Source organism: Silene latifolia, chromosome 5, assembly GCF_048544455.1.
Source record: "Silene latifolia isolate original U9 population chromosome 5, ASM4854445v1, whole genome shotgun sequence".
NCBI classification, from domain to species: domain Eukaryota; kingdom Viridiplantae; phylum Streptophyta; class Magnoliopsida; order Caryophyllales; family Caryophyllaceae; genus Silene; species Silene latifolia.
Genome location: NC_133530.1, coordinates 42939268 through 43083446, shown reverse-complemented (window position 1 = coordinate 43083446; position 144179 = coordinate 42939268). Strand labels below are relative to the sequence as shown.

General features: G+C 38.5%; 5 protein-coding genes, 1 long non-coding RNA gene and 1 other non-coding gene across 10 annotated transcripts in view; 4 read left to right on the top strand and 3 right to left on the bottom strand.

The window, feature by feature from the left end:
- The window catches only part of LOC141657349 (uncharacterized), a 19067-nt gene extending 5361 nt beyond the window's left edge, over positions 1-13706 (top strand). The window contains exons 12-31 of one of the 2 annotated variants that reach the window (XM_074464545.1): positions 35-381; positions 1505-1697; positions 1801-2044; positions 2137-2494; positions 2944-3121; positions 3239-3379; positions 3490-3751; positions 3848-4285; positions 4378-4841; positions 5402-5538; positions 5665-5846; positions 5950-6315; positions 6713-6838; positions 7359-7424; positions 7513-9302; positions 9390-9669; positions 10998-11231; positions 11621-12130; positions 12233-12365; positions 13084-13706. In XM_074464545.1, coding sequence (XP_074320646.1) covers positions 35-381; positions 1505-1697; positions 1801-2044; positions 2137-2494; positions 2944-3121; positions 3239-3379; positions 3490-3751; positions 3848-4285; positions 4378-4841; positions 5402-5538; positions 5665-5846; positions 5950-6315; positions 6713-6838; positions 7359-7424; positions 7513-9302; positions 9390-9669; positions 10998-11231; positions 11621-12130; positions 12233-12365; positions 13084-13340 — 6706 coding nt within the window. In that variant the 3' untranslated portion in view covers positions 13341-13706. Of the gene's footprint in view, positions 1-34; positions 382-1504; positions 1698-1800; positions 2045-2136; positions 2495-2943; positions 3122-3235; positions 3380-3489; positions 3752-3847; positions 4286-4377; positions 4842-5401; positions 5539-5664; positions 5847-5949; positions 6316-6712; positions 6839-7358; positions 7425-7512; positions 9303-9389; positions 9670-10997; positions 11232-11620; positions 12131-12232; positions 12366-13083 lie in introns of both variants that reach the window. The other variant, XM_074464544.1, reaches the window with a different exon arrangement.
- Positions 13707-32281: 18575 nt separating this feature from the next.
- On the top strand, positions 32282-36874 carry LOC141657348 (putative magnesium transporter NIPA2). The gene is made up of 9 exons (XM_074464543.1): positions 32282-32651; positions 32816-33079; positions 33433-33489; positions 33719-33809; positions 33888-34048; positions 34541-34668; positions 34761-34898; positions 35867-35959; positions 36396-36874. Exons 2-9 carry the CDS (start codon positions 32953-32955, stop codon positions 36576-36578), a joined length of 978 nt encoding a protein of 325 aa, XP_074320644.1. The 5' UTR covers positions 32282-32651; positions 32816-32952; the 3' UTR covers positions 36579-36874.
- Positions 36875-37689: 815 nt separating this feature from the next.
- LOC141657345 (uncharacterized) lies at positions 37690-39630 on the top strand. The gene is made up of 2 exons (XM_074464540.1): positions 37690-37879; positions 38234-39630. Exon 2 carries the CDS (start codon positions 38295-38297, stop codon positions 39459-39461), a length of 1167 nt encoding a protein of 388 aa, XP_074320641.1. The 5' UTR covers positions 37690-37879; positions 38234-38294; the 3' UTR covers positions 39462-39630.
- A 300-nt stretch (positions 39631-39930) lies between these two features.
- LOC141657344 (uncharacterized) lies at positions 39931-46882 on the bottom strand. Its single transcript, XM_074464539.1, has 12 exons — positions 46744-46882; positions 46559-46664; positions 46403-46466; positions 45844-45945; positions 45702-45766; positions 45149-45247; positions 44948-45027; positions 44633-44828; positions 43918-43973; positions 42565-42687; positions 41757-41940; positions 39931-40781 (listed from the first exon to the last, which is right to left on the bottom strand). Exons 1-12 carry the CDS (start codon positions 46779-46781, stop codon positions 40677-40679), a joined length of 1218 nt encoding a protein of 405 aa, XP_074320640.1. The 5' UTR covers positions 46782-46882; the 3' UTR covers positions 39931-40676.
- A 2594-nt stretch (positions 46883-49476) lies between these two features.
- On the bottom strand, positions 49477-53808 carry LOC141657346 (RPM1-interacting protein 4-like). 2 transcript variants are annotated; one of them, XM_074464541.1, is made up of 5 exons: positions 53589-53808; positions 52035-52136; positions 51509-51868; positions 50658-50849; positions 49477-49919 (listed from the first exon to the last, which is right to left on the bottom strand). In XM_074464541.1, exons 1-5 carry the CDS (start codon positions 53592-53594, stop codon positions 49887-49889), a joined length of 693 nt encoding a protein of 230 aa, XP_074320642.1. In that variant the 5' UTR covers positions 53595-53808; the 3' UTR covers positions 49477-49886. The 2 variants fall into 2 exon arrangements, with proteins under 2 accessions (XP_074320642.1, XP_074320643.1); XM_074464542.1 differs by having other exon boundaries at positions 52035-52133; positions 53589-53800.
- Positions 53809-60029: 6221 nt separating this feature from the next.
- On the top strand, positions 60030-77420 carry LOC141657347 (uncharacterized). Of its 2 annotated transcripts, none has more exons than XR_012548730.1 (3): positions 60030-60332; positions 60750-60815; positions 77154-77420. It is a non-coding gene; the product is annotated as an uncharacterized LOC141657347 (long non-coding RNA). The 2 variants fall into 2 exon arrangements; XR_012548729.1 differs by having other exon boundaries at positions 60747-60815.
- A 17271-nt stretch (positions 77421-94691) lies between these two features.
- On the bottom strand, positions 94692-94798 carry LOC141658097 (small nucleolar RNA R71). Its single transcript, XR_012549004.1, has one exon. It is a non-coding gene; the product is annotated as a small nucleolar RNA R71 (small nucleolar RNA).
- Between the last annotated feature and the right edge of the window lie 49381 nt (positions 94799-144179).

Below are 144179 nucleotides of genomic sequence, written 5' to 3'. Positions count from 1 at the left end.
CATTATTTATCCTGCTGGCTTTTCAATTTGACAGTGGTTTGTTGAACCTGCTGGAGATAACGAGGGAAGGAGGGGTGTATGTGATACTGAAATTCTGTGAGAGTCTTCAAGTTAAAACGGGAGGCTTCAATGTCTTTGAAGGAACATCAGATAAAGTAGTGTCAGAGCTCTGCCGTTTCTTTAGGAAGGAAATTGGTCAATGGGAGGAATTTTTAATTAATATGTCACGTGGGGATGTGTCAAGTTGTTTAGTAAACAAGGACAATCTGGCTATGTTATGGGGAATTGTTCGCTGCATTCCATATTTCTTATCTACTGAAGGCAATCTTTTGTTGGTGAATTTGGTTGATAGACTTGATAAACTTTTGACAACTGAAGCAGGTATTACAACCAACATAAACCTGCTTTGTTGCATAATCTGACAATCCTGACATGCTACCAGTATCAATAACAAGTTTCTCAATAATACATGAAATATTGACCTTAGCAGTTTTTGGTTCCTTTCAGTTTTGCTTTGCAGTAAACCATAACTTTGTCAAGTCTCCCCAAATAATTGTGGCTTTGCACCTCTCTTGGCTCAATTTTATTCAGTTTTGCCAAAGGAGCAAACCCGTCTTTCACCTTTAATTGGGCAATATATGCGTGTTTTTTTTCTTTTTGCTTTTTACCTGTGCGGAAGATTACTGAATCAGTTCCATTACTATGTCATTTGTTCATTTATTTACTTTTGAGTAAATTACTATCACGGCATATTAATATAGGGTACAATCTCCTTAACTGCTTCCTATTAAACAAGGAGGTTAACTAATTGCCATATTGATTGCTCATGTATCGGTTTAATGCTACTCCCCTTCATCTTTTCCGTTTTGCTCCACTTGCTCGTTTTTGTGTGGGGAAAGTTAAAAGTGGTGCTAAATGAAAAAAATGGAGGATGCATCGGTTCTACTCCAATTGTCGTTTGGATCGCTTCAGTTCAGATATGCTTTAATTCTGGGTAAGGTAGGGTTGGGTCGGTTATTTTGTGGGTGTTATCCAATTCAGGGGCAGTAAAGTATGGGTTGAGTTGGATAGTAATGGTTCGAATTTCAGGTCATATTCATGTTATTCAGTTTGTTACGGGTTTGATTAGGTCTGGTCTTTCAGATAGGTTAAGTTTTGGTAGGTCTATACATGAGATGGCACATCTTCTTGTGGTGGTTGGGGTTGCTTCGTGAGTAACAAGAAACGATGGCTTATTAAGTGGTGACTTTGCGGTAGGAAGTAGGAAGTTTTGACTATCACTTCTTTCTGCAGCTCTCTGTTCTGCAAAGTGATGTTGAAATCTGCTCTCGTAATCCATGTGCAACTTGCAATGTGTAATGGAGTATTATTTTGGTGTTAATTTGCTAATAAACAGTTACAGGATAATTAGGTTGTTTTAGTCCTAACTAAGGGAGTTAACCCTTCTATTTATTTTTATATTATGGTTTATTTTCTGCCACTCATTGTATTAATGTCTGGGCAGATTCTTTTGGAGGTGTTTCAAAAGAAATTTGGCAGAGCTTTATCGGTGCAACTTTATATAGCTATCAGGCTGCAGGAATAATTGAAAGTGACGAAGTCGAACATACAAGCAGGGTTTTGCATCTGGCAAAGAAATACAAATCATCTCGCCAAGTTCTGTCCGCTGTTGCTGAGTATCTTGAGTTAATTTATGGGTTTGTGCTTCTCTGACATTTCGCTATGTGAAACATTTCAGCGCCTTCTGCAGTTTAAAATATGCACATTACATGGTTTTGTCACTAATGTTGCACTTTTTAGGTCTGTGCTCCACACAGAGACCGATGTTGTAAGGACACATCCACAGCTTGCTGGAGCGATGGTAACAGATGCTTTGTATGTATTTTCCGAGAACCTTTATAATCCTGATAAAGGAATTCGTGTTTCCACCCTTAAAATATTGTGCCACTATGAGCTGCTTAATTATGAGCTAAGGATATCAAAGCATGATGCTGTGGATCAGATGGCTTTGAAGGACAACCATGCCGTCACTCAGTGTTGCAATGTATACTTCAAATCCTTCCAGTTTCCTGTTAAACGTTGCCCTTGATTACATTTTATTCTTTGTGTTAATTTTACTATTGCTATTACATCCAGGTATTTAAGCTGCTCCTCACAATTGAGGAAACACCCATCTCCATTGCCACCAGCAGGAAAATAACTCTTGTAGTTTCCAGAATACAGACATTTTTATCTGATTCCCGAGCATCTGAAGTTTATATCCTGCCCATGTTTTATGGCATTATAGGGCTCCTGCATAACCAGTTCAGGGATCTGTCAAATTCAGCATTGGATTGCTTGTCTGTTGCAATGAGCAAAAATCCTGCGCTTCTTTGGGATAGGTTTATTAGGGTTTTTGAGTTATGCTTGGCTGTCTTTCTTAAGACTAACGTGTTAGAGGATACAGATGAAGGCTTAGAGATTATGAGTGTGGAATCTTTAAAAGGGGCAAATGGTATATGCTTTCTCATCTTTCCTAACATGTATATTTTCTTTTAACAAGACCACATTGTGCTTTAGCATATGTAATATTTTCTGTGTTTTATATTGCCCCATATTCACCAGTACTTAACCTTCTCGTTGTAGCTAAGATTACTCACTATAGTCTGAGAACTTAATATTCTCGCTCTCCTCATATGTATGATCATAACTCTCTTCGTGTCTTTTCATACATACATGGTAGTCACGCGGCCACCCCTTGGTGTTTATCAATGCACATCCTCTATTACTCATCCCTCATCACAAAAACGCCTCCTTTATAAAATTGTTTTTAAGAACATAAATAAATTATTCTGAGGCAAGGTTTGGTCTTGTGTATTATGATGTTGCCATTGTCGAGTCTCAGTTTATTCTTATTTTTTGTCATTTACATGTCTCTCTTATCGTTTGTTGTATCGTCGTCAGATCTGGTGGAACTTTTTGGTTCATTCTGCGATACAGGTTCTTTTGAACGGTCCTACTCATCAATATTTATTCCGCTACTTCAAGCTCTACAGAAGATTCCAAGTGTCGTTGAGTCTCATTCTCGTCAAGTGGTGCCACTGTTTTTGAGATTTATGGGTTACAGAGATGAAAATCCCTGGTACTGACTTTTTGTTTGTGGCAAAGATGATTAAATGCTGTGTTTGTACTATGTTATATGTCTGTATTGCATAAAGATCTTTTGCTGATATGCTGTCTCTCAATTCTTTTGTAGTAGTGTGGGAGTATTTGATTCGCACGTTTGTAGTGGAAGAGATTGGAAGCTTGCCCTTGTGGAATGGCTAAACCTGCTGAAATTAATGAAAAATTCGAGATCTTTTTACCGTAGCCAAATGTTAAAGGACGTTTTGGTAAATAGGTCTGTGAAATTCTCTGTTTCGTGAAATTTTGCACTGTGTATCTATCTTTCCGTTCCTTGATATTTCATTCCTTGATATGCTCGAAGTCTGATGTGGCTGAGTTTGCTAGGCTTCTTGATGATAATGATGCCGATGTTCAAACGAAGGTTTTGGATTGCCTGTTAAATTGGAAGGATGCGTCTTTACTTGCTTACGAGAAGCATCTTAAGAATCTTGCCAATTCAAAGTTTCTAAGAGAAGAACTTGCTACCTGGAGTTTATCTAAAGAGTCTAAATTAATAGAAGAAGAGCACAGAGCAGAGCTTATTCCTCTGGTTACGCGATTGCTTATGCCGAAAGTTAGGAACCTGAGAACACTTGCGTCCAGAAAGGTTATCAATGTGACTTTTTTTTCAATTCTTTTTGATCAATTCCGAGAAATACTGACTCCCACATTGTCTCTGTTTCTTGTCCTTTCTTTCTTACAGCATGCTAGTGTCCATAACCGAAAGGCAGTTTTGGGATTCATTGCCCAACTTACTGTGCACGAGCTTCCTCTTTTCTTTTCATTGTTGATGGAGTCCTTACAGATAACGAAACCTGAAAGTGAGGATCGGGCAAATTATTTTGGGGGTTCGGGAGAGAGAAGTATGGATGAATTCCAGGCATATTTCTTGGACCTTTTTACCATGGAGAACATATTGGCCATTCCTTGGAAGAAGAGATATGGATTTCTACATGTGGTCGAAGAAATTCTTTTGATTTTTGACGCAACACAGGTTCAGCCATGCCTTAGATTGCTAATGGGCTGTGTTGTCCGGTTGCTGGAAAGTTGTGCTTCAAGTCTTTACACCAAAAGTAATGGCACTCAAGCTGAGGACCATTCTTTAGTTGATCTGCCTAAATCTGAAGGGAACGACAAATCGGTAAACCTATTGTTATCTGTATCTCTTTTGCGTGCACAAATGCTATTAAACTGCGGAAGTGTTGCTATTTCTTATGAAATACATGTATACAGGTTAATTTCGAGTTGAAGCAGTTTAAGGATATGAGATCCCTGTGCTTGAAGATAATCTATTGTGGTTTGAGCAAGTATGAGAATTATGATTTTGGTTCTCCATTCTGGGATCTATTCTTCAAGTCGGTAAAGCCTTTAGTGCATGCTTTCAAGCATGAGGGATCAAGTAGCGAGAAGCCAAGCTCCTTGTTCTTTTGCTTTCTTGCAATGAGCCAGAGTCAGTATCTTGTATCTCTTTTATGTAGAGAGAGGAACCTGATTCCAGACATATTTTCAATTCTGTCTGTTCCAACGGCTTCTGAAGCTATAGTGTCTGCGGTACTCAAGTTTACAGAAAATCTTTTGACTCTCGAAGTTGAGCATGGGATGGAGATAGATGCCATGAGGGACATTTTAATTTCAAACCTTGAGGGTCTTATTGACAGCTTGCACAATCTTTTCTACAATAACTCTGAGCAAAAGAGGTAGGAGAATATATCATGTCCTATGTCCTATGTGTTGTGTGTATTTCTATTTTATGCTTAAAGAAGTATACTTGATGTTTTTAGCCAGATTGGAATTGTTTTGTTTGTCAAATGTTGTCTGTTTGCATCATTTTTTTATCTATTGAGTGAATCCTGAGGCTTACGTACCCAAAAACCACAAAAATAAATTCCACGTGTCTCAATTAAACGGCAAAACTATTGGAGCACCCTCTCTGATTCCAGATAACCCTAAAATATGTTTTTCCAGTCGGATGAAGGAATAATAACTGTTAACAGCAGAAAGGTCACGGTAAAATCGACAGTTTCTTTGGATTTAACTGTGTGAGGTTTGTACTTTTAAATGATGATAAACTCATACCCTTTTTCACAGCTTCTGTAAATCATTGTAAGGCGTCTTCAGTGTGGGTCATGATTTTCAGTTATCTACTTTTGAATGTAGCCATGATGACGCTTTATTTTTTTGGTTCCGTGTACATGAGGTATGCCATACCCCCGCCCTTCTTCCCCCCTCTAATGTTTGTCAGCTACATTTCTTGCAGGAAGCTTCTCAAACATCCTGGTGAAATTGTATTGAGAATTTTTAAGTTGCTATCCAGGTTTATAAAGGATGAATCAGCAGCAAAGAAATTTGTTGACATCCTGCTTCCACTTGCTTGTGGTGGAACTAAAAACTCCGGTTAGATCTCATATCTTTTGTCATTCTATTTGTAGTTTCCAACTTTGCTTAATAAATACAACAAAAAAATCGTAATCTCGATCTTTTGAAAGAACTATGTCTCAACATCCATCTTTTCTTTGGTAGGTGTATGTATGGAGGCCTTGCAGATTCTTCGAGATCTAATTCCATTGCTAAGCTATGAAAGTACTAGCAAAATCTTGAATGGTGTTTCTCCTATTCTGATTTCTGCTAGACTGGACTTGCGCTTGTCCATATGTGATCTAATTGATGCCCTTGCTGAGAGTGATGCATCCATATGTTCTATGGTAATTTGAATCCTTTGAGATTTGAGAGTTTGCTGACATCATCAATTTCTGTCTGGGTTGTATGCGATTAATTTTATTAAATTGTACCTCCTGGTTGTTGCAGGCTAGACTTGTTCGTGATTTGAATGCAACTGTGATGGGAGACCTTGATTTTGACACTATCATTAGTGCTTATGAGAAGATTACTGCAGACTACTTCTATGGTTTTCCAGAGGATCAGGCATTAGTGATTCTTTCACACTGCATTTATGACATGACGTCTGAAGAAATAATTCTAAGGCAAAGCGCATATAGGTCACTTCTCTCTTTTATTGATTTTTCGGCTCGGATAATTGGGAAAGAAATGGATGAGGGTACTATGGAGTCTGATGGCAATGTGTGGACTAATGTTTGCATTCAGCGTGTTGTAAATAAATTTCTTTTGAAGCATATGGGAATCGCAATGATAAAAGAAACGACACTAAGAAAGGTACAGGTTTAACTATGGCTTTTCACTTAAGCATTGCGTGCATTTTCTTCTACGATCTGTGCGTAATCTTATCTGGATGTTACCAGTAGCGGGAGACCTTGAGTAAAATGTCAAGGATGGCCAAGAATCGAAGTTGGGACCTCTTACATATAAAATTGTAATATTGAAATAAAAATAGGGTTGATGGTGGTATTGGGGATCGAACCCTGGTCTCCCCTTTGATTAGTTGCCTAGCAAACCACTGCACCACTTTATCAATCATGCTTAACAAAGTGACTGAATTATACATAACCTAAATTCTGGGGTGGGCCAGGGCCAGGCCCACGTATACTAAGATCCGCCACTGGATGTTACCTTTGATAATAAAGTCAATAATGATGTGTTGGTATAATTATAGGAATGGATTGATTTGCTGCATGAGATGGTTCTGAAGCTTTCAGGAATTTCAACTCTTAAGAGTTTGAATGTGCTTTGTAGTGAAGATGCTGAAGTGGACTTCTTCAACAATATTGTGCATCTCCAGGTATGAACTACCTGGAAGTTTTTCTGCTGACCTGTGGTGTTAAGTGTTAACTTGATCATGTGTATTTTTAAGATCATGCATTTTTCTGCCTCTCTCAAGACTGCCTGTGTTTTCACCCATGAGCTGCTATATTTGTAAACTGTGACCTAATATCCCTACAAGTCTACATCACAGTACATACTGCATTGCATACAACAATGACAATATGATAAATTTTGTTTCTGTACTTCACGAGGAATCATTATGGCGGAATTTCGTAAAGTGGTAACCTTGGCAATCAATTAGCACAATTGTTCCTCACCGCATTGCCGGCTCTCCTTTGACGATGCCTCACAAATGCTGGGATAATCAAACATGCATCAAATGTGGCTCTGCTGATAACTTATAATGCTAGAGAACCATTTCACTTTCATTGCTAGTTATCTTTCCGATTTTTCAATGAATGAATGTGAAGTTAATAGTCATATACTTCGTCTTTTTCAGCAAAAACCAGTTACTGACCTAGTTTTATTTTCCGCAGAAACATAGGAGATCAAGAGCCTTGTCACGCTTCAATAATATTTTTGCCACTGAGAAGCTTCCGGAGGTAGCCTCTACTAGTTATCATTTAATGTTGTAAATGAATGTCAGACATCTATATACTTATATATATGTCTTTGGGCTCCTCTTTTCAGTTTATCCTGAAGAGTATATTCCTTCCACTTTTCTTCAACATGTTATTTGATCTGCCTACGGGGAAGGGAGAAAATATAAGAAGTGCGTGCCTGGATGCTATTGCATCTGTTTCTCGTCAATTTGGATGGAGATCGTACTATGATTTATTGATGAGGTGTTTCAGGGAAATAACAAAGAAACCTGACCGGGAAAAGGTCCTGGTCCGACTTGTTTGTTCCATTCTTGACCAGTTTCATTTCCAAGAGACTTGTTCTACACAAGACATGCAAGTTAATTTAAGTGATGGGGTAGTGAATGATGATGTACCGGCTACTACTACTTCTGTAGTACAATCTTGCCTTACTGGGGCTGTTTTGCCGAAGCTGCAAAAACTGCTCGTGTCAGACCCAGAGAAAGTCAATGTCAATGTCAGTGTCGCAATATTAAAAGTTCTTAAGCTTCTTCCTGGCAACACCATAGATTCTCATCTTTCAAGTATTATCCATCGTATTTCTAATTTTCTGAAAAATCGGTTGGAAAGCATTCGTGATGAGGCTAGATCTGCTTTAGTTGTGTGCTTGAAGGAGCTTGGTGTTGAGTATCTAAAACTTGTAGTCAAAATTTTGATGGCAACGCTAAAACGTGGGTTTGAGCTTCATGTCCTGGGATATACAGTAAATTATATTTTGTCAAAAAGTCTTCTGAATTCATTCGGCAGCGGGGAACTAGATTATTGTCTAGATGAACTCCTTATTGTTGTAAGTAGCGACATTTTTGGAGAGGTAGCTGAGCAAAAGGAGGTGGATAAAATTGCTTTTAAAATGAAAGAAACTAGAAAACAAATGTCTTTCGAGACACTGAAGATTATTGCACAAAATGTAACATTCCAGTCCCATCATATGAAACTTCTTTCACCAGTAACTGCCCATCTGCAGAAGCATTTGACACCAAAAGTGAAGTCAAAGTTAGAGACAATGTTAACTCATATTGCCCTTGGTGTTGATAGAAACACGTCTGTCAATCAGACTGATCTCTTTGTCTTCATGTATAGCCTGATTGAGGATTGGCTGAGTGAAGAGACACGTAAAAGGGAGATTCCAGATGCCGATCAGTCAGATAAGGAAAAGCAACAAAACGAAAGCAGTAAAACGGCGGTGAAACGTTATATTGGAACAGATTCACGGTGTTCATATCTTATTACAGTGTTTGCTCTTGGGCTCTTTCACAATCGCATGAGAAACATCAAGTTAAATAGAGGCAAGGATCAAGTTCTCTCGATGTTGGATCCATTCATCAAGCTGATGACGTCTTGCTTGAGCTGCAAGTATCAAGAGATAATAGCAGCTACCCTTAAGTGCATCCTTCCACTAGTAAGACTTCCTCTACCATCTTTGGAGTCGCAGGCCGACAAGATAAAAGTGACACTGTTGGACATCGCTCAAAGTTCCTATGATGTAAATAGTCTTGTCACACAATCCTGTCTCAAGTTGTTAGCAGCACTCCTGCGTAGCACCAAAATAACTCTGTCCAACGAACAATTGCATGTATTGATCCAGTTTCCTCTTTTTATCGATCTTGAAAAAAATCCCTCCTTTGTTGCTCTTTCACTTTTGAAGGCTATTGTTCGACGAAAGTTGGTTGTAGCTGAAATATATGATATAGTAACTCGAGTCTCGGAACTTATGGTGACTAGTCAAGAAGAAGCCATTCGCAGAAAATGTAGTCAAATATTTCTGCAATTCTTGCTTAACTATCATCTGTCTCAGAAACGCAGGGATCAACACCTTGATTTTCTTGTTTCTGGTCTAAGGCAAGTATCTTTCCATAATTTCTGTATATCTGCAATTATATCAGTTTTCTTTTGTACTTTATCTCTGAAGTAAATTTTTCTTTACAGATATGAACATGCTTCTGGAAGAGAGGCTGTACTAGATATGCTAAAGACAATTATAAAGAGGTTTCCAGATAGCATTATAAATGAGCAGTCTCAGTCATTGTTTATCCATTTGGTGCTTGCTTTGGCAAATGATAATGATAAACAAGTTCGTTCCTTGATTGGAATAGTCATAAAGCTTCTTGTCAGCAGAATCAGCCCACAGGCGCTTGATAACATTCTAAATCACTGTCTTGCTTTGTATCTGGGAGAGAAACAAAAATTGTGGAGCACAGCTGCCCAGGTAATGTTACTTTTTGCCATCGTGAGTAGTTAAATACTTCTGTGAGTTTGACTTCTAATGCTTTAGGATGCTTGTAAGTATCAGTGCTGAACTGGGGTATTTCATTGCTTTGCAAGTCAAAAGAGTGCCCCCATTATTCCTCATGAGTCCCCTTCATGTGACCATTTCATTTGAGTGATAATCACTCTTAATCATTACAAAATTCAGAGTTTATTCACAAAAAATTACCTTTTGTATCTCACTTTTTTCAAAACTTGTGCCTTTATGAAAACTTCTTCAAAACTTATATCTTCTATAAGCGTTTCCTTTAATCCCCCTTCCAAAAGACATCATCATCATCAACAACAACATCAAAGCCTTAATCCCAAAAATGGTTTGGGGTCGGATGACATGAATCATCCTTTAGAACCGTCCATGGGTGATCGCACACCTCAAAATACGAAAATATAGAAAAAAGAAAAGTGAAAAACAAAAGGGGAGTGAAACATACTGAGTTATACAATAGCCAAGGTAGCCTTATAGGTTGTAAAAATCGAAGTCCGGATTTTTTTTATAAAAACTTAGAACCCTTTCAAGAGACATATCTGGGAAAAGTTGACTCATTTCAATCAATCATGATTCATGACTGATATTTATTTCTTGCCTACAAGTCTACAGCTGACTTTATGCAGGAGGGGAATACCATTAGTAGTTGATATTTGCCAGAAAGTGACTTTTTCTATGGGCCAAAATTTGTTTTTGGTATGAGGTTCGAGGAAATGTTCATAGAAAGTACATCCATTTTTCTTTCATAAAGTGGTATGAGCTTTTGGTTGAGGTTTTTCTTCCCACTTTTCTAGTTCCCTTTGCACTATTTGATGAGTGAGAAAACAAAAGAACGGAGGGAAACTTAAGTAATGAGGAAGTTTTTATAGAAGTAAGTTCACAGAAAGTGGTATGGAAAAGATAATATTTGTGAATCAACTCTAATGGTTTTCTTGGCCTCCATCTGTGGCCCCGTGGCGGTGGATTCAATTCTGTGTGCAACAGTTTACCTTTTCTTTCTTCTACTGGTCTCTCATTGATGGAAATGGAGAAAAGTGGTTACCATCTTGTCATTTAAGTTACGACCAGACTCTAAAAGACAGTAGGTTCTTGGCCTGAATCAGATGACAATACTTGGCAGTCTCAACGGCAAATGGTCGAACATGTTGTGCGACCTTCATCACCATGTTTCTTGTTCATTATGGTGGCACTAACAGTGCTATGATTGATCATACCTTCTGGTATTTTGTTTGGGTTTCTGGAACTGAATATTTTCTTACTCTCATGGTTTTGTGTCTGTGCAGGTCCTTGGGTTTGCAGCCGAAGTGATGAAAAAGGGATTTCACAAACACATAAACTTAATCCTGCCTGTTATGAAAAGGATTATGATGTCTTCTAGAGCTGCCTTTGATGACGGGCAGTTAAGTACCTCTGACCACGAAGCAGATCCTTTCTGGAAGGAGACGTATTTCTCACTAGTTTTGTTCGAAAAGATTCTTACCGTGATGCCAGACATGTTCTTTGTGGTAGATTTTGAGGTATGATTACATACTATATATTACATACCTGAGTAGGAGTAACAAACATCGTTTGAGCGATTTTTGAGTAGTTTTGCGTATATAGTCCTTCCAAATTACCCATAGTTTTGATAGACGCTGTAAGTTAAGTTATGTTCAGCATATACACATTTACTCATTTCCATGTTTTACCTGATGCTCCGAAATCGATACTATTGGTATACAACCTCTGATATTCCAGGGCTTATAAAAAAGACTAAATATTTTCTCTCAAAATAATGAAATAAAGCAAAAGCTGATATTCGCTTCTGGTCTTAGGCTTCCAATCTCACTCCTTGCAAGAGAAAATATGGAAATTAATCTGAGTTCCTTTTTATCTAACTTTTTATTGCCATCCATGTTGTTTTCAGGATATATGGACATTAATCTCTGAGTTCCTAATTCATCCACACCCTTGGATCTGTGATATCTCCAGCCGTCTGGTGGCATTATACTTTGAGCAGATTGGGAAACAGGGAAAGAAGCTAGGTTCGACTGATCTTACAAGCACAAGTAGGCTCTTCTGGATAGGTGCTTCTCTTTGTTGGCGGTTGACGGTTCAACTTCCTGATAAAGGTGCTAGGAAACTTGTGAAGTGCAACCTTGCACTTGTGATTTGCGGAATACAATCTCTACTGCGGCAATCAGAATTCCAGGATCCCCATAAATTTTGGTCAGTCCTTGCTCCTCGTGAGCAACAATGTTGTCTTAAAGCTTGTCATTTGCTTGGTACAAGTATCCAAAAGAGTATTATGGAGTCCTTTACTTGTGAGTTACATGAAGTTCCTGAGCTAAAAGACAATAAGGACCTTAGCTATTTGCTTGTCTCTAGCCTGCTCAACACAATGGGAAAAACCGCCGTAGTAACAGAAGATTTACAGGTCAGTGAGCTGTTATTTTTTTATTTTCCATATTCTTTGTTCCCTTCTCAGTTTCCACGTATGATCTTCACTGAGCGTGAGAATCTAAACTTTTTTTTGCAGTGCAAGATGATTCTTGGCAGTTTCAGATTAATTGCTTCAAAGTTGAGTTCTGAAGATTGCCAGCAGTATGCTGTTTCTTTGCTGCTGCCTATCTATAAACTTTCTGAGGGATACGCTGGAAAAGTAGTTTCAGGTATCTTTTGTCCTTAAATTTCTGATATGTTAAAACAAAGCTTGGCATTTTTGGGATTTCCGTGTGATGTCCTTGATTCGAAATTATTTGGATTACTGGGCTGGTTTAGATGCTGATTTTCTTCTATTTAGCGCCTCCCCACCCAAAATTATTTTGGGATTAAGACTCTGTTGTTGTCGTTGTAGTTGTTGTAACACCCCCTCCCTCTTGATAGTCAAGAGTGCAATGAGAGAACCTGTGATGTTCTGATAAGAAAACTAATGAAATAAAAAATGATTTTCTTATGCATTAACCTGTATAGTGTCTTGGTAACTAAAAAACTTTCTTTCGGCTCATTGCCTCAATAACTATGCTCGTTATGGTTCACACTATTTTGAGTCTTTCCTATTTGATGGAGTACGGAGTACACTACTCCCCTTTGTCAGCACTTGTTATATTATGAAGTACTCTTGTCCTGCAGATATTTGCAAACTTTTGTTGTCTGCCCAATTGTTTATATTTACTTTTCAGTTATGTTGTGTGTGGTGTACAATGGATGCTGCTATCCTACTTGCGTATTCTTACATGATTTATCAGGCGAAAAGCAAACGTAAATTATTTGCGTGGATAAGCTGCATGCACATGGGCTCGTATCCTCCTTAGTTTGCCACTGGCAGGAGTTCTTACTCTATTGGAGTTTTGTTTTAGCTCCTGATCGATCTTTTTGAAATCTTCACAGATGATGTGAAAACCCGCGCCGATAAAGTCCGTCAAAAAATACAAGAAACACTTGGGACCCAGAACTTTGTACAAGTTTACACCCAAATAAGGCAAAGCCTAGGAGAGAAAAGACAAAAGAGGAAACGTGACGAGAAGGTCATGGCTGTGATTAATCCAGATCAAAATGCCAAGAGAAAGATGCGGATGTCTGCTAAACATCAAGCCCACAAAAAGCGGAAAATGATTGCAACCAAAATGGCGAGGTGGATGCGGTAAAACCTTGACCCGGAGAGATTTTGAACATTGTAGAAGAGTCTCTCCTTTAGAGGATCAGATCATTCTTTAGTTATTCGGGAACCTGGTGTATATAGCGAGAGAGAAGTTTATTTGACAGGCCTCATCCATTAGGTTTATACTAGTAGTAGCACGCGTATTTTGCTCACACAATCATGTAACCACAAGGCAATTGTAGATCATCTTATTGCTTTACTAGATTTTGGTTGTAACTGTATTCTACTTCTTCCGGATCATGTTTTCCAGCACCAAACTGTTACCGCCCTTTTTTCTTCTCCGATCTTCTTTGTACTGCCATTGCCTACATTCATCCATATTTAAACATGATGGTTCTCATAACTTCCTCAATCTCTTGTCTCTTTAGTAATGTCATGGTTTCCATTTATGTGTTTACAAGGGAAAATAAGGAACATACATTTGATATCAAATATATGTATAGTTTTTGAGTTATATTCTAATTTTTTTTAGCTTAATAATGTTTCAGTGAGCGAGTTCACAAACTTTATAAAAGGGGGTTGCGAAACGTCGACGTTTTGTAACAAATTGTCGACGTTTTTTTTAAAAAAAAGACCATCATACCCTTACACACTCTCTCTCTACCCTATTCTCTCTCAAATCCTCCTAAACAACAAAATTTTAAAAATAAAAATAAAAATTGAAGACTTTGTTAATCTCATTCAATGTCAAACAACGAATCATAAAAATCGGTAAGTTAACTAATTAAATACTTAATAATTTTTATTCTTTTGAATCGGACATTGCCTAGTATGAGTATGAGTCGATTATGAATGTGGTCATTGAAATAACCTAGTATGAATCGAAGTATAACCAAACCGTCCCTAATGGACCTAGACGTTGAGTATGTACGTCCTTAATGGACCGAGACAATGCATATGCACGTCATGAATATACAAGTCCATAATGGACTAGGACGTGGGAAATAATTGTCTACCTTGGGCTTGGACGTGGGATGTCCTTGTCTCACTTGGGCCTGGACGACGTTTCGCAATCCGATTTTCTTTAAAACAAAACTCGAATATTTTATTATAAAACTTGGAAACTACACAAGTTGTAGTACATTAGTACTACTAGTCGTACTTTTCTTTCCTATTTTCTTATTTGAAAAGCTTTTGTTACAAATTGACTATATTGTCATTCTATAAATATCGTTTCCTAAACCCATTTTGGTAATTAATTTTTTTTAGTTAAGAACTTTATTTGGAGCATTTTGGCCCCATGAATGGACCGGTTTGTTCCATGCATTTGTATTGGCATATGGTACTAGACTACTAGGCTTAGCAGGACTGTAGGAGGAGTCCTACTATTTGGATTGTTTAATTAGGTATTAGTCCGTTGTATGGTTTGATGTAGAAAAAAAAATCACTTTAAGATAAATCGTGATCACTTTAAAAAGTTATTATTTTTATAATAATAAAATGTGGTTACTATTTAACATAAAATTTATAACCTTTTGACGCCATATAACAGTCTTATAATTTATAATTCGTGTTATATACTATATATAACACCGGCCTTTTTTGGTGGCAGAAGCTTTGTAACACCAGTTGTCGTATTGCTTCTAAGTATGGAATATCTTTATGGGATAAGGTCTGAATCATTAATAATAGAACATGTCAAAGTGTCCTGTTTTGTAAGCAATTCATTTTGTGAAGCTATGTACTGTATTTGACTGTCTTTAACATAGTCAATTTTGGTCCAATATTATTAAATCTCAGCTTAATTGAGACAGGTATATATAAATATAAATATTGCTGTACTTGCTGCTGCTGGTTATGTTGTGTATCTGTTGAGTAATAACGGTTGAATTCGCAGTCATTTCATATGTTTGCGTTGAAATGACAAATTCCATGAACCATATCTAAATGGTAATCTTCAAATCCTACATATTATGTTCAGTCGGGGTCTTCTTTAACACCGTTATATTTGTAAAGCGGGTTAAATATCACCTCATATAAATAGGACATATCTAAATACGCTGGGTCAACATACAGGGCCTTGGAATTTGTCTTGTCTTCGCTTTAGTTGGTTAAGGGAACTTTGAGGGTACTTTTGTCTTGTGTAGATAAATCCCGTGTTCAAGGATAGTTTGTCCGTAAATTTATGACTATTCTATAGATAGGTAGGACAAAGAGTGTCATTTCCTAAACATTTTTTTTTTTGTCTCATATATATGTTTGACCCGTTTCTTCTTTAAAACGAATAAATTTGTCTTACACAAGAATTTGTGTAGTATAGTAGTATGTCATGATTGTCATCTACTCTTTTTAAGCTGTGTTAAAGAGTATTTAGACAACGATTTAGGGAAGTTAGAATCTCATGCCAAATAATGCTTATTAAGATTTGAAGTTAACACACTAAAAATTTTCATTTGGTTTTAGAGTAAGTCTTGCGTGACCAAAATCAAACTGTCATCCGATTTCTATTAAGATTGATGTCGTTTGGAAACATGATCATGTTTTTGTGTTGATCTTGGTTGGGTGCGTGGTTTCCGTGGAGGGTCTTATAGATTCGTTGGGTAAATTTAGTCCAGTTTTTTCAATGTGTTGTTTTTTATTCTATTTTATTGTTTTATTCCTCGCTTCTTGAATTATGTTACGTAAAATCACTAAAATAAAAGTATGTATATATGTATACTCTGCAGACTTGATAGAAGGAGATCCAAAACATTGGATTTGAATCGGATCACATGACATAAATGCATAGTTTCTTGGCTTAACGTTTCGTAACACCTTCTCACAAAAAAAAAAAAAGAAAAAAAAAATTGAATACTTGACTCTCTTTTTCCAAGCTTTTGCTCATGCACACACATGCTATGTAGGATTTGCTTTACCCAAATGACAATGACAAATTATTCACTATAATTGGTATTATATATACGAAATTAAGAAGTCGGGAATTGAAATACTAATTGATACGATTCTGGATATCGGTTATTAAGTAAATTATAGCTAATTAGATATTTTTAGTTATATGCGTATCTTTTAGTTTTAGTTGATAGAGAAGTCTTGTTGGTTAAGAATTCGATAGGCTATAGCTATTTAAGTGGGATATTGTATGTTATTTTAAGTCAAGTTTAGTAAGAAAAAACAGAAACTTTTGCGTTGCAATTGTTGAATTCGGATTGACGAGCCTCGTTCCAAACCTGGTTATTGTTTGACGCGTTTTCAGACAATAACTCGATTGTTATTCAATAGGTCTTGAATATCAATCACCATTGTTCGGATTATATGTAACACTACGGATTTTTATAAGTTAAGTACTCGACCGAGTAGTGCCTACTCGGCCGAGTAATGTTAAAAGTGTATTCTGTTTGGCTTCTGCCGAGGAATACTCGGCCGAGTATGAGGAATACTCGACCGAGTAGAGGATACTCGGCCGAGTATGCTCTATACTCGACCGAGTACCCGGTCCGTCGAGTATTATTTCTGCAGTTTTATTTGGGAATGGTTAGGGCGTTATATACTACGATAAACAGTTTCTATTTACAATTTACAAAACCTAAAACATCCTACGACGCTCTAATCATCTCTGAATCTCTCCTTTGGGTGATCATAGCAATTGTATTCTTTCCTTTGATTCATCTTGATAAGTCCCCATCCTTATATTCAATGATTGATATTTAGGGTTTGTCTTTGATCATGAATTGGGGGAAATGGGGTTTTGCAGTTAGTGATTGGAATTATGTAATTGTTGTTGTAGGTGACGATGTTGTATTTGTTATGCATTTGTATGGTTGATTGCGGCGTAAGCGGATTGCGAAAAGGTAGGGTTTCTCCTACTCGATCGATAATTGATTGAGATTGCATATGTTCATAATTGTTGTTATCTGCTGATCATCGGAGGATGGGTGTTGTGGAGACGGTGTTGGTGTGGTTGTGTTGTGACGGTTGTGGTGTTGTGACAAATTTGTGATCTTTGTGTGTGTGATTGTGGTGGAGTCACTTGCGGGAGTGGCTTCACACCCTAGTTCGCCCTCCGTGGAACCCGTCACGGGAGGGGATGTGCACATTAAGGGACAGGGGATTGTTAGTCGCTCATTGATGAGTGGACTAGGTGGGGATGGGCTGCGTCACCCATCAAGGCGGCGAGGATTACCTGTTGCGATGGGTAATCTGGCGGGCTACACACTTCGGTGTGTAGTCGATTCTTGTGTGAGATCGATGATCGGTGGTGGTATTGTTTGTTGTCTTAGATTGATTGAGTAGTATCGACCCGTTGTTGTTGTTTTGTAAAACTGCGGTGATCCATTCGGGGATGGTGAGCGGTTTGTGGTATTGCTTTTGGTGAGCTTGGGCGGTCATGGGGAAGTCGTCATCACCAGTTGTAGTATCACAGTCACGAGTCTTAGCTATGATTTTGTAGTTGTCCTCAGTTGTATTCACTTTATTGGTTTTGGTTTGGATTTGAATTGTTGTAAACATTAATACTTTACAGTACTTCTAATAAATGTGTTTAGGACGGACGCTTTTGATCTATACTAACCTCGGGCAACCGAGATGGTAACAGCCTTTCATGCTTGGGTAGTCCTGGTAAGGTACCTTGGTATGAGGGGGTGTTACAAAGTGGTATCAGAGCCGACGATTCCGGCACCTAAAACTAATGAACTCAATGAACTTAGGGAGTCTAAATAAAATGAACCCGGGGAGAGTTGTTTGGAGCTACCGCAAAGACTTGGGAGACGTCCCGGAGTCGCACTAAGGCCCTTACGATCTCAAGCCGGTCACATGGGGGAAAACTGTTATATGTTTGAGTTATGTGTGTTTGATATCTATAGTTTGAATCTTGTGCATGGTTGGATTAAATGATGAAAGAAGTGGAATGTGATAGTTGTTGAAAGATGTATCGACGATTTGTTGATGTTGAAACTTTGAGCATGGAATATGTTGGCATGTTAAGTGTTGGAACATGGTAAAATATGAAAGGTGAATTGTGAGTTTGTATACGATATATCTTGAACATGAAATATGTTGAGCATGTTACCTGTTTAATACGTGGCTTTCAAAAGGGTAGTGGTACATGTGTATACGATCATGATAATGATAGTGTTTTATTTGTTGGTATAAGCATGTGATTAAGGTCAAGCGTCTATATACCTAAATGTCGTGTTTAATTTTCATGTGAGAATGATAAAAGTTCATCCATGTACTGGTATTTAGAAGTATTAAGTTGTTTTTGTTGCCTTATGCATGTTCAAGTTGTTTTGGCATTAGAAAGCTTGATTTATCCCGATACCGATTACGGAAGGGTTGTCTTAAAACTGTTATAAGTCGAGTTCGAGAAATGATATTGCTGTGATTCCAAGTTGAGGTGATAGCTTGTCCTCTTACGATTCTAACGATAGGTCACACGCCCAGAATGACCAAGTAACGAGTGAGATATGACTGTTTTACGAAAACTGGACGGTGCTGAGAACTGCGCCTATACTCGACCGAGTAGTCCCTACTCGGCCGAGTGTCTTTTATACTCGACCGAGTATTCCATATTCGGCCGAGTAATCTCTCTGTGATAATACTGTTTAGCGTCTGGAGTCGTGGACTCGGCCGAGTAGTCTTATACTCGACCGAGTAAGGTCTACTCGGCCGAGTATTCCCAATACTCGACCGAGTAATCCTTCTGCGGCAATTGAGTTGCTTCTGGAGTCGAAAACTCGACCTAGTAATATAGTTACTCGACCGAGTACCTTGTACTCGACCTAGTATGTTATGTACTCGACCGAGTACCTCGTTGGGCGGCCACTTTGAGTCGGTGGCTATGTTCTTACTTTTGTTTTGAGTCGGTGGCTATGTTTTTACTCTTGTTTTGAGCCGGTGGCTATGTTTTTCATTGTTTTGAGTCGTAGGGTATATACACATGTATGTTTTGAGTCTTAACGCATTCTTTTATATGTGAGACGGTCTTGATACGTAAGTTACCGGAAGGTATGACATGGAGAATGATGGCTTATGAGGGACATGTGTTGGGTAAGGAAGACATGTGTTAATGTGGTTGTGAAGGATAGTGGAAAAAGAAAAGGGAAGAATGATGAGCTAATCGAGGTAAAGAGCATGTTTTGTGAGATACGATGAGTGATATAGTCGTGTATTGAGTAGTATAAAAGTAAGTGTGACATTTCGGGATGTGTAAGGACTTATAGAGGGAGACGGTTAGCATTGTGTTGCTTAAGGATATATGCAATGAAGGGTTGCTTTAGAGGGATGGAGAAGAGGGGTATATAGTGAACTTAGATAGAGTTATGTCGCGACGTGGATTTGTAGATAGTGACCAAGTTTGGGAATTTGGAATTTTCACGATGTGAGCCTAGTGAGTAATTCTTTGGGCAACTAACGGTATGAGATGAATTTTGGTTTCCTAGTGATGTAAAAAGGGAGATGCAATTGTTTGAACTTTAAACGTTGATTTTATGGATAGATTAGTGACAATTGGGAGTTATAGTATAATGAGAGAAGACCCATGGTAAGAAAGAGTGAGACGATATCGACATAAAATAATGGGATTTGAGTTTGGAGCAATGTGAAGGTAACCGGAGCACTAGAGAGTTAGATAGAAATAATGAAGAGTTGAATTATTAAGGGAGTTTGTCGAGGGTAAAAGAAAAGAATAAGGGGAGTAAAACTAGGAACATGTTCACTGAGGATATGTGATATAAAAGTAAGGAATCGTAGAGATGTATGATACTATCATGAGGATTTGAGTTTACAGTTATATAGAAGTTCCAGGACAACATGATAATCACGAGTTTCGAGGAATTAAAGAAAGCAAAAGTTGGGTAAAGAATTTGCACGATATGAGATTTTGGTGGTGAGTCGGGTGACGATACAATTACGGATGGAATTGGAAATAGTGTTGAGGTAATTTTTGTTGATATATTTGATGTTTGTTGTTTGGGATGAGAACCAAAGGGAGGAAAAGGATTGTTATATTAAGAAGTGATAGTAAGAGAGTAGTCACATGAAAAATGTTGGTGTCATAGTATTGTCACTAGTGGTTGAGGATGATGTTATTTTGGGGAAGTTAGTTGTTCTAATGAGGTTGATTTTGTGAAGGTGATTAATGTTTGGTTATGAGGGAGTTTAAGGTATGGATATATGAGGTATTCGTTGGTAGTTGGGTACAGATGATATGGCTACGTTACGGGTGGTGATAATTGTGTGTAAACGAAGATATGTTATGAAGGGCACCCGAGTTAAGTCCGGATAAGATATATTCATTGTCAAGTGGTAACTTACGTGATCGGGATTGACTAGTTGGATGTGATTATGGGTCTATGATGTGTATAAATGTTTGTGTGAGGTTCGACCTCACGAGAAGCGATAGGTGTGATAGTCTTTAAGTTGTTATATGAATGGTTGTGATATATGTTGGGTACGACAATCTAATGGAATGAGGTTCAAAAGGTAATAATTCGGTTGATCTGGCATGGATAGTTAAAATCGTATGTGTATTGATGATACATGTTTATTCCGTGAAAAGGTATGGATGATAGGCATGAGATTCTTGTATGTTTATTCCGTATAATATGTTGTGTTATAATCTAGTAAAACGGTTTTGAAAGAGTTTTCTTGTTCGAAATGTCATAATCGAGTCGGTGTTTATGGGAATTATATGTGGGTGTGATGTTTATCGATGTGGGTGTTGTGCCTCGGGTGGTGATCCGGGCACGGTACTTTGTGTTGTGATGCGGGCATTTTATTGCCGGTGCGGCCTTTGTCGGTGTTTACTGGCCGTCACCGGTTGTGGTGGAGTATACGGGCGGTTACGATTTGAGTTTTGAAAGTACGACCGGTTATGCATAGATTGTTGTTTTGTTCTTTTGTTTCTTGTGAATTTCGGTTAGACATGTAGACCGTTGTTTTGTTTGTTGATGTTTCTTACCGATTTCAATTTGGGAATGAGGGTAGAGTATGATATGAAAGAGAGTTGTATATGTTTTCGTTGTTATCATGGTATAGTGATATTGTGTTGATGGGACACAGTTGTGATAGGTTGTCACAGTAATTTTGATCTTGTTCTAGATGAGGCTTTGGTAGACATGGTAATGGCAAGTGATTCGTAGAACATGTGTGGTAATGATCTGATATATGCAGATGGTTCATAATCCTTTGTTGAGACAGTGAGTGTAGGGTGTTGGGTATTTAGGGTCGTGTTAAGTTATGTATGAGTCTTGCGGTAATGAAAGAAAAGAACTTGAGGATCTAGTGTGAGTGTACGTAACAAGTGTGGATCGTGAATTATGCTTTTGGCGATAAGAGTTTTATATAGTTTATATAGAGAGGTATGTCGTGTTGCATGTAATGTGGAAGAGTTAGAGTGTTTGTTATGATCGAGATTGTGTGGCATTGGTTAGATGGAGTGCAAAATGAGTTGAGGTATGAGAACTGTTTAAGTAAGAGAGCCTTGGATATAGTAAGTGTTAGATTATAAGTGGGTATCTTTCACATGTGGTGGTGATGAAAATAATGAGAGGTATAGCTAAAGATCTAGTATTAGTGAGTTACGAGGACGTAACATGTGTCTTAAGAGGAGTAGGATGCGGCAAAGAGCGTTTGAGGGTTGTGCATGTCGTAATATTATTGGACGTAGAGTGTTGGTGTAGCATAAGGAATGGATGGGTACATATAGTGGTTGATAGTGTTAAAAGGCCATGGCTATGCTTGTAGTAGTTCGATGTTTAGGAGTGTGAGAATTTTTGATAGTGTTGATAAAAGTGGATGATGATATTTATGAGTTCGAGAGTTTTGGCAGCTGGATGATGATGTGGATGAGTGTGAGTAAACTTCGAGGACGAAGTTCCTTTTAAGAGTGGTAGAATGTAACATTCCGTTTTGATGATTGATCTTCTTTTGTGGATTGAGTGCTATTGAGTGTTATGGAAGTAATACAAGGTTGGCAACATTATATTGTGGTTATTGGGTAATGTTATGGAGTCAATATTGAGAGCCTATGCTATAGTTGAGACGATATCGTGAGCCATGTTGTGGAAGGAAGAGTGGTTTGTGGAGTTGGTGTTAAGTGTCCATGTTTTATAGGTTGGGTTGGAACTTCGCGGTCGTGTTTCGTTTTGTTTGTTGTTTTGCTTTGAGTCGGGATAATGATTTTGTGGTGACTTGTATAGTTCCTTGGTGTTGTTATATGTGGTTGGTATAGTCTTGTGGCGTAGTGTTGTGCTTTGTTTTATAGTAGAGTGTGAACTTCGGGACGAAGTTCTTTTTAAGGGGGGAAGATTGTAACACTACGGATTTTTATAAGTTAAGTACTCGACCGAGTAGTGCCTACTCGGCCGAGTAATGTTAAAAGTGTATTCTGTTTGGCTTCTGCCGAGGAATACTCGGCCGAGTATGAGGAATACTCGACCGAGTAGAGGATACTCGGCCGAGTATGCTCTATACTCGACCGAGTACCCGGTCCGTCGAGTATTATTTCTCAGCTTTTATTTGGGAATGGTTAGGGCGTTATATACTACGATAAACAGTTTCTATTTACAATTTACAAAACCTAAAACATCCTACGACGCTCTAATCATCTCCGAATCTCTCCTTTGGGTGATCATAGCAATTGTATTCTTTCCTTTGATTCATCTTTCTGGTAAGTCCCCATCCTTATATTCAATGATTGATATTTAGGGTTTGTCTTTGATCATGAATTGGGGGAAATGGGGTTTTGCGCTTAGTGATTGGAATCATGTAATTGTTGTTGTAGGTGACGATGTTGTATTTGTTATGCATTTGTATGGTTGATTGCGGCGTAAGCGGATTGCGAAAAGGTAGGGTTTCTCCTACTCAAGATCGATAATTGATTGAGATTGCATATGTTCATAATTGTTGTTATCTCACGATCATCGGAGGATGGGTGTTGTGGAGACGGTGTTGGTGTGGTTGTGTTGTGACGGTTGTGGTGTTGTGACAAAGGATGTGATCGCGTGTGTGTGTGATTGTGGTGGAGTCACTTGCGGGAGTGGCTTCACACCCTAGTTCGCCCTCCGTGGAACCCGTCACGGGAGGGGATGTGCACATTAAGGGACGGGGATTGTTAGTCGCTCATTGATGAGCCGGACTAGGTGGGGATGGGTCATGCGGTCACCCATCGGCGGCGAGGATTACCCGTTGCGATGGGTAATGGCGGGCTACACACTTCGGTGTGTAGTTTGATTCTTGTGTGAGATCGATGATCACCGGTGGTATTGTTTGTTGTCTTAGATTGATTGAGTAGTACTGACCCCGTTGTTGTTGTTTTGTAAAACCTGCGGTGATCCATTCGGGGATGGTGAGCAGATTTGACAGGTATTGCTTTTGGTGAGCTTGGGCGGTCATGGGGAAGTCGTCATCACCGGTTGTAGTATCACAAATACGAGTCTTAGCTATGATTTTGTAGTTGTCCTCAGTTGTATTCACTTTATTGGTTTTGGTTTGGATTTGAATTGTTGTAAACATTAATACTTTACAGTACTTCTAATAAATGTGTTTAGGACGGACGCTTTTGATCTATACTAACCTCGGGCAACCGAGATGGTAACAGCCTTTCATGCTTGGGTAGTCCTGGTAAGGTACCTTGGTATGAGGGGGTGTTACATTATAGGTCTAATCCGAGCAAGTATCCCCTTTTTGTGTTCGTTATTTTCTGCTAGATTGTCACGCTTATCACGTGACAAGTTTCAAGCCTGTTAAAGTACGTTAAGCTTCCGTTATTTATATCACTAATACTTATGGATTTTTTCTTTTACACACCTCAAGAACGAATATATTATATATTTATAAATAGTTCGAACAAATGAATTATAAGCAAATATATTCATATTTAATTATTAATCAATAAAACAACAAATTAAGGCCACTTTTTTATTTGCTAGGCCCACATAAAGAAACCTTGACCAAGAAATGGTAATTTTTTCCATTTTAGAATGGCTTGGTATTAAGAATAAGAGTTAGCTTAAGTGGTAAAAGCTGCCTTATCCCAACCATAATGATTGAGGGTTCGATTCTCACTTGCGATATAGTGCACTCATTTAAATCAAAAAAAAAAAAAAGAATGACTTTGGTATTCGGAAACTATATTCATGTTAAATCTGGTTGTGCCTAGGCCATTGTATCACTAGCTCGTCACTCGATTCCTAGCTCACTTCAATAACATCTAGGAGAAGACGGGGAGTGAGAGTGTCGGATAACGGTGTTCTCATTGCATCGAAAATATCGAGTTTCATAATTTAGAGGATTTTACAAGGTTATAAGTCATAACATGTCACTCTAATAAAAAAAAGTGGCATATGTAAGTATGTAAATGTAACATCACAAAATCTCATTATAGACGGTACATATTCGTCTATAACTAAAGACGGGCCAAATACAATACAACATTCCTAATAGGACAAGCAACATGTGAGGTGGTGGGGCAAAAAATGCCACAACTTTCAAGTATTTGACCCGTCTTTAACTATAGACGAATATATCCGTCTATAGCAAGACTAGCTGATGACATACCTGACTTGAAAGATATTACTTATACTCGAGTAATTTTCCTAAACATGGTCAATTTCCTTAAAATAAAATAATTAATTAAGATGGTCAATTTCCTTAAAATAAAATAATTAATTAAGATAGTCAATTTCAAGGAGAGTAAAAGAAAGAAGATGTTTGGTAATTTTCCTAAATATTTATAGAAGATTAGGAGATGGTCAATTTTCTTAAAATAAAATAATTAATTAGTATAAACATGCACACCTATGATACTAATTATTATCAACATAAAATTATATATTAAATATAAAATCAACTTCCATAATATATAATATTGCATACTTCTTTCGATATGATTTAATGCATATATGTAATATATTTATTTAAATATATAATCCTCTTAAAATTGCATGTTTAAGTAGTAAAAGTAATGTCATCAGTAAAAAAAAGAATTGTAGTAACATTGAATAAAGTTATATGATAGTATGAGTAATTCTACCGTCCTCCCGGAGGTCGGTACTCCTCATACACAAGTCATTATAATATTCCACTTGGGTGGAATGTGTTTGTGTGTGAGGAGTACCATCCTCCGGAAGGACGGTAGAATTTTTGTGATAGTAATCACTCATTTAAATAGTAAAAGTAACAATATTATCAACGAGATTAGTGAGAGTGGTAGAAACAACAACGGGAGTAGTGAAATAATCAATATTAATGCGGCAATAATGAAAGTAACAATAATTACGGCGGGAGTAGTGAAATTATAAATATTAATGCGGGATTAGTGACAGTAACAATAATTACGGCGGGAGTAGTGAAAGTAACAATGATTACGGGCAAGTAGTGAAATGTTATTGATATTTTTTCATTAATAAGAGTAAAATATTAATAGCGGGAATAGTGAATTTGTCTCAAAATTTATTTCATCATAATTTTAGGATATGTTATAAAAAATATATTAATGATAAATTTATGAGTTATGCAACTTTAAGTAATTTTATTTAATGAGAATTTTTTTTAATGGAAGTAGAGGTAGCCCGGGCGAAGCCGGGCACCAATACTAGTTATATATTAAATCCAGAAATCAAGGGACTTCAATGTAATTAAAGAAAGTTATACAAATTAATTATACTATATAGTTTTAAATCACTAGCACTGTGTGATGGACCCGATTAGATCTCAATGCAAATATTATATAGTTTGGGTTAAAATTAAATTATATAAAAGCTTGGTAATTTTCCTAAATATTTGTAAGCGACTAAAATATGGTCAATTTCCTTAAAATAAAATAATTAATTAAGATGGTTAATTTTCTTAAAATAAAATAATTAATTAAGATGGTCAATTTTAAGCAGACTAAAAAAAGAAGATGCTTGATAATTTTCCTAAATATTTATAGAAGACTAGAAGATGATAAATTTCCTTAAAATAAAATAATTAATTAGTATAAACATACACACTTATGGTATTAATTATTATCATCATAAAATTATATATTAAATTTAAAATCTATGCAATTTTATTAAACTTTATAGTTTATTAGATGTATAGAGATGTTAATTATTTAACATATAAAAATATACTATAAGTAGGTTATAAATAATTCAAGTTAGATTCCATATTATATAATATTGCACAATTCTTTCGAATTGATTTAATGCATATATGTAATATATTTATATAAATATATAATCCTCTTAAAATTGCATGACTAAGTAGTAAAAGTAATTTCGTCAGTTAAAGAAAAAATTGTAGTTAACATTGGATATACTTATATGATAGTAATCACTCATTTGAATCGTAAAGTAACAATATTATCAGCGAGATTAGTGAAAGTGGTAGAAACAACAACGGGAGTAGTGAAGTCATCAATATTAATGCAGCAATAGTGAAAGTAACAATAATTACGGCGGGAGTAGTGAAATTATCAATATTAATGCGGCAGTAGTGACAGTAACAATAATTACGGCAAGAGTAGTGAAAATAAAAATGATTACGGGCAAGTAGTGAAATGTTATTATTATTATTTCATTAATAAGAGTAAAATATTAATAGCGGAAGTAGTGAATTTGTCTCAAAATTTATTTCATCGTAATTTTAGGATATGCCATAGAAAAATATACATTAATGATAATTTATGGGTGATGCAACTTTTAAGTAATTTTATTTAATGAAAAATAAGTAGAGGTGGCCCGACGGGCACCAATACTAGTTATGCTAGAATTATCGAAAAAAGGTAAATAATTAATAACAATGCATAATATATAAAAAATAATATAATAATCAATACATATATATAAAGCAGAAACTTTTCAAGCGATATTAAAGAGTCCAACTTTTTTAGAATTTCTAACAAGAGTAGATTTCGAAATAAATACGATATTAGAGAGTCCAACTTTTTAAGAATTCCTAACAAGAGTAGATTTCGAAACAAATTTAATAAAATTATCATAATAAAAGTAAATTTCTTAATATTTTAATAAACTTATCCTAATATAAGTAGATGAAATTTAACAAGATTATTCTAATTAATATAAGTAGGTGATACTCAAAATAAACAATGTAACTAATTATATGGTATATTAATTATAATATAAATATTATTCATCATATACTATATCGAGTTAATTAGATTTTACTCTCTTTTGAAATTCACATTTTTAAATTACCCCATTTTGAAATTTTTTGCTAAAATTACTCCCAAATTGCATTTTTTTCCTAAAATTACTTCAAAACTCCAATTTAAGTGACCTATTTCATTTGTTTTTGAATTTATTCCGTTTGTGCCTTAGCCAATTTATATTTTAAAAGGTATAACTATATAGACAAATGGAAAGAGAGTTCAAAAACAGAGAAAATAAGTCACTTAAATTGAAGTTTTGAAGCAATTTTAGTAAAAAAAAATACAGCTTAAATGAGTAATTTTATCAAAAAAATTCAAAAGGGGGTAATTTTTAAAATGTGGATTTCAAAAGGGAGTAAAATATAATTAACTCTACTATATCTTAGATTTCATTTCTCACACTAACTGAAAAGTTAAATGAAACCTAAAAATGTAGCTTAAAAGATAACTGAAAATTAAAAGGTGGTTTTTCATTTGATTAAGCCAAAATTTTTGGCAAACTAACCGAAAGGTAGCTATTTTTTGGTAAAAAGATATAAAAGGGCATAATAAGTTCTCTATATTTAATATTATAAATTGAATGAATAAAAAAACAGATAACTTATTTCTCACATGCTACTCTTATTTTGGTAAATAATTTATCTATCAAATATTTGCAAAAAAAATTAAGATAAATGAAATTTTGCTCAAAAGCTAATTTCTTTGAAATAAAACCTAAATATGAGATTTTTCATGATCTCCCGAGCTTCCTCATATCTAATTAATTACTTCTTGTTGTGTTTTTTTTTTTTTTTGCCAATGTTTTACTTATTTTTGACCCTATTGTTAGTAGTTGATCTCAGGTTCAATTTTTAATTTTATAATCTCCATTATAGCCATTCGTTCAGAATAAATAATAGCAATTAGGCATTGTAACACAAGGTACATATACTTCAAAATCATGAGGAACAGAATAAATAAGTAATTGGTTCAAAATAAATATTAACTTTCTACATAAGAATAAAAATTATTGTTAGCCCTACAATAAGAAAAAAAACAAATTAATTTGATCAAAAAGGAAAATCTATCACAAGTGTCCAACTATATCGCATTTGTCTTGGATATAGCGAATATAAATAAAGTTATAGACTCAAACTGCATTTTAAATCGTGCCACCATGGGTGTTATATATGAGTAAAATAATATCAGAATTATTTGAGAAAGTTATAGAATAGACGAGTATATGACAATTTAAATGGAACGAAACTATCTTAAGATCTCCCAAAGTTGAAGCGGTTTTGGTTTTGAAAATTTTTACTTGCGACAAGTAGGGGCATGTAATTTTTCTATTAAATACGGGTATGAGAAGGCTTATATTCGTCATGTCTTATCCTCCATTTGGTATCCTTATTTTCAGGCGTCGCTTTTGTTTTCATTATGCGAGATATGGTCGGGTATTTTAGTTGGTGTGGACTTCGGGAGTAAAATTCATTATCTAAATGTATTTCATCCTCTTCGCAATGATATTCCGTATTGCTTCTACACAATTGTTAATGCGGAAGTTTGATCATGATTTTCGACATATTAATGGTCAAAGTTATAAAAGTTTGACCTCTAAGAAGCAAGGTGGAAGAGTTTAATAAGGGGAGAGAGTATACATGATGAATTTTTTTAAGAGTATGCTCAACCAAGTGTGGTATGCCGATTACGTCTTAGAGGAGCATTAACTCCGTAAGAGGATTATATAACGGGGAATGTCTTATTATCAATCGCCCTGAAAAATTCATAGTAGAAGGGAAGATACTTACGGGTTCCAGAGTCGGCAAAAGGTACCCGAGGATAGTAATGACTTCCTCATATACAAAGATTCTTTTCGTTTTTAAGCAAAGACAATATACGTTGAGGCCATTCTACGTAGGCGTGACAAACAAATCAGGTCGTGTCGGGTTCAGGTGTCACATATAAACGGATCACGAACTCTTAAATCCAAATCCGACCCAATTAAATCTCGTGTCGTGTTCGTGTCGATCCAGTTACATTAATAGGTCATCAAATCTCAACCCTAACCCATTAATTTCGTGTCGTGTTTTCGTGTCATGTCATATTTGGAAAGTGTAAGTATATTTATGTGAGGATCAAGAAAACTTGGGATTAATTTAGTAAATAGGTTATTCATGTCGGGTTCGTGTGTAAAGTGCTGAACCCAAACCTAGCCAATTAAATCTCGTGTCGTGTTCTTGTCGACCCACTTACATAAATGGGTCGTTAAATGTCAACCCAAACCCGTTAATTTCGTATCGGATTCTTGTCATGTTTTCGTGTCGTGTCATTGTTTGTCGGCTCTAATGTCGTGTCATAACAATAAACAAGAGTACGTTAGGAACAATCACTAAATCATGTTGAAATTTACTTGGCGGCCCCAATTTTTATTAATGGTCAGCTTTATGTAGTCTCAAGAACGTCATCCGAGAGATTAAAGTTCTACATCGATGATAGAGACCAAATGTATCAAGGCCACAAGGACATTGTTTACAAAGAAGTTTTCATAATTTACCAAATTAAGATGTATTATTATATATTTTGCATGAATTTTTCAAGGATAAGTAGTCAAAGACTATTTCGGTAAAAAATAGATGGTGCTAAGAAAATAAGAACGGTAACTCTATAATCCAACTATATCTCTGAATGTTAGTATACAACTGATATAGTTAAATACCAAATGCCACAACGCTTCCGTTGCGTTTTTTGTTTTAAGAATTGATGATTAATCTATCCTCATCTAAATCAACCCCCGAATTTTTGTTTGCTTCCATTTTTAGCATATTTTTTTTTTTTGGTGACGAGGGAACCCGCAGCCGCTACCTTCGGTGCGCACTGGGTAAACCTTTACTTTTTGTTAAATTTAACAGTTTTCTATTACCCAGCCATGGTAACGTAAAATAATGTTTTCAGCGGTGCTATAAAATATATACTATTAACTGACATTATTATACTAACTTGGTAACTCAACTATTTTAAAAAAATGAGATAAATTACTAACTGATGTTGTCACAGATGATACTACTAGGTGCCCGTGCATTCTATGTAATATGATCAGAGATATTGCGAGATGTCTATAAGGAGCAAATACTCTTAATTGTAAATAGTCAAGGTAAAATTATGTTGTAAGAGTTCTAACATTTTCTCTCAACGCAATAAATATATATAATTATGATACCAGCTGTTTTTTGTAAGATCATTCAGTTTTACGTAGTTCTAAAATAATTTGCAAAACTCATAAAGATATAACTCTGTTATTAAGGGTTTATATTGGTGAGCTCTACCAGGTTTATAGAGGAAACGTTTTGTATTTAATTAAAAACCGGTTGTGCCTATAACAATGAAAAAGTTAGCGACATACTATAGCTATGTCACTTGATGTTATACTAAATAATGACAAAACTTTTATGCTAAAAGCACCAATTAATAATTCACCGGTTATCCTCTATACCAATCACGATATTTTTTTTCATGAATGACAACATAGTAGGACTTTTTTATCAACTTACGAATATATTTTCACAGATAATCCTAATAGAAGCCCCGTGCATCGCACGGGCTTTCCAACTAGTATTAATATTATTGAGAGACCGTTTCACCTCAAAGTCTCAAAGTCCATGTTCAAAGAATTCACGTGGAAATTGAGTTACTATACACGTTGACATATTAATTAATGAGTTGGTCTTTTTTGAGATGAGTTATTCTCGTCTGGAACAATAAGATACGTTTTGAAATCATTTTACAGTCAAATATGATAAATTTTGGGAAAAAAAGTACTAAAAAGCTATAACATTAGCTGGACCATTGTAATTATATTTGACCATAAGGGGTCGTTTAGTTCGTTAAGGGAATTGAAGTTCCAAGGAAATAAGAGTTCACATGATTTTGTAAATCACATGAAATGGAAGAATGTTGTTTGGTTGGAATGTGGGAAGTTAAAAAAAAAAAAAAAAAAAAAACCCTCTCTCTCTAAAACCCTCTAAAAACCTAGCCTCCATTATTATTCGGGGCTTCCATCGATCATCCATCGATGGTAAGCCCTCAAAAGCTTTCTTAAACAACTAATTTTATGCGATCTATCTTATTTTCAATAATAGTCTCCTTTTGGTGAGATCTTTTGTTCCGTCCCCTTCTTTCGGGGTTTTTCCATTTTTTCGTGGGATTGTTATCAATAAAATAAGTTTTAATCGACGGGAGATTATCGATTTGTTTCGTGGATGAATACATCAAGACGGCTAACTGCTTCCCTCCATCAAGAAGGATGCAAAGACATCGATTATTCATAGATTCAAGAAATTTATGATTTTGGAGCGCGGCGCATTATTCACGATATTTAGATAGTTATTTTGAATGTATTTTTTACGTTAGCAATCTTGATTTTCCTTTGTCTATTTGTTATCTTCATTGTAACCTACGCTTAGTTGATTATTAATGAGATGACAATTTCAAAAAAAAAAAAAAAATTACACATGAATTCACACTTACCTAGGGCGCTTAGGTAAACAACTTCCCACATCATGGAGGAATTGGAGTTCCTATGGAACTTCAATTCATGTGATTTGGGGCAAACAAACAACTCCCCCATTTTGCAAATCCCATGAATTGCAATTCATGTGTTTTAGAATAGGTAACCAAACGACCCCTAAAATATGCACCAAAAAAAAGAATAGGTAACCAAACGACTCCTAAAATAATCACAAAACCTCATCTTATTATTTCAAACGAAAATAACCGGTCCGAAACAAGAAAAATGCTATTGTCAGCCAAGTAATTAAATTTGATATTTGGTGCCTAAACGTAACGGAAATACCGTTGTCCCTGCCTTCCATGTCTCCCTCTCTTTCAAACAAACAAACAACGCACAACAACAATAACAATACCCAATTTCCCCTAAATATTAATATTGTCAGCCAAGTAAATAATAATTCCTCCTTTTTTATAATTTATTTTTCTAATTAATTTTATTATTATTTACGAGAAATAAAGAAAAAAAAGCCCGTAATTATAAATTTTCAAACAAAGAACAAAAAAAAAAAAAAAAAAGTTAGCAACTTTTTGAATCTTCCGAAAATTTGGGACGTACCCATCTTAGGAACACAATCAAGGATCATAAACCCAATTATGTTCTTTACGATCATATTGGGTTTTGGTTTTTAATTTGCATTCCCCTTGAACAAGAGCCAGGTACGTCTATATTTTAATTTTTAATATTATTTTGTTTCTTTTAATGTTTTATATTTTATGTATTTTTATGTTTTGATTGATTGATTGATTAATGTATGATGGGTTTTGTGTTAGTTTATGATTTGGGTTTGTGATTAATGTTGTTGTTGTTGTGGGAATTTCAGGGATTTTGAAATTGAAGGACTTGGCTCTCTATCAAGGGTTTTGGATTGCAATTGAAATTCAATTTTGAATTTTGATTGCTTTCCGTTTTTCTGGGATTGTTATTGTTATTGATTGATTGATTGTTGTTTTGAAAGATATGGGGATGTCATCAGATAATATTAATGGACTTATATTGGCTGTTTCTTCAAGTGTTTTTATTGGCTCTAGTTTCATCATCAAGAAAAAGGGTCTCATGAAAGCTGGCAATTCCGGTGTTCGAGCAGGTTCATCCTTCGTCTTATTCGAATTCTTCATTTCAAATCGTTTGTTGTTCATTTTATGAGTCTAATTTTGGAAACAAACTTTGGCCTCTTTATTTCACTGTTTTGAAATCTTTCAAAGTTTTTTTTTGATGGCAAAAACTCGGGTTGGATTGTGTGGCAGTGAATATTATGTGGGTTTTCAAGGCTTTATGGTGTGTTTCTGAGAATTTATTAAGCCCTTGATATCGTATCGTTAGAGGGTCTTATCTGAAACCTTCTGCCTTTTGTTGGTTTTCAGATTGTTCTATGATTGATTGATTGATTGATTGATTGATTGATTGATTGATTGCGGAGTTTACCTGCTTTTGAAACAGGTTCAGGTGGTTATTCGTACTTGACTGAGCCTTGGTGGTGGGCAGGAATGATTACCAGTAAGTTTTGATGTATCTTTGTCAGAGTTTTCGATGACTTAAGACTTAATTCAAGTACTTCTATTAGTTGTTGCCTTTGTTTGTGGGTGCATTTTTGTTTGAATCACTTTGCGGTGGGATGTATGTGTAACCCTTCAAAAATCTTAGCACTGCAGACTAACGGCTTTTCATATCAGTCTTCAGTTTCAACTTTCAATGCCAAATTAATGATTTACGTGTGCATTTCTAGTGATTGTTGGGGAGATAGCAAATTTTGCTGCATATGCTTTTGCACCTGCAATTCTCGTCACTCCTTTGGGGGCCCTTAGCATAATTTTCAGGTACGGAGAATGCAATTTAGCAAGCCTAATTGCATGAAATTTCTTTTAAATCAACTAAAGATAGTTTTTGTATTGCAGCGCTATTCTCGCTCATTTCATCCTGAAGGAAAATTTGCACATTTTTGGCGTGCTTGGCTGTGTTCTATGTGTGGTTGGCTCAACTACTATTGTTTTGCATGCTCCACATGAAAGAGATATTGAATCTGTTAAGCAAGTATGGTATTTAGCTACAGAACCAGGTAGGCAAATATAATGGCGTCTATTTCAATCGTCTTTTCATGTCTACTATGTGAAAGATATTATAGGGCTGGTCGATTGAACTGCATTTCTGTATACAAAACCTAGCCAATGGATAAATATAAAACAGCACAAACTTTATAAAAGAAAATGCAATAATGTTAAGCTAAGAAATTCCTAGATCAACTGCATCTTTGCCGTACATTGTTGCTATATACTCCCTCCATTTCATTGATTTCTTCTACCTTAAAAATGACACATTACGTAACAAAAACAATAAAACATACAGAAGTTGAGAGGGAGTAAAGTAAGTGAGCCATTGGATAAGAGAGAATTGTGATACCCAAAAAAGAAAGTGGAAGAAATCAAAGAAATTGCTAAAAAAGGAAATGTGGAAGGAATCAATGAAAATGAGGGAGTAATAGTTATCACTAGCTTCAAAATTCCACTATCTGTAGCTGGAATTGGTGACTTGAATTTTTCTTTATGAGCAGGTTTTCTTGTATATGCTGCTATAGTTTTAGTGATGGTTCTTGTCCTCATTTTCTACTATGTTCCACGCTATGGGAAGACTCATATGATCGTATATATTGGGGTTTGCTCTCTCATGGGTTCTATTACGGTGCGTCAACTGAACTATTCATTGTCATCATTAATGGGACTATTCTGATTTAGCTATTCATTGTCATCATTAATTTGCTTTCCTCAATGTAGGTCATGTGTGTGAAAGCTGTGAGCATTGCTTTGAAGTTGTCTTTTGAAGGAAATAATCAGTTCAAGTACTTTCAAGCGTGGTTCTTCACTATAATTGTAGTTGTTTGTTGCCTCATGCAGATTAACTACTTGAACAAGGTAGCTTATGAGTAGGAGTGTTGTTTTCTTCTCGCTATCTCTCTGTGATTTATTTCTTCTCGAGTCATGATGTTTTTTCTTTTCTAATGGAGGTAAGGCCTTATTATTCTTCGGGTTTGAAATATTATGGAATCTGCGCATCTTTGGCAGTGAAGTAGCATTTGTTTGATGCAAATGTTCACACAATTTTCATTATGAGTCGTTAGGAGACAACCTCGTGTTTTACATAGTTAAGTCTGCACATTTATAACCCCTTTCACCTTGCCATAGATAGGAACACTGGGTAATGTTGTTGCTGTATATGATACCAATGCATGGAGTATCATATAACATTGGTAGCCTCTAAAATATACTTGGTGTAAACGGCTGGTTACTATAATTATTGTTTCTGTTTTATTATTTTTTATTTGAACTTTTCATTTGAAAGTCCTTTCACTTTATGATGGGTCATGATTTCATCTATTAGACTTTTCTAGTGATCAAGGGTTGTGATTGCCTTGATCAAAATGGCTCTTAAAACCCTGTGCTCTTCCTTTTCCATAAAGTATTAGCGGCCATTGTTTTCTCTGCTGAAGGCCATTGTTCTCTATGAGAGAAGTTTCAACTACCTCTTCAGTTTGGCTCGGAGAATCCATGTTTGAATACCGCATTGAATCATGTATGATGTGTATGTGTGAAAGGACCGGTTGGATTAGGTGCTATATCAAGAGGGAGTTACTCGATTGCAAGACTTGGGTTACTAGTCGACAAAAATCATTAAACCTCTGACTTGTGTTAAAAACATTAACCTAGTTTTAAATGATTTTCTTGATGACATTCTTCTGATTTTTTTTTTTTTTTTTTTTTTTTTTTTTTTTTTGCAGACCGGTTACTTTCTATGTTCCTTCTGTTTTTGTTTTTATAGACACTTATCCTCAACAGCTCGAAGCTTTGTTGTGATTTTACAATTAACGATAAAATTCTTGCAGGCACTGGACACCTTCAACACTGCAGTTGTGTCGCCTGTCTATTATGTTATGTTCACAACACTCACAATTCTTGCTAGCATGATCATGTTTAAGGTAATTTTGGTTCATCTTGACTAGTCGGCAGCTTTTTACTGATAGCAACATAAAATTGTTTACTAGCTGGTTATATTTAGCTCACTGTTTAAAGAAATTTTTTCCTTTGTTACGGAGTAATTTAAAACTATCAAAATTCGGATGGACTAGTGGCTACGCAAAATGTCATATGACTATTGGCCAATGTAGTATAGTATTGCGCAATATATGGATTTTCCGACTCAACCTTATGCTATGTCATATGACAATTGGCAATGTGCCAATGTAGTATAGTTTTGCTATGTTAACTTTGGTTTACCATACAACTCCCTCTATTCAAGCCATTTCGTCATATAAACTCAAAATCATGCTTTCTTTCATATTTTGGGAAGTAAAATGGCTTGAATGGAGTACTATTTTTGTGACGGACTTTATTTGATGTAATATCCTGCTGCAGGACTGGGATTCTCAAAACGGAGCACAAATAGCTACAGAGGTTTGCGGATTTATAACCATTCTTTCAGGAACATTCTTACTTCACAAAACTAAGGACATGGGAAGTACTCCTCCATTACCAGTTTCTCCAACCGAGCTTTCTAGGCGTTGCAGCAGCAATTCAAGTCCAATTCGGACATCTTAGACACCGATAGTTCTTTTATTTTACGAGAGCTAACTAATGGTTGTCAGTCGCCATTGATCCCAATGAGAGTAAAAGGTTCCGAGTTTGAGGTTCGAAGGTAATCACTTTACAGAACAGTTACTCTTCTTTGAAGGTGGAGGAGAAGATTTAAAGTTATTGGGGGAAGGATTTGATTATTTGTAGGAATTTAGCCATGGTTAGGGTTAGATTTCTCGCCATTATTTTTTTGCTTCACGGATATTAGTTTGTGAATATGTCTCGAGAAATAAACAAAGGAGAAAATGTTGGATACTAAATTCTTTAGTAGAAGAAAAAGAAAAAGAAGAAACAAAATCGAAAGAGAAAATGGCACAATTCTATCGGAACAATTCTTTAGCCTTCTTTCTTAAGGGAATGTATGCAACTAATCTGTGCAAGTGCTAAATTTTGTGGCGCTTATATACTCCAAATGTAATTTCCTGTCTGAAGGATTGTTCACTGGTCCAAAACCCGATTCAAGCAACCAAGAATGGCGCGCAACAACTCGAAGATGACGACTTGTGTGCTTAATAACACACTTGATTCCACACTACTCCTTGACATGGCAAAACTCTCTTTGATGTATTGAGTCAGAGCAAGGCAATCTGGATTCAGTAGATACAAATTGTACTCCTCTACTCAAAATGACTAATTTGAAACTTAAAACGATTAACTTGAGAATTTAATGATTAATAAAAAATTTTATTCATACAAATAAAAATGAGCTTACTCAAATATTTGAATGAAATAAACGATAACCATCCAACTTTAGACCGCGTATTCAACTTGATCAAGACCTTAAATTATCGGACAATTTTATACCCAAAATAACCTGTAAATTCACACATAACATGAATGATAGTTTATCGGGTCTAATTAAGCACGGAGTAATCCATTTTGGTATTTTATATGACTCTTTTCCGTGTTTTTTTTACAATAAGTGACACTACTTTTTAATAAATAGTCAATTTAATTGAGTAAAGCTATCCACCTATTGTAAGTGGTACTCTTTAAATAAATAGTGACCACCTTGAAAAAAAATTGTCATTTTTTAGTCGGTCACATTCTACTGGTCGCCCGTACAACCTTTGCACAATAGAATTTGCGTTTAGACTTTATTTTTGTAAAATAATTGAGGTGCTACCTTCTTTTTCCACTCTCAAATGCTATTACTTCCGCTAAAAAATGAAAAAAAAATTTCAGACAAGATCTTCTCTTTTATGATGTTCTTGACATTATTCCACAAATCCCAAACTTGTAACTTCTGGGCAATTTTAATTAAGGTTAGTTCATAACTTTCTTGCTTTCAAATATTCAATCATTCAACTACTCTACTCTTCCCTGATCTGTTCAATTCAATTTTTCAATTTGATGTAAATATGTGAATTTATATGCTAAAATGTCAAATACCCTTTAATTTTGATGCTCATATCATGATTTAGTGAATGGATTTGAGTTAAATTATATAGAAAAATGGCAACTCCAGCAAGGAGGAAAAAATGGAGTGAGGCAGAAGAAAGAACATTGATTGATAAATATGGAGAAATGTTGTCAAATGGAAGTTTAGCAAAAATGAAAACTAGAGAGAAAAAGTTTAAACCCATTGCTTTATTTGTTAATTCAATCCATAATATTAGGGACCCTATTGCTTTTCCTTGGCAATGGACTTGGAAAGATGTTTCTACTAAGGTCCAAAATATGAGGCATCAATATTTGTTGGTTAAGCAAAAGATTAAGAAGTCGGAATTGCCCGTGGGTAGTGCTTTAGTGGGTGGTTGTGGAGGCGGAGGTGGAGGTGGAGGTGAAGGTGAAGGTGAGGAGGAGTTTGATTGGGAAGATGGGGTTTCTTATTGGTCGAATTTTCTTCGATATAAGGAGGTTTTTGGGGATGTGCCTCTTGTTTATAACCATAACCATGACCATGACCATGATGGGTCATTGATGGGTGCCATGAATAATGATGAGAATGGTGGGAGTGGTGGTTTTAGTGGGAGTAGTCGAGGGATTGATATGGTGGATTTTGGGCATTTGGGGCATTCGATGGAGGGGGGTTTTGGTGCCGAGATTGATGGTGGGGAGGATGGTGTATTGGGTTTGGGTTTGGGTTTTGAGTATGATGCGGAGGAGGGGGAAGAGAACTTTCATGATGGTGAGACGAATCATATGAGGGAGGATGGCGATGAAGGGTTTGTTTATGAAGAGGTTGAGGCTAATGGGTCGGAGGTGAGGAAGAGGAAGAGGGTCGAGAAGGGGTTTGAGAAGAAGGCTTGGAGTTTCTTAGCCAACCAACTTTCACATTTGAAAGAAATGGAAAAGAGATTTGAACAACGGGAAATTGAACGAGAGAACGAGAGGCATAAGAGGGAGCGTCTTTTCTTGGAGCGTGAGAAAGAAAGAGAAAAGACGTGGGAAGAAAGGGTTAAAGAAAGGGCGAAGAGAGAGAACATTATGGAGGAGAGGAGGAAACAAAGATTATTAGAGTTGGAAGCCATGGAGAAGGAGCATGAAGAGAGAGAAAGGAGAAGAAGAGAGAAGTCGTCGATTCGAGAAAGAGAATGGGAAGAGAGGATGAACATTAGAAGGTCCGAATGGAAAAAACGCGTAGATAACATGTTGAATCAGCATAGAGCAGAAATGGGTCAAATACAATCCAGGATATTACACGAACAACAAAACTTAACGAATCAGCTGCTAAGTGTAGTTTCACAATGGTCGGGTCACCCAAATGGGCTATCTGATCATACGGCAGCAAGTAGTCACTACCTGTCACAAATAATGGCAAGTTTGAACCATGTGAATGGCATAGTTCATGATGATACGAGGGTCGAAGGAGACAATCAGGAAGATCAATTCATTGTTGATTGATAAGCTTGATGCTTAAATATTTACCAAGGTTACCAATTGTAAAGATTAAGAGTCTGTAAGTTTATGTCGAACATTGTTTGTATATTATATCTCCATATTATGGCGTGTAGCAATTGAAATAACTGTCGAGGCGCTCAGTCTCTTGGGCAGCAGTTTTCCAGGTTGTTCATAAGTTATACTCGTATCTCGCATGTATCTCTGAATGTCTTTTCTCCGCTAAGAGGAGAAAAGACGAGATATAGGTTTCAGTTGACATTGTATCTTGCTGTAATTTCATGCTTTAAATAACTGCGTAATGCATTGCTTAGGGGGAGGTAGCCGGATATAATTATTGTCCTCTCTCTCTTTTCCATCTTCCGCCACCAGTCCACCACCACCACCACCACTATTCTCCTCCATATGCTCGAGTTAATTGACAAAACATGTGTTTTACTTGGAAGTAATTAGAGGCTCACAAAACACGTTATACTTGGAAGTAATTTAAAAGGCTCAAACTTGCCAGATTACTGTAACTTGATAAATATTCGAGAATAGACGCTTAACTAATAGTACAATATATTACAAACAAAATACGAAAAATACAGCGATCTTCCTACAAATCAGACTATCAGAGTACGTATTCGTCTTGAGATGATACAAGAACTTGACTTGTATCAAGAAATAAGCCCTAGCCTCATTTTTTCAAGCTCTAATTGATCAACACATCTGGCTAAAACTCCATGGCGTCGCAATATTCTTGAGCACTTGGGAGTCTTAGATCAACTAGTAATGGTTTTAACCATACGCTTCGGATTCAATACAAGCTTAGGAGGGAGAAAGGTTGTTGCCTTTTGTGGTCCTACCAAACTCGTATTCCGACTAAACCGAGCTTGTAAACCAATTAGAAAAATCCCTATAGTTCCTAAAGGATGCAAATCATATACACTTCTCTAGCGAACAACATAAGGGAATTAATGTTACATGACAGCTTCGTCTTCTCTGAAAAGCCATATCATAAACCACGACTGAAGCCAGCAAATAGTTAGAACCCAGGACCAAGTCACAAATTGAGATATAGTTTTGAACTGAGCAATAAAAATCATATGAAAGGGAAAACCCAAAGATGGCACGAATCTGAAAAGAGAAGAGGGGAACCAGATAAGCCTTGGCACTTTGCAGTTACCCGAATTGCCCAACATTCGTTTCGTCAAATCACTGAATGCAGTTGGAAAAAAATCAATGGACTTCTCGACGCATTTTCTCCAAAAGTATTTCTTCAATGCCATCGACAAATTTTGTTATGCTTTTTCGTGTGTCAAAATCTAAGGAATTGGCCACCTCCTGCATGACCATGAGAGCATTTGACATAAAAGTCAAGCATGGTATGTGGATGAGCTAAGGGCCATGCAAGAAGCATTTAAAACTAAACCAGAGTATAAAAAAAGAAACATTTCACCTTCATTTTATATACAAATTTTTACTCCGGAGCTCAACAGAAACTTAAAGTTCAGTCACTAGTTCTAGTGGGGATCTTTATACACAAATACAGCAAGATTTCTATATAACTGTCAATGTAGGACACAGTCACATAGCGGCCAACGTTATAAGAACCTGGATCGTACAAAATACTAGATGTCCCCTCTATTGTAGTAGGTTGTTCACACTTTTCAGAACATGTTGAGTGCAAATTACATTTTGGAATGAATGGAGTACTGTACCATTCATATAAGATTAGCAAATTGAACTCTAGAGAAAATTTTCACATTCCAGTGTGGATCTAAGGAGGAACTCAACGTATAGAGAGCAAGCATATATAGACAAATATAGAAATTTTATTACTACGATCACCAGTAGGTGGTAGCTACAAGAATTAGCAAATTTATTTTTCGGTGCGAAATTTATTTGTTGCACAATATTTCTCCTGCAATGACTTAGAAGTCCCTAATTAACCCCTAGGCCGTAGCCCCAAATCAGTGGACTATCTAATTCTTTATGAAAAGGGAGACATAGAAGATCGAAAGGCCATTTTGATTTAGGCAAATACAAAGCCGAAAGAACAACAAATATATGGCTCCACTGAAAATGGATAGAAGAAATTGATGAAAGCTAGGGGTCAAACAAGAATAATAGTTCTACACCCGACTCAGGTAGTTTCACTTGATATCAAGGTTACCACATATATTATATTCATGTCAACTAAACCAAGAAGCTTTTACATCAATACAAACAGCTGCAAGACATTTATAAGGACAACCAAATAATACCCAACTCCATGTCAGGAAAAAGAAAAGATAAACAAACAGAAGATGTACTTACCTCTACTTTGGAGAGCAAACTCAAAGAAATTTCTTTTGCATTTTGATCAGAACTCCTAAGAGAAACTAACTTCAATTCAGAACCGGACAGGGGCCAACCCTGGGATGGCTTTAAATATGCATCAGCTCCCCCAGTCATGTGAGCTATAACTGTCTCATCCTTATCCAAGTACTCAAAGGAGTGCCTACAATTAAAGTTGAAGTACATGAGCATCACAGAAAAGAAATTTGAGACAACTAACTATGTGCTGTTTTATAATGAAATATCGCAGAGTCTTAATTTCTGACATTTTCATTAAGCCATAATCAACCCATTTCAATAATATCTGTAAGAAATTCCTCCAGATTTCAAAAATAGAATATCTGGAAAGGAAATACAGTAAACCAACACTACCCTTCAAACACACACAAACAATAAGGATAAAAGTAGACCCTGCTAGAATTTTTTGTTCTCCAATTGCTTTAATAAGGTTGCTTGACAAAAGAGCTGATAAAGAATATGGGGAAGAGGATAAGTCGGAGATACAGGTCCTTACACAAATTCCACACACGAGTAGAATATTTATGCCATGTTTGCCCAGACTGAGTAATATAGTCTTCAGAGACTTGAACCAATTAACAACTATATAACTGCTCCAAGCTTTCCAACATCAAAAATATAAAACATTGAAGTCGGAGTCCCAAAATAATTTGGCTACTATGTGAGCCAATGAATATCCAATTTAGTAATTAAAGAAATAGAGGAGATGGAGTTTTACATTCTGCTTGGGATCAACAAATACTTTTAAGACAATTAATCGAAATGTTACCTTGAGTTATTAGTGTTCTTCACTACAAGTTGTCTTAGAGTGCACATAACGATTCTATCTTGCACTTTCTGTAAAAACCATCCCAACGTGGACCGTGTCTCCTGGAGACCCCAAAATAACTTGCTGCAACCATGTTAACAAAAAAGTTAAAGCAAAAGACAAAGTGGCTTAGATATACTCATATACCTATCCTGGGAAGCAAACATGTCATTGTCAAAATCATGTGAAGTAAACAAAAGGAATATGCAAAATAAAACACTTCTTCCTTCCCATTTTCTACTAGCTTTGACCATTTCTCTCTGAAATGCTCACAGTTCATTGGTATCCTTGACAATCACCCAACGACCAACACATCCAGATGTAGAAGGAATTTTGGAAGGTCAAAATCTACAAAATCTAACCGTTAATAAATTGAGGCAAGCAGCCAATGAGTCCATTTAGAGCCTTAATCTTATGAGAGTTTACAAGTGCATATCACAGATCAAGTGTATTATGTGTCACTCCAAATAGCCCTGGTCAATGGCTCATTTAGGACGAGTACGGGTCAGGGAGGTTTGGGTACAGATCATTTCTAGTATGTTTGTATTCAAGTCGGATCAGTTATTTCGTGTCCGAGTATGGTTGGGTGAGTTATTATCTGGACATCTAGAGTGTGGTTAATAGCATTTGAGGAGGGAAGGGGAGGGGAGGGGGTGGAAGGAAGGGAAAGGGAGGGGAGATGGGTAGGTAGCTTTTCCTCCAAATCTTTCCTACGTTTGAGGAATTTTGATTTGTCTTGGGAAAGGGAAATGAATACGTCCATTTTTTTTTCCCTCCATTTCCCTCCTACCCTATTTGGTAACCAAACAAGAGAATTTGTCCTTCCAATTCCCTCTCTCTCTTACCTCTCCAATTCCCTCCATCCAAACAAACCCTTCTGATGTAGAGACAAGGATCAATAAGGGACATAAAACTTCGAGTCCAATTGGGTTTCTAGCCATATTCGGGTTCGTGTGCTTGAGTACTTGCACAGGTCGGACCGGGCTGGGTCAATTCAGATCAAGTCAATATTGTAAGGTCTAACTCATAAATCCGTCCTCTTTAAGACAATATCAATTTGATTTTTTCTGTTATATAATTTTTACAATTTTATATGGCTCACACGGAAGATTTTATCAAATTGTAAGTAAAATCCACAATAGAGAGATCAAGACAGTCAAAAGGGTGATCTCAAAATCTTAGATAGAAAATGCGCTAGGCGCAAAGAGAATGCATTTCCCTTAGCATGACTTAATCCCACATATAACGTCATAGTAGGCCCCCAAGAGAAAATTAAATAGCATCGGAGAGAAGAAAAATAGCTGAAAGACAGACCTGAAGGTATTTGCAGCTTCAACAATTTCCCCAATGTAAACGTCATCTGGAAAAATCTGCAAATGCAGAACTACATGTAATTCTTGTAGGCAGTTGACAGAATCAGAATGATAATTCTACTCATTCAAGCATCTCAATTACAGATTAAATAAATAGGAGAAAATATCCTTAAATGACCAACTAACAATATGGTGAGTAGAGCAACGAGTCAAACAAGCCTACTGTAAGGATCAAATAGTTGAGAAGAAAAACATTGAGCATGCATACACAATGCTAAACAAATTAATTAAAATGCCAGCTACTGTTCCAACCAGTAACCTATTGAGTATGCTAATGATGGCGTGACATTTCCAGGTTTAGAGGGCATCCCTAGCGTATTTCATGCCTTGATCCTGTTTTCTGTCAACCATTTCGTTTGAGTTTGTTTCGCATAAACACCTGGGGTTGAGATGACTTAGCCATCAAAGAAACAGTTGCTACACAAGGCAGGTGGTTATAAACTAAATAGCTAGCATCTAATAACAAGTCATAATTGTCGATTTATCAACCCTGATAAAACCATGCGAGAACTCTATAAACAGAAGATGCACACACAGAATCTCGATGACAAAGTATCGCACTCCCTCATGCATTCAAAAGATTAATAATCTTGCACTCACTTGTTAGATTTCTAAACCAGGTTTGGAAAAAGGACTGAAATGATTTAAAGATATACCTCTACACGCTTTATCTCCATAGTTCCATTCAACACCTCTATTAGCAATTCATGGTTCACTTCAGATGGTTTGGTAGACATCAACACTTCAACATATGGGATGTATGTCGTTAGAGACAGCCTAACGGTGTTTCCTTCGACATCAATTACCTTCAAACCAGTCAATGCTTCATTAATCTTCTCAATAGCCTCAACCCTACATATAAATTACATATGCCCTAACCGTAAATGCTTGACCAACTTCAGACTAGTATACTTGAAAAGGTAAGGAAAAACAGTTGCTGACTCTAATGAAATAAATGTTGTTCGAGTTACCTCTTCAGCTCAAGGTCAAGTTCTTGAAATGACTTCAATGTCACTTCATTCATTTCAATTTGATATTTCAGCTTTGATATCTGAAAGAGAAGAGGGAACTCAGCCTACTTGAAGACAATGATATAAACTATTGAATGAAAACTAAGTCGAATTATCTAGATCATTGCAAAGAATATCATAATAAAATCATAAAAGATTAACCTCGAACGAATCCACGTGTTGTGGCTTTGCAAATTTATGATATCCATCATTTTCCAAATGTTTTCCAACTTGTTCTCCTGCTTCCGCTTGCCAAGATACCTGTATCCAACTTAATGTATGAGGACCGATAATCAATTACATGTAGCAGGTCATGCATAAGAAAAAAAAGATAGGAAGTATTCGACAATATAGTCTCGATCATATAGTTCAGTGCTCTTAAGGTAGTATCAATATCGGGCAATATCACAGGAAAACATGTTTCACATTAGCATGATCCATACATATAAATTGAATATTCAAGATAGAAAGCTTCAAAATTTGTAGTCATCATTTCACCAACTCAATGGTGATCCACCACTTTTTTGTGAAAGCATGACAATATAAGATGATATGGAAGGTTAAAAATAAGTAATAAGGTTTAAGAAAAAATAATGCTTGTAACATGTGCTGACAAGGAAATTTTAGCAAAAGTATTTAGGTCACATAACATGCAATAAGCCTCCCGAAACCTTGTAATGTTGTTCATTCAATAATAAAAAGGTTGATCATTGACCTTCGATTCAGCACAATCCACAACATGCCGTAAGGATTGAAGATTGCTTTCCAATCGGCAAGTACCTGACATTATAAAAACTCTCTAATCTGTTAACCTTTGAAAAATGCTTAGAGAGACAGATAAACGGTAAAAAGCGCACCTTCCACATATGACTGAGCAAGTTCATCAATCTCTTGACCCATGGAAGCACTTTCAGCTTCTGTTTCCTCGAGCTCAGCTCTCAAGCGATCCATATATGCATCTACACATATAACTAGGGTTTAAACCTTTGCATTCCAAAGGTAGCATCAACTGTAGAGGTACGAACAAAAGCAACAAAACTAATTAAACTTGCTACCGAAATTGTATAAGCTTTTTTCATCTCATCTACAGCAATAGTACCATCAATTCACCTTGAATGGAGTTGATTGCATTACTTATTACTGCAGTAGCTCAGTACTCTAATGTTAACCTTACTGAAAATGCGTTTGAATTATATTCAGATTGAGTTCAATTTCACTCCTTCAATCTCTATATAACTCAACCACGCTCCAATCCGCTTAACTTTACAACAAAATTAGGCCTCCCTACCTAAATTTCATCGTAAAAGTCCCGAAAATTACAACTTGAAACCGAAAGTATGCAAACTAGTGAACAACTCATAGAAACTTCCAAATTTACTTGATACAACTAATCATGACAATTAAAGAGGTGCTCACCTAGATCATCATCATTGAAATTAGCGACATCAGCGTGGTCCGCGACAATCTGGTTTGCTTTTGGCTGCAGAATTTTACATATATGCGACTGAAAATCAAATAAATTTTTTAAAAAAAAAAAAATTCAAAAAAAAAAGCAAAGATTGGGGAGAAAACCTCGAAAGCAACAACGAAATCTTGAAGAAGCTTGTCGGAATCAGAAGAAGATAACAAGGAATGATGGGCGGGATTAGAGAGAAAGTCGGTAAATTCGGCAATTTTACTGCGAAATACAGAAATTAAAAGGAGAAATGCAGCGACGAAGAATGCAACAGAGAGAGAGAGAGTGTGTGTGTGTATACCTGCGAAGAGTTTGGAGGTCGAGATTTTGGGAAGCCATTTTCGTTCTCTCTCACAATTTTCCAGTGGAACAGTAGTATGGTGTTTCCACCGCCATTCAATTTCTGAGTTTCAGTCGTCTTCTTTAAATAAACCCAGATTTTATATTTTCAAAAAAATTTGGATTGTTGTAGGGAAGAAAACCCGAATAATCCGAATAAGGAAATAGGGAAGAAAATGGTGAATAGGAGGGAGTAAATTGTAAGACCATTTTATACCTAAGATCCGCTCAATAACACAAAGTCCGGGTAAATTAGTGAATATAGTTGTACAAAAATATTTTATTTTGAAAACCCAGTAATTTATTTTGATAACTTGTACATTTAAATACGTCATTGCTTATTCATGTACGAGTTTTACTCAATCATGGGCATTTTTTCATATTCTTTCCATACATTACCCTTCCAATGAAAAAAAAATCTAAAAACTCTCTCTCTCTGTCTCCTTCTAAAACTTGATGAAATTGGTCCCAAATTTCCAATTACGAGTTTCAATCCACTTATCAAACATAGCAATATTCAATTTTGTTAAACAAGTTACATGAATTATTTGCTCCTTTGAATTAATAAACTTGTTTTTCAATTAGGGTTTATTTCCCAATTATGGGTTTATTTCCCAATTGTGGTTGAGGCAAGATGGAGCGAGATGGGGGAGGCTAGTTGCAGGGGACGGGGTATTGGTGTGCGGTAGTGGACAGGCTCGACGGCGGTCGTGCGGTGATTGTCGACGGTGGTGGGCAGCATCAAAAGTGGTCTCGGATTGGGTGAGGGAGGAAACGCAGGCGGTGGAGGAATGGACGGGTCTAGGCGGATGGGGTAGGGCGAGTTATGGGCGACGGCCGCACTGGAGGGTTAATGGAGGTACGGGTGGTGGTTAGATGGTGGTGGCAGGGGTGGTTCACAGGTGGTGGGAGTAGGTTGAATAAATAATTGGATTGAGAAAATAAAATTGAAATATGTGGGTGTTGAAATGGGGAGGGTAAATTAGTCAATTATGTCCATGATTGAGTAAATCATGTCCATGAATGAGCATGACCCTTTAAATATGTCGGTATTGATTATAAGATATCAGATTGTCAAGATAAAGTGCAAATATACATAAAATTACATGTTATTTATGAGCTATTCTCCTTTTGGGCCAGTCATATGTTATAAGACGGTCTTATAGGAGAGTTGTTGTCAAACAAAATAATAAATTCAAGTTAGCTCTCAATTTAAGACGACATTATTCGTGGTAAGTTCAAGATGGATCAAACTAGGGCAGAGTACGGATCGGGTATTTGATCCAAAGTACTAGTTCGGATCAGATATCCATATTAGAAATCCTGAAGTTAGATATCCAATATCCAAACCAAATGTCTCGGATATCCAATGTTCGGGTATCCAAAATAATCGGATCGGATGTGGATATCCATCGGATATCCATACTTTTGAATTTACTTTAAAATTAAGTTTGAAACACGATTATATTCATAGTTTTACATGATGATTTTCTTTCGTATCCTTAATCCAATGTTCTCGCTATAAAATTTAAGTACCACCTAGATATTTCTCTAATATTTTAAACATTAATTAAGTTGTTATATCAAATAGAATTTTATTTTATCGAAATTATACTATAAAACTATAGTTCGGATCAGATCGGATATCCAAATATTTTAATTTTAATATCCATATCCAAACCAAAACCAAAGATTTCGGATCATATATCAAACCAAACTTAACTTTCGGATCGGATATCCAAAAATTCGGATCGGATATCGGATCAGTTTGGATAATCGGATTTTTTGCTCAGCCCTAGATCAAACAGCATACAATTTGTATATAAGACAAAAACAAAATGCTTATATATCACCAAAAGACTTGTCTTATCGATACAAGCGGTAAATTACTTGACCTGTTTTAATCTTAAAACGACGCTCTAGGAGAGACTTATTGATAACGTATGTCCGTTCATTTCTGTAAAAAAAGAATTTAATTATCACACTATGTCATAGTGTAAAACGGTCTTATACTATAATTTATGTGTGGGTCTATCCAAACTAGTATGGAGTGCTAAATTGTCTAAACTCTTAATGCAGTTTGTAGCTAGAAATTGTTTTAGCTAAAAATCTCACGTGCCAATTTTAAGTTATTTCCTGTGTCCCAGTGAATAGTTTATGTACGAACTATAGACTGGGACTGAGGGACTAGGAGTAGTAGGTTATATGTTAACCATTGTAGCATTGTAGGCGTTTATTTAGAGAAGGTAGAGTAAAAGCGTACATTGATTAGTCGTTTTGCAAAACATCTCCTATTTACTAAGAGAAGAAGAATTCTCAGAAATTTTGCCTCCAAATACTCAAACTTAAATATGAAAACTCTATAAATACCATACATACATTGCACGGGGCCTATACTATTGCTATTACAACAGGATTTGTATTAATTAGCGTCATCATCCATAGCTAACTAACACTACCAGAAGTTCGTATGAGTTCCATTATAGCACAATCAATAAACAATTTTTCGTACATTTACCACCAAAAATTGCAGTATTTTGATTTTACTCTGTCTTCACAATGGAGCTACAAGTTTACATTCTTTGGCTTTAAAATGAGCTGTTACACCGGTAACGGTTAATTTTCAACAATAATAATCAATCTGAATTGCTCAAAAATAGGACAACGCCCACAACGGTACGATAATGTAGTTGCATTTTCACACATCAACCAATCAACCAATGCAATTCAACTCGGCATTTCAATTTCAATTGATACAATAAAATTATAACCATATTTCAACTGCTTCATACGATGTTATTGTGTGGTCTGCAATAAGCTACAGACTACATGAACTCACCGTAACAATGACCACTCTGCTCTCTGCCCCAGCTAGGCTAAGACCCAGCATTAAGTATCCAGTCCACGAGCGACACGACTAAATAACGAGGGTATTACAGGTAATTCGGCTAAGGCGTGACAACAAGCCAGGTATATCACACCAATAAATCAATCAAATACAACTCCCTCTGAAATAATTTGGGTATAAATAAAACGAAACAACGTATATAATCCTATACAAAATAACAAACTAACCACCTTAGGTGGATGAGTTCGCATTTGTTATCAGTTTCCACCCCAAGGAAAGCAGCAACAGCCCTGTACATTACGGTCAGGATAAACGGTTAGAACGGGTACATTTGCAGTTCCCCAATTTGGATCATTAGCAACTACAATCTGTTATCACGCGCACTACCTTGACTCTTCACTTTGAGTGCCATACCCGGATATCTGCTACTAGAAAAAGGGCCGAGTCTCGCTCAAATCAACACGACACTCAAGGATGGTCATACCTGACCTGACCAATCTGACGCTTATCATAGCGCACACGAAGATGCACACTCAAAGAGAGAAACACAGCAAGATATGGTGCGCATGAAGTTTTTCGTACAATTTTTGACAATGAAAACTCTCTCTCTCTCTCTCTCTCTCTAAAAAGGCCATAATACTACCAATTTTTAAATAGAGTTTTATCAAGAATGTGTCTCCATACAGTCCCTCAGAAACTGACTCATGGCGAGTCTAACACTTCCATAAGTACACGTATCCGACACTTGTGCCCACATTTGTTTAACACAGATTATCATAGCCAGATGTAAGACCACGACGACCTGTGTTATTCAGCCTCGTGTGTTTAAGTGTCTGACTCAGCTATTTTTTCTTTTAAAAAGTCCACACATTTTGGCTTAACATGAGGTGCCCAGGTGTCATACTCATGTCCAACTGTCGAGTGTCGGACACGAGTATGTGAGAGAGTAAGAAAACTCGGAGTAACATAGGCGATGAGCACTTCACTTTAGATATAAAAAAGAGTGTTGCTAGGAAAAATCCTCATACCTTGGAATCTTTACTTTTAAGTCGCTTTTGGCCATTGGAATGTTGGGTCTGAGTTGCTCCACCTGGTGCATTCCCTGCACTGCCATGCCTTTCCTCTTTCACTTTGCTGAAGATGTGAGAATATCCATCAGCCGACGAGGGGTCAGTCTCATCCCATTCCCCAAACTTGGGAACTGCAGTACCTCGCTCAGGCTGCCATATTGCAAAAGCAAAGTAACTGTGAGTGTCTTGTAGAGATCGTTTTTACATTTAACATAATATTTAAGATATGTGCTTTATAGAAGTATTCATGTTAAATTAAAGGGTTTGGCCACAAACTACAGCTTGTAATTCAAATCGACCAAGTGTTAGAAGGAGAAAGATTCCATATTGGGCTAGCAAGCACATCACTATGGAAGATCAGGTCAAAACTTAAGGTCTACAAATGAGCATAAAAAAGCAGGAAACAAAAGAACGGATAACAAAAGTGCTAATAAGCAAAACCAACAACAAAAACAGATGAAAACAGCTAGCCATTGCGGACTTTTAAAGGGAGATAGATTTGAACTGGCAGTTATTAAATTGATCGTCCACAATTTTACAAGTATAATTGTTTTTTTGTTTGGTGTTAAGGGAGCCACAAGTGCAGTTTTGACGTTACATGTTTCGGCCCCAAGTCTTTAGCACCACCAGCACTCCATGACTTAACAAACCGAAACCGACATTAACATATCAGTCTAATTGTTATAGCTTCACCTTATCAGCAACCTTATTTTGGACTGACAGGGCCATCAGATGTATATAGGCGACTACTATAATTTCAATATACTTCTGCAGTAACAAAATAGAAAAAGATTAGCGAGATTGATTACAGTTTCATTGCCTCGAGCTACAGATCTCAAACGGGATCTCCCAGGAGTCAAGGGAGCCAAACTTAAAGTTCCTTCAGAAGTTTTCCTTTCCCTAGAAGGAGAAGACATAGAACTTCCTTTGGAGGCAATCTTAGCCTGGTAATGAGGATGCAGTGGGGACTGATCCGCACTGCGTACACTACCTCCATTTGGCCTTACACCCCTCTTGGGAGTATTGCTGCCGATCCCACTAGATTGCTGATAATTTAAATCCCTAGAAGTTCGACGTCCTCCGTCGGTATGCTTCCGTAATTCAACATCTTCTTGGCTTACCTTACGCTCATGCTTTGTCCTGACTGCCTCTGCTCCCCTTTGTGTCTCCTGCTTGGGTATCATATTGGATTATCAGAATAGCTATTTAGATTCGTTACAACCGCCATTCCAAATGGAATTCTAGTGTGTAAAAATTGCCATTGTCTGAATTAGGAGTTTTCGTATACTAAATTGAAAAAACGGAAGGGAAAAAAAAAAAAAAAAAAAAAACCACCTTTTCACTAGATGAGCCCCTCCTTGCATTTTCAAAATATGTCGTGTACGAGATGTTTTCTTCTGTGTCCCAATTCCCAAATTGCGGCAAATTGGGTCGCTGCTGCAGGATTAAATTCACTAGTCAGACATATAAGCTCAAAACTTTAAAAGAAATAGATTATGATTAGATTAGAATCCTTAAGCTTAAAAAAATGGATCTTAATATGCCATGTAGGAACGAAAATGGATCTCTCCATTTCCCTCCCAACACATTTTACAAATCAAACAAGAGTATATGTCCCCTTCCCTTTCTCTACCCTTACTTTCCCTCCAAGTCTTTCCATCCAAACAAGCACTAACACCTAATATGCTCCTCTACTACAAAGAAATGCATAACTATCTAATACTACGTATATTTTAGTCCTTTCCTATATCTGCAACAACAAACATACTACGTATTTGGTCCAACAGAGTACATCAATGAGCTACTAATACCAAAAACAACACAAATTCTCATTTGAAATCCTCTATACATAAAAGAAATATATAGGGTGATTCCTAGATGTTCTTGAACTATACCATATCGTTACTGTTAGAGCGGAGTAGTAGTTAACTTCCACAACCTTGACAATAACATTTCCGATAGAAGACAATGCGCACGTAAACTTCTCCATTAGGTTTTGATGGACAGAACGATAGGGAAAGGAGGAGACCTTTGTCCCGGTTCCCCTTCCCTCCGTTCAACCCCCCTCCCCTCCCCTTCTCTCCTCAAAAGATATCCAAACACATCCTTAGTCTCTTAAAAGACGGTCTCATATTAGTATGAAATGAGATCAACAACCCATGAAACTAAGTACCCTAGCCATATACTCACTAGCCCACGAGTAACTATCCCATCATCCGACCGGTCTCATGATAAACTTATCATGAGATCAAATTCCTTACTTCCGCCCACCACAGAGTTTTAAGCAAGCAGACCAAACAAGCTATTCTCGGACTTCGAAGAGATATCCTTAATAAATCCTTAACACAGTCCTCATGTACAAACCAAAATTTGCAACATACAGTATAATTTATCCTAGAGTGATAGTATAATCAGACAACCAGACATCAAAAAAGATCTCAGATCACAATTGTAATGCTAAAACTTTGGTCACTGAATAATATGATCAAGGTATAGGTCAAGAAACCATCCTAGCCAAAAGTTTAAGCTGATGGTTGGAGTCCCAAAATCGTTTTATAAAATCAGGACGCCATATAAATCTAACTATTCGATCCTAAAGACTGATAATTTTAACTTTTAACCTATAGATTTTTACCAACAACTTAAATCACTACTAAAATCTCACTAAATTTTATCCAACCTCATCATTTTCCATTAATTACTGCCCACCAAAAATAGCATAAAGCATAGATAACTGAATTCAAAGCCCACAAAAGATTCAGACCCAGCCTCCAAATTTAGCAAAATCATCCAATTATATTAACTACCCACATAAACAAATTAAAAATTACACAAACCAAGATCATACAAAAGAATACTAATAATAGATAGGTGAAGTAGTATACTCACTGCCATATATGGATATACCACCCTCCTCTGAAGTCTGAACTGCACTTTTTTTTTAAAACTTTATTTTATCAGGAAGATGATGAATTTTTTTCAAATAATTATTATTTTTAAAAAATAATTAAAGTAATTGGAGTGTATTTAAGTGAATGAGACAAGCGAAGGAGAAATGAAAAGAAGACAGCGAGTTTGGAGGAGAGGGTACAAACACAATTGACCCAATGACCCAATGACCCAATATAGTTTGTGACACCTGCCTGTTTTTAATTTCTCGTATTTAGTGGGGTCAATTCTGGTCAATTCTCTATTCATTTCTTTCTTAATCCTTGATTTTCCACAAGTTAATGGTACCAAAGAAGATTTTATGGCGTTGAGTAAACTCTTTGTATACACCTAATCAACACCAACATATAGCTGTATCCTGCATGATTCATAATAACAGGATTTTGTTGTGAAATAAAGAGGGGAGAATTGGTAGAGAGAAAGTAAGGCAGACAAAACTATATTCTTATTCCATTATAAGGGGCACATGCAATGGCTAGAGTTTCCATAAGATGATATATTCTATAATCCTATAAGATATGGACATCCATATTATAATAATATTCATAACACTTCCCCTTGGATGTCCATCATTGAATACGTATGCTCGTTAAAAACCTTACTAAAAAACCGATGGGAAAAACGCTAGAAAGGAAAAGAGTACATAATAATCTTCAAACACGCATAATAATAGGCGCCGTTAAAACCTTTCCATGGAAAACCCAAATGACAAAACCATGGATAAGGAAAAAAAAAGAAATCTGATGGCGTGTCTACTCCCCCCGATGATTTACATAACTTGATATAACTTGAAATGATTCATGCTTTGATGTAACTTCTCCATCGTTGAATTAAACTATAATTCATCGTAATTGATAAACTTGACATCTTCAATTAATAGAAATTCTTGTTAACTTCAATATCATATTTCTTCGGATATCATAATCTGGATATGGTCATTTCAATAACTCTTGGTCTTCATTTCAATTAATACTTCCGCAATAGTGATATAGCTTCTCCTCAATAAACGACATAACATTATATGTCTAAAACAATTTGTCATCTCAATCAATCATGATGACATGACTAAACTATAGCGTAATAATGCGCTTATAGTGCTACCTCGTTAAAAACCTTGTTAGGAAAAACCCATTGGGACAAAAAAACCTAGTCGAAGGGAAAAAGAGTGTAGCTTTCATTCCTGAATTCATTGTCTTCAAGAGAATCAATCCGATCATTATTGAATAATTCATCCAATATGTTTGAGCGATTTTCTTTGCTAAACCATATATGTATGGATTGACATTTTCCATTGTAGATTTTCACTACATTATTCTAATCGTTATGATACTTACGGACCATAAACTAATTTCACATGCTTAGCAAAAACTCATTCAATATCTCGAACTTGAGTTGAGACAATAACTTTTCAAATAAACTCTATAGGAGTTTTGATGTTCCATTTTGGAATTAATCACGATATCTTTCAATCGTATAGTAGAGGTTTATGTATCATGAGTTTTCAATAACTCAATTGATCAACCATTAAAAATTGATGATCATTTATAAGAGGCTCCTACAGGGAGCTATCTTCATAGGAGTAAAATATATTTCTCCTTTCCATCATTATCCATTCAAAATTATATATTATGAAACATGTGCATGCATATGATATGAAATTAAGTTCTAAGTGACATATGCTAACAAATATGCAATAATAATAAATTAAATATTAAAACTAATATGCAATGATAAACTTACTCTCTATATGCACATGATAATGACTCGATAATGCAAACTATACAGTTTCCTTTCCAATATTCATAATTTTGATTGACTTCATGTCAATGGATGGACTTCAGGTCCATGAGCTCATTCATAATCATTGATTATGTGTCGACAATAAAATTGGACTTATTTATAAGATCCCCATTATCTAGTCCATTATATTCCGCGCGCAAATGCATATCGGTTCCTTAAATATATCGATATATAATTTCAACATCTCGTGATATTGTCAGTACTGAATCAGTGATATCTGAATATATTTGGTACCATTTCTTTTCTATATAGGCCATCTATTATCATTCAGATATCTATGCCACTTCTGGGACATCCAACTTTATTTACTCCATAGGAGTACCAACTCGCAAACTTGTCATTTTCTTATTACTAGAAATATGTGAACCGATATGACTCTCACACTATATTTCACGTGTGCTTTATTGTTCAATTTGGCAAGAATGTAATTTTTCATTACATATTTTTCTATGACTAATGTATAGCTCGCTATACCACATATAGGGCTAAACTGTCTATAATTAAACCATAGATTTTAATGTAACATATCACATTTTGATAAGGTGATAAAAGTGGTATCATAATACATCTTCATAACCAAATGAATACCATCATTTCTAATTCCATGAACCTCTACTTGATGTATTTCATATTGAAAACAAACCACCGAACTTCGAGTTCATTGGGGATAATTTACTTGTTTGTTTTTACCAACTTTTCCTTATCATTCTCCCCTAAGGTGGTAAAAACCATAACCACCTTAGACCTTAATTTCTCATATCACCGATAAGAATTTATATGGGCATTTTTGTACATTAACAAAATCTTTTGGGGAGTAACATATAATGCAGTTGGATTTTAAGTGTGCTAAATCACAATGCCCAATTCGGAGACTAACGATTCCATATAATAATCAAACTGTGATCTCCAATATTAAATATACTCAGTCTTCGTGTAATGTCTTGCCTTTAATAAATTTACACGAGAGAGTTACAGCACTTATATTTTCCTTAGGATAAACTTCAGGTTTATCAAAACGGGTGTATGTAATAAGAACCCGGATGGCCTGAACTGTCACATCTTAGTCATTTCATGTCAACTTTCTCAGTTATGGCAATCTTTCATGAGAATAGAATGTGTGTCAATCACTTATCACATACCACATTTTAGTTGACTATATTTCTCATGCTAATCTTCTGGTTAGCAATATATGTATCATATAAACTCAATTTAAGATTTGTCTATCCGGTTAGACAAATGATGTGACATAGACACAACAAGTGTCTCATATATGTAGGCAAGACTCATCAATGTTCCTTTAGGGGACATTACTATATTACTCTTTGAGTAATTTCATATATTATTATATGAGAAGATCAATAATTATAGTTTCATAAATATATATAATGGAGATTAATAATTACCAAAATATGAATCTACGTTAAACCATAAAAAAAAACATTTGTGAGTAACTATTGTTCAACCAAGCCAGCAATTATAATTCATACCATCATAGGAAAAATCTTCTTGTCATTACTATAAATCAATATTAATAAATTCAAGAGGAATAATCTACTTGTCATTACTATAAATCAATATTGATAAATTTAAGATAGGCTATGCATACATACTTTACTGACAAAGTACATGAACAAAATACCACAACTTTCTCTATGTACTGACATACTATGGTGTATTCTATCAAATTTACTTACTTGCTAGTTGCTACTATCAAACTCTAACACAATTAAATGTTTAAAAGCGGTATATTACTGTATTATAATGTACAAGAACATATGGCTACATAAAATATACTATATGTTAAAGTTGAAGTTATCAAATTGCACCTAACCTATGGCCGCATAGTCACGTTGCTTTAGGGTCTTTGTTTGGCATGTACACCAAAATTACGAAAAACATGATGATTTAAATTATACGCAAAGGGTTTGGAGTCCGTATGTGTCCAATTATAAACAGATTATCACGAAATAATATCAGAGAATTTAAATTGCATATGGACATACGGATACACTGATATTTAAACGTAATAATTTTTATCAAAGATAATTTTAATAAACAATCACATAGAGATAGCATACCACATTACCACATAGATATAACATACATAGAGTATTGAGCTGATAGAACCTCAATAGAGTATAATAGTAATTCAAGTATACCGTACCAGTCGAGATAGTAACAGTTTGAATGCTTACTAATGTTAGAATTCGAGACTCTATGTCATAATTTGTATCAATATTTACTTTAGGCCATATTTTTAATATCTGTAAATATTATGAACTTCAGATCATAAATCTGTATATGTAAATACTATGAATTTCGAGTCATAGTTTCATTATTTGCAAACACTGTGAACTCCAAGCCATAGTGTGAATGTCAAAATTTCAACCCATAAATAATTTTTCCTTTCTCATATCAAACTCTTGCATATACGAGTTTCATATTCTCACATGACTTTTCATGAGATATTTTCATTTCTTTCAATGAACTAATTTGGCTCAATAAGGCCACATCATTAGACTCAATTAAGGCCGCAACATTAGGCTTATCATAACGCCATATTCTCGATCTATACTACAGACGGAGTCTTTATGAGATGTCACATTCACTTCAAAGAAAGAATCAAATTTCATATCTCATTATATTATTCAACTTCAGGTGAACAAGAATTAATTCGCAAATAAATTTGCCTTTCATAAAGACCGCTTTAAACTAAACAATTCATATATCGGACTTCGGCCACTAGCATTTACACGTGGATTTCTGGCCACTTTTACTTATACAATATGAATATATTGTATTGATGAGACGGTGTTAAATTATTACACACCTTCAAAACTTTGAACTTCTGGCCAAAGTTATAAGTAATATGGACATATCTCCTCATCTTTGTAAAATAAATCTGTTGGAACTTCAGGTCCAAATATTGTATGATATATATGTCCTTTCTCAACGAGAATGTAATAACGATTAATAAAACCAATACGTAATTAAAAATAAATTTTTTTTTTTTTTTGATGATAATTAACGTCTGAAAACTTAATTATTTTAATTTGAGAGTGAGTTAATAGTTAATACAAGTAGTTTTCATCGTATAAATGCAAGAACGTAGACATACCTGATCCGATCTTGAGACTTGAGAACACGATTGAGATTTAAACAAACCTCAAGTGGAACACAATGTGATTAATACATGCTCCACTAGTTCTTCTTTCAATACCATTGAATTATTTCAAAAACCAAAGATATCAATGAAATACAACCCAACATTCGATATTGGCTTACAGACCCACTTAATTAGGGTAGTAATTAGATTTGATATGAACCTTTAGATTATCATTATCAGATCTTAATAATATATGAAGTATAAACAAATTATTAAGATTACTAGTTTCGTTTTGCTCAGTTGGTTAAGACTCGTGCTGATAACGTGTTGTGAAATAAAGAGGGAGAATTGGTAGAGAGAAAGTAAAGGCGGACAAAACTATATTCTTATTCCATTATAAGGGGTATATATACACATGCAATGGGTAGAGTTTCCATAAGATGATATATTCTATAATCCTATAAGATATGGACATCCATATTATAATAATATTCATAACAGATTTGAATTCTTGTTTCAGACCATCACTTTTCACTTTTTATCTGATGGACATATATGATTATCTTATGGTTAAATGTAACTATAATGGTACCGTCAGTGTTATAATTTATGGTAACTTGTTTTCAATAGTGGTCGTATTTAGATGTAAAATGGTTACAAACTCCAGTCTTATTGTTTCAGACCAAAATGACCTGTATGGAGCAAGACCAACGGTTTTCCATCTCTTAAACAAGTGAATTCGATTTTTTCTATGATAGAATCCAAGTTGAAAGGAAGAAGTTTGTTTGTCCTTTAACTTAGTTTAGGTATTCTCTCGACCTATATAAAAGAACACAAATACTCATTTAAGACCAATGATATTCGTCCTAACTCAAGTTTGAGATGGTATATCTGAATGTGTACCATATTTATAAAACTTCCTTAAATATAGTTAAGTTGATTAAGATAACAAGTTAACTACATCATGTAAAATGACTAATCTAACCTTAATCTAACCACTTCAAGTTAAAACACAAATGTCACGTGTCATATTCTAATTGGTTGTGTATGAAAATTGTCATACACATTGTGTGAGTGTATCATCTTTCAAGGTAGGTAGTACGGTACCATTTATGTAATAATCTATATTTTCTACAATTAGTCTCCCTTGTGACGGACGCTATTCATCACAAGGTGAAGACGGGTCAAATCAATACCATATTAGCTAATATGGATACTAGTGGGGCATGTGTAAGTATTATTATATTCATCAATAGGTCTTGGTATAGACGGATGGGGCGAACAGACGGGTAAAGACTTCTAATAAAATGGGTAGGGGGGACAAGTGGGGCACCCCCCATGTGCTTCCCACTTTATGGCAAATGGATATTTTGTGAGGGGAAATGGTATCCTTCTATACGTATAGACGGATAGTGTCCGTCTATAATGAGAATTTGTGTATATTCATAAGGGTCTTGGTAAAAGCAAACAAAATAATAAAAATTTGGGGAGCTCCCAATATTCCGTCTGTGGCAGGAATAATTGTACTATCTATACCTCACCCTTTCTCATGACTCTCTCAAATTTTTATTCATCATATTCATCTCTCTACTCTCTAGACTAATCTCCATTTTTAAAACCCAAATTAATTCTTCTCTCTAAAAACACCATTTTCATCTTCATCTAATAAGGTTGTAACATTTCCATCATAATCTTTATCTCCTACCTTCCTCGAGACATAGGGTAAAATAATGGCTAAAAATCACATCCAAATAAGCTTGAAAAAAAACCAATCGAAGGTAAAAAGTTGATTATTGTGTTGGTTTTTTTTTTAATTATGCAAAAATTTTAAAGTCCTATGTCATTTTTTACTCAAAGTTGATAATTTTATTGGGTTTTTGTTTGATTTATGTTAAAAAAGGTAGAATCTTTTGTGTTTTGATTTGTAGATCTGGGGTTGTTGATAAAAAAAATGAGGATTTTATCCAAATCAGAGAGGTTTGGAGTTGTAATCTTAGTTCACAGTATCATTTGTAAAAAATTCACATTGGTTTAATTATTAATTTTTTTGATGCACTAATTTTTTGTTTTATTTGTAAAAAATTCTTAGTTTCAAGATCTGGGATTTATTTGTAAAAAAATTTAGCAATTCTTGTTGGTTAATAATAGATTTATTTGTGGCGTAGTACTAATGCATTTTTCTTGTCATGTAGTAGCGTTTAACGCCGTCATTAGTTACCGGCACAAAAAAGAAGAGCAATAGACCAATATGCGCGGAAGAGGTATGACTGTAATTTGGAATATACTCCTGCCATAACCTAAGAAAAATGTAACCACCTTAGTGTTGATAATGTCACCACATTTGTTGAGAAATGTACCTACGTTTGAGTGTGTTGCTATTTATGTTTGTTTGAGTTTAAAATGAATCTTAACACGTTAACATAAATGACTAAACATGATGACGTATGCGTGTGTTGAAAATGTGACCAATTTAGCGAAAAATGTACTTATGTTTAAGTTGCTCATTATATAAATGTTTATTAGGGTTTAAAATGAATCCTAACATGATAACATAAATGAGTAAACATGGTGACATATGTGTTAGTGTTGAATATGTGACAACCTTAGTTGAGAAATGTACCTATTTTGAGTATGTTGTAATTTATATCTATAAATACTAGTAAAAGGCTAGGATGAAAATGTCACGTAGACAATGCCACATGGGATGAAAAAAAGCCACGTACACAATAACAATGTGACTTGGCAAACTAATATGACATGGATTATCAATTTATTATTATATTGCATTAATTTAATTCACTTATTTTCTTTAAAAATCCATCCATATTCCATTAGCTTTAAACTTAATCAACTCAAAAAAACTACAATAAAAAAATACACATTAACTATAAGTTAATAATTTCAAGAAATATCATATGGATTAGTATTATATGTATTCGAAATAAAATAAAATAAAAAACTGAATACATAAGAAATTAAGAACGAAGAAGAATAAATGAAGTTGAAAAAAAAAAAAAAAAAATTGTATTGTCAGATTTGTCACAATTCACTACTTTTTTTTTGAAAGGCACTAATTCACTATTGTTGTTATTATAACTTTGTTGTATATAGAAGATGTTTTATAGAACTAATTAATCAACAAATGAGTATTAAATATCATATAAAATATTTTCTTAGGAAAATATAAAATATATGGCAAAAAAATATTTATTTAATTTAAGTAATTTACAAACAAATTCTGTAAATATTTAAATAAAATTAAACACTAATAATAAAGTTCTAAAAGGGTAGTAATACCGTGTATTTAGTTCATGAAATTATTTCACGTAAAGGATAAGGTTTTGGAAAATATAAAATATCATATAAAATATTTTCTTAGGAAAATATAACATATATGGAAAAAAAATATTTATTTAATTTAAGTAATTTACAAACAAATTCTGTAAATACTTAAATGAAATTAAACACTAATAATAAAGTTCTAAAAGGGTAGTAATACCGTGCATTTAGTTCATGAAATTATTTCACGTAAAGGATAAGGTTTTGGAAAATATAAAATATATGGAAATGAAAATATTTATTTAATTTAAATAATTTACAAACAAATTCTGTAAATACATAAGTAAATTAAACACTAATAATAGAATTTTAAAAGGATAGTAATACCATGTATTTAGTTCATGAAATTATATCACGTAAATGATAATTTAAATGAAACCTTCTCCATTCCACTTTTATTGTTTAATTATCCTTTAAAATTTATTCCAAATTAATTATTTTTTTCAAAATTTAGTATGATAAATGACTTAACTATTAGTATCTATACAATATAATAAAAAAGGCAAGATGAGTAGTTTATTATTTGACGTGTGTCATGTTAAGCAATTTTAAGTGCCACATTTTATGTTATTTTTCTTTGTATTTTATCTATGCAATATAGTTAAAAGCATACTTAATGCATTTAATTTTTAATCCACGCGTAATTTTTCTATTGGTTACTAATAATTCAATTATATTAATTACTTAATTATCTAACTAAAAGTAAGTAATTATCTAACTAAAAATAATCTCTAAATACCATGTGTTACATGCTTATAAAATATAAATGTTCCGGGTGTAATTCCAGAGCATGTATAGTTACCACCCGTGGCTTGTTGAATGATGTCTTTAGTTGGATTCTCCTTGGGTCTTAATCGTTCCTCTCGGCCTCTCTCCGCAACAATGAACGGCGAGGGCTTGGCTTTGTGCCAAGCGTACTCACTCCGACGCTCAAGTCGGTAAACTTAAAGGATAAGTTGTTACTTGGCTGAATGTATATTGTAGAGAGATAAGGAAGATATTACCAGATGTATAGTGTATTTAGGTTTAGTTGTGTATTTGTTGGATCCTTTCCTCAATGAAGATTGAGGAGTATTTATAGGCTTTCACCTTTTGTCACGTAGTGGCCAAGTGGCTAGCAGGTGGAAAGACTGATCTACCCCTCGGCCGAGGTTTCTATGGCAGGCCGGCGGGCCCTGTTGACTCACCGCCGAGGGGTCTTGGATATGAGTACGCGGTATGTGTCCCGGTGGCGGGTTGCCATCCGAGACCAGTGAATGACAGCCGATGGGCCGGCTATCGGCTAAATTTGTTTAAGTCGTTGACTTCTTGTGGATATCTTTGACCTTGCTCAATATGTTGACTTGGTCAGCGGTGCAGAATATGCCCCATCAATTTGCCCCCAGCGTAGTCTATGCCGTGGTATGGGCTCCGATGTACGTTTGAGCGTATATTCTGCGTAAGTAATTTGCGGAAAATTTCTGCATCGGCTTCTTCTGCGGCGGCTTCTTTTACCTCGGCCTGGTCTTTCTTAGGCCGTACCATATCCCCCCTCCACATGGATGTGTAAAGGGCATCCGATGTGGAAAAGAAAGTGACGCTGGCCGAGACCAGGATTGAGTGTGCCGGTTGTTTTTGATTGCCCCGCCGCGCTACTTAGCTTGTTGACCATGTGGCCTACGCGGAGAACAGATGCTTGGGAATTTGTTGAGGAAGGTGAATAGGCAAGGAGATATGAATAGGCGTGTTGAAGACGCTTGGTTACTGTTGCATTGATTGACGTCTAACTGTTGCAACGATTGACATTCCGTAATTGCATGCCCGACACGTGTCTGCATGCTGATTGGTTGACGCCTCATGGGTCATTCGCGATTGGTCCTTCTTTATGGGCTTTTCCCTATAAATAGGGCAGTTATCCCGTGAAATTGGCCACCAATTTCATTCTCTAAAATTTTCCTCTAAACTTTCAAGGGTTTTCTTTGTCTTCTAATTCTCGTAGTTGTTACTCCGTGAGTGTTTTCTTTAAGGTAAACAAACAAACTTTCCCATTTCTTAATTTTGTAAGTCTTTATGGTAAACATGTCTTCTCGCTGATGCCGGTCCTAGTAAGCCGGCGCCGGGGTTCCCGTCGCGTCTTGATGAGGAGGGGAAGTTGGACGCCCTCCTGATAAGGCACAGGGGCCCCGGTGTCTCCTTCTCCTGAAGTCGATCCTCGAATTTTGGAGGAATGGGAGGATGACTACGATGTTGATGATGACGCGAGACAATTTTGGTGATGATCTTTGAAGAGGCTCGTCCCAAAGAGGTGAGGCGATGCGTTATGGATCATGGTGACGTCTGCAAGGTACGCGTTGACCGAACTTGGACCCATAAGTTGGCGATTGTTCTGTGAGAAATTTTTCGAGGGCCATTTCTTTTTCGGCGGGGGTACAAGATTGTTATCCCCGAGGAGGGTCAGCCGTCTGTTGCCCTCCGCCGGGCCATACCGGCGTATACATGCGACACTTGGAGTTCGGGCTCCGGTTTCACCGAATGAGTACGTCATGGCCATCATTAAAGCTATGAACGTCGTTGTGGCCCAACTGCATCCGTTGGCCATGAGGACGATAGTCGGCTTTGTGTGGCTTTGTCTCTTCAAGGGGGAGGCCCCGACGGTGAATTTATTCCGCCGGCTTCATTATCTCCAGCCGTCAATCGCTGGCCGCGTCGGTTGGTATAGTTTGCACACGGAGAAAGGTTATGTTTCTGTTGACAAACTTACTTCTTGCAAAGACCGGAGAGATCGGTGGGTGTATGTTAAGGTGCTTGGATGACTATCCGCCGCCTCTCCTTTCAAAGACCAAGTGAATTTGCGGTGTGAGACTAGGGCGGAGCATGACGGATGGGTCGGCGGAAGAAGCTCAAGATGGATGCCGCAAGGTCCTTCTTAAAGAGGATGAGAAGTCGCGATGAGGCTTTTTGAGGCGGACAAGGGTGGGGTGTCGAAAAATGGATTCCCCAACGCAGATCATTCTTCGGGATGAGCCGCTCGCCATGTCGGCCTCATACCGACCCTAGCACGGGGTGAGTGGGGTCGGTGTGAGGCCCATCACCGCTCTTAATGTTCCTGTTTTTCGAACTTCGATTTATTTCTTCTACTTAATTCTTGCTTTTATTTTTTTTTTCGCACCACTTTGGACGGGACTTGTCTGAGGATATCCTCCGGAGAATGGGGCTGCACAAAGACAAAACCGTTGCTAACTTGCATCCCAAGGCTCTGACCCATGACCGTAGGACGTCGCCGAATGATCTTATGGACCAGCGGCTGAAAAGTTTGAATGCGGTGGAGGCCCGTGCGAAGGTTGTTAGTAACATGACGCGCCATACGCGAAAAACAAAGCCTTCGGCGGTGATGGCGTCGACATCGGCTCCGTCTTCCATCCCCCCTGTTCAGAAGGGGACGGTGGAGATCGTTTACATCTCTAATGGGGATGACTCTGACGAGGAGGAGGGGTCTCTCCTTGTCCGTAAGAGAAAGCGACAGCTTTACCGCCGCTGCTTCCGCTGGACGAGGAGATGCGCCCTTCGCCAAGAAGGCCAAGCACGGATCGGGTCTATCCGTGGCTCGATTTAGCCGTTCATCAGCGCCGCCGATGATCGGCTCTCTTCGGCATGTCGATGTATGTTGATACTGATGCTTTCTTTAAATTTTGTAGATCAGCCACTGTCAGTCGCCGCTCTTATTGAGCGCGTAAGTGGAAGAGAAACCCGCAGCCGGTGATCATAACGTCGCCATTGGCTTTTCATCCCGAAAGTTTCCCTTTCCCGACCGCGACTAGTGATCGAAACGTCACTGCCGACTCTTCATCCCGAGAAGGTTTCCCCCTCCCGCTCGTGGCGGGAGGTGCAAGGTTGGTCGAGGAGTCGGCGAGGTGGAACGAGCTGGCCGGTGCTCGTATTATAGAGCAGGAGAAGGTCGTGGCTCGGTCCGCTCTTGAGCTTGATGCCACTAAGAAGGTGGCCGCGAAGGCGGGCCGGATCTCCTCAATGAGCAAAGGCTTAGGGAGATGTTGAGAAAGCGCTCTTGGGCCGAGAGAAAGCTTAGGGAGGACGCCGAAAAGGAGGTCCTTCTTTGAGAGAGCCAAGGCCGAGGCCGCTGCGGCCGAAGTTGCAAAGTTCTTTGGAGAAGTGTGACCTTGTTCGAGGCATGCCGACCTTTATCTCCAAAGCAGAGGAATGAATTTAGGGGCAAATTTCGAGATCCAGGGGAAGGTGATTCGAGCAAGGAGGCCATCATCGTGCAAAAGGAGGATGACATTGAGATGCTCCAAACCAAAATGCTCCCGACATGTGTTCCGACCGGGATCCGCCGGCAACCGCCAGGAAGTAATTGAGGAGCTTTTTCCTCTTGAAGGTTCCTTTCCGTGGGACAAATATGACGAGCTGTTTGACGATAAGCTCGAAGCTAAGGAGAAAGCCGTGGAGGAGAAGGTCAAGGAGGCGGCGAGAGTGAAGATAGAGCAAGAAGCGGCCGAGGAGGCGGCAGCTATCGCTGAGAGGGCTAAAGCGGCCAAGGAGGAAGCCGATTGGGCGAGGGCAGTTGAGGCTGCCGAGGCTAAGGCTGGGGCTGCTGAAGCTGAGGCTGCTAAGGGAGCTGCTGGGTTGCCCCTCGAAGAAGGTGCTGCTACCGCTGCTGATGGCGAGCAACAACAGACATAGGGAGATGATATCTGTAGCCTTTTGTCTTTTGGTTTGTCCTTGTAATTTCTTGTAATTCGTTGAACATTTTTAATAAGAGCTCGTTTCTTCTGCCTCCGGCCTGGCCGAGGTTTTTACCTCACTTCTTTTTCTTGCGCTAGTATTTGAGCCTCAACTGTACTTTTAGCGTCTTTGTCTTCGTCTGGGTTGTCTCCTTTCGTTATTAATTGAGTGTCTCTTTTGTTTCCGCCTCGGCTTGGCCGAGGCAGTCTAGAGCGCGTATCTCAATTGTGTTAACGCTTCTAAGGCATTTTGATTGCTTTGCGAGTATCAACTGCGCTGGTCGTGATTGCCGCTCTTGTCGGTGTGACAGTGTGAGCCAGCATCTGCTTCTTGTTACTGACTACCGTGGCGTCTACCACTTGTGGTGTCTTGCGACGGCGCCTATTTCTTCATGAGACTGCCGTGGCGTCTACCACTTGGAGTGACTGCGACGGCGTCCAACCTCTTGGGGTGACTGCCGTGGCGTCTACTACTTGGGGTGTCTTGCGACGGCGCCTATTTCTTCATGAGAGGCTACCGTGGCGTCTACCACTTGGAGTGACTGCGACGGCGTCCAACCTCTTGGGGTGACTGCCGTGGCGTCTACTACTTGGGGTGACTGCGACGGCGCCTACTTCTTCATGGAGACTGCCGTGGCGTCTACCACTTGGAGTGACTGCGACGGCGTCCAACCTCTTGGGGTGACTGCCGTGGCGTCTACTACTTGGGGTGACTGCGACGGCGCCTATTTCTTCATGGAGACTGCCGCTCTTGTCGGTATGACAGTGTGAGCCGACATCAAGCTATCGATAAAGATGCCGCTCTTGTCGGTATGACAGTGTGAGTCGGCGTCTGCTGCTTCCTAGTGACTACGGGAAGAATGAACATTTTGATGGAAGACTTGGATGATTTTTCATTTAGGTAAAAACATGCGTCGGGGTGCCCACAGCTGTTTTGGACACCTCCACCGCTACATAGAGTATTCCCGAGATTACCAGCGTCCTAATGGCCTATCAAAGGCACAACGTCCTAGTCAGCCGCTAGTTACATCCATGAGGTCGCCCTCCTGTTGTAAGGATAGACTTTTCCCTTTCTCTGATTTCTTTGCCACTTTGAGGGATTGCATGTTGCATCCTCTGGCGGCTATCTGGACGTTGACCACCTCGTCATTCTCGTCTTTGGAGACGAGCTTATGCGCTTCCCCCCAGAGACATACATCGTGTTAGGGCCGGATGGACATCACCGCATCGCCTCGCTCGGGTGACTCGGCCTATGAGAACGTTGTAGGCGGACGAGCCGTCGATGACCACGAACTCAGCCAGACATTCTTAGCCGCATTCTTTTCGCCGAACGTCACCGGAGTCCGATCGACCCCATGGTACCAGCCGGCCGGGGAAGTCGTATAGTGGGTTGGTGCAGGGCTCAAGTCCTTGACTTTCGGCCGAGGCCGAGGAAGCACTCCCGAACATGATGTTCGTGTACGCGCCCAGTGTCAATCGGGCACCTCTTGACCAGGTGGTTGGATATGTCCAAATTGACTACAAGTGGGTCGCTGTGAGGAGCGATGACTCCTTCGTAGTCCTTCCTTCCGATGGTTATATCGGGGACGTTGGAAGCGGGGATCGCTGTGTTGGGCACAAAGTTGATGGCCTGATATAGCTCGTTCAGGTGCCGTTTGTGCCCATGAGCGGACCCTCCGTTCTCGTTGCCCCCGATGACAACATGGATCACTCCTATCCGTTCAAGACGGATTTCTTACCCGAACCGTTCGCGTCAGTCTTTTGGCCTTTGGCAACGTACTTGCCGAGGCTCCCCTTCCGGATCAGCTCTTCAATGGCATTCTTTAGATGCCGGCAGTCGTTGGTTAAATGGCCGGTGTGGCCGTGGTACTCACAGTACTGGCTCGTGTCACCGTCACTTTTTGGCTTGGGGGGTCTCTCCCACTTCTGGCCCTCGCTTTTGCTCAGGGCAAAGACCTCGGCGGCTGATACGACGAGAGGGGTTTTATCACTATACCGCCTCTGGTGGTATGTTCCCGAACTCCACCCGGCGCCTGTCGAGTCCTGTCTCCTGGCAGGTTTGTCCGACCGTGACCTATTGCTCTCACGGCGTCTTTCATCGGACCGTGACCTGTTGTTGTCACGGCGTCTCTCATCCGGGTTGTCCTCCCGGTGGCTCTTCTTTTCGGAGGGCTCGGCCTCGCTGGGGCCTACCCAGGTCTTGTGGTAGTCCTCTACCTTGATGGCCTGGTCGGCCATCTTCCTAGCGGCGTCCAAGTTCAGGCCTCCGCACTTGATGAGCTCATTTTTCAAGTCTCCCCTTGGGAGGCCTTTCATCAGCGCGAAGGCCGCCAATTCGGGATTAATTTCTCGAATCTGCTGGACCTTTCCGTCGAACCTCTTCACATAGCTTCGTAGAGACTCGCCCCCCTCCTGTTTGATAGTTAGGAGGTCCGACGTCTCCACGACCCTTCTCTTGTTGCAAGAGTACTGGGCTAGAAAGGCGTCCCTTAGGTCGGCGTAATAGTATATCGAGCCGTCGGGAAGCCCTTTGTACCAACTTTGAGCCATCCCATGCAAAGTTGTTGGGAAGACTCGGCACCAGACCTCATCGGGCTGCTCCCATACCGACATGTAAGACTCGAAAGCCTCAGCGTGGTCGGCTGGATCACTATCTCCTTTGTATGATAGGGGTGGCAACTTGAGCTTAGTTGGCACCCGACTTCTAGGACGTAGGCGTTGAGGGGTCAGTCGACCACGTGTCGAACGACACGCGACGATCGGCTCCTCGCATTCCTAATCCGCTCCTCTCCCTCGTAGCGGGAAGGACTTCTTCTTCGACTCGGACTTCTTCTCCAACTCTGGCCGAGTCGAACTCCTCTGGTTCCTTTGGGGTAAGCCTCGTTCGTGTTGCGGGGACGCTGTCCTCCCATGAGTCCGGAAGGACTTAGGTCTACCACGCCCACTTTGGGCTCCCCGGCGACTTGGCTGGGTCGGCTTCTCCCGGTGCTCCGTTCAAATTTCTCGGAGTCACGTTTTGGGCCCCGGTCTCTGGGCGGTTTCCGCCGCTCTTGTCGGCGTGACAAAGTGTGAGCAAAGCGTATTACTAATTAGGTCCAGGACCATTTTCAGTTTTGCTATGTCAACCACGTGTCCCATGATGGTGACCTGGTTGGTCGGCGCGGCGTGTCCGGCATTATTGGCATCCCGAACTCCGGTTGGATTACTCCGCCGGTGGAGGGCCGCACGACTCAGACTGTTGAAAGTATCATCGTGGTAGAATGCGGTTTCGTCGGTCACGACTGCGTCTTGTTGTTTTGACATCTTAGCTTTTTGGGTGGGTTTTTGTTGTTTTTTTTTTTGTTGTTGTTTGGGAATGAATGTGACTAGCTTCTAGTATCTTTCCCCACAGACGGCGCCAATTGTTCCGGGTGTAATTCCAGAGCATGTATAGTTACCACCCGTGGCTTGTTGAATGATGTCTTTAGTTGGATTCTCCTTGGGTCTTAATCGTTCCTCTCGGCCTCTCCTGCAACAATGAACGAACTGAGGGCTTGGCTTTGTGCCAAGCGTACTCACTCCGACGCTCAAGTCAGTAAACTTAAAGGATAAGTTGTTACTTGGCTGAATGTATATTGTAGAGAGATAAGGAAGATATTACCAGATGTATAGTGTATTTAGGTTTAGTTGTGTATTTGTTGGATCCTTTCCTCAATGAAGGTTGAGGAGTATTTATAGGCTTTCACCTTTTGTCACGTAGTGGCCAAGTGGCTAGCAGGTGGAAAGACTGATCTACCCCTCGGCCGAGGTTTCTATGGCAGGCCGGGGGGCCCTGTTGACTCACCGCCGAGGGGTCTTGGATATGAGTACGCGAGTATGTGTCCCGGCTGGCAGGTTGCCATGCCGAGACCAGTGACAGCCCGATGGGTAATTTGCATCGGCTAGGCTGTTTAAGTCGTTGACTTGCTGTGGATATCTTTGACCTTGCTCAATATGTTGACTTGGTCAGCGGTGCAGAATATGCCCCATCAATAAACAAAATAAAAAAATATTAGTGGCAAACACAAAAAAATAAATTAATACAAACTCTTTGTTTTCCTCTCATAAATTTGGTATTAATTTACATATTCATTTAACTTTTTTTTTTTCTTTTATTTAATATTTGGTCTTTTGGTTTTCCTCACAATTATTATACTTTGTATTTATTTCACCATTTTTTTTATTTCCCCCTTAGTTCACACAACATTCTTCTTCTCTCAAATAAATTATTGAAATTAATTACAAAAATTTCCTTATATAAATATCATAACAATCCTATTTTTCATTTTTATCCAAAAAGTTGGTAGGTAAAGTATGCATATATAACCAATTGAATTATTTAACTTTTTTATTCTTATTATGTTTTGAATTTATTTATAGTTTGAATCTTATATAAATATTACAACAATCCTATTTTTCATTTTTATCCAAAAAGTTGGTAGGTAAAGTATGCATATATAACCAATTGAATTATTTAACTTTTTTATTCTTATTATGTTTTAAACTAATTAATAGTCAGAATCTTATTTAATTATTATTTTTGTATTTGTATTAAAATTACAGGATGATGACATACTCACATATCAAAAACATTGCATGAAATCTGGAAATATATGGTTATGAAACTTTTTTTGCAATTATCTTTTGACTTGAATATATTTTTCAGTTTCATTGAGTTTTCCTTTTTTTATTATTATTATGATGTATGCACAATATCAAATTGTACTATGAATCTATAATTATTGGTGACATGTTACATTATATATTCCAACCCTTGGAATATTAATTGACAAATGTTGTAAATTGTAATAAATTGTCTTATACCCTTTCGTGCACTTTATTAGTTTTCCGTGTACTCTTCAACTTGTATTTTGTCAATCATGTTATAAATCAAATATATTAGTCGACAAACAGATTATAAATCAAATGTCTTAATGGAAGTGTTGAAGTTATACGCACCAAGGATACAAATCGGATCTTTTAATGGGGATCAAGGTAAATATTTTGCATGGTTTTTGATTGAAATCCAACGATCATTTTCCAATCCATTGTTCCATTTTGAATGCTTTCAAGCCTTTAAATCATTTTTTATTTTCCATCAAATATTTTCTTCTAGCACTTTCAATATTGGAGCATGTTGTAAAGGATTTGGCGAGGGAGGTGTTAGGGGAATCTAAAGGGAATAGACCATCAAGTAAGGACACATCTTGGTGGAACGATGTGGTGAGACAAGCGATAAAGACTAAACGTGAATGCTATAAGGTTCTGGGGAAATGCATGAGTGATGAGAACTTTGAAAAATATAAGGAGGCTAGACGAGCCGCTAAAAAGGCCGTACGGGATGCGAGGGCAAAAGTTAACCAAGAAGTGTATGCCAGGTTGGACACGAGAGAAGGAGAGAAGGATATCTATAAACTGGCTCGCATAAGAGACCGAAAGACGAGAGATATTGGGAGAGTTAGGTGTGTGAAAGATATGGACGACAAGGTTCTGGTTCAGGATAACGAGATAAAGGCTAGATGGAGTTCTTACTTTGATAATTTATTCAATGGACATCAGGAACAAGGTTTTGGGGATGTAGAGGTAACACCAAGCATGGTTAATCGGGAATTTGTGCGTAGAATACAAAAGAGTGAAGTTAGAAAGGCGTTAAGGAAGATGGGGTCAAAGAAAGCTGAGGGACCGGATGGTATACCCATAGAAGTTTGGAGGTGCTTCGGAGAGAAATGGATTGAATGGGTAACCATGCTCTTCAACAAGATTTGGAGGAGCAACAAGATGCCATCGGCTTGGAGGAAAAGCACTCTTGTCCCTTTGTACAAGAACAAAGGTGATGTCCAAGAGTGTTCCAATTATCGGGGAATTAAACTTATGAGTCATACAATGAAGTTATGGGAGCGGGTAATCGAGCAAAGGCTTAGGAGATATGTAGACATCTCGGAAAAACAATTTGGATTTATGCCCGGGAGATCGACTATGGATGCGATTTTTATCATGAGACAGTTGATGGAATACCATCGAGACAAGAAGAAGGATTTGCATATGGTTTTTATTGACTTGGAAAAGGCATATGATAGGGTACCAAGAGAAGTACTTTGGTGGACTTTGGCAAGAAAGGGCGTGTCGCGAAAATATATTGACCTCATAAAGGACATGTATGAGGGGGCTAGTGCAAGTGTTCGCACTAATGTTGGGAGAACGGAAGAATTTCCTATTACCATCGGGGTGCATCAAGGTTCCGCACTTAGTCCTTTTCTCTTTGCTATAGTTATGGATGAGTTGACAAGGGATATTCAGGACGACATCCCTTGGTGTATGATGTTTGCTGATGATATTGTGTTGATTGATGAGACAAAAGAGGGGGGAGAGAAAGTTGGAATTGTGAGGCTTTAGAGACTCGTGGGTTCAGCCGAGCAGAGTAAGACCGAGTATTTGAGGTGTCAGTTCACTAAGGTGGCGGGGTTGAGATCGACAGAGGCGGGGAGTTTTATTTTCGATGGGAATGTTGTTGAGGGTTCGGATTTCTTCAGATATCTAGGATCTATTATTCAAAAAGATGGGGAGTTAGACGGAGATGTGGCTCACAGAATTAAAGCGGGATGGTTGAAATGGAAGAGTGCTTCAGGGTTTCTATGCGATAAAGATATGCCCCAAAGATTAAAGGGAAAATTTTATCGCACGACAATTAGGCCTGCCCTACTTTATGGCTCCGAGTGTTGGGCCGTGAAACATTGTCACATTCAAAAGATGAGTGTGGCGGAGATGCGCATGTTGAGGTGGATGTGCGGACATACAAGGAAAGATCGGTTAAGGAATGATGTGATTAGGGAAAAGGTAAAAGTGGCGCCAATAGAGGACAAGATGATGGAAAACCGACTAAGATGGTTTGGCCATGTGAGAAGGAGACCTATGGACGCACCCGATTAGGAGGTCGGAGACTTGGAGAACAGAAAAGGTCCCTAGAGGTAGAGGAAGACCGAGACAGACATGGTTGAGAGTGGTAGAGCACGATATGAGAGTTCTGGGGCTTGAGGAGAGTATGGTGACGGAGAGGGCACAATGGAGGGAAAGGATACATGTGGATTTTTAGTATTTGATGTTTTTTTGACAGATTTAGTGTTTTTTTTATTTATTTAATTTAAAGAAATTAATTTATTTATTTTTCTCTCCTTTATTACACACTTTTTCAACAACCACTTTCTTATAGATTTTACTTGGTTCATTCCGGATCCTTAACTCTATTTCGGTTTTTAAAAATCGTTTTAATCTTTTCTCTCGATTTAAATTTTAAGTTTTTATAAAAGAAAGACGGAATTCGATTTTAAAACCCCTAAGTTCAGCTTGACTTTCCATTACATTTTCGTTCTCCCTTTTTGTTTTTCATCTTCCCTTTTTTTATTCGCATTTTGAGGCGTACGTTCACCCATGGACGGTTCGAAAGGATGATTCATGTCAGCCGACCCCAAATCATTTTGGGATTAAGACTCTGTTGTTGTTGTTGTTGTTGTTGTTGTTGTTGTTGTTGTTGTTCTATATTATCACCCTTTTCTTTAATTTCTACTTTGGGGCTTACTTTTTACCAATGTTTCTTATAACTTTTTTTTTAAAATTACAAAATAATGTCATCGTTTAAGGGTAGAATTCTCACATTACTCCACCAATTGCAAACTTTTTCCTTTTATTTTCAATTGGTTTTTTATCTTTTCTTAATCTTAATTATTGCACACAAGCAAGTGAGGTGATAATTAAAAAAATGGAAGAAGTATAATAATACAAATTGTGTATTCTTATTTCTTTGAAAATCATTGGGATAGGCGTTAAAGCTCTTCACATAAAAGTTTACCAACAACAAAAGATATAGAGATGACTCTAATTGACAAGAGATATAGTCAAAATGAAACTAGAATGATGTCCATTGTTTAACAAATACATTTTCTCGTGTATCCTCTCAAAAATTGCTCATATATAATTTATTTTTAAAATTATTGAATGCGTATTTAGTCTAAAATTTTATTTGTATAAGTCACATGTCATCAACTCCTTGCTAATAATTTAAGTATATCACTTAGGTATTTCGTTATACAAAAATCATTTCAATAATATTTTTCCCAATACGTTGGAAATCAATTAAATTTACAAGGACAATGTTGCAAGACCGACGAGCCGACAAGAATTGTAAATGTATTATTTGTTAAAAGTTTAACAAACTACATTGCATTTAAGAAAATAAACTTGTAATTTTAACCTAATTAGTAAGATAAACATAAGTTGTATTTTAACATAGCGCTTTCTGCGCATTATTCATATCGTCTCTAATTGACTAAAGGCAATATGTAAAATTCAGTTATAAAATATCATTACCATCCATTCATTTATATATTTTACATATTTACTTTATTTTACATTTCTTTTTTCATTAGAATACCTTAGGTAATAAGGAATAGAATTAGATGTCCAAGTGTCCAACATTTTGTTTCTTTGTCGGATAGAAATAGGACCAAGGTTCTCCGAACGCACCAAAACAACACTAAAAATAATTTATCAAGTACTAGAATGCCAAAAGCCGTCAATGTTGAGTAAACTAAATAACCACCATGACAAAGCCAAGCGCCCTCGAAATTCAGAGACAATCTAAACACCGTAAAAAGAAAAGTACAGAACAAAAACAGAAAGGGATTAACAGTAATTAACACAACAAGACAACCTTGAATAAAAGGACAAAGACAATGAGGACCGCAGAAAAATAAGAGTAGTTTTCAAAGTTAATATTCCACTGTTTGAATGCAATTTTACGTTTCCCATAATTTGTGTTGACTTTCCTTATAGGCTTTGAGAATAAGTTGTTTAAAGTGCTCTAATGAAACAAAAGGCAATACAATTTCCCATTTAATTTATATGCAATACCAGTTTTTAAAATCAGATAATGGACATTTGTATATTCTTTAAAATGAGGAATTCATGGGTTTTGGTGCTATAATATATCTTACCCTCATGAACTGTGATAGGGACCCTCTTTATTGCCTTGCTTAGGTATCCTACCAACATATCTCCAAGATAATAAGCAAGAAGACAAACAAGCCGAATAACGCATTCATGAACGATACCGCAAAAATAAAAGAACAAAAACAATCAAACCCGTGATTCTCACGGGTCACAAAACTAGTTTATGTTTATTTGGGTTTAAAATAAATCTTAACATGTTAACATAAATGACTAAATATGGTGATATATGTGTTTGTGTTGAAAATGTGACCACCTTAGCTGAAAAATTTACCTATGTTTAAGTATGTTGCTCATTATAGAAATGTTTATTAGGGTTTAAAACAAATCTTAACAAGATAACATAAATGAGTAAACATGGTGACATATGTGTTACTGTTGAATATGTGACCAACTTAGTTGAGAAATGTACCTATATTTGAGCGTGTTGTTATTTATGTGTATGTTTTGGGTTTAAAATGAATCTTAACAGGTTAACATAAATGACTCAAGATGGTGACAAATGTGTTAGTTTTGAAAATGTGACCGCTTTGATAAATGTATCTATGTTTGAGTGTCTTACTCACTATAGAAATGTTTGTTTCAGTTTAAAATGAATCTTAACATAATAACATAAATGAGTAAATATAGTGACATGTGTATTAGTGTTGAACATGTGACCACCTTAGTTGAAAAAATGTATCTCGTGATAACACATGTGACCATTACACTATATGTTTGTTTAGATTTGAATGAATATTATAGTGATAACATCTAAGAATAAATTTGGTGACATATGGTTTGTGTTAAAAATGTGACCATCTTAGTCTCGAAATGTAACCCTGTTTTAAATATTGTCATATTAGTTAGAATGTGTAAATGAATATAATAATGATAACATTTATTAATAAACATTGTGATATATGAATTATGTTAAAAATGTTATCACCTTAGTCTCGAATTGTAGCCATGTTTTTAATTATTGTCACATTATTTAGAATGTGAATGAATGTTATAAGGACAACATCTACGAATAAACATGGTGACATATGATTTGTGTTAAAAATGTTACCACCTGAATATCGAAATGTAACCCTGTTTGGAATGTTGTCATGTTAGTTAGAATGTGTGAACGAATATTATAATGACAACATCTATGAATAAACATGATGAAAATGTTACCATATTTGTGTCGAAATGTAACCCTGTTTAGAATGTTGTCATGTTAGTTAGAATGTGTGAATGAATATTATAATGACAACTTCTATGAATAAACATGGTAACATATGAAAATGTTACCATCCTTGTCTCGAAATGTAACCTTGTATGAAATGTTGTTGTATTAGTTAGAATATGTGAATGGATGTTATGATGGTAACAGCTATGAATAAACACGGCGACAAATGAAAACGGTACTACCTAAGTCTCGAAATATAACCATATTTTAAATGTTACCATATATTAGTCAGAATGTGTTGCCATATATTTTGTTTGAAGGACGATTTTAATGTAAAGTAACGGTAAAGTTTCATACTTATTTCGCAGAAATTCGTATGCAACCGCAACACCTAAAAATGGACAAAACAAAGTCCGGCGTTAGACAAACCTCGAAGCAGTTGGAGGTGCAAACAACAAAGAAATTGGAGGTCCTCCAAAGGGTGTTGCCAAGAAAAAAAATGAAGGGGGCAGAGGCCATTCATGGACTATTATCTGTTTAACTGTCAGTTTGTAATAAAACTTATGTTTAGTACTTGGTGGTTTGTTTGGGGATATGTTATTTTGGAACAGAATTTTAGTCCCTCTTGATGTCAAGACATCTAAGACAATGTTTGTTTTGTGACCACCTTAATAATTATAAAATGTCATCATTATCTATTTAAATGTGCTCAATTTTTCTTAACAACTGTAACTATGTCATCATAAACATCTAAAAATGTCTTAATTTTTGTCGAATATATGACCACTGAAATTATAAAATATTTCAAGGAGTAGTATGTGACAATAAGAGAGTACAATGTTACCATTTAAGAGACTATAGTAGTATATTACCTTCATTTCTAAAATACTACAAAAATTTGTTCGTTTAATTTCTAATGTTACCATAAGAGAGTACATTGTTACCATTTGAGAATGTATATAAAATTGTAATTAGTTGGTAACAGATTTATTTTAAATGGTAACATAACATAATGTTAATATAAGATACTAATACATGACCACATCAGTAGTAAAATACTACATACTTCGTTCTTTTAATTTCTAATGTTACCATGGAAAATATAATGTTACCAATTAAATTATACTGGTAGTTTGAAATGGTTTCTAAAATAATAGCATACTTAGTTAAACTGGTGACATACTGGAGTGAAATTATAACATTTAATGTAACCAATTAATAGGTAGAATGTTACCATCTTAGTTATACCATTAAAATCTAATATTAAGGGACACATATGTGCCACTAACATAGCCGATGTCTCGTTCTTTGGTGAATAAAGAAGATGTGATTAAATTTGAATATTAACATTTAATGACTTATAATGAACATCTTATATATTAAAATCTAATCGTATGTGATTGAGATGGTGACATGAAAGTTTGTGTAAAATGTTATTATCTAAGTCAATAAATGTAACCATCTACAATAAGTTTCTTTGATTTAAATGAATCTTATAATGATAACATATATGAATAAAAATGTTAACATGTGAGTTTGTGCTAAAATTGTTACCATCTTATTAAGTATGTGTTGCCACTTTACAGAATGTATGCCATAAATGTTACCACCTTTAGTAAAATGATATCATCTTAGACTGAAATGTAACCATAATAACAATACTTAATTGGTCTTAAAAATGTCAACAAATAAGTGGCAACATTTATGCAGGCATGTGGTGACATAAGACAATATGTCAAAATGTAATCATGTTAGCTTATGTTCTTACACACTAAAATTGTAATATTGTGACACATTCTCCTTTGTATGCATATTCAGGTAATAACGTTTTTAACACAACCAAAAGATGTGCGAAGTTGATCACATTCACATATATGTTATTATGGTGACAACTGTATAGTAGACAAATATATGTACATATTTCTGATAAGGTGGTCACATTCACATACATGTCACCATGTTTAGTCAATTATGTTAACAAGTTAATAATATTTGTACGTTCCTAAAATATAAATACATATCTTTGATAAGGTGGTCACATTTTCAACAATCACATTTAATTCACCATGTTTATTAAATATGTTAATATGGTGACAATTGTATAATCAGACTAAGATAGGTACATATCTCTGATAAGGTAATGGTCACATTCACATATATGTCACCATGTTTAGTAAATTATGTTAACAAGTTAAGAATATTGGTACCTTCCTCAAACATGCTCACATTTTCAACAATCACATATAAGCTACCATGTTCATTATATTATGTTAACATCCTAAGGATAATTTGTAACACCAAAAAACATAATATTATTGGTACATATCTTTGATAAGGTGGTCATATTTTGAACAATCACATATATGTCACCATATTTAGTCTATTATGTTAACATGTTAAGAATAATTTAAAACATAACATTGGTACATTCCCCAGTTAAGGTGGTCACATTTTCATCAATCACTTATATGTCACCATGTTTAGACTAAGTTGATATGGTGATAATTGTATAATCAGATGGTCACAACTGAACAAGGGTGTTTTGTTAAGAAATGATATCATCTTAGTCTGAACACCTAGAAAGATCAGTACCTATGACAAGAGCAACCAAATTTAAAACTTTGGTTAAAATGGTAACACTGTATTCATAAAGGTGGTTACACTGTATAAACTTTTCAAAACGCATTTTATGCAACGCTAAATTAGTGTAGAAGTCAGTGTTATAGACGTATTTGTGCTCGCCATTTTATGTTAATCTTCATAATCAACTAAAACTTTCATCTAAAATTGAATCAACAAAAACAAAAACATCATCTTAAAATCTCATCAACAAAATCTTAAAATCTAATCAACAAAAACATCTTAAAATCTCATCAACAACAACAAAAACAACAAGACCAACAATCTTCCAAATTTTCATTTAAAATCTTCCAAATTCAAAATGTTCATCTAAAATTTTCAACCCCGACATCACCCGAAATATATTATCCAAAATATCATCAACAAAAACATCTCCCAACCTTTCTGATTTTTATAAAAACGTCACTTTTTGCCATAACAACCACATATCTACTCATTAAAAAACAAAAGATTCAAACTTTTTAACATAAATTAAACAAAAACCCAATAAAATTATCAACTTTGGGTAAAAAATGACATAAAAAATGAAACATTTACATAAATAAAAAAAATCCAGTGTTCAACTTAAAGTAACAAAAAATACAAAAGATTCAAACTTTTTAACATAAATCAAACAAAAACCCAATAAAGTAATCAATTACCATCAAGCAATACACCATCCTCGTTCTCGAGATCATCAATTTGCTCTTCTAAAAACGCCAAAGTAGCTGCCTATTATGCCATTTTTGATTATTTTTTTTGGTAGATGTATTTGTGAAATTTTAGATGAGAATTTTAGATGAAGATTTGGAATGAAGTTGGTGTTAGAAGAGGGAGATAAAGATTGTGATGTTTTAGGGTTTTTAGAGAGAGAAAATTATTTGTGTTTAAAAAAGTAAAATGAAACTGACTAGTGACTAGAAGAAGAAAGAGGTTTACAAAAAATAAAAATAAAAACAAAAAAAAAACAGAGAGGACTAATGCATGTACTCCCTACAATTCTATATACCCTATAAACAATAAAAAAACAAGCCACTTGCATTTATATCCAGCGTATTTGCTTGAAAAGTAGTACTATTCGATCCGTCTCTTCCTTGTGACGGATAGCGTCCGTCACAAATGAGAATTTGTGTATTTTCTAATGATTTGAAGTGCATTAAATGCATTGCATGAGAAATAGCAACTCATCTTATCCAACCTTCCTCAATAGCCCTACTCCATAGTTCATATTATCCCATTTTTCCTCCATCAAATATCATTCTTCCATTGTTCTTTCATCACCGTTTTTACATCTGTTAATTTTCTCTAATTCCCTACATTAACACTCTCAAGCTCGTCATTTTCATGGTATTTATTTTTTGTTAAAATTCATCAACCGTTATTGAAGAATGGTGGATGAAGTAATGAATGTTATAACTTAGAGGAGGAGGATGACGATATTGCAAAACATGATGTTGAATAAAACACTTCTCCTAGTGATGATATTGTCGAAGAACCGATAATGTGTATGAATGATGGTTTGTATAAATGGCATTATCTTGGGTAAATGGTACTTGATAATAGTTGTATAGATTAGGTTAAGAACTCCAATACTATTATAAGTGATAATACCGTATAAATGGTATTTGATAATAATGTATAGATTAGGTCAAGAAATCAAATACTGTTGGAAACTTGTTAGGATGGTATGCTTTTCATTTTGTTAGGATTGTATAAATGGTATTTGATGACTACTTCCATTACTTTTATTTCTGTTAAATGCGTGATCATATATCGTGTTAATGTTTGTATATATCATTTTGTTAGACATTGAAAGTCGGACTATTGTCGGATAACAGTACAAATGGCAAAACATGTTTTCTATAACTGGTTAATATGCAATCATATATCATGATAATCTGTATATTTGATCCTTTTATTGCTCTGACAACCTTGATGGGTACTGCTTAGTCAGATAATAGTGCTCGTGGTAGAGATGCTTTATGTTAGTGGTGAATATATAATAATATATCATGTTAATGTATGTAGACTTGATCATTTTGTTATCCTTACAACCTTCACATGTGCTAATTATTTAGGGTTACCCCGTAGTAACTTTTGATACGGTTTTCGTGCTAAATTGCATTATTTATATGCCATTTACATTAGAATGTCGATACTTCTGCTATTTGGTGTTTAATGCAGAAATGATGCATTTGTGGAGCAAAAGAATGAAATGGAGCACTGCAGAGATGGAATGAAGGAATACATGGAGCATGACACGTAAATCTAGAAGAATAAAGTAAGAGAAGTAAAGAAGACTACACGAAGAAAAGAGCTGAAAAGAGAGGATCCTCGATCGAGTTGGAGAACACTCGATCGAGTGGGTGTGTACTCGATCGGGTGCCCTATACTCGATCGAGTATACCTCGTTCTGATGACTTTCCACGCAATTTCATAAAGTCGATTTATGTTTTATATAAATACCCAATTCGTGCCCTATTGGATTTTTACGTCTTATTTTACCTAGTTACGCCTATCTACTCTAAAAACTCTTAGAATACTTTAGATTTATTTTATTTACTCATTGCCTCTGGATCTACACTCTTTAATTACGCTATTCATTAATCCTTCTTTAATTGTTGTTAATTCAATTTCTAGTTTACATAATTACTTCATTGTTCATTATATTTATGCCTTTAATTATACTTTTCAATTGCTTTATTGTTATTAGATTCATTAGTATGTGTAGCTAAACCTCTTATCTAGGGTGAAAAGGGATCTAAGTTGTTAGAAGGGGGTTTAATTAATGAATTGATAGATAAATTGGTTTTGGTTGTTGTTCAATTGTTGTCTTAAATCTAATTGATTAATTACTGGCCATGATTAGTTAATTAGCTTTGCGAATTAGGATTATTACCAACCGAATTAAGACTAATATAGGCTACGATAATTGAATAGACTGACTTAATGATAGCGACCACATGTTAAGTTTAGATCTAAAGGACATATTAGAATCGATTGATAATATGACCTTAAGTAACATAAATTGCTCTATTAACTAGCTAAATCACACCCCCAGATAACTACCTAGTGAAAATGATCCCTAGACTCTTTAATTAATCTTATTGAATTTGTCTTATTTACTTTCACAATTAGTTTTATAAATTAACTCAAAAAATCCCCATATTTGTTACTTTAAGACAGACTTAAATATTAACAAGTTGAACAATTTCCGCCTCCTTGTGGATACGATACCCTACTTACCGCTGACTATTTTTTAGTACCGAGTTAGGTTTACTTTGATTAAGGTGACACGACTTTAGTCTCATCAAATTTGGCGCCGTTGCCGGGGAGCCAATTATTTTGTGTTTGTTTTTGTTTATTTTTGTCTTTTGTCTCAGGGAGCTTCTGTTCCTTGAGACCTTTTGATATTTTTCTTGTTAGTTTTGTGTATGCCCAGGTCTAACAGGTTGGAGATTGTACCTTTTAATCCCGAACCAGAGAGGACTTTTCTGTATAGACGGAATTTTCAGAGAGAAATCAGTCAGGTGGAAGATTTGAGTACACTTGAAGCCAATTATGAGCACTTTACATTCATAGAAGATCAGTCCTTAGAAGAGGAAAAGCCGGTTTCTGCCATTGACATTCCAATAATCACAATGCCTACTTTAGCCAGTCATTTGGAGCCCACTCTTGCATCCATTCCTAAGGGATTCAAGCTACCCACTACAGATAATGGCACATTCGAGATTCGTCCATCTTACATTAACCTGGTAGAGCGAAATATGTTTGGTGAAGGTGCTTCTGAGGATCCTGCTAAGCACATGGAGAAGTTTACTGATTATTGTTGTTCCATTCCCCTGTCTGCTGGAGTAACTCAAGACCAAGTGAAGCAGGTACTCTTCCCTTTTTTCCTGCGAGATGGTGCGGCCGAATGGCTACGTGATCTAGATATGGAGGCTCATGTTGTTACATATTAGAATTTCTTAGCACTTACATTCTACAAGAGGTATTTCCCACCATAAAAAACCAATGCTTTAAGAAGCCAGATTACAAGTTTTAAACAAGGTCCCACTGAAGACCTTAATGAGGCATGAGTTCGCTTTAAAAGATTGGTTCTTTCTGTTCCCCATCATGTTTTTCAGATCTGGTTCCTTTGCAACGAGTTCTACAATGGATTATATGATGATAACAGAGCCCTACTTGATTCCTCTGCCAATGGGAGATTTCAAAATAACACTACTGATACTAATGCATAGAAGCTGATAAAGGAGATGGCTACTCACACTAATGAGTATGGTAATCCCAGAGGAGAAGTACCAGAAGGAATTGTTCAGATAGTGCAGTTGCAACACAGTTGGATGCCTTGAATGCCAAAATAGCCGAGTTAAGGATGTCCCAGTCGTTGGGTAAGCAGCAGACGGTTCATGTCATGGTCCAGCAAGAAGTGCCTTGTGAAAGATGTGGAATTGATGGTCATACTGCAGCAAGATGTATAAGTACAATTGAGCAAGTACATGCTTTTTAGTCTTTCTAGCAAGGTACTACGTATTCTACCTTCTTCACTGAGAGGAGTCCGCAGAACAATGCTTATATCATCCCCCAGAATCGCGACACTCAGCCACAGGGCAACTTTGTTAGGCATAACCAAGGAGGTCGGAATTTTAGTCAACAACAATTCCAGCCGATGCAACCTCCTCATCAAGCTCCCAATAATGATTTAACAGAGATGAAAGTTGTAATACTACAATTTTCTGGTCCTTAGTTACTCAGTAGAGTAGGTAGTACTCGACCGAGTAAGTCGTTCTGTGACTTATGGTTAGGTTACTATCCAGGAGCACTCAGCCGAGTAGTGAGATACTCGGCCGAGTTGGTCGTACTCGGCTGAGTACCCAAGGTACTCGACCGAGTACCCGTTCTGACGGGATTATTTCCGCGGTTTGATTTGGGTGATTAGAGATTATATATATTACGAGTTATCAGTTTACAAATCACTTTTACAAAATCCAACGACGCTTATCACCACTCTAATCACCTTAATCACTCCAAAGGCTAATTGATCGATCGTGAGTCTTCATCCGTTTTTTCCATATTGGTTCGTTGGCAAGTCACTAGTATCTTGTTAATTAGTTATGTTATCTTTTAGGGTTTTGCCCTAATTGTTTAGGTTGCGAAAAGGGTTATTGGTATAATTATGACATAGAGAATGGTTGTGATTATTTCTAGGTGACGAGTTCGTAGAGAGACAATTCTAGCTTCCGCTATTGTTTGTTGATTGCAGATTTGCTAATAAGGTAGGGTTTTCCCTACTCAGTTGCTTGATTAATTGGATATAAGATGATGATGGTTGATATTGGCATGATTAGTAACATTATTGTGATTGTGATATATTGGATGATTTGGTTTTGTTGTTTGGTTTGTTTGTGGTTCTTAAGGTGCGTCCTCGACTGAGTGGAGTCATCAACGAGAATTGCTTTACGCCCTTGATTCGCCCCTTGTGGTTCCCATCACAAGAGGGATGTGCACATTAATAGACACGGGTTATTCCCTCTTGGAGTTGAGCGGGGCTTAGGTGGTAAGGCTGCGGTCTCCACTGGCGGTGTGGATTACCTGTTACGATGGGTAATCTGGCAGGGCTACACATTTTAGTGTGTAGTCAATGATTGGAGATTATTGGAGTTGGAGGAATGTGTGATGAATTGTTTGGATGTTTGTTTTGTTGCATTTCTTATTTTGGTTAATTAGTTGACTGACCCCATTGTTGTTTTACAAAATTATGGTGATCCATTCGGGGATGGTGAGAACTTGATTAGTAGGTATGCAGTGGATAGCTCGTGGGTGTAAACATAGGACACCCGCGACACCAAGCCAATCGGTGGACATGCGGCGGTCGGAAAGCCACGCTCGGGAGTCTAAAAATGCTTTCGACCAGATTGTTTTAGATCGGTCGGTTTCGTCTCGGCAAGGGTCTCGAAACGATGTTAGAGATGTTCGGAGTCGCTACCAAGCAATTGTGGGATGCTTAGAAACCGTTCGAATCCACTTTATACCTAGATCAAACAAGGCAAAAGGCGGTGTTTGACATAGGTACTAAAGATAAGGAGTCGTCCCTCTTTAGCATCCTATCTCTAAAATGACTCTCGTTCGCCCTGGATAAGGTTGTCCATTATCCAAAGTTTCTGAGTAAGAGGTGATGGTACGTATTGGGAAGCCCTTTAATCGGACACCTAATCCCGCCCGCGGTAGCGGCTTCTACTGATCGATCTTCGTTGGTTGAATGCAAAAATTGATTAAACGGGAAGATGCATGAATGCGCATCCACAAGTTTAAATCTAACATGTGAAGTTTGCTATGTCGGTTGTTTATCCAAATATCAAGTAATTGATGTCAAATTGGATTTAGTGTATATTTGCATGCAAGACGAAAATTAAACATCCATTTACCGAGTTAGGTTTATGGTGCATAACGTGATCCATTTGTCTTAGAAAGGCGTTTTGCAAATACAAAGTAAAATGTGGACTTATCAATCTGATCTGTCCTGTATTTAGGTTAACCGAACTCGGGATCGTCCTAGACAAGTGCTGGAAAGGAAACAGGACCTGCATCTGGCAGCCTATTGAGGCGCGAGCCTTAGGACGATGCATAAGAGCCTGTCCAGGTTTGAAAACTGGAAATCAGTGGGCCTGTTTAGGCGCAAGGCAGCAGACGACCCAAAGGGGTGTCTCCTGGCTGTTGAAAATGTTTATGAAATTGTTTGTAAAAGGGTATTTGAACCCCTCTCGGTTGAAAAAGGTTGTTTAGACCGCTTTTGTGCTAATATGAAGAACAAGACTTGAATAATCATCATTGTATTGACGATATTCGATGTCGGGTTCGGTTTTGCAAGCTTGAGATGAATAGTTTTGAAAAATGTTTATCATTAACTTATTGTGTTAAGTTCATTGTTTTGTAATTAGTCAATGTTCATCATCGTACTCGGATTAAAATGACATGGTATGTAGAACCAAGGATGATTATGCATGTATGACTAATATGATGGTTTTGAAAATGTAAACAAATGAATAAAAGGTTTTAAAATACTTTTTAAAATGTAATTAACCAAATATCATCACCGAAACACGGACTAAACCGTCATGGTATAAGGACCAAGGGTGAATATAATTTATGGTTAAAATATTTATCATAAAAATGATTTGAAACGGTAAAAACCGATTGCAAAATGAAATGAAAATGGAAAGAATGAACTCAAACGTTTGAGTTCTGACATGGATAGCCCATATAGGCGCAAGCCACCTAGTTGTGACTAGGGGCTCCTGTTTCCGGTCAAAACTCGGTATTGGCTCATTCGATCCGTATTTTGGACAATGTTATGCATGTTTTAGCATCTTAAGGTCATAAAAATAGACAAAAGGACATGAAAGAAGAGGATTAATTACACCCTCATACTTACATGCTAGGTTATTGGCGAGAAATCGACGGAAGTGTATAAACTTGTTAGGCCGGAAAACTTGGTTGAAAACAGTTTTAGCAATGTAAAGAGTGTTGTTTTGTTTAGTGATTGTGTAGTTGGTTGAAATGGTCGGTCAAGTGATTTAATGCACGATGACGGTACCAAGCAATGTGTATGGCTCGTATTTTCGATCGATAGGTCGAAAATACGTGTCGGTTTGTGACTTGATAAGTCGAGTCTAGAATTTTAAGGGAGAAATGAGGGGGCGGACGCTCGCGTACCTTCAAATGGTTGCATTTGAGGGATATTTATAGAGGATTATGTGCTATGTGCGTTTTGAGCGACGTGGCCGTATAGGCTACTCGAAGAGGCGCAAGTCATTTCGCGGGTCTTCGTGCTGTCTTGTCACAATCACGCATTTGAAATCTTGATTTGTTCTATCCTAGGTTTTAGATGGCTTGATTATTGTAAAAGACCATCAAGTATACCGTGTATACTTATCATGGAAGCTTTGTGATGTTTGTTTTTTGTGTTTGACTTGGTTTGACTCGTTGTGGAGTCTGGATTTGAATTTCGAGTCGGTTTTTGGTTCGGTGTCGGTTTTGACTCTAATTAGTGTTATTGCGACCCCATCGTCGTGCATAAAACACTCCAGGTACTTTTGAAAAGTTTTGAAAATATTTTGTTTTCGAAATCGTTTTGAGTTTTCCGACGTATAGTTATACAAACTGTCGATTAAACGTAGCGATTCCAAAGCATGTTGTAGTCCGATAATCATCGGGTGTATGTTGGGGATTCAACAGATACTGGGTATCTACAGAGTCCCCACTTTGACTGAGGCTTGGACAGGGCGAAAGTCAAAGTATAGCCCATACGTCAATCGAAGATTACAACCTGGAGACCAAAGCGACGTCGAGGCGGCTCGAAAGAATTCGGGCCAAGGACCTGCCATTGGGAAGGGCGACACCAAGGCAACTCGGGGATACGAGTCAAGGACCTACCATCGGGAACAGTTTAGAGTCTGTCGACTATCTGTGTGGGTCGTTTAAAGTCCGTTAGACTACGTACAAAGGCTCGCCAGCCATATGAAGCAGTCATACCTTAGACATCTTTGGGATATGTCCTTGAATTATTTGTTGTTTGCGCGCAAAGTCTCGCCAGCCATGTTGCGGGTATGACGAGGGTCGCCAGTCGTGTTGAAGGTACGTTTTGAGGCTCGCCAGCCGCGTTGAAGGTACATTTTGAGGCTCGCCAGCCGTATTGAAGGTACGTTTTGAGGCTCGCCAGCCGTGTTGTAGATATGATGGGGCTTGCCAGCCGCGTTGCAGATATGATGAGGCTTTCCAGCCGCATTGAATATCGAATCGTCGACTGTGGGAAATAGTCGCGTTTGTCGGGCTTATTTTAAGAGGTTGTTGAGTGGGCTCCGTAGGGAGGTCTCCGATATCCTGCTGAGGAATTTCGTTGCTTATATCGGATGTTTGTGGTGCCGGAAAGAGATAGGCTTTTTGTAGTTTGAGCCTGGCTCCTGTGGATGGCGGTCTCTATTATTGTCATTCATAATTTCGAATTTTGAAGAGAGGTAACGGTTTTTACTGCCGTTGTTTGGAGTTTATAGAAATAGCGAATGTGAATTCCGCCATTTGCTGTTTGTTTGGAAGATAACGGTATTTAATTCTGTCATCTTACGATTTGAAATTTGTGAGAAACAGTGAATTTGAATTTCACTATTTGGTTTTTGAAAAGGTGACGGTTTTTAATGCTGTCATCTTGGGATTTGAAAATTTGTGAGAAATAGTGAATTTGAATTTCACTATTTTGTTTTTGTTTGAAAAGGACAGTTTTTAATTCCGTCGTTTGAATTTTGTGAAAATAATGAATTTGAATTTCGCTATTTTGTGTTTTTGTGAAGTGATTGCTTTTATTGCTGTCATCTTGTGATTTTGGGAAAATAACGAATTTGACTTTTACTATTTCGTATTTGTGTTTGATAATGATGGTTTTTAATTCCGTCGTTTGAAATTTGTGAGAATAGCGAATTTGAATTTCACTATTTTGTATTTGTGTTTGAAAATGACGGTTTTTAATTCCGTCGTTTGAAATTTTGTTCTTGTGTTGATGGTTTGGACGAGCGCTTTGGGGTAAAGCCCAAAACTCGGCAGAAAAGACAAAGACATGCGAAATAGGCGCGAGCCTTTTGGCGATACAAGGGGCTTCCCCTTTTTTATGTGAAAAGACGCGAGGAAGGCTTGCTCCTCATTCACTTCATCTTCTCCATCAAAACACCCGACATTCACTAAAAAAATCGCATTTTGGTCCCGTCTCTTTGCTTGCTTTTGTGCTACAAACATCATGGCATCTCAAGGTATGTAAATCCTCTTGAATCCATTTGAATTTGTTTGCCTTTTTGTTGATTGAATTAGGGCGAAACCCTAAACCCATTGAAATCAATTTGGGTATTTTTGCTCGGCCCATTTTCGAGTGAAATTGATGCTTGCATTAGGTTAGAAACCTGTTTAGGAGTATAGGAGTGCTTTTAGTTTGCATTTTGATCCCCATTCTCGTCCTCTAGGAGCAAAAAATGTGAATGAGACAAAAGATCATCTCATTTCACAATGTTGTGTTTGTTTGATCGAGTTGTGTGCCCCATTAGGTTGCATTGTAGTCGGGGAAGACCACCTTTGCCATGTTGGACCTTCGTTGGGTGTTAGGGACAAAATTTAGTATTTTTTCCTTTGTCAGACGGTCTTATGTTGACGAAATAAGCGTCTGTTTGGGCTCAAACTGAGCCACTTTCCTTTGAATTGGACTTTAATGGTAGTTTAGGTCACTTTGAGACGTGATCAAATCACGTTGCTTCGTTGTGGTCATAATTTGAATTTTTGACCTGTTTCTGCTCAAATTGGCATAAAATTGCCTTTTCGAGTTGTGTAAAAATGGCCAGTTATGTCGGGAATTTTTGTTTCATATTTTTGATGGGCCTTATGTGAGCCCGAAGGTGTTGGTTTTTTTATGTAATTTTTGTCGTTCTTTTGACTCGTCTTTTGCTTGAAAAGAAGGGCGAGTCGTTTTTTGTGATTTTTTTTTTTTTTTTTTTTTTTTTTTTTTTTGTGAAATGTTTTGCTGGATGGGATTGGGCGGGTTTGCCCTTGCTTTTTCATTTGTATTTGCAGGTTTTTTTTTTTGGATTTTGTCCATTTTGTGCCGTCGTAATGCCGAAATTTCGGTTGGCGTTGTTTTTGTCCTGATTTCAGGTGAGTGTTTTGGGGCTTCTAGGCCCACTGAGTTAGTGGTTGAGACCTTGGAATTCTTGTTTGAGGCCGGGCCGGTTAGTACTCCGGGGATTTGGCCCGAGGTATGGGTGGAGGACGCTTATGAGGAGGAGCCCACCGCTGAGGCTGTTAGAGCCGAGGGAGCCGTAGGTGCTCGGGAGGAGCCCGTTGTTGGGGCTGTTGGCGCTGAGAGGGCCACAGGGGCTCGGGAGGAACCTCTTGTTGGGGCTTTTGGTGTTGGGAGGACTCGGACGGGGTCCGAGGCTGGCACCTCTTGGAGGAGGGTCACCACCAGTAGGGGTCCTCGGGTCTTCAAACAGAACCTTGAGAGGGTCGTGCGGGTTGTAAAGAGGGGTCCTCGTCGTTCCTTGCAGTCTCGTGGCGCGAAGAGACGGAGAGTGGAGACGTAGGAAGATGACGCCTTCGTCGTGGTTGGGAGGCTAGGCAGGTTCAGGCTCCTCGAGGGCCAAACCTGATGGCGAAGCCTGTTTGGGCCGAGGTTTTTGACGACAGTCAGTTGTTGTTGCGGCTTGACACCCACATCTCTTACCGTGCGCACGAGGGCCTGGTGAGTTTGCTACTTTGTTGAGCTTTTGTTGTTCTTGTTATTTGAGACCTAAATAGGTGTTTTGACTTTGTTTGATTCCCAATTTCAGGAGATTGCTACCATGAGGACTTTCTCAGGCTTCTCGACTTGTATGGGTTTCTACGACGTTCTCCGAGCCGGTTCGAGGGAGTTGATAGAGAGGTCGGCTATGGGGCCATAGGTTGCTGCCTGGCGCGAGATTCACGGGGCTTCGAATAGATCGAACCTGTGTTTGATTCGTGCCATGTTGGACCGCTACTGGGACACGACGTCGTCGTTCCACATGGATTTTGGGGGAGGTCGGCATCACTTTGGAGGACTTTGCCATGATATCAGGCCTTCCTTGTGGCAAGATGCCGGTTCAATTTCTGGAGACTCCGGAGAGAGTGTCTTCTGTCGTGATCACGGGCTTGATCGACGATGTTTTGCCTGCGCCGACCGACATCACTCCTTTCTTGATGGCGAACTCCTACGTGAGGGACCACTTCAAGGTGAGGGTGACTGGCTTTGTTCCAGAGCCGTTGGCGAGTCCGAAGGCTGAGGCTGAGGCTGACGCGCAGGAGGCGCGGTTGTGGTTGTGGTATTTCTTGGGTACCACGTACTTTGGCGACAAGGGTGAGCATTTGTCGACCAAGGTACCTCATTTTCTTGCCGACCTAGACGCCCTGGGTCGGTATGACTGGGTGACGCCGGCTCTGGCCCGGTTTACCCGTTAATTGCACGCTGTAGTTCATATAGAGACGACGGAGGACGAGAGTTCTCCCGCTTTGGTTGGTGCCGGCCTCATCTGGAGGTATGAGCGTTTTTGTTGGTTTTTGATTTTTTGATTGATGATGATTTTTTTTTTGAGTTCTGGCAATTTTGAAAAATGGGTGATTTGTTGTTGCTGTGTTTTGCGTTACAGGCTTGGTTGTTTGCTTACTTTCCTCCTTTGCCTCCGAAGACGGTGGGTGACGCGCCTTTGGTTTACCCGGCCGTGAAGGGATGGACGGTGGCTCGAAAGAAGTCCACCAAATCAACTTACGAGGACTGTAGGCGTCGGGTGAACGCCCTCCGGTTTGGTGACATAAGTCTTCGTTCCTTATCTCTTTTGTTTTATAAAAAATGGTAGAGATAGGTTGAATAGGTAGCTAAAAAGCCCCCAGTTAGTTGAATAGCTTTGCCATGAGTGCAGGTTGTTTGGTGGCCTTGGGAGCACCACCCAGGGGTGCCGGCCTTTGTCAGGGAGCGCATGCAGCCTCGTAGTTGCCAGCGCTTGTAGCTTGAGACGACGATCGACTCGGTTTGGTACCTTGGAGAGCGTTTGGTTCGTCAGTGCTTTAGTGAGACCTTCGTGGTGCCAGTCGATCCGCCTAGGGTGTTGTTCCAGGAGTCGACACCCGACGAGGTTGAGGAGCACCTTCAAGGTCGTTGAGGTTAGGATCTATTGTTGCGGGAGGCCGACTACGACACCTTCCGTCTGTCGAGGCTTGCATGGTACCCGATCGAGGTATGTTTCCCTCAGCTTTTGCTCATTGCGACTCTTTGTTTTTGGTGGAAGGACTCATTACCTTCGATATGATTTCCCGTTGTAGGGTGTTGACGACCTCATGAGGACCCAACCCCCAACTTTCACGGCACATACAACTTTCCAGGGGCCGAGTGGTGAGGAATTGCAGTTGCCTCTGCCAGACACTACGCCAAATAAGACCTTCAATAACGGTCAAATAATGTAATTACCGTTTGATAAGTACATATTTTATACATTTTAACCCCCTATATTAGCTTGATTTTACATGTCTTTAGCACTCATCTTAACTGTTTTATAGCTAATATTTGCATTTCTAGTTGTTTTGGATGTTTTGACATATTTTGTTGGAAATAAGCTTTTTGGAGCTAAAATACTACAAAGTTGATAGAATTGCAAGCTAAGTGGAAAGAAGACCAAATGGACTAAGAATTGGATGTTGCATGGGTTTTTGCATAGGAAATTGTTGGATTAATTAGCAAAATGCAATTGTGATCAAATATCCAAGTCAAGTCCAAATTACAAGTCAAAAGTCAAGGGGAAAGCATGGGATTCCAAAGTTCTTAAGATGCCAAATGAAAGCATTAACCGGGTGATTAATCACTAATTAATCACCTTCATAGGATACTCTTACCATTTAAGATGGGATTTATTGGAATCGGACAAGAAACACACGACCCCGATCGGGGCCGCCCAACCCCGATCGGGGCTGCATGCTCCTTTATGATTTACGTTTCTTCTTCCTCTCCTATAAATAGGGGAGGCTTTCCAAGGCTTAGGGTATCTCATTTTCTCGTCTCATTTCCTTACATAGTCTTAAGCATTATAATCTCTCTCAATAAGTTTCCATTGTAGTTTACAAATTGTTAAGCTTTCCCTTAGTTTAATCTTTCAACACTTTGTTCTACAAGTTATTGTTCAAGTATTTGTTATTTCAAGCATTTGGTTATAATTTACTTCTTCCTTATAAGTTCTCCTTCATTAAGGTATTCTTATTTCTAGTTTGCAATTTTACATTTCTATTTTAGTTTATACATAATTTACAATTAAAGTACTTAATTTAGATTACATTAGCATTATTTCTTATACATGTTATATCACCTAGTTTATACAAATCATGTAATCATGTTTAACATTTCTTTCAATATAATTTGCAATTTACATTCTAATATGAGTAGCTAAATTTTTTAGTCTAAGGGCTAGGGGAGCCATGCATAAATCAAGTGTATAACATGTTAAAATAGGTTGATAATAATATTGTTCATATTGCTTCTATCACATGCTTGTGTCATAATGTTTAATCTTTGTTTAAGATCTTATTCAATTGATTAAGTTTGTTCATTCGTTCTAATGTCGAGAGGCACGGAATTGAATTAGACTAAGAATGTATAGTAGGACGACCTAGTCATGGACGAGAGTTTCTCTAGGACCCGGTCTATGGTTGACACTAATGCCGTAAGGCGGGTGTCTCTAAGCCTAAGTAATTGACAATGTTTTTAATACCGAGTTTAACATAATTATATAATTATCTTTGCATGTGTGACCCGACCCCCTTAGACTCCTTTTTATTATATAATTTACATTAAAATTTCTGTTAATCATCAAACAAACAAACCAAACCAAAAACGAAATCGACCTTGATAAAAATCTTTCCATAACATTTCACAGCGTAATTCCCGTTTCCTTGTGTTCGACCCCTATTGCTACATTAACTTGTTGTTTAGGGTAATTATTTTTGCATAGGTACACGACAAGCCTATCAAATTTTGGCGCCGTTGCCGGAGAAACGGTTTTATTGCATTTTGAATTGTTGATTTTTATCTTGTTTTCTTTTGTCTTGAGGAACACTTGTTCCTTGAGACCTTTACTTATTATTTCTCTAGAAATTGTTGTCTTATGCCCAGGTCCTCTCGTCGTGGAGAATTGCTTTCACCGGATTCCGATCCCGAGAAAACCTTTAGGAGAAGACGACGTTTTTGGAAGGAAGTGAAAGAGGCCTCTTCTCCCGTACAAGCCGAAAGTGCTAGAAAATCTTACTTAGACGATCTAGAAGCCCTTGAAGAGGAGGATGTTTCAAGTTCATCATCTCTACCACCACCACCATCTACTACCAAAAAGATGGTGAAACTTTCCGATCACTCAAAGCCCACCGCGGCCATGCTTCCGGCCGGTATCACAACCACTCAAATCACCGTGCCGGACTTCGAGATCAAACCGGATTTCATTAGCCTTGTGGAGAGGAAGCAATTTGGGGGAAGTCCTTTGGAGGATCCCAATTTGCATGTGCAAAATTTTTGTGACTATTGCTCTATGATCCATCAAACGGGCATCACTCAAGCCCAAATAAGGGAAATACTTTTCCCTTTCTCGTTGAAGGAGAAGGCCAAACTTTGGAACAATAGCCTTGACCGCACCGCCATGGGATACACCAATTGGGAGACTTTGGCTCTTGCTTTCTATCAAAAGTTTTTTCCACCCGAGAAAACTCAAACTTTGAGGAGCCAAATCACCGGATTCCGTCAACAAGCTCTTGAGAGCTTATATGAGGCTTGGGAGAGGTACAAGGAGCTTCAAAGACAATGCCCACATCATGGGCTAGATGATTGGTTTCTAGCAATAACATTCTAGAATGGATGTTGTGCCGAGTCCCGAAGGATTATTGATTCCTCCAACAATGGGCGGTTTGATCAAATTGACACCGACCTTGCTCATGACACGATCGAATCTATGGCGGTCCATGATGCACAATATGTCAATTCCCGAGTTGTGCCATCCAAAGGTTAAGAAGAATCCTCCAACAACTCCGTTTTGCTAGCTAAAATTGCCTTACTCCAACAACAATTGGCGGAAAGAGATGCTAAAGATTTCGTTCAACAACTCAATGCCGTGTCTTCAACTAGCCAAATCGTTGTTTGTGATGGTTGCGGAGGTGCGGGTCATTACGCCGCTCATTACCGAGCCCCTATTGAAGAGGTAAATGATTTTCAAGCTTTTAGACAAAGTTCATATCCAACGGGTACATTTTCCAATACTTACAACCCGAATACAAAATTTCATCCGAACTTGTCTTACACTAGCAACAATGTGCTTAAACCTCAACCTCCACCACAACAAAATGCCTATGTCCCTCAACAACAAAAGTATATCCCTTCACCGGGTTATCAAAATCAACAAAGGCCCCCACAAAACAATTTCCAACAAAATTCACCACAAAATGCTCAACAAAACAATCAAGGAGGTGGTAAGCTCGAGGGCATGATAGTCCAAATGCAAATGGAATTATTGGCTCAAATTCAAAAGAATGATCAAGCTCATAGTGCCGCGGTCAAGATATTGGAACAACAAGTGGTTCAATTACCCGCTTCTAACTCTCAAAGGAAGAACGGTCAACTACCTCCCCAAGGTGAGCAACCACACGAGACCGTCAATTCTATCTCCTTGAGAAGTGGTACGAGCTATGATGGGCCATCCATGACTTTGGATGATGAGGTGGCTGTTAAAAAGGCTAAGCTTGGGGGAAATGATGAAAAGAAGGCTAGTGAAGAGCCTATTGTTAAGGATCGTGTGCCATTTCCTCATCGATTGTTGATGCTTAAGAGGAAGAGAAAGCTTGATGCCAAGGATGTTGAGTCCCCTATGCCCAAAAGGAGTGACAAGGTGGTTGTTGAAGAAGTCTCTCCTAATGCTACGGAGAGTGATGCCGTTTCAAAGAAGGTGAGTGTTCCCAATGAGAAAGAGAAAGTGAAAGATGTGGAGGATGCTCCTCCCAAGGAGGTTGTTCAAGTACCATTTCCCCATCGCCTAGCAAAGCACAAGGAAGAAGGTAAGTTCGGTAAGTTTATAGAAATGTGTAAGAATTTACAAGTCACCATCCCGTTTATGGAATTGCTTACCCAAGTCCCCTCTTATTCAAAGTTTATGAAGGAGATTCTCTCAAAGAAGCGATCCTTCAATGAGGTTGAGACCATTGCTTTCACCGAAGAGTGTAGTGCACTCTTACAAAATAAGTCTCCCCTGAAACTTAAGGACCCCGGTAGCTATTCTATTCCTTGCACTATAGGCACATATACCATTGATAAGGCCCTTTGTGACCTAGGTGCTAGTGTAAGTGTCATGGCCTACTCCCTTTGTGAAAAACTTAACATGGGTGCTTTAAAATGCACAAGTATCACATTGCAAATGGTGGACCGTTCTTTAAAGCGACCTTTAGGTGTCTTAGAAGATGTACCCGTCAAAGTTGGCAAGTTTTTCATACTCGTTGACTTCCTCATACTTGATATGGCCGAGGACTCACAAACCTCAATTATATTGGGTAGGCCACTTTTACGCACCGCGGGTGCGCTAATTGATGTGAAAAATGGGAGGTTGACGTTGGAAGTGGGTGATGACCGGGTTTCCTTTAGCAAAAACAACACCATTAGAAGCCCAATGTTACAAGAGTCTTGTTATTTATTTAGCACTGTGGACTCTTCTCTTGCCTCTACTACACTTGGCTCCTTACTAATGGATCCGTTGGAGGACGGTATTGGTGTTGGTTGTTTTGTAGGTGATGATGCTAAGGGCACTAATGCTAAGAGTGGCAAAAAGAAAGGGAAATTTTATTTGAAGAATTTCAAATGGTTGAGGAATGCAAAGATAGCTATGAAATGGAGCTTGGTTGGTGGCAAGCTCAATGACAAAACTTGAATCAAATAGCTTCTTACGTCGTGCGGGACGTTAAACCAGCGCTTCTTGGGAGGCAACCCAATCTTTTTATTTATTTTTCTGCAATTTATTTGTTTTTCGTAGATTAGAAATAAAATACTCGACTTAACGATGTTTCTTTTTGTGATTTATAGGTGAAAATGAAGAAAGGAGAATCTGACACGCTTCCCCATGCAAGATCCCCGTTCGGGGACGTGGTTTTTGAGAAACGAGAAGGAAATTAAATCAACGCGAAAAAGAGTCAAAACCCGAAGGAGTAGTCAACCCCGATTGGGGACATGGGTTCGTGTTTTCTTGGCCTTTTTCTTCTACGGGTAAAGGCAATATCGCTCTCTCAGTTTTAATAGAACCCGTCGGTATATGTCTTTCTTCCTTCCATCATATTTTCTCATTTTCTTTACCTTAATCACAACAAAACATCCCCTGAATCCATGCTAGCTTGGGGGGATGCTAGCAAGTTGAGTAAGTTTTTAATTGCTTTGCATTTTAGTTTATTTCTCGCAACCCGTTAAATATGACCCCTTGTCCTTCTTGTTTATGTGCTTTGAGCCATTTTTATGGTTTCGTTGGGTAATTTAATTGTTGGCCCATTGAGGACAATGTTATGTTTAGCTTGGGGGGAGATTGCATTTGCATATAGTTTAGTTTGCATGTAGTGTAGAAAATTTGAAAATTTTTGAGAGAATTTTTTGCTTTGTGCTTGCTTGTAGCCTACTTTCCTCTTTGCTTATCCTAATAATGGCTTGTTGCTAATGATTTATTTTTTTATGATGGATATTGCTATATGGGGATGTCTTGACATAGTAGGTGGGAGATGGAGAATGAACCGAATAGGCTTGATCTTGACTTGTGGCAAGCTACAAAATGGTAAGGTAGAGCCTCTTTTTAACCGATGCATCCATATCCGGTCTCTCTTAGGTGAGTGTAAGTGTCTCCTTATGATGTGTGTTTCATCAAAACGCACAAGTATGGTTCTCATGTCATCTCTTGGTAAGCATGCATTTATTTGTTATAGCATTTTGGAGCCATTCACATGATATATCAGCCTTTTTGACCCCTTCACGAAATTTATCCCTAGCTACATCATTGAAATTGCCTACCCTTGTTGAGCTGGTAGCTTAGTTGGATAATGTTTGGGTGCTCATTGGGATATGGTTTATTGTTGGAAGTAATGTGAGTTTGTTCTTAATGCTCAAGAAAGAAGAAAAAAAATGAAAAAAATTGAAGATTTGAAATGAGAAAAAAAATGAGAATGAAAAAAGAAAAAAAAAGGAATGAAGACAGAAAAAGAAAAGAAAAAGCATGAAAAAAAAGAAAAAGTATGCATTGGAAAGGAAAAAAGAAGAAGGAGTATATGTGAGAAATTCTCAAGCATTATTCATATTATTTTGGAGAATTTTCTTATGATTTGAATTGAAAATTGGGTTAGAATTGGGATTGAGCATCCTTACATTTTGGTAGTTGCTAGCTTGACTTAGCTCCATATTACCATAACTCTTTTGTTCCCCTTTCTTACCCATGTTTATTTGCCTTCTTCCTACTCATTTGGCTTCTTTATCATGCTTACATTTGATTGTCTTTCCTTGCTAGTTTTGACATGTTTACCATATTAGATTGCGGGCACATTATTATAAGTTGAGGATAGTTGAGTGTTCATTCACAAAATTGTCCTTTCACATATAAAAGAGTTTGAGTGCCCCGTGAGAGTCCATAAGTCAAAACATCATGCAAGAGCTTAAAGGTTCATTCAAAGTTTTCTATGCTACGCCGTCGTGTAAATCTCATCCATGTTTTGCTTTATTCCTTGCCCATGTTGTTTCGGGTTTTTAAATCATTATGCTTAGCTTGTTTGGGATATTGCAATTGATGGGATTTGGTTTCTTGCTTGAGAAAAAGCAAGGATTTAGCTTGGGGGTGTTTGATAAGTGCATATTTTATACATTTTAACCTCCTATATTAGCTTGATTTTACATGTCTTTAGCACTTATCTTAAGTGTTTTATAGCTAATATTTGCATTTCTAGTTGTTTTGGATGTTTTGACATATTTTGTAGGAAATAAGCTTTTTGGAGCTAAAATACTACAAAGTTGCTAGAAATTGCAAGCTAAGTGGAAAGAAGACCAAATGGACTAAAAATTGGATATTGCATGGGTTTTTGCATAGGAAATTGTTCGATTAATTAGCAAAATGCAATTGTGATCAAATATCCAAGTCAAGCCCAAATTACAAGTCAAAAGTCAAGGGGAAAGCATGGGATTTCAAAGTTCTTAAGATGCCAAATGAAAGCATTAACCGGGTGATTAATCGCTAATTAATCACCCACATAGGATACTCTTACCATTTAAGATGGGATTTATTGGAATCGGATAAGAAACACGCGACCTCGATCGGGGCCGCCCAACCCCGATCGGGGCTGCATGCTCCTTTATGATTTACGTTTCTTCTTCCTCTCCTATAAATAGGAGAGGCTTTCCAAGGCTTAGGGTATCTCATTTTCTCGTCTCATTTCCTTACATAGCCTTAAGCATTATAATCTCTCTCAATAAGTTTCCATTGTAGTTTACAAATTGTTAAGCTTTCCCTTAGTTTAATCTTTCAACACTTTGTTCTACAAGTTATTGTTCAAGTATTTGTTATTTCAAGCATTTGGTTATAATTTACTTCATCCTTACAAGTTCTTCTTCATTAAGGTATTCTTATTTCTAGTTTGCAATTTTACATTTCTATTTTAGTTTATACATAATTTACAATCCCCCTACTACTAAGAGAATAAAAATTTTCTTAGTTTTCCCGCTTAAAAGACTTTTTCTTAGTTGGGCCTATTTTTCTGGATACTGCTAACATTACAAGATTTGATGGATTGTAAAGTGTGGATCTTATACGTAGCCCACTTTTTTCTATCTCATATATCAAAATAAAAGCTATTAATAGCCCACAATTTTGGACTCTACATGTCATATTACAAGCTAGATGAGTGAACTTGATTTCTTATAAATTTAAATTTATATTATATTCATATGTTATCTCTTTTGTAAGAAATCATCATTTATTTATTATGTAAATTTTTGTTTTAGCAATATGGACTATTTTTTTTAAGGATGTAAAAGCAATTATGTATTTTTTTATTAGAAATAAAAAGTGAAAATATTATTTTAATAATTCGTAAATCGTCTTTTTAGATGCGCGGAATATTGTTTTTACCGCCTTTTATTTTAAGGTTAATACGCGTTTTAAAAAGATTATACAACTAACTTAATAATTGTACTATTAATGTCATAAATTAGTTGTATGCAACGGTATAAAATTATTGTGTTATTTTTAATAGTAATAAAATAACTTAACTTAAAATGTCTTCTTATGGTAGTAAACTTTTTTTTTCTACCTCTTATTAATATTATATTTAATAAATTATAACATTAAATTAAAAGTACACTTCATTTATGCAAATAATTTAATTGATAATGTCTTTTTATAAAAGAAATCTAAAAAGTATCGTGCTATAGCACGGGAACTACACTAGTTAAAGTACTTGATTTAGATTACATTAGCATTATTTCTTATACATGTTATATCACCTAGTTTATACAAATCATATAATCATGTTTAACATTTCTTTCAATATAGTTTGTAATTTACATTCTAATATGAGTAGCTAAATTTCCTAGTCTAAGGGCTAGGGGAGCCATGCATAAATCAAGTATATAACATGTTAAAATAGGTTGATAATAATATTGTTCATATTGCTTCTATCACATGCTTGTGCCATAATGTTTAATCTTTGTTTAAGGCCTTATTCAATTGATTAAGTTTGTTCATTCATTCTAAAGTCGAGAGGCACGGAATTGAATTAGACTAAGCATGTATAGTAGGACGACCTAGTCATGGACGCGAGTTTCTCTAGGACCCGGTCTATGGTTGACACTAATGCCGTAAGGCGGGTGTCTCTAAGCCTAAGCAATTGACAGTGTTTTTAATACCGAGTTTAACATAATTATATACTTACCTTTGCATGTGTGACCCGACCCCCTTAGACTCCTTTTTATTATATAATTTACATTAAAATTTCTGTTAATCATCAAACAAACAAACCAAACCAAAAACGAAATCGACCTTGATAAAAATCTTTCCATAACATTTCACAGCGTAATTCCCATTTCCTTGTGTTCGACCCCTATTGCTACATTAACTTGTTGTTTAGGGTAATTATCTTTGCATAGATACACGACAAGCCTATCACCGTTATTAAATAGAAACACGGAACCGTTATTACAACGACTGTTGTTAAATATATACCACGGTTGTATACAAACACGCGACCATTATATAACATCAATAATGGATCTATAATACCGTTATCACAACTCAAAAACCGTTATAAAACTGTTGTTAATTATGTTTATGGCAACGGGTATACTTTTAAGAAACCGTTATTAAATATTAATAACGGTTTCAAAGCCATTGTCCTAGTTTACTATTGACAACGATTTAGTGGTTCCAAAACCGTTGTTAAATATTATCTATGATAACGGTTCATTTCGTTATCTTATTTAATTAAATGTCAAAATTTAACAACGGTTTTATTGCGTGCTAAACCGTTGTTATATTTATCAATTGATGAAACTTTGACAACGGTTCTTCTTAAATAAACCGTTTTTAACATTTTGAAGTCGACAACGGTTATCGTTCGTTATCTTATATTTTTGGCGGTTTGAATGGGAGGGAAAAGATGTCAACGGTTATTTATCTAAATAAAACCGTTGTCAAATAATTGTTTGCAACGGGTTGTTTTTAACCGTTATCGTTTTTAATTTTTTTTTTTAAAAAAAATGATTTTAGCTTGTTCTAGCAGCTGCTGAAATGCTATTTTTCAGCTGCTGCTGAAAATAGCATTCCAGCAGCTGTGCACTGCAAAAATTCAATACTGCTTCAAAATATTACACCCCGTGATCAATTAAACCCAGTTTCAAAACAGTACAAACAGGATGATTAAAAGTCAAAACACAACTTCCTCAAAAAAACGAAAGAAGCCAATACACAATGGCTCTATATATATACACACACACACGTACATAAAGCATGAGCAAACTATTGAGACTCCGCTAATGAAAAAACATAACTGGCCCACATATTTCTCATCTGGTTGATGTCCTCTGGCGAATATTCTGGGACTTTGTTGAGTATTAATGGAAACTACAATTCAAAATATACATAATCAAAATAGATATAATACATGGAAGTATACAGAATTGAACTCAATTTACGTCTGAAATAGTTTTTAAGTCACATTAACCCGTATCGGAATGGTAGATAGTTTTTTGTTGATAACCTCCCGCATGGACTGACAAACGTAAAAGGCGCATTGTTTGTCGTCTGGTGCTTTAAGAGACTATTATATAAATCACACACAAATTAGCTGAATTAGATAATCAACCTCTCGCATAAATATTAATTAAATGATACGATTAATTATTAAGAATACACTTACTATTGGTGTGATAAAATTGGGATCAGTGTTGCTTTCATATTTCCCAAGTGGACATAATCTTTTTTTTGCTTCAAAAACACTAATTGATAAATATACACACATGCCATTATTATTTGCATATATATATATATATATTGCTCAAGTCATACAATAACAAATGATATTATTAAAGGTTGTAAACTTACTCAGTTATCATCCTTACACAACTGTCAGAGGGTTTGCCTTCGCGAGAGTCAATCCAGTACACTGTTTTTGTTTCCACTTGGATTGCCGGTAGCACCCAATGCTTCCTATTCATTTTGGGACATTGAACTTTTAGTTCATTTACACGCATTTAAGCATGTTAATAATAAATTTATAGAACCACGATTCATTACAATAATCACGTACTATATATACATATTCTCATTGTAGGGGGCAAACCATAGTTTTTTGGACTCAAGAATCGGTAGGCGTGAATAAGGACCTTCCACTCAGCGAACTGATTATCGAGGTACCTATTACGCCACATGGAACGAAGATTGTTGTTGTAATTGATAAATTTAACAAACATCATTATTCGTAAATGGAAATGACTAAATAGTTTTATTAATAAAACTTACTTCATCCAAATCAAAATGTGAACAACATCTAAATTGTCAAGGTCGACAAATTCCATCAGTTGCTTCGGGTCCAGTATGGCTATATCAGCTGCGCCCATAACTTCCTTTTCAATGTTAATCATGACTACATCACTTGTAGGTGACCTCTTTACAGCCAGGTTGTGCAAAGCCTTCAGCGAAGCAATTTTCATCTTTTTCTTATATTCACACGATTCATAATAAGAATCATAAGCAGGCTTGCCTACAACAACTTTCGTTAACGTAGTAGTAATTGCTTTAGCTGCCATCATGACTTTGCTTAAGTTCTGCAAATGTAAAGATTAAAGTACTTACGATATGTTAATATTCGTACCCTAATATATTTAAAGAACAAGTAATAATTAACGTCTGTATATAGGTACCTCGGGGATGACAACATTGATGAGTGTGTCAGGCCATTGCACATAAGAGCTTAGGGCTTCTTTCAAATAAGTGACCTCTTCAGTAGGAAATGGTACTTTTACTTCCCCATACTCGTCTTTATATAATTGGGACACTTCCACTTTCCTGCAATTTTGACGAAGGGGTATACCATGAACCTTAACTTGCTGAAGCCGGTCCTAATTGAACACGTATCCCCTGGCAACAACAACTTTCTGTTTTCCCTGTAAATAGGATAGACGACAAGCCACCTTACAATCTCCCTTCACGTCAGCTTTAATCAATTAGTACACATACATTCACTACCTTTAATAAATTTCCTAAGTAAAAAATGTGCATGATATGAATAATTATAAACTAGCAGCTATTACATTTTTCGGTGTTGAGAAGAACATCTGATCATCAACTACCTCCACTTTATCCTGTGTCACGGCCTTCCTGGCATCCTCTTCCTCTTCAACTGCCTGATATCGATCCTCGGCTCCCACTTCAGTCTCCTTTCCCATTTCCTTCTCCCTTGTCATGTCATCCTCGGCTTCCTTCGGTATATTAACACTTGTCCATATAACACATACTGATTTTCTAAATCATATAACGCACTGTATATAAGACATAAATATTATTACCTCTTTTTCCTCCTCCTCCTCTTCCTCCTCCTCTTCTGCTTCCTTTATGACTTCTTGAACCATATCCAACTCCTTTTCTAATGGCTTTTCCCTAGTTTCCAACATTATCACCATCAACCTGGCTCTTTTATGTAGCTGTGTAGTAGAAATTAATGTCAGCATATATAGTTGTAAATTAATTACGTTGGTTCAAATACAGTATTTATAGATTACATTCTTGGAATCATCACCACGTCGAGTAGTTTTCCTAAAATACTTAGTGATACCAACATGCGTTCCTACCCCTCTCACACGACCTGGATGCTCTGCTTTGCCAATTGCCCTAGCAAGAATGTCATCACGTCCTTCAGGTTTCCATTTTCCTTCCTGTACCTCCTTCTAACAGATACTCTACATACACATAAAACCATTAAGCAACTCGCAATTATATAACTCCGACTACCACTGGTAGGAGTGACATATTTATTCAAACTTACAATTTTCTCTTTGATGTCCTTATCATATTCAGTTTTTGTCTTTCCATTCTTAGGAGTGTGACCTTCCACCCAAGCGTTGTGACGACTGAATTTTCCAAGCTTTGCCTACAATTCATTCATCACATTGATATCCTCTCAAAATATGTATGATTACTATGAACATATATAATATCCGACTAAAACACTTAATAGTCTAATACTATAAGAATTATGTACTTACAAGTTTCTTCTTAATCAATCTATAACTACCTCGGGAGCCGTAAACGACGGTCTTTTTCTTTGAAATGTTCGCCTTGTTCCTCTCACTCATAGCCTTCATCAAATAAATTGTATCAAGAAACGTAAGCATGACCAAACACTAAACTAAGTATACTTCTTTACTTATTATTATTAAGTTACCTTAAACTTGTCAGACTGCCTATAAGCGATATAGTTATCCCAATGGTCCTGACTGACATACGGATACTTCTTTTTTGGCGGAATCTTGTTTATTTCCCTGGTTTCCTTGTTGAACAAGTGTTTCTCAGCAATCTTTAACTTCCAAGATCTGAGGGCTTCCCCTGTCTTTTGTTTTTTAGGTACTTATCATACATTTCGGGGACAACGTAAGCTAACTGCATATATGATGAGCATTGTTGGTACAAGTGTTTCGGCTAATACACATATCAAGTAGTAACTTAATTTCAGCTAAAACATTTATTATTGTATATACATACCTTTATTCTGTTTATTAGTATGGTGTTCCGTATTTTACTCAGTTCACTGATACGCGGCGTACCGAGAGGCACATATTGTCTTACACAACAACCAATCCAACTCGCAAAATACCCGACATACTCACCATATGGCAACCCCGTATCTTTATCCTATTGTAAAGGATTAGGTATCTTTGAATTTATTGCTTCTAGGAAAACCCTGTGGCGCATTCGACTCGCAGTGTGTTGCAAACTATTCTCATCACCTGAGTCGTCACCTGACGCATTTCCATCGTTTCTTTTGCACTTTTCGACCATATCTAAAGCAGAAATTAATAAACAAATAATAACAATGCATACTTATAATAACAAACAAATCTCTAGAGAGGAGGGTTTATTACTTTTTTAAAGAGGAGAATCCGGATTGATCTGGCGGTGGCAATGGCGATGATGACGATGACTGCGACGGTGATGGGGTAGGCTGGTGGTTGAGTGGAAGCTCAATGTTTGAGGATATTATGTGCGGTAAGACCTTGTTTATTGGAAAGTAATAAACATGGTATAAGAAAAACCGTTATATTTTGTTTCCAAACAGACAACGGTTTTGTTTGAAACCGTAATTGATTAGTACTATCTACAACGGGTTAGAAATAACCGTTGTTTGTAATATTTTCATTTTGTTTGATTTTCCCGCCAAGAAATAAAGCAACATTTTTATATACATAACAACGGCTTGAACCGTTATAACTGTATACGTCCAGAACAACGGTTTGGGTATATCCGTTTTACTTTATATTTCATTTTGTTTGATTTTACCGCCAAGAAATAAAGCATCATTTTCATATAGATAACAACGGCCTGAACGCCGTTATAACTGTACACGTCCTGAACAACGGTTTAGGTATAACCGTTTTATTTAATAATTCATTTTGTTTGATACGATTTTTCCCTAACCCGCCCGCTGCAACAGCAGAAAAGGTTTACAACAGCAAGACAATAATTACACATGAAGTAATATATCTTGATTGGATTGCTGATATTTTCACGGTTGTCGGGAATGTTTTTTGGATTTGCTAGTCTCTTCATTAACCCAAATACCTTCATCATGATCATCCCGTGTATATATATTTAGAATGTTAACATTTTCAACATCATTACCAAATTGCGATATAGCACTGTGATCACGTCCTTCAAATTCGACGTCTTCATCATCTGGAATTCGGCGATGGTAAGATAGAACAACTGACCACTTCTTATCCATAGGATCGGTAACATAAAACACTTGTTTTGCTTATGACGCTAATATAAAAGGATCGTCCTTATTTCCAACCTTGTCAAAATTTACTAATGTGACTCCTAAATCATCCTTTCTAACACCATTGTTGTTGTCAAACCACTTGCACCGAAATAGAGGTATCTCAAAATCCATGTAGTCTAAAACCAATATCTCTTGAATAACTCCATAATATTGCATTGTACCCAAAATAGGATTTTTATCCTTTGAACTAGCAAAGTATATTGCCTCAGAATCTACGGAAACTCCACTATTTTGCATTGTGCTCGCCTCATCATGAATGCGGGTGTAGAAAGTGTACCCATTGATCGCATACCCGCTATAAAAAGTTGCACGTGCATCAGGACCGAAAGCGAGATGTCGTAGGCTGGTTGAGCAATCATCAATTGGGTTGTCATCATCGTAAATAGTATCCTTAAACCAGTCACTAAATTGCTTGTATTGCTCATTTGCATACCACCTTTCGTTCTTATGAGGGTGTTTTCCCTTAAGGTAACTCTGGTGTTCCATATTGTAATGCTGGACATGATCATCGTTAAATAGAACGTATGTATGAGCTCTATGTCGCATGTCAGATGACATATCCTTGGAAACACGACCCCTTACACTTTTTCCATTCATCCAGTCACTATGACGATTCGTAGGAGTTCCAATTAACTAATCTAAGGAGAGGTACGTGTAACAATACGAAAGAGCTTCATCGATAATTGCTCGCTCAGCAATACACCTCTCTGGATGATACCTATTAGATGTGTAATACTTGTAAACTTTCATCAATCGTTCGAATGGGTACTGATATCTCAAATACACTGGCCCGAGATATAAAACCTCCCGGACTAGGTGGACAGTCAAATGAACCATGATAGTGAAAAATGAGGGAGGAAAATACATTTCACACTGACAAAGACTGGTGACGAGGATCTCCTGCAAAGTTTACGCTACATCGGGATCAATGACTTTACTGTTGATTGATTTGAAGAAATAGCAAAATCTAATTATAGCATGTCGAACCTTTGGAGGTAGAATGGAACGAACGACCACAACTAGTAGTTGTTGCATCAATATATGAGAGTCATGTGACTTTAAAACCACTAAGTTTTAGGTCCTGCAACGAAACAAGGCTTCTAATATTAGTTGAATAGCCCTCTGACACCTTAATACCATGCAAGCATTCGCAAAACTCTTTTTTCTCCTTTTTTGAAAGAGTATGAGCTGCAGGCAGCAAAAAAGTCCGATTTCCTTTTGTTTTAGCTGCCAGCTCGGGCCTAATACCCATCTCAACCATATCATCCCTAGCTGCCTTATTGTCTTTTTTCCTACCCGGAACATTCAGCAGAGTATTGATTATATTATCACAAACGTTCTTTTCAATGTGCATAAAATCTAGGCAATGTCTAACCGGGAGGTCACGCCAGTACGGAAGTTTGGTAAAAAATATGGTTTTTTTTGTAACCACGAGTAGACAACTTAGGTCCTTTCTTCCCATACGTTATCTCAATATCTTTCACTTTCTCATACACTTCATGACCATTCAAAATCCGAGGACTCCCACGTTGCTCAGGACACCCATTAAACGCCTTGTGAAGCTTACGATAATGATGATCAGGGCATAACCATCGACGATTTCCCCTGTACACATGCTTGCGAGAATGCTTCAAATATTCTGATTCAACATCCCCCCCCCCCCCCCACACACACAATGGGCAAGCCTCTTTCCCATGTACAGTATGTCCAAAAAGATCGTCGTACGCCGGAAAGTCAGTTATTATACACAATAACATAACTCTCAGATTGAAACTTTCCCTCTTATAACCATCAAACATCGGTATTCCATTTTCCCACAGAATCTTCAGATCATCTAGAAGTTGTTCCAAATACACATCTATGTCATTTCCAGGTTGTCGAGGGCCAGATATCAACAAAGACAACATCAGATACTTCCGTTTCATGCAAACCCATGGGGGCAAATTATAGATGGCCAACACAACTGGCCAAGTACTGTGTTGGGTACTCATGTTTCCATGAGGGTTTATTCCATCTGTGGAGAGCGCTAGACGCAAGTTCCTTGCTTCTTTGGCGAAGTCAGGATATTTAGCGTCAAACTCTTTCCACTATTGACCATCCTCTAGGTGTCTTAACTTTCCATCTTCAATCTTTCCACTATTATGCCAAGTCAACATTCTTGCATCTTCTTCATTCAAATAAATCCTTATGAATCTTGGTATTATTGGAAAATACCATAACACCTTAGCTGGGATCCCTTCCTTAGTCTTATAACGCCATACAGAGCAGCGCGGACAATATGATAATTTTTCATAATCTTTACGGTATAATATGCAGTCATTGGGACAAGTATGTATTTTCTCATATTCCATGCCCAATTCTCTAATCATTTTTTTAGCCTCAAATGTCCGACTCGCAAGAACATTACCGTCAGGAAGCATGTCACATAGCAAAGCTAAAAGATCCGTAAAACTCTTATCACTCCACCCATTTGTCCCCTTCAAGTTATATAACTTTACCACCGCGGACAATTTGGTATACTTCTTACAATCAGTAAATAAAGGCATTTCAGATTGACTCAACTTCTCAATTAAATCATCAACATTTATTTCCCCATCACCGGTAGCTTCAAAATCATTGAATCCATCATCTTCAGCAAACTTTTCACCTAAAATAACTTCAGGTGTAGGTGAACGATTGTTTACACACACATCATATGCCCCATCCCCTATATCTAAACTAGCAGCTTCAGGTGTATGATTATTTACCTCTACATGAGATTCCCCATCCTCATCCTCTAATTCTCCATGAAAAATCCGACGCCTATAATCTCTACTGAAACTATTCTTTTCTAAATGTATTTTTACATCTGGGATAGGCAAAACCCTAATATTACCACATCCATTATAAGGGCAGGGGATTGATGAGTGGAGATGAAAATTTTCACTAACGAAATTGTAAAATTCAGCAATTCCATCATTATAAATGGGATCACCAATTTCACCATCAATCATTCAAGTACGACCCATATATAAGCCAATAGCTATGAAAATGAGATTACCTTTTTTAAGCTATAAAGATTAATGACGGCGACGACGGCAAAGATGACTTATTCACCATCAGTCATTCTATTATTAATACCTTTGAAATTTCATTTATTTTTAGAGTTGTGATACGTGCCTAATGTATAGTCTTTTTAGCCTATTTCAGCACGTATTTCTATGCATATTTGTACTGTTTTTATTGGTATTTTACCCCTAATTGGCTACTTTGATGCGTTTTGTCCTTTTTGTAGAAATGAACGCGGAAGTAGTGGAATCGTACTCTTTTTCGTCCTTTTTGCATGCATTTAGAGGAGACGGGATTTTCCTGAGTGAGATACTGTGTTTGAAAGCATCGTGGCACGCAATACGAGGCACTTAGACGCGGACTTGAGCTGAAATGAAGATATAGTTACTCGATCGAGCAGTTTACCACTCGATCGAGTGGTTTTTACTTCCTCTGATGATCGATCGAGTAGTTTTTCACTCGACCCTCAGCTTGCACAAAGACCAAGTCCTCGATCGAGTAACTTTCCAGTCGATCGAGCTGTTTTGGCTGAAGAGTTGGTCGATCGAGTGGTTTTAATCCACTCGATCGAGTGGTTTTGATGGGTTTGGGCTTTAATCAGCTCGCGTGATGTTTTATTTCGCTAAACTTATTTTCATTTGCTATTTAAGCACGCTTTACTAGGTTAATTAGGATCATCTTTCATACTATCAAACACTCTACTGTAAACCTTGCGACGTTGCTTTTCCTCTTCACTGTTACTTTATTTCGGGATTATTTTCACTCGGATTTTGTGTTCTTACGCCGGATTCGCTTGGATTGTAATTTCTTTCTCCTTCTTAATAAAAATTAATCTTTTGGTTATTTTAATCTTTCTTGTTTGTGTCATTATTTCCTTTGCCCTAATTTTCTTTATTGCAATTTATTGTTTATTTATAATGTTTTCTGCTGGGAATTTAATTGCTGTTAGTTTAATCACCGATATGAGTAGCTAAACCTCCTTCATGTTGGTATTAGGGGATCTGCGGTAGAAACGCGACGATGTAGTGAATGAATTAGACGAATTGATTACGAGACTCTGTCACTATAGCAATTTAATTGTATTTATCCGACCTAGTTGAGTGCACGCTTCTATGTCACCCTTTAATCTAGCTAAAATTAATCCTGGATCGAAAGATTGGACTAAATAGGTCTGCTATAAACAGTAGACTACCCTAATGAGGATGAAAGTTAAGTTAGCGGTATTTTAGGATAGAAAGTGGACCGAAAGGACCTTTCAACATCCGTCTCACATTAGTTCGTCTGAATCGTTTACAGCTGAGTCGCAGGACTACCGAAGTGAACCGAATTCCCAACATGTCCCTCTCCTCTTGATAGTTCAATCATATTTTATTGCCTTTACTGCTCTTTACTTTATTTCTCTTCCCTTCAAACTTCGTAGTTTAGAACCAAATTCAAATAAAACTCCCATTGTTACTTTAAGACTAGAATTAGGCAACTGTTAATTACATGACCTCCCTGTGGATTCGATACTCGACTGCCTCTGCTACATTTTAGTTGAGACCGTTAGATTTTATCTTTGATAGGGTTGCGATAGCCGTGTCAAATTTTGGCGCTGTTGCCGGGGAGGCGATTGTTTAATTTATTTGTTGCTTTATTTTAGTCCTTTTCAGTCTAAGGGACATCCGTTCCTTAGACTATTCTTATATCCTGTTTGTAGTTTCCTCTTATGCGCAGGTCACAGGGCGGTGAATTATTGCCTTATAATCCTGAACTTGAGAAATCTTTGTGCTTGTTGAGACGCTCACAAAGGGTATTACCGACAGAGGAAGAGCTGAGTACTCTGTCAAGATTTTACGAGAACGAGCTGTTCGAGGAAGATCCACCTTCATCTCCGCCTTTCAATTCATCACCAAATTGGTCACTTCTCCAGATTTTCTAGAAATGGCTGAAGAAGCAACTATTGCCAGTCACTCTGAGCCGACAGCCGCAAATCTCTATAAGGGGTTTGTATTACCAGGGGAGGCGAGAAAATTCGAGTCGAAGCCAGCTTATATCAATCTGGTTGAGAAAAACCAATTTGGGGGAGCTGCAAATGAAGATGCAACTAAGCACATGGAGACTTTTATCGATTATTGTTGCTCCATACCTCCACCTGCTGGCGTGACCCAGGATCAGATAAAAGAAACCATGTTTATTTTCTCACTCCGCGATGCTGCAAGGGAGTGGTATAGGATTTGGACCGGGCTGCTCACGGGATAACTGACTGGAATTCACTGGCTTTAACATTTTACAAGAAGTACTTTTCTGCGTCGAAGACTATTGCCATTAGAGCTCAGATCACGAGCTTTAAACAAGGGCCTGACGAGAACTTTCATGAGGCATGGGTCCGCTTCAAGAAGTTGGTGCGAACCATTCCGCACCATGGGTTCGAAAAGTGGAGTCTTTGCAATCAGTTCTATAATGGGTTGTACGACGATCAGAGAGCTATTTTGGATGCTGCTGCCAATGACCGATTTGCTGAAAACATGGGAGAGACTAAAGGGTGGAAGATCATTGATGATTTGGCCACCCATAAGGCTGAATATGGGAACTCCAGAGGCAATCAAAGAAGAGCTGCTGAATCTTCTTCTGTAGCTGCACTTGAAGCTCTCACTGCAAGATTTGATAAATATGAGTTGGGAGGAGCTTCCAAAGGAGGGATGTATCAGGTGAATGCTGTGACAGACGGTCCTTTCGTCTGTAGAAGATGTGGAGGAGAGGGACATGTTTCTGATCATTGTCCCCACTCTTTCGAGTCATGCACTGCCTTTCAACATTACAGGCAGAACAACACTTATTACGAGCCGAACGTCCATCCCAATTTGAGGTGGAGTAGTCAGAATGTGCTCAATCCCACTGCTCCTCCGAATCAGCAGCAGCCGTATATTCCTCCACACAAGAATCAACAAGGCTTTCAGAAGCCTCCCTCTTTCACTCCTTCAAATCAAGGTGCATCATCTTCTAGTGGGGTGAGTGAAATAGGTGAGATAAAGTCTATGTTGCAGACCATTTCAAAGCATTTGCAGCTGAATGATCAATAAAATCAACAGAAGGACGCGTCATTTAAGGCACTTGAGACTCAAGTTGCCCAACTTGCTGCAAATTAATCCTCGAGAAAGCAGGGTCATTTACCGACTCAAAACGAGAAGAATCCACATGAGACGGTAAATCTGATAGAATTGAGAAGCGGTCTTTCTTATGAGGGACCAGAAATGCAAAAATCAGACCCTAGGGAAGCTAATACTGATGGTGAACAGTGTACTATCGAGAAAAAAAGGGCTCACGACAAAGCAGTTGCTCGATCGACTGAAATCTGGTGTTCGATCGAGCAGAATTGAAGATGAAAGTCCTCGATCGAGTGGTTTTTCCACTCGATCGAGTGAACAGGAAGAACAGGTTGGTCGATCGAGTAGTTTATCTACTCGATCGAGTGAAGCAGAAAGTGGAGTTGGTCGATCGAGTGGAAATTGTACTCGATCGACTGACATTAATGAAGAAACTGCTCGATCGAGTGAGCAAATTGGTTGATCGAGTATTATTGATGACGGGAAGCTTATTCGAGAGCCTGCTAGTGCTCGTTTAAGCGAGAAATCACCGGAAAGACCTCGTTCGAGAGGTAAGAAGCGTCCAAAGGATACAGAACTTGCTCCAGAAGACACTTTGGAAGAGAGAAACAAGGGGCTCGAGATACCAATCACGGTCCCCTTCCCGAGGCGGCTGCAGAATACAAAGGCTAATCAACAATTCGGCAAATTTGTCAAACTTTTGAAGAGCTTGGAAGTCACCGTGCCGTTAACTGAATTGCTGACTAAGGTACCCTCTTATCTAAAGTTTATGAAAGAAATTTTAGCGCGTAAGAGGACTATTAATGACAGTGAGACCGTAGCTTTGACTGAGGTGGGGTTAGCCCTATTTCAAAATAAGTTACCCCCTAAGCAATCAGACCCGGGTAGTTTTTCAATACCGTGTCATATCGGTATACATTTGATTGATAACGCGCTATGCGATTTAGGCGCTAGCGTGAGTGTCTTACCTTTGTCTCTGGCTAAGAGATTTGGTTTGACAAAGCTGAGTTGTACCAACATGATCGTCCCGGATGGCCGACCGTAGTTTATCACGGCCACTAGGTGTAGTAGAAGACGTACCTGTTCAGATCGGGAAGTTCTTTATTCCCGTCGATTTTGTTGTCTTAGACATCCCCGAAGATGCACACACCCCTATTATTTTAGGGAGACCATTTTTGTCCACTGCCCGTGCAGTAATAGACGTTGGGGGGAAGACTTTGACCTTTCAGGTAGGGGACGAGGAGCTGATTTTTCATCAGTCTAAGTTCCGGAGAGCTCCCATGCAAGCCCAGCCTTGCAATGCTCTCCCTTCTATTGATCCTAGTATTGACACTCCAAATGAAAATTTGGAGAATTGTTCTGCTATTGTCAACCCTCCGCCTCGACTGAGAGCAAAAAGGAGGAAGGTCCGTCTGTTTTCCTTGCTGTAGGTACAGATGAAAGCAAAGAGGAAGCTGTCAAAGGACATGGTTCAATTATTATCAATCAAATTGAAGATGATGACGCTAAAGTTGGTGATAAAGGAGCAAGGACGAGCAAAATTCGTGCCTACGTGGATGTGAACTACTCCTCTCCTACCGTTTCAAGTGATAATTCATGCTCATGGAAGATGAAGAGGACATTTAATATTGTTGAGGTGACGTCCTCCAGTCAGAAGCCCACCAAGGGGCTACTGAAATTTGATGGGAATTAAACGGGAAAATGCCCCGTGTAACACTTTGTAATAGATAATTTTTGAATTTCTTTTGAATTTGTTTTATTGCGTTTTAATTAGGACAATTAGTTTTAGACAATTTTTAGCATAGACGTAAGACTATAGACTGTGCTTTTGCGTATTTGGTATTTTGGAAAATTTTTGGATGTGTTTTTATGCAGGTTTGGGGAAGTTTCACGCAATTCAAGGAAGTAAAGATGAAATTCAAGAAGCTTACGCGAGAAAAACCACTCGATCGAGTGAAATGAACAGAACACGGGAGTTTTTCTACCTTAAACTCTTATTTTTGTTTTCTAATTCATTTCATCCCCTAATTCCGTCTAACCCTTCCCCTAATTGCGATTTTAACTCCCCCAAATCCCCATTTTCTTGCCCAAATTACCAAATCCGCTTCCTACATTTCATTGTTGGCATCTTAATCTTCAAAAGCCCCTTAAATTCACCCTTGTTTGTATTCGTTTGCACGATTTTAAAAGGGTTTTCGGGTTTGCGGGTTTTTCGACTGAAAATCCGCCATTGTTGCTTGTTTATTTGAGGATTATTTGCATTTGTAGGTTCATCATCATCAAGTAAGTGATTTCCATAACCTCTTGCATTTTAATTTCGATTATTTTGAATTTTATAAGGTGAAATTGAATTAGGGTTTCGAAAATCCCTGTTTAGTCGAATTTTTCGACTTTAATTGTGTTATTTGCCCTTGTTCTTCTTGCTTGATGATTAATCCCAACTCCTCGATGTTTATCACATGCTTAATTCGAATTCCACATGATTTTTGCGATATGGGTTCAAGACAGTCGAATTTTTCGACTGTCACTTTGATTTTTGCTGTTGTAATCTGTCTAGCTAGCATCTCTGTTGCGATTTTGCTGCTGATTGTTGACTAAAATCGAACCCCTGTCGATGTTTAGACATGTTTACTCTGGACCTTGCACAGAAATTGCGATTAGGGTCATTTTAAGTCGAATTTTTCGACTGTCAGACGGTTTATATACTGCATTGTCTTAATTAACTTCAGTTGATGCTTACATGTTACTGATGTTAACTGCTATTCCCATTCCCTATCGCCATTTGCATTCTGTAATTCGAAAGTTTTGAGGATTTTTGGGATTTATTTGCTGCAAAGTCGAATTTTTCGACTGATAGGGTATTCACATGCTGTCACATGCTGGTTTTACGTGTTGTTTTAGCCACGGTTAGCAGCTATTTTCTCATCATGCCCTTTACCTTGTCACAGGATGGAGTCCAATACTTTACCTTCTACCAGTACTACTTCCAGCCCGTCTTTGAGTGAGTCAGTGGCCCCTGCTGTTGCCACTGCCTCCGCGTTAGTTACCACTGCAGCCCCTGTGTTCCTTGTTTCAGCTGCAGGGACGGTTTTTACTCCAGTGAGCTCACCATGAGCTCGCTTCCGGCTACCACTTCCTCCACGGTCACCACCACAGCTAGCACTGCTGCTAGTTCCTCTTCAGCGGTGACCACAGTAGCCACTACCTGTACACCAGCCACCACTTCCACACTTGTGGCAGACTCACCAGCAGTCGCAGCTGCCTTCAGAGCTGCTTTGGTTCCTTACACAGTCCGAGAGCGGGCTGCTGCCTTGTGTTCCAGAGACCGAGGCCGAGGTTTTAGACAGTCTCGAGCTACGCCAGCCCCTGTTGCCTCTACTCCCGCTCCTAGCACTTCCACGATTCTTTCGCTTCGCTTCTACTTCACCGCCGCTCCGTCTACGTCCCGAGACGATTCTGGTCCGAGGGGACACTTCCCTCGACTCCCACCCAGACTACCCACAGGTATTATTTGTCAATGTTGTCCATCGTACGAAATTCTTTCGCTTGGTCAAGTGTGTACATGTGCCTTCCCGATTTTTGGATAAATCGGCATTAGAGAAACTCGGTATCTACGAGTCAGTTTGTACTTTACTACGGGGCACGGGGATGCCTGGCCTCATTACCACGAGGGGCCGTACCTTCTTAGAGCTGAGCCTTGAGTTTCTCAGCTCTTTTACCTTTTCCTCAGGGGCATACGATACTGACCCCGACTGTTTGTCAGTCTCCTTCCGGTTGTTTAACCGGACTTTCCCGATGCCTCAAGCGGAGTTTGGTAGGTTACTTGACCTTACCTCCTCGGGTGTGACATCAGACTCGAGGAAGGTTTACCGTCAGGTTTGGCGGTGCCTGGCCCAAACCCGTTTCCAGGAGCGTAAGCTCCACCAGGTCCACCATCCCTCCGTTCGTTGTTTTCTTAGACTGATGGGGAGCTCTATTTTCGGCCGAAAGGAGCCGAACAACACTACCAACACCGAGCTCTCCATCCTGGGCGGTTATCTGAACGTCGACTGTGAAGGTCCTTTTACCTTCAACATTGCCTACCTCACCGCCCAGTACCTCCACGACCGGGGAAGAAGGAGGCGGGAACCATTGCCTGCGGTGGCATAGCCACCATTCTTGCCCATCGACTTTTCCCCACTTGGCCACGTGACTTGCAGTACCTCGAGGGAGAGAGGTCACTGAGTCTGGCTGCCATGCTCGCTCAGCATTGGCTTACCCCAGACTACCAGACTTGGAAGATTGACGGCTCCTTGTCTGTTGACTTACCTTGCGACAGTCTCCCCCGTCTTGAGCCCTTACCTACTGTGGTAAAGGGCCACCGTCTGCCTGCCTTGCCTCTGTTTTACCTTCCACTCCAGCCTCGACCACCTCCTGATGCACCCGCCGCCAAGAAGCGGCGAGTTGAGACTGGAGAGGGGTCCACACCTTCAGGGAGTACCCAGCCTTCCACGGCTACTCCCGATCCGACCCCTACTCCCACTACTACTACCACTCCTACTCCTGCTCCACCTCCCACCGATCGTACACGATCGAGCCGGTCTTCCCTGCTACTTTTAGACCACCTCCTCCTTTTGTAGCGCCCGCGGTCCCGGACCAAGGGGGCGCGGTTCGATTTGTTGATCGAGCTTGCAGAGCGTCGGGCTCGTATGGAGAGGGACATGGCTCTTGCCTTACACCCTCTCGTACGAGTACCACTTGCGGCGACACGGCACCGATCCGGAGGGTTGGCCACACCCTTCCTTCTTCCAAAGACCCACCGAGGGGTACCCGTTTCGACGAGGAGAAGGAGGACGAGGACCCGAGGTGGCAAGTGGAGAGAGCTCGCGAGAGAGCGGAGGAGGAGAGAGGAGGAGAGAGACCCGAGTACTGGGCGGAGGTTGACCGTGAGAGCAAGCGATGACGACGAGTAGTAGCTCGGTCTACTCACTTCCCCAGTTTTCTGGCTGGTTTGGGGAAGTTCGTATTTTGTATGTATCTGTAATACTCCGTATTTTAATAATAAATTGTGAAGATAATTTATGTAATTTACTAATTAATTAAATGACATTTCTAATAGTAATTATAATAAGATGTTAATTACATAATAAATTAGTAATGCAAGTCGGGAATTGGGTTTAGCTAATATTTAGCATTGGGCCGTGTGCCATTGTTGTTTGGACCGAAATCTATTAAGTTGGTACGAGTGTAATCGGGAATTAATAATTAATAATAAATAATATGGGAATAATATTATATAAAGGTAATTATAATTATGATAATAATAATAAAATAGTAAATATTATATGATAAATAATAATGATTTAATTATAATGACAATTTCTATACTAATTAGAATAAGGAAAGTTGCATGGTTTCCTAATTGGTCTCGTATTCTCTAAATCTTACACTATAAATACCACCTCAAATCTGAGAAAATAATTCACAAATTAAAAAGAACAAGCTTTAGGAGACGGAAGAGGAAGGAATTAACATAAACCAATTAATCAGCTCGAGGTAATTATCCGTCTTAAATTAATTTATATTCGTTTCATGTGAGCATCTTTAAGACAACCGTATGACTTGTATAGACCGCCATAGGACACGAGATTTGAACCTAGAGCGACCTTGCACTGCAAATTTTCTGACTTGACCATAGTTGACCGTCGTTGACCTTGTTACGGTGGTGTTTAGGGCGGCTAAAGGTGGCTGGTCAGGAGGGGTTATACGGGTTGGTTGTGGGTGATTGGAATGGGTAATTGAACCCCTAATTGGCTATGTCGTGACCTGGGTATAGAGGGGTTGTGTTGGGGTGGTTGGGTCGACCACTTTGGTGGTGGTGGTATGGTGGCGGGTGGTGGTTTGCGGCGGTGGTGGCAAAAACGGGGGAGAAGGACGTGTTACGGGCGGCGGTTTTCGAGGGGGTTTTAGGGGTTGTTGGTGGTCTAGGTAGGGTGGTTTCTGGTTGGTATTTGTCGAGGGAGGATAGGGGAGTTGATTGGTGGTTGTAGGTGGCGGTGAAGGTGGTGTTAGGTGGTGGTTTTGGGACGGGTTTGATGGGGTGTCAGGTGGTGTTGCGGTTGGTGTCGTGTGATAGGGCGTGGGATTGTGGGTTGTTGGTGGTGGTGTAGCTGGCGGTTTAGGGTGAGTTGGGTGCGTGGGGTTGCAGGTTAGGGGTGTCGAGGCTGGGTGGTGGCTGTGGTGGCTTGTGGTGTCGGGTTTGGTGAGTTTTGTGAGGGGTGTTGGTCACGGTTTATAAACCGTGTATGGGGTGATGTGTGGTTGTTTTGTGACGGGTTTTAATTAATTATTTTGGGAGATTCGGGTTATAATTGAATCGGGTTTTTAAGTACCGTAGACCTTTAATCATAATAATAAATAATAAATTTGAATAATAAATATAAATTTATAAATAGTAATTTGAAGTAATAAATAATTGAATTGAATTATAATATTTTGATTAGGTGACGGTTGTGAAGAATTATAATCGAATCGGATTGCTTTATTTATTGGATTGATTGAGCTGCGTAATTGGAATTGCTTGCCAGGTAGGATAACTACTCAACTTGTCTTGCTATTTATTTGATAAGAGGAATTGTGGAACTGTGTGGTTAATTGTCGTTGGATGAATTATCAGATGTGAATTATATGTCGTTGGTTTATATTGTGGTTATTGGTTTATTCATATCGTAATTATTGGATACCTCAGACTCGTTCTGGGATGATTACTACTATTATATTTGAGCATGGCATTTGTGTTGGATACCTCAACTTCGGTTGGGATGGTGAATACCTCAACTTCGGTTGGGATGGTGAATACTTCAACTTCGGTTGGAATGATGAATACCCCGGGCCAGGGATTGGCGGGATGAATGGGTGTTTCGGGTGATGAGCTCAGTTGTATTTGTATTATTTATCATATCATTTTACTTTGACTTGTTGTTGGTTATTCCTACTCAACCATTGGTTGACGTGTTTGCTTCTGCGTCAAAATAAAATTGATGCCTGCTTTAATTGATGGCATCCTGTGGTGAACCATTTAATATTTCCGGTTAAATGGGGAGCAGATTTAAATAGCAGGTTTTGAGTTAGCTGACTTGGGAGCATTGGGAAGAGAACTCGGCTTGGAACCTTAGAAGAAGTCTAGATCACATAGAACCATTTATATCACTTTATTTATTTCCGCTGCGAGATGTATTTATATTTTTATAATAAGTTTTAGTTGAATAAAATTGTAAAACATATGTAATCATTAAAGTTTTATTTAAAGTACTTTGGTATTGTTGTACTTTGTTATTCGCTACCTCGGGAAACCGAGATGGTAACAGTCCTATTTATTTGGGAATGTCTAGCTAAAGGCTCCTGAATAAATGGGGGTGTTACAGTATCTCTTACTCTTTTATTTTGTCTCCTTTAATTTTATTATTTTTATTTTGTTGGTTGTATATTCCCGTTCCCCTGTATATATCTGCTGGTGTATGCTGGAGGACAACGAGGGCGTTGTCCATTTTGGTTTGGGGAGGGTATTGCATACTTTTGAGTCTGCATCTGCATTTGTTTTGCATCCACGTTTATTTTTCAGCCTTGCATTGTTTTATTTCATTGAAAAATTCAAAAAAAAAAAAAAAAATTGAAAAATTTCAAAAATTCAAAAAAAATATATTCACGTTTATTTCTGCATATAGGTTGAGTCGGAACGGTAGATTCCCATGATGACAATGCACTATAACTTGTCTTTTTGCTTGAGCCTTGCACTTTTATTGATAGTTATTAGCTTTGTCATACGCATAGTCTACGAATTTCTGTTCAAATATAGCTGACTGTTTAGACTTGACCGATAAATTGGCAAACTACTTAAAAATTCTGAGTTTTAGAGCCATAACTGGTGACATTCATGACCAGTTCATTAGGAATTGAGAGTAGTACTCCTTGCATAACATGTTCATCATTTTTGCACATTCATGACATTCAATTTCTTGTTAAATGCACATATTCGGGTTTGTGGTTGGTGTCACATGCAGGGAGGTGTTTGCAAATTCCCCTTTCCTTATACTTTTCACCCATTTAGCTCCAAATTAGCCAAAACTTGCCTTTTTGACCCATTAGCTACATTCCAAATTAAGCCTGCCTAGTCAAGCTAGTTTAGTATGTTCTTTTGTGGTATGAGTTTTCGTCTGCAGTTTGGCCGTATCCCTTTTGTATGGAGTTGTTGGAAAGTTGAGGAGAAGGAGAAAGAAAGAAAAAAAAAGTTTTGAAAAAAAAGGAGAAAACGTGGAAGAAAAAAAGAAAAAAAAAAGAAAAAGAAAAGAAGGCTGAAACGTGTAAGAAAGAAAGAAAAGAAAAAGAGAATGTGAAAATGGAGAAAACAGACGTGCTCCTCTTGTCTGAGTTGAGAAGATGTTCGAAGATGTGCAATCGAAAAGTTGTTGTTTTGTTTCAGTTAGTTATTTCAGACGGTGTTTAAAAAAGGGAAGTTTGTGACCGTCTAACTCCTCCGTTCTATCCCATATTTTTTTGAGGAGATTGTGTTTTGAGTCTAGTGAGTCTTGTGCCGAATGACGGGCACCTGTACTTAGTCTTTTAGTCAGTTGAGATTCGGATGGTTTCATTATGGTCCTGTTAGGAACTAGCTTGACGCTTTTACCTCCACATTTCCATAACATGTTTTTGCCTTTTCTCACCTGAACCTCACTATTCCCATATTATTTGCAAACCCTCGGCTGTGACGGACATTATTGGTTGGAGTGTGTGCATTAGTACTTGAATTGTCTTTCATTTTTGTTTCATGCATGCTATGTAGGTCGCAGTTAGGTGAGTGACTGTCTTTTCTTCTCTCTCTTACATATAACATTCACCCTTTGCTTCATGAGAGAAGAGTGACCACGAGAGAGTCCAGTTTTGTTGGTCTTGCAAGGTCGATAGGTCGACTTTATTTACGAATGACTTATAATTCGTTTGCGTATTGACTGCTTAGCTTTAACTGTTAATTTTTGTTGCATTAAATTGGTTCAAGTAGACAAGTTAAGCTAGCTCTGAGTTATCATTTTCGTTCCATTAGTGTATAGTTTTGAGTTTACTCGAGGACGAGTAAAGGTTCGGTTTGGGGAGATTTGATACGTGCCTAATGTATAGTCTTTTTAGCCTATTTCAGCACGTATTTCTATGCATATTTGTACTGTTTTTATGGTATTTTGCCCCGAATTGGCTACTTTGGTGCGTTTTGTCCTTTTTGTAGAAATGAACGCGGAAGTAGTGGAATCGTACTCTTTTTCGTCCTTTTTGCATGCATTTAGAGGAGACGGGATTTTCCTGAGTGAGATACTGTGTTTGGAAGCGTCGTGGCACGCAATACGAGGCACTTAGACGCGGACTTGAGCTGAAATGAAGATATAGTTACTCGATCGAGCAGTTTACCACTCGATCGAGTGGTTTTTACTTCCTCTAATGATCGATCGAGTGGTTTTTCACTCGACCCTCAGCTTGCACATAGACCAAATCCTCGATTGAGTAACTTTCCAGTCGATCGAGCTGTTTTGGCTGAAGAGTTGGTCGATCGAGTGGTTTTAATGCACTCGATCGAGTGGTTTTGATGGGTTTGGGCTTTAATTAACCCGCGTGATGTTTTATTTCGCTAAACTTATTTTCATTTGCTATTTAAGCACGCTTTACTAGGTTAATTGGGATCATCTTTCATACTATCAAACACTCTACTGTAAACCTTGCGACGTTGCTTTTCCTCTTCACTGTTACTTTATTTCGGGATTATTTTCACTCGGATTTTGTGTTCTTACGCCGGATTCGCTTGGATTGTAATTTCTTTCTCCTTCTTAATAAAAATTAATCTTTTGGTTATTTTAATCTTTCTTGTTTGTGTCATTATTTCCTTTGCCCTAATTTTCTTTATTGCAATTTATTGTTTATTTATAATGTTTTCTGCTGGGAATTTAAATGCTGTTAGTTTAATCACCGATATGAGTAGCTAAACCCCCTTCATGTTGGGATTAGGGGATCTGCGGTAGAAACGCGACGATGTAGTGAATGAATTAGACGAATTGATTACGAGACTCTGTCACTATAGCAATTTAATTGTATTTATCCGACCTATTTGAGTGCACGCTTCTATGTCACCCTTTAATCTGGCTAAAATTAATCCTGGATTGAAAGATTGGACTAAATAGGCCTGCTATAAACAGTAGACTACCCTAATGAGGATGAAAGTTAAGTTAGAAGTATTTTAGGATAGAAAGTGGACCGAAAGGACCTTTCAACATCCGTCTCACATTAGTTCGTCTGAATCGTTTACAGCTGAGTCGCAGGACTACCGTAGTGAACAGAATTCCCGACATGTCCCTCTCCTCTTGATAGTTCAATCATATTTTATTGCCTTTACTGCTCTTTACTTTATTTCTCTTCCCTTCAAATTTCGTAGTTTAGAACCAAATTCAAATAAATCCCCCATTGTTACTTTAGGACTAGAATTAGGCAACTGTTAATTACATTACCTCCCTGTGGATTCGATACTCGACTGCCTCTGCTACATTTTAGTTGAGACCATTAGGTTTTATCTTTGATAGGGTTGCGATAGCCGTGTCAAGTTGTATAATCTAAGACGGTTTTTATAAGTACCGTTGTAATTGTGCAAGCATGCATGAGGTGAATAATGGTCAAACAACCAATAATAATAGGGCATGCCATTGGTAAACTAAAATCACAAACTTTTCAGTTTTCACAGTGGATCTATTTTTACAACGGTTTTAAGAAACACCGTCGTTAATTGTTGTAATATGACAACGGCTTTAAAATAACCGTTGTTGATATATGTAATATGATAAAGGCTTAACAAAGAACCGTTATCATTTTGTCTTATTATTATTATAACGGTTTCAATTCTTATTATCTTATTATGCCGTTTTTATTCTTTTTTATTATTATAAGTAGAAAGTTAGTCATTATAATATTTTATTTGGTGGATTGCATTTGAGTGTAAGGACTTAATTAAAACTTAGTAACAAATAACATAAATAATTAAACTTTAATTCAAATAACCACCATAATCAAAATACAACTCATAATGTTAGATAATAATTAAAGACTTAATTAGAATCTGATGAAGAATTAGGATAGTCTTCATGCCCAATTTCGGCATAGATCAAGTCGTAGATCGACTCTTCATCATCAGCGGGCAGGGCAGTTGGTGGAATGGCCTCTTTCTCCCATGACATAGGCACGTTGACAGGAATGTGATACCTCCAGTAATGTGTCAGCAGACGATGATCAACATGGGTCGCAACCCATAGATAAGGGCCCTTTTGTTTAACATCCGAATAAAACTCCTCTTTCCCTGCATCTTTCTCCGCAAATCTAGCCCCTAATGTTCTTTCCTGACGAAAACTATCATGGCAGTTGGCTTCGTCAAACTCGATAAAAGCAAAGCCTACAAAACCTTGCTTGTTTGTAGACACAGGGTACACTTTTTTAACCGCAGTGAAACCGGAGTCATGAAACATTTGCGTCAACCACCCAAAATTAGGGTTTAAACCCTTTCCATTCCCATCATAACAAACCGGGAGATTATGGAGAATGCAATTAAAAGGCTGTGCGTAACGATACGTGATTGTAGCTCCGATACACCAGCCATATTTTTTTTAGAGAGAAATTTAAAGAGAAATTAAAGAGTAAATGTTTGATAATTTAGATTTTGACCTAAAACATTATGAAGACATATTTATAGAATTATTTTGGTCAAATTAAATATTATTGGTCAAATTGAATATTTATTAAAGTTCTGATAAAGTTTTGCATGCAGTGGTCAAACTGAGAAATCTAATCAAATAGTGACAACGCTTGAATTGAAAAACCGTTCTTTCATAATTAAAAATGATAACAGTTACAAGAAACCCGTATCTATAACATAACAATGGGTACCACAAACCGTTGCTAGTGCTAATTTAGTAACGGTTTTCGAAATCCCATTTTCTTAAACTGGTAACGGTTGTCTAACAACCGTTAATAAGAGCGATTTTATAACGAGCTTTTGGAAACCGTTAAACGTTTTTGATAACGGTTTGTTAAGTAGCCGTTGTCACATTATAATAACAACGGTTTTCGTGGGAAACCGTTATTCTCATTATCGCGGTATAGGTTTCCGCCAATATTTGGAAAACGGTAATCTAAGTGTCATTATTAAATGAATTAAACCGTTGTGATACGCTCCTTATTGATTGCCAGATTTGGTGTAGTGAGAGCCTGCGGTTCCTGAGGTGACCGACGTTGGCATGGAGTGGAGGTTGACGGTTTTGAGGGTGAGCTTCTAGTTTGAGCCCTCTTTCTTGTTTGCCTTGTTGTTGTTTTGTTGAAAGGTTTCTGTTTTGTTGTGTAGGTGTCGACCGTTAGTCATCAGGCTTTATGGCAAATGGTTAACCGGTGGAGATCACTTGCTGGTGACTTGGCTGCGAGGGAGTCTCGGCTTGTGCAGGTGCCTTTTGTTGGTTATTTTTGTGTTTTTTATGTTGCATTTCATGTTTAGATCTTAACGATCTGTTTTGTGCTTTGCAGAGTACCGCGGATCCGGTGGAGCTTGCTCGAGTCCGTGCTGAGTTGGACGCGGCGAGGTCGACGATCCAGGCACATGAGCTGGGACTCACCACCGGGATCAGGAGTTGAAGCGTCGTGAGGACGGGTTGCGGAGCCGAGATGCGGAGATCGCCTCTCTTAGGGCTCGGTTGGCCGAGGCGGAGGGACTTCGTGTCACGATGGAGCAGGAGACGTTGGAGATTTCTCCTGAGAGGGCGCCAGAGCAGGAGGCGGTGTCTGGTTTACTCGCGACTCCTCTTGAGACCGAGGCTGGCTCGCTATGAGGCGTTGAGTGGTTGTAGTTGTTTGTCTATGTTTTGGACTTTGATTTGTATATTTTGCTTGAGGCGGTTTGTATATATGTGTTTTTGGTTTGTAGTTTGTTTGTGTTTGGCTTTTTTTTTTTTTTTTGTGTTTCGGAGTAGCACGGTCAACGGCTGATTCCTCATTTGCTTCAGCATTTGTTCATGCATCGTTAGCGTAGAAACAGGCAACAGGTAGGACGTACACATACACGTAAACACGCAAAAGCATTTGATGAAAACAAAAATAATCACGATGACTCGAAGTTAAAATTGAAAAGAATTTTGAAAATTTTGCGACAAGTTGTCACGTTTGGATTTTTGAAATAAAATTATTTTTAAATTTTGAGAAATTAATTCGTGTTCGAATTTTGTCGAAATTGATTTGCAACTAGAAAATTAAAACTCAAACCGTCATGGATGGATTTCAAAAGAGATTTTGTGTGTTAATTTTGATTTTTTGCGATATCAAGACTCGGATTTGCAAGAGTATTTTGAGAAAAAATGATGTTATGTTATCAATTTTCATTTTTGTGGAAAATGCGAAAAACTTTCGGAGTTTTCGACTGACAAGGAAACGATCCGTCGCGGATCGGGGTGACTAGCCCATTCCCCCTAAAAAAAGAAGAGAAAACTCGTATGTTTATAGCTGCGTCATAGAAACCGTGTTGGATTTCGTAAAACGCAAATCTAAGGAAATGTGAGTGTGAGAAAACACAAAACTTTTTGGATAGGCCTGAAGAGGCGCGAGCCTTAAGGCGAGAAAATCAATGCATCAGAAAGAAGCACAACTTAACAGGGACAATTCAAGGTGTAGATTCTTAGAATCAGCCCAAAGAGGCGCGAGCCCCTGGGCGATGCAAGGGAGCTCCCCCTTTTTTCGGAAAAAAGGCGCTGATTGTTTTGTATAAATAGGGACGTTTGTGCTTAATTGTTTCATCATCCGAAACACGAAAAAAATCTCTATGAAAACCTTTCTTCTTCTTCCACAAATAATTCATGGATACTTTCGAAAATAGGTTGCGACATTGGTGTCGGGATTTATCGCCTCCCGAGAAGTATCAACTCATTGTAATGGGAGTTGGTCAATTGTTGGTGCTTCGTCAAGTTAAGGTGCAATCCTCATTCCTTAAAGCATGCTCTCGGTTTTAGGATTCGAAACATCATGTTTTTGTTTTCTCGAAAGGTGAAATTTGCCCTCTTGCCGAAGAAGTTTGTGCCATTGGAGGGTGGCCGAGTCGTACTCCGGTGCTTCCCCCGACTCAGTTGTGCTACAAGGAGAAGTTTCGTTCCATGTTGGGCTTGTCGATGAGCCAAGTGAACTTCCTCCTTGCTCCCCATGGTGTTGACATGTTGGCTCTCATCAACATCTTCTCAAACCGGTTGGAAGTTAATGTCTCGGAGGTGGCTAGGAGAAGGGCTCTTGCCTTTTTCCTAGTGCATGTGTACCTCCTTGTCGATGTCTTGAAGAAGGAGGGGTCAAGATGGTATGGTAGCATGACCCTTGTGCATGTTGTTGAGAAAATGGAGCACGGGTGGGATCCATCGTGGTTGGTGCTTGGCGAGATCATCCAAGCTTTGGACAAGAAGGGTTCTTGTGGGGAAGCTCCTTCGTTCGGATCTCAAAGGATCCTCCAAGTATGGCTCATTGTGGACAGCGGGCTGCCCACGGGGGCGCTTGGTGAAGGTCGAAAAACAAGCGTTTCTATTTTGTATGGAGTCGCCACCAATTTTTATGGGAAATTGGAACCGTTCGAATACCTCGTGTCATGTTAAGACACAAAGTAGTGACATGAACACTAAGCAATCGTTACCCTTAGCATTCTATGTCTAGAATGACTCTCGTGGATGCCAATGAACACGGGTGCTCACGGAGATCTGGAGTAAGGGGTGAGGGTACGTATTAGGAAGCTCTTTTGATCGAACACCTAATCCCGCCCGCCTCGATAGCGGCCTCTACTAATGATTAGGGAAGTTATTTATACTCGATATATCGTCGGCTATATGCATGCAATGCAACATCCAAGTTTTAATCCTAGCATGTGAGAATTAAACTAAGTCGGTTGACACGTAATTAGCATACAATTGGGTCGAAGTTGGAATTTAATGTTGATTTACATGTGGAAACATACAAATGATAAAAGAAATACAATAACTATAAATTACAATAACGAAAATTACAATAATTACATTGAGATAGGCGATTTATGTCGAAAATACCTTTAAAACGGATAATTTGAGAAAACGAATAAAAGAATAAAAAGAAATAAATTAACGAACAGGAATTAGCGATATTACGGATATTAGTTAGTTAATACGTGGACTAATTAAACTAGGTCAAGGCGTAAACGGAGTTCGGGGACGAAATCATCCTGGAACAGCGCGCGAGAGATCGCCCTGCGAAGAGGCGCAATGCAACGATTCTTTGCGTCGTTTTGAGTTCTTAAGCTAGCTTTTAAATCGCAAATCGTTAATGTTAATTGGTAATTTTATGGATCGATTAAATTATTTACTCGGATGAAAGTGATTAATACTTTTATTACACGTCAATGATGGTCATGAAAGCGATAAACATGGATGAGACGGATGCAAACGGATTATTTACATGAAATTATGATGGAAACATTAATGAGTCCTCTGTTGAAATAAGTCAATTAGGCTAAATATGACGGATATACAACGAATATGCGAATAAGCAGATGAAAATTATATCAATGACGAATTCCAGAAACTCAATATGAACAAATTGAATCTCTAAAACCCGGGTTTGAATTTAATGACGAAAACCCGCAAATATGAATTACAAGGGATTTAAGTCGGATTTGTGATAATTAAAACATATTAATGAATGATGAATTATGTGATACAATATACATGTGAATATTAAACTATTGTGATGAAGAATTAAAGAAAATAAACGAAACAAATAACAAACACACGAATTACAGAACGAAGGAAGAAGAAAAGAAGCGAGAATGCGGCGGCCTCACGAAGAGGCGCGGCGAGAATCTAAAAGAGGCGCAGCGATTCTTTGCGTCTTTTCTCGACGTCTGTCTACTGGAAATCCGCAAAAACAGAGTTTTAAAGCACGGTTTTAGAAATCGGTTTTAATGGTGTATTCGACATAAATCTTACAATGGTGATACGATAAATAAAATACAATAAATAAAAGAGGAATTATACACCCTCGGACTTACATGTTGACGAAACGAGATGAACTAAGATATCGACTAGTGAATGCTCGACGCGAATGCAAAGAGAATGCCCTCGTAAGAGGAAAACGATTGATTAATTTAAGTTGATTATTGGTGTAGTTGGTCAAATTGGTCGGTCATGCAACGGAGAGGTGGTACCGGAAAGATCCGAGCTTACGTGGTCGGAAGTCCAAGCACGTAGGCGCCAATTAGTAAGAACAAAGTCTAGAATGCAAAGGGAGAAGAGAAGGGCGGACACTCGCGTGAGAAATATGAGGAACGAAGGCTCCTATTTATACTAATCACGTGAAGGAATTAGGGTTTCGGAGACTCTTTGGAAGTGAATCTCGGAAAGATATGAAAAAGATACGTGGAACATGCAAAGAAGGGCTGGGGAAGAGGCGCGGCAGCCACTGCGTCTCTTGGAAGAGGCGCACTGACTGCGTCTATTCCCGAGAGGTTTCCTCTGTTGAAGAAAGATCTTCGCGTTTGAGTTATGGTAGGACGGAAATAATTCGATCTTCCTTAATATTTAATATGAATATTACGGGATATTATTTGCCAAAAGATAAAATTTGTGAAATATGGAATAGAAATATCCGAACATTCCGAACATTCCGACTCGGGATTTAACGATTATCGAAAAATGGAGACGGTTTTTGACCCGGACTCCGAATGTACTCTAATTACTGCCAAAACGACCGTATCGGCGCGTAGATGACAACTATGAGGTCGACATTAATATTTGAGCAATCACTTGACGATAATCTTACGAACTGTCACAAATCGTTCCGCGAATCAAACATGTGGCCCAATCATCACCGGGTGGTTTGCGGGAGGTGTAGAAATGAGGTATCTCTAGAGCCCCCACTTTGACTGAGGCTTGGACAAGGCGAAAGACAAAGTATAGCCATCAGGTCAATCGAAGATTACAACCTCGACGACTATGGCGACGCGAGGTGGCTCAAGGGGTCCGAACCAAGGACTTCCCATTTTAGAGTCTCGTCGACTATCGGGAGGGTCGTTTAAAGTCCATTAGACTACGTAAGGAAGCTCGCTTGACCATAAGAAGAAACCATACCCGAGATACCCCTGGTGAAGCGGGATCAAGACGCTTCGGCAAAACTCTTTGGTCCGAAGATAACTTGGTGTCTGAAGGCATTAGGGGTCACAGGGAACTTTGGTCGAACTCTGGGGAAACAAGAAATATTGAAAGCGCGGGACGTCGGTAGAAATCGCTGGGAATCCGCTTGCGTTAGTCTCAAGCGAACTCTCAAAACTTGAGGTTGAATTCGATGGTCTCAAACAAACTCTTGTTGGGGAATATATTGACGACTAGGAACATCTTGATCGTCGTGAGAGAAATCTTGAGTGAGCGATCTTGCAAAATACTACTCGCTACCGGATATAATGATCTTGAGCAATACGCAAAATATCTGCTGCTACCGATAAAATGCGGGGCGAACGAAAGAAAATCATCGAAACGGACCAAAAGAATATAATAGCGTTGAAGAAGAGGCGCACCAAAGATGGGCCCACAAATAACGAACTCATAACGAATTTTTGAAAATCCGTATGGAGGGAACACAAGGAAGAGGCGCAGAAGAGCTGCGTCTCTTGGAAGAGGCGGCGCAAACCGTCTTTTCCCAATTTGGCTATTTCTGCGTAAAAACGCGAACTCAGAAGGATTGTATTTCATTATTTCGAAACACAATTCTTGCAATTTCTCTCTCAAATCTTCACCATTTCCGTCGAGGTTTGATCCAAAAGCTTGCATTAAACATGACTAATCGAGGTATGTGTTGCAATCTTGCATTAATCATCTACATTTGTTGAATTTTGAGCCGCAAAAACTAGAGTTTTCGACCCTTTTGATCGAAAATTTGGGGCTTTTCCCCCAAATGGATTTGCTATGCCAAATTGATGTTAGAAACGGATAGTAGGCAATGTTAGGAACATAACCATGTATTTGCTTCGAATTTTCATCGAGTTTTGAGCCCTTGAGTGAAATTTGAGACGGTTTTACAGCTGAACCGTAAATTGCTTCGAAAATAGCCTTAGGAATGCCCATTGGCGATGAAATTTGGTATTTGGGATCCTTGGATGATGGGTAAACTTTCTACCATCTCGAAATTTTGGTTTGTGACAACTTTTTCAGGACACCTTTCTAGGGCATAATCGCCGTTATGGCGGAATGCTGCCGAATTTTTGACTTGAACCTGGAACTAGGCTTTGACTTGGACTTGACTCAACCCAATTTATAACATGAGTGATCGGGTTGGCGGGGACGTGGCCAAGGATGGCACGAGAGGAACAGTTTTAGGGCTTTGAAGGCTCGAAAATCCCTTAGCAAAGGCTTGTCGTCGTGTGACGCGGCCTGAATTTACTTTAATGTTGCAGGTGATGAGGCTTCTACTTCCGGGAGGACTCCCATGGAGATAGACGCCGCTTTTTAGAGCGAGGCCTTCACCGCTGCGGTGATGGCCACCGGAGACGAGGCTCACGAGGAGGAGGCCGTCGAGGAGGAGGAGGCCCCGAGACGGGCCAACGTTGGGCGAGGAGGTCGTCAGCTGAGGGGAGCTCCTGCGTGGGCCGAGACCTGGGGGAGTAGGCACCTCGTGTGGGCTGCAGAGGGTCACCCGTCCTACGGGACGGTGAAGAGCCCGTAAATAGGAATTCACTACTCACTACCTGTCCTCTTTCATTCTTTTAGTTCAAATTTCTTTCAAATTTCAGCCAAAACTAAAGATAGCTTTGTTTCAAATCATTATAGGAGGCCGGAACATCGGTCGTTCTCGGGTTACACGACAGCAATGGAGCACTACGAGCGGTTGTCGGCGGAGGAGAGGGCCATGATCGAGCGTGGAGCGTTTGGTCCTCCTCGGTTCGGTCCGGAGGGATATCGTGAAGAGGAAGTTGCGGGCTAACCTTAGCCTGGTCCGCGCTTTCTTGGATCGATTCTGGGATACGACTTCCACGTTTCACCTACCTTTTGGTGAGGTGGGAGTCACTTTGGAGGATTACGGCATGATTTCTCCTGCAGTGTGGGGACCGAGGAGATGGTGTGGCCGGAGACTGCTATGAGGGCGGATTCGGCCGAGGCGAGGAGATTGATAGGTCGGAACTTGTCGCCGAAGGTGTTGCGATCTGCCGAGTTTGGTACCCGTACCTCGTTCGAGACTACTTTGCGGGGAAGACCCCGGCGTGACGATCGATGGGAGGGAGATCGCTCCTCCTCCTCATGTCAAATGAGCGAGAGGGCTCGTCTGTGGCTTTGGTGGTTCTCGTCTTCGATTTACCTCGGAGACAAGGGCGAGAGGCTATCGACGAAGCTTCTTCCCTTTCTTTCGACTGAGTTCCCTAGGACGCCGGGACCGGTCATCACTTCTTGGTTTTGCGGTCCTCATCCGCTTCATGAGGGCCATGGTTCGTCCGGAGCCGATGGAGAAGGGGACTTCTCCCGGCGCCGCGGACTGGACTACTGCCGAGGTACGAACCTTCCTTTAGACCAAAGTAAATTCCTTTCTTTATCGAATCACGAAAGATCGCCATTGATTATTCTGTTTTGACGGCATGGGTGTACTCTTACTTTCCGAGTCTCGCGCCCAAGAGGACGGAGCAGTTTGAGAAGGCCTATCCCGTGGTGAGGGATTGGGTGATGTCTTGGACGAAGAGCAAGCGCTCTTCGCACAATGTCTCACCTGGCGGGACGTGAACGCCCTTCACCGAAAGGCGGCGTGAGTATTCCATTTACTCTTCTTATACTTTGCTTTTAATTGATCATAGGAATGATTTTTGCCTTTATATTGTCGTAGTGGGTGCCCGGACACTTGGGCGGAGTACGTTGGAGCGCCTCCTTTTGTCGGCGAGGTCCTTCGACCTAGGAGCCCGAGTCGGCCGTTGTTGTGGACGTCGATGGGTCCTCCAGTGGTACTTGGGCGAGCGGTTGGCTCGTCGGTGCTCTCGGGACGCGTTGACGGTTCCCGTCGATCCTCCCAGACGATGTTTAGGGAGCCTTCGAGGCCGAGAGGGAGGCGGACTTGGCCGGGTGCCGGTGGCGACGACCTTCTTCTCGTCAGGCGAGGACTACTCGGCGTTCCTTTACGGGAGGTTGGCGTGCGGCGGTAGTGGTGAGTATCTTTTAATTTTTCTTGATTTTGATTTTGAGGATTGCGACGAAAGATCATCGATTAACGAGAGCTATTTGTCTTTGCAGGAGGTTGAGGCGGCGGACATCGAGCCCCCAGAGTACCCCGAGACCCTCGAGTACACTGACGCGACTAGGAGGACGACGATCTCCGAGTTGCGTGACTTCGACGTAGCTGTGACGGATGCTGGCTTAGATGACTGGCAGCATCTGATTCGGAGGGTAAGTCTCCGACTTGTATAACTTTTGTGTAAGAACACATTTGATCGAGTTTGCTCAACTTGCTGAGAATTTCTTTTGAAAATGCAGGTCGCACCGTCCCGGTTCGTGGCATTATGGAGGGTGGCCAACCGGCTACGAGCTATTGCCATCGAGGCACTCGTCGGTGGTCGAGGTCGTCAGGTATGAACCTTATTTGATTTTTGATTTTGATTTCCGATTTTGCTTGAATTGATTGACATGAGCCAATTTATTGCTGTTTATAGGCTGGTCGTGAGCTGGAGCGAGAGTTGACCCAGTCTCGGGAGGAGACAGCTCGCTTGTTGAGGGAGCTCGAGTTTCGGGATGCCGAGATTGCTGCTCTTACGGCGAGGGTTGCTGAGTTGGAGGGTGCCCAGCAGTAGTTTTGTGTAGTTTTGTAGACTTGTACATTTTGGACATTTGATTTTAAAACATTTTTGGACTCTGTTTGGGGTTGTGGCATTTCGATCAGAGCTTTGATTTTAGAAGGATCTATTTCTATTCCTCTCTGACTAACCACGTATCCCAGGAGTTCGCCAGATGTTACCCCAAACGTGCATTTCTGGGGATTGAGCCTCATGTTGTACTTTCGTAGCCTCGCGAAGAATTTGCGAAGGTTCGCAATATGTCCCTCTCTTTCCTTGGATTTGACGATCATGTCATCTACATATACCTCAACTTCTTTGTGCATCATGTCATGTAGGAGTGTAGTTGCGGTGCGTTGGTATGTAGCTCCGCGTTGATCAATCCGAATGGCATTCTTCAGATAGCAATATGTTCCCCATTGGGTGACGAATGCGGTCTTGTGCATATCTTCCATGGCCATCTTGATTTGGTTATAACCCGCATATCCATCCATGAAGGATAGTAATGCGTGGTCTGCAGTATTGTCCACCAATATGTCAATGTGAGGTAGAGGAAAGTCATCTTTTGGACTCGCTTTGTTTAAGTCCCTAAAGTCAACACAAACACGGATTCTCCCATCCTTTTTGGGTACGGGTACTATGTTAGCCACCCAATCCGAATACTCGGAAACTTTGATGAACCCGGCTTTGAATTGTTTATCAACTTCTTCCTTAATCTTTAGAGCCCATTCTGTTCTCATTCGTCGAAGCTTCTGTTTCACAGGTTTGAAACCTGGCTTAATCGGAATCCTATGTTCGGCGATATCCCTGTCGATCCCTGGCATGTCCTTGTAGGACCAAGCGAAAACGTCTTTGAATTCATTTAGGAGGTCTATGAAATCGGCCCTTTCGGTGGAGCTCAAGGTAGTCCCTATCCTAAGTTCTTTGGGTTCTAGTTCGGTTCCAACATTGATGGGTTCGGTGTCCTCTATTACAGGTCCCCCTTCCCCTTCCCCTTCCTGTAGTATTTCTTTGGCTACGTAGGGAGGTATTTCGGTCAAGTCCGGGTCTTGGTCATCCTCGATCATCATAAACACTTGCACTCGAAAGAACACAGAGAGTAAGCAGAACCCGATTTATTCATATTAAGATTTGAGTAAAGTTGAAACAAAGAAGCCAACCGATCCATGGTCGGTGGTGGCAAAGGAACGATGTTGGGGCATTTCCCGAACTACTGTGACTACTCGAGGCTAAGCTAGGAGAAACGAAGGGAGTGGGGATGACAACGGGAGTAGACTCTCTAATGACTTCTCTAGACTCCGACTCGACTCCGACTCCGACTCGAACTCATCGTCTTCTGGTTCTCCTTTGAACATCTCTCCTTCTCCAGTAGTGAGCTTGAAGAGTCTTCCTTGGTTGTTGGTCCATTTGATAGATTTTCTCCATCCTTTCTGCTGCTTTGTGTCGATTTCTGTGATCAACGCGGTGGGGTTGAAGCGATCGTCCTGAAGTATCATAGTAATGATCTCATCCTGCGCGGCCCTAATGAATCGATCTTCTCCAAACAATAGGCTCACAGCTTGTTCGTCGAAGCAAGGTGCTTGACGGGTTTTGACGGTAGGAACCGTTTCGGGAGGAATGAAGTAGCAATCGTGAAAGATCTCGATTCCGGCTAACTTCCTCTCAAGATAATGCCAAGGTTCGGGAAATCCGTGGAAGAGTTCTGAACTTCCTTCTTGAACGAAGTACCCATTTAGAGTGGGGAGATATGGTCTCCTTTGGACTCCCACGTGCTTGCGATTTTGGACTTGAGCGAGCATTTCGAGAACTTCTTCTTTTGCGGGTTTGTACCCTAGTCCAAGTGGTATCCTTGTCGAGTTGCCTTCCTTGTATGGTGCGAAGGTGTTCTTCCGAATTGGGTTTAAAGGCATTCCAGGGAAGTATCCCTGGGATTTGAGTATGTGGTTGACCACCAAGTTAGAGTAGGGATTATAGTATAAGGGTGCCAACTCACTTTCTATGACGTTTACACTTTGGAAGCCCCCAAGTTTGTATACGGGATCCGCAAGGACTTGATTGTTTGATTGTTTCTCGATTATTGCCTTGATGGGCGACGAAGTGATCGTCACAACTTTGCCATTTAGTGGGATCTTGATCTTTTGATTAAGGGTGGATGTTACCGCTTTGGAAGCATGAATCCAAGGCCTTCCCAGAAGTATGTTGAATGAAGCTTCGATGTCCACTATTTGGAAGTTAACTTTTCGTTCGATTGGTCCCGTGGCTATGGTTAGGCTAGCAAGTCCAACCACTTTTCGTCGTGTACCGTCATATGCACGTACACCTTGATTGGTGGGAGTCCAATCCGACTCTTTCATGCCTAGCTTGTATGCCGTTTTGAGGGGTATGACGTTGACCGCGGAGCCATCATCTACCAAAGTCATTGGCACATTATTCTTTAGACAAATGACAGTAATGTATAGAGCAAGGTTGTGACTAGCGCCAAAAGGTGGCAAGTCTTCATCTGAGAAAGTAATAGGATTACTTAGCTTCGGTGACTCTTGGAAGACCAAGTTGACTACATCTTCAGGAGTGGAGTTATGTGCTACATTCAATTTGACCAAAGCTTGCAGTAAAGCTTGGCGATGCGGAAATGAGCTTGCCACTAGTTGCCAGACTGAAAGATCCGCCTTGGTCTTCTGTAATTGCTTGAGCAAATGATCAGTGGGGTCATTTTCGTTGTCATTTGGTGTGATGACGTTGGTTGGACCGTTTTGAGTAGTGCTTTGATATGGGCGACCCGAACGAGTTAGGTGATCCACATCTTGATCTTCACCATTTTGGACTATTTCCTTGACTAAGGAGTTTTCAATGAGGTATTCGTCTTCATCATCATCGGCCCAAACCCCATTGACTGCAGCTAGTTCCTTCATTCTCATGATACCACTTTCTAGTCGTATGATTTGATCGACTAGTTTATCGACCACGGTGACTATTGGTACGCGTTCTTTAGGTATTGCGTTGGGATTGCGCAAGGTTTTTACCATGTTTTCTAGTTCCCACACTTGTCTATCTACATTCCTTGCCCATGTGATGAAGTCGGAAATGGTAGGGGAGATAGTGGAGTAGAGCCTTTCTTTCTCAATTGCATGAATTTCATTTTCGGTGGGAGAAATGAGGTGTGAGCAATCTAAGGTAGATTCATCACTTGTAATCACTAGAACTCCAAGAGGATTCTGAGTGTTGTTGGGCTTACCTCCTGGTGGAATTGGAAGTCGACCATCTTCAATCATATCTTGAAGCACGTGTTTCAACTTGTAGCATTTTTCTGTGTCGTGCCCTTTGCCCCTATGGTATTCACAGTACGAATTTTCATCCCAAAACTTGGACTTCCTTTCGGGTTCGGGAGTAGGTCCAATGGGTTGGAGTTTACCTTGCTTCATTAACCTTTTTAGAGCGTTGGAGTACGTATCCCCAAGGTTTGTGAATTTCCTTGGTGGAGTAGTTTTCTTGGATGGCTCGAGAAGGTTAACTTCGTCGGTCTTGCTAGTAGAGCCGTATGAACGACTTGTGGACCCTTGATATCCTCGACCTACCGTTTTGGACAAGAGTCCCTTACGGATGTCATCTTCAATTCGTGTCCCTAGTACGGTTAAGTCCTTGAAAGTCTTGATGTTTTAATATCTCAAATGGTTGGCATATATGGGCTTGAGATTATCCACAAACTTTTCCACAAGAGTAGCCTCATCCGGGCGTTCAACTAGTTGGGTGCTAGTCTTCCTCCACCTACTTAGGAAGTCGGTGAATCCTTCTTTGTCATTTTGGGTAAGGACCTCTAGAGTACGCATGTTGACTTGGATCTCGGCATTATCTGCGTATTGTTTCGAGAACTCGATTGCGGCGTCTTCCCAAGTAGCGACCTTTTTGTGATCTAAAGTGTAGAACCATTGCTTCGGAATGGTGTCAAGAGATGAAGGAAAGATCCTTAAGAACATCTCGGGTTTGATGCCTTTGATAGACATGTAATCCTTGAAGGCACGGATGCGGTTCAAAGGGTTCTCATGTCCTTTAAACTTAGGGATATCCGTCATGCTAAAGTTAGTTGGTAATTTGGAATTGACGGCTTCATACTTGCGATTGTTTTCCCTATAAATGTCATCCCCCTTAAGGTACATCAATTGCTCCTCCAGGTATTGGAGTCTCTTCTCACTTTGATTGTTCCTATGATAGGATTCTCATCTTTAGACTCGTCATCGGAAAAACGTAGTACTTCACCTTTAAGGGGAGGCAACCTTCCCTCTACATCAAAGATACGGCCTTCGATAAGTTCAAGGCGGTCATAGGTTTGTTCTTGAGTGATTTGCATTTGGGCTAGCGCGGCTAGGATTCGATCATTACTCTCTTGAATTTGCTGGAGGTTTGTTTCATCACTTGATCCGAGCATCTTGGAAACTGGATAAGAGATCGGCGACGAATCAAAACACGATCGACCATTCTATCACACTTGCTAAAGGAAGAAAAGTCTTGACTCGTGAAGTGGGTGTGTGCCACTTGTGTTGAGTGAGTTTTGAAGAAAGACAAGGTCTTTGAAAATGTGTGTCCTAGTCAACTGTAGTGTAGTTGTAGGAGTGGACTCGAAGTGAGGTTTTGAAATGGGCTTGTGGCCCGAAATTTGACGCGACAAACGGACGGAGTTTTGACCGGATTTTGCGCTAATTAAAGGCCTATTTCGAAATTCTTGTTTGAAAATAAGGATTTTGATTTTTTGAAAATTCGTCATGGTTTTGTTTAGAAGTGGTGATCACGTAGGGTTTACACATTTATACAGGCATTATAACGGGATGCTGAGTGCATTTAGAAGGGTTTTGGTTTAAAGGGTAGGTTGCCATACCGAACCATCAAACCCGAAGTCTGTGGAGAGGCTCGTGCCAAACAAGAGTAAGGCCGATTCCTAGTCCATTTCCTCATGTAGTGAAGGCCCTTGACACAAACAAGAGTAAGCATCATGGTATGGATGACGTCAATCGCTATTCATCCTTAGGCCCAAATAAGAATTAGGACCGTTTAGACGGGACGATTGGTCGAATGGGTTGGGTTGGGCCTAGGAAGGCCGAATTAAACGGTCTAGGAAGACCGAGTTATGAAAACCGACAATTGTCTTGTACAAACTATTCCCTAACCTTGTTCGAGTTTCACCCTTAGCTACACGTAAGTGTATATCCCCAGCGGAGTCGCCAAACTGTGGACAGTGGGCCGCCCACGGGGGCGCTTGGTGAAGGTCAAAAAACAAGCGTTTGCATTTTGTATGGAGTCGCCACCAATTTTTATGGGAAATTGGAACCGTTCGAATACCTCGTGTCATGTCAAGACACAAAGTAGTGACATGAACACTAAGCAATCGTTACCCTTAGCATTCTATGTCTAGAATGACTCTCGTGGATGCCAATGAACACGGGTGCTCACGGAGATCTGGAGTAAGGGGTGAGGGTACGTATTAGGAAGCTCTTTTGATCGAACGCCTAATCCCACCCGCCTCGATAGCGGCCTCTACTAATGATTAGGGAAGTTATTTATACTCGATATATCGTCGGCTATATGCATGCAATGCAACATCCAAGTTTTAATCCTAGCATGTGAGAATTAAACTAAGTCGGTTGACACGTAATTAGCATACAATTGGGTCGAAGTTGGAATTTAATGTTGATTTACATGTGGAAACATACAAATGATAAAAGAAATACAATAACTATAAATTACAATAACGAAAATTACAATAATTACATTGAGATAGGCGATTTATGTCGAAAATACCTTTAAAACGGATAATTTGAGAAAACGAATATAAGAATAAAAAGAAATAAATTAACGAACAGGAATTAGCGATATTACGGATATTAGTTAGTTAATACGTGGACTAATTAAACTAGGTCAAGGCGAAACGGAGTTCGGGGGCGAAATCATCTGAACAGTCGCGCCCTCTGGAAAGAGCGCGCGATTCTTGCGCGTCTGTTCTAAGGGTGAGTTCGGGCAACGCAAATCGTTAATGTTAATTGGTAATTTTATGGATCGATTAAATTATTTACTCGGATGAAAGTGATTAATACTTTTATTACACGTCAATGATGGTCATGAAAGCGATAAACATGGATGAGACGGATGCAAACGGATTATTTACATGAAATTATGATGGAAACATTAATGAGTCCTCTGTTGAAATAAGTCAATTAGGCTAAATATGACGGATATACAACGAATATGCGAATAAGCAGATGAAAATTATATCAATGACGAATTCCAGAAACTCAATATGAACAAATTGAATCTCTAAAACCCGGGTTTGAATTTAATGACGAAAACCCGCAAATATGAATTACAAGGGATTTAAGTCGGATTTGTGATAATTAAAACATATTAATGAATGATGAATTATGTGATACAATATACATGTGAATATTAAACTATTGTGATGAAGAATTAAAGAAAATAAACGAAACAAATAACAAACACACGAATTACGAGAGGACGAAGGAAGAAGAAAAGAAGCGAGAATGCTGGCGGCCCTCACGAAGAGGCGCAGCAGGAACTGCGCTCCTTCGAAGAGGCGCAGCAGTTGCTGCGTCTTTTCTCGACGTCTGTCTACTGGAAATCCGCAAAAACAGAGTTTTAAAGCACGGTTTTAGAAATCGGTTTTAATGGTGTATTCGACATAAATCTTACAATGGTGATACGATAAATAAAATACAATAAATAAAAGAGGAATTGTACACCCTCAGACTTACATGTTGACGAAACGAGATGAACTAAGATATCGACTAGTGAATGCTCTACGCGAATGCAAAGAGAATGCCCTCGTAAGAGGAAAACGATTGATTAATTTAAGTTGATTATTGGTGTAGTTGGTCAAATTGGTCGGTCATGCAACGGAGAGGCTGGTACCCGGAAAGATCCGAGCTTACGTGGTCGGAAGTCCAAGCACGTAGGCGCCAATTAGTAAGAACAAAGTCTAGAATGCAAAGGGAGAAGAGAAGGGCGGACACTCGCGTGAGAAATATGAGGAACGAAGGCTCCTATTTATACTAATCACGTGAAGGAATTAGGGTTTCGGAGACTCTTTGGAAGTGAATCTCGGAAAGATATGAAAAAGATACGTGGAACATGCAAAGAAGGGCCTGGGAAGAGGCGCAGCAGCCCACCGTCTCTTGGAAGAGGCGGCAAAGACTGCGTCTATTCCCGTGAGGTTTCCTCCCCGTTGAAGAAAGATCTCCGCGTTTGAGTTATGGTAGGACGGAAATAATTCGATCTTCCTTAATATTTAATATGAATATTACGGGATATTATTTGCCAAAAAATAAAATTTGTGAAATATGGAATAGAAATATCCGGAACATTCCGAACATTCCGACTGGGATTTAACAGATTATCGAAAAATGGAGACGGTTTTGACCCGGACTCCGAATGTACTCTAATTACTGCCAAAACGACCGTATCAGGACGTAGATGACAATTATGAGGTCGACATTAATATTTGAGCAATCACTTGACGATAATCTTACGAACTGTCACAAATTGTTCCGCGAATCAAACATGTGGCCCAATCATCACCGGGTGGTTTGCGGGAGGTGCAGAAATGAGGTATCTACACTCATGGAGAGGCTAAGGTATGTTGAGCCTTCGGTTGATGTATCTTCTTATTCCTTTCGTCACCTTACTATGAGAAAGAAGTTGTATTCGGATAGTTTTGCGTCCACCGAGGCCTATTGGACCTCGAAATTGGTGCAGGAGGGTGGTCCTCATATCTGTTGGGTGGTGCTGTGGTGGCATTTGAGGCCCTTCACGGGGTTGCCTGCTCCGACCTCTTGTTCTTGTTCCTTGATGATGGTGGACTTGAAGGTTGCTTCCTTCATTTATCCCGAAAGGCTTATAAGGCAAATGGGCCGCCAACAAAAGGTGCGCTCTCAAGATACTCTCATCTAAGAGAGTGTTTTTCGAAACTCTGAGCTTGTATAGATTTTCGAGAGGTGGTGGGCTACTTGGCCGACTTGGGAGGTACCAAACCCCGCTTCAACGACATGGGTGACTCCCGCTTATGTCAAGTGGCCAAGGGCTCAAACCTTGGAAGAGAGGTCGAAATTCCGCAAAGATGAAGTCGTTGACTTGAAGTATAGGGAGGTTAACAAGGCCAACCGTGTCTTCTTTGACGACTTTGCCGATGATGTTAGACCAGATGTGGTGAGGCCACCGAAGAGGAGGAGCTTGGGTCCCAAAGAGATGGTGGGCCGTGTGTGGGCTCGGCTTGGACCGAGTATGGGGTCTTGCAAGAGACCGGATGCATTCGCCATTGTAGATCCGTTGAGGATTCGTTCCGAAGAGGAAGTATATGCTAGGCGGACTAACAAGAAAAGCAAGGGGAAGATGTACCCCGAAGGAAAAGGAAAGGTAGAATGGAAGAATGAAGACCTCCATTACTCGTTTTATTATTATGTTGTAATAGTGTTTATGTGTTATTATTATATTTTATTAGCTATGTATTGTGTATTTTTTTTGTGCTAGTGTTATTATGTAAGATGTCTTAGTCGACACTATAACTTGGGCAAGTTGTGGACTTGCTTAGCTTTATTTGTTGTCAAGTTTGTAATCCTTCTCACTATTAATTAAATAAGAGGACTTGTGTTAAAAGGTTGTGAACGCTTGTTGTCTCTTCCATCCATCTTGTAAAGGCAATTCGGTTTGAATTGTCCTAAACATTGCACATGTGAAATGGGATTTTTGTGGGAAGGGAGAAAGGCTTTTTCTTTGTTCTTTTTTGTGGAAATGGGAATGCTTCCCCCCCTTTTTTGGGAATTTGTATAGGTGATTGTTTTTTTTGTGTGGGGGTATGGTTGTATCCTTCTTGTGTAAGAAAGGATTGCCTACGTATCTACCTAAAGAGGTGAATCAAACCATGCTTGTAGTTCAAGTGTTCTGTTAATTTTGTTTGGGTGTTGTGGTTGTATCCTTCTTGTGTAAGAAGGACTGCCTACGTATACACCTGAAGAGGTGAAATCAAACCATGCTCGTAGTTCAGGTGTTTGTTGAGTGCAAATGGATGTTGCCTTTGACGGATCAAAGGCTGTTTGAAACACGACAAGGTGCCGTAACTTAGACTCGATAAAACATGCAATTTCAAATCAGAACGTTTTGAGGAATTGACTTGAACGGGAGATTGTGGTCACTAGTCTTGAAACTAGGGTAAGGTTTGTTTCTTGCTAAGACTCAAGGGTTGTATTTCTTGAGTTGGTCTAGGTTGGTCGGGTTTGTGAAACCCTCCCCGTCTAGGTCACTCAGTCTCAATGCGCCCCCGAAAGTATTTTCTTGACTAGGTATGGCCCGACCCAACTGGGTTTGAATTTCCCCCTAGGATCGACGGGTAATGGTGCTCGAACTGACTTGAGGACCAAGTCGCCTTCTTTGATGTTTCTGGGTTTGACTTTTTTGTTGAATGCATGTTGTATACATCGTTGGTATAGCTGGATGTTGTGTAGGGCGTTGAGTCGCCATTCATCAAGGAGTGTGAGTTGCTCGAACCTTCGAAGGTTCCATTCCGTCTCAGGGACTTGACTTTTCAGTAGAATGCGTAGAGATGGAACCTCCAACTCCACTGGTTGTACCTCCTCCATACCGCATGCTAGGAAGAAGGGTGTTGCTCCCGTTGGTGTTCGAATGGAGGTTCAGTATTCCCAAAGTGCGAAAGGGAGTTTGCTCTGCCAATCGCGGTAATTGTCTAGCATATTTTTGATGATGGTCATAAAAGTTTTGCTTGCTGCCTCCATCGCTCCGTTGGTTTGGGGACGATAGGGGGATGATTGGTGCCGTTTGATTTTGTATTTGTCCAACAAGGCTTGTGTTTTCGCCCGGAAGTGGGAGCCTTCGTCGCTGATGATCTCATGGGGTACCCCATATCTGCAGATGATGTTGTCTTGGATGAACTTGGCCACTTGTTTGGCGGTCAAGTCTGCATATGATTGTGCTTCCACCCATTTGATGAAATAGTCGATTGCGACGAGGACAAAGGAGTGTCCCTTGGTGCTTATCGGGTTGACTTTTTCGATGATGTCGATGCCCCAGGTCGAGAAAGGCCAGGGTGATGTCACGGTGTATAAAAGGGATGATGGTATGTGTTGTATGTTGCCGAAGATTTGGTAATTGTGGCAATGTTTGACATAGTTTTTGCAATCGGCTTCCATGGTGGTCCAGTAGTAGCCCAACCACATGATTTTTCGGGTTAGCATCATTGTGCTCATGTGAGGGCCGTATTGTAACACCCCAATTAATTCAGGAGCCTTTAGCTAGACATCCCAAGTAAATGAGAGCGTTACCATCTCGGTTTTCTGAGGTAGTGAATAACAAAGTCCAACTCACCAATGTACTTTAAATTAAAACATAGCGATTACATGTTTATTACATCTTAACCAAATTAAACTTAATATAAAATAATATACAACTTGCAGCGGAAATAAATAAAGTGATTAAAGAATCTATGCGGTCTAGACTTCTAGGTAGACTGGCCAAATCCTCACGCATCCCATAGCTCCCAAGTCAGCTAATCTTTAGTACCTGTCAAATCTGCTCCCCATTATGGTTCATCACAGGTGTTCACGAATACACGGTCACCCACAAGGCTGAGGAATAAACATTAACAACAAGAACATACGATAGACAATTCA

Bases quoted from the DNA above. Each gene is read 5' to 3' on its own strand.
- LOC141657344 (XM_074464539.1), bottom strand. From the start codon at position 46,781: ATGGCTTCCCAAAATCTCGACCTCCAAACTCTTCGCAG. The intron at 45,248-45,701 runs GTCAATGATCAA...AGTTGGATACAG, and splicing joins TGGATTGTGCTGAATCGAAG to GTATCTTGGCAAGCGGAAGC. The intron at 40,782-41,756 runs GTAAGTACATCT...ATGGTCATGCAG, and splicing joins GTTTGCTCTCCAAAGTAGAG to GAGGTGGCCAATTCCTTAGA.
- LOC141657346 (XM_074464541.1), bottom strand. The intron at 51,869-52,034 runs GTGGTTTTTTTT...ATACCCAAGCAG, and splicing joins GGGGCTCATCTAGTGAAAAG to GAGACACAAAGGGGAGCAGA. The intron at 49,920-50,657 runs GTATGAGGATTT...CGTAATGTACAG, and splicing joins TTAAAAGTAAAGATTCCAAG to GGCTGTTGCTGCTTTCCTTG.
- LOC141657345 (XM_074464540.1), top strand. From the start codon at position 38,295: ATGAGGCATCAATATTTGTTGGTTAAGCAAAAGATTAAGAAGTCGGAA.
- LOC141657348 (XM_074464543.1), top strand. From the start codon at position 32,953: ATGGGGATGTCATCAGATAATATTAATGGACTTATATTGGCTGTTTCT. The intron at 33,490-33,718 runs GTAAGTTTTGAT...GTGCATTTCTAG, and splicing joins GTGGGCAGGAATGATTACCA to TGATTGTTGGGGAGATAGCA. The intron at 34,669-34,760 runs GTGCGTCAACTG...TCCTCAATGTAG, and splicing joins CTCTCATGGGTTCTATTACG to GTCATGTGTGTGAAAGCTGT.